We start from the raw sequence: 144179 nt of genomic DNA, 5'->3' as shown, positions 1-144179 counted from the left end.
TTCTTTTGCTTTACTATTGTTATATTTCTTTAAAATTGTCACATTCTCTTGTTGCAAAAAAAGTAATACTTGTATTGTTTTTACTACTTCTATCTGTTTGTATTTCTATCTGTTTTAATTGCCTGTTGTTATTGCAATAAAATATATTTTTAAAAAAACCTTTTTGGTTAGCATTTCTGGTATTTTGGTGCAAAGCTTTTATTGGTCAAGTTGAACTTGTTTCCTTGTTTCCAAGTTGAATGTTTATGCCTTGAATTTTGCCTTTCTCCGAATTCAAGGCATAAACACTGACGCATTCAACTGCATTATTGTCGAATAGAAAAAAAATTAAATCATGTTTAATTCATGTTTACTTCTATAATGCTTTTACAATGTAGATTGTGTCAAAGCAGCTTAACAAAGAAGTTCTAGCAAAATGCAGCATTCAGAAACTCAAGTAGCCTATCAACATTACCTGAGAGTTTCCAAGTAGTGAATACGATGTCAGATGTAAATTTTTGACAAGGAAACTCATATTCATGTTAATTCTGATAGTATGTGAACGTAGCATACAAGTCAAAGGTCATGGGGAAGTTTAAATGTTACAATAATAGAATAGATTTCTCATTCAACTGAATAGATTCCAGTTTTTCAAGATGCCCCACACTGATTGTACGAAGTAACATGATTTAAATTCTGAAGAAATTGGGTATGTTTCACACATCAGAATACATTGGTGTGTTAATGCTTCCTCAATAGTACAGGTTTTTAATATTAACTGTTTATTGCTATGCTAACACCTTCATGCAGTATTGCTATTAAGAAAATCATCGGCTAAAGTTTACTAAAGAATAAACTCTAAAAATGAAGGTTCCATAGAAGAGGCCTTTGTGACCCTGGACCACAAAAGTCAGTTTTTGAAATTGAGATCCATTAAAGAACAGGAGAAGATATTATTTTTTTTCTGAGATACAACTATTAGAAAATAGAGAATCTGAGGGTTTAAAATAAATACTGAGAAACTTGTGTTTAAAATTGGACCTAATGCTTAGTAATGCACAAAAAGCCTAATCAGAAATTGAGTTTTGATATTTAAAATAGGATATGTATAAAAATCTTTACGTAACATGACTTTTTAATTGATAGTATAATGTTTAATAAAAGGTCTATCATACAATACCAATACAATGTTTTTTTTTACTATTGCATTACATACAACACAAGACTGGTTTAGTTGTCCAGAGTAAAATATTTGGGATGCTTATAGAATCTTTCAGTGAACAGTTCTTAAAATAGCCTTTGTTTCAAGGTGTGAAGAATCTTCTGAGGACGTTAAAAGCTCTTAATTAAACCATCAGTGCAAATAAACGTCATCACCAAAGAAGATAAAGAATCTTCAAAACTAACTACGGCCGAGAGAGCTTAACGTGTTGCGATTTTACAAAACATGCAATCACAAAAAATGCAAATTAAGAAAAGATTTTCAGCGGTTTTACAGCACAAGTGCTGCAAATCCTCACAACACATACACATTAAAATAGGAGTGCTGCATTTTCACACAACATAAACAAATGAATAAAATGTGCTGCATTTTCTAACAATGCAAACAATTTACAAAAACGCACTACATTTTCTCACAACACAAAAAAACAGACTATGGGAATGTTTCAAGTAGACCCAAAACATGATGGACACTGCTGTGTCATGACTATTGCTACGTGAAGTAGTCAGAAATCTTTGAAAGGTGAGTTTTTTGGTTGTTTATTTTAATATCCTGATTCCTGTGTCTTTAGTATTTATTAGCCTACGTAGATAACCATAACCTATATAGCCAGGTCTGTCACATTTTAGGGTCTTCTTGAAACTTTTCTGTTGTGTTGTGTGAAAATGCAGCATGTTTTCGTAAAATGTTTGTGTTGTGAGAAAATGCAGTGTGTTTCTTAAAGATGTGTTTGCGTTTTGTGGATTTGTAGCATGTGTGCTGTCAAACTGATGAAAATCTTTTCTTAATTTTCTGTTTTCTTAAATTGCAGTTAAGCTCTCTCGACCACCGTATAAGAAACCGTTGTCATCCATAGTAAAGAAAAAAACAAAGGAAGTCAATGTTTACCAATTTCTAACATTCTTTCTTCTTTTGTGTTCACAACCAAAAACAAAGAAACAAACTTTCAAATTCAAACAAGTAATGGATGAGTAAATCACAGAATGACAGTATGGTATTTTTTGTAAACTGTCCCTTTAAGTCAAATCCAAGAGAACAAAATCATGTCCCATCCTACATTTTTATTGTTCCAAAACATGAAGTACTGGGATATATACATCACAGTAGGGAATTAAGTATTTTAAAAATGTTTGAGAACTAGTTATATGTTACATGTTTCATTATGTAAGCATCATATTCATCAACTTTCTCTAAATTAAAATGAGTAATTCAAATTCTGCTGATAAAAACGGCCATATATATGAGGCTCACACAGTTTCACAGAGTAAGTCGACTGCTTTTCAAGTGGCCATATTGTCACTCCATTGCTTTAGAGGAATTCTGTTTAGAGAAACTGTCAAAACAGCAGTGATCCATGAGGTATGTGGATGCACACGCTGATGTAAACATAACACGCTTCACACCGACTGCCAGTTATGATTTCATCTTGTCATTTTTATGATTAATGAGGTAAACACTGTAAGGGTGAATTTACAAAAGGAGAGGGATGACATTTAAACCTTCAAACCATCATGCCATTACATAAAACATCATCAAAATGTTCAGTGTACAGAATCTGCATGTTCTGTGCTCTTCATATGGTGTAGCCTACAGTATACAGTATGGTGTCAAAGAGATGCATCTATTTTTGGCCTGTTGGCTCTCTTGTTTGGTATATATCAAGAGCTAATATGATACATAGCCTTTGGATCATCTGGGTAATTTGAGACTTTCCTTTTTGTCAGAACTGTCTATTTATAGTAAGGTCTCATATCTGTCATAAAAACGATAGAGCAGTTGTTGCAGTGAAGTGTACAACTTTCCATTGACAGGCAGCTGCAGAGTTTCAGCAGCTTAGTGGTGACAATAATAAAGCGAGCCGTCTGGAAGATCAGGTCTCCAGTTATCTACAGGAACAAAAACACACAGCGATCGCATAAAAGAGTATGTTTGGATTTAATGTGGGATTTGCTAAAGTTAACAGGCTTATCACACATGTGAGGTCAGGGATGTGAGGTAGAACAATAAATCAAGCCTATTTGCCTCAAAGGAACACTCAACTTTTTTGAAAACAGGCTCATTTTACAGCACAGCACAGTTATATTTTAAAATCCATTCAGCCTGTCTCCATATTTGGTGGGAGCACTTTTAGCTTAGCTTAGCATAAATCATTGAATCAGATTAGACCATTAGCATCTTGCTTAAAAATGACCAAAGAATTTTGATAATTTTCCAATTTAAAGCTAGACTCTTCTACAGTGACAAAGTGTAGGCTACTAAGACTGACAGAAAATACTGATCTCTTCTAGGCCAATATAGATAAGAACTATACTCTCATTCTGGTCAAAGACTATACTCATATATATTTTTGATTGTGGAAAAGTGTAACCGGAAATATGCAATGAAGCGGATGAAGCCTCAAAAGCCAATCATCGGTGGCTATAGACTGCTGTTTCTTCTGAGATTTTACGACAGTTCTTTGTGGTCAACAAGCGCACTGGAATCTCAGTGAATACTTGCTTCACAGACATATGAAATATATCCACATAAAGCTTGAAATCTGTAATTTAACCAGTTACTTGAACAAGTTTTGGTCTTGTATTCTGTATAAAACGGACACGAGGTACAGTCTGTCCTGTCAAACACACGTCATATGACAGCAATTACTCAAACCCCTACAAACTTGTAAACAAAGAGTCGCTGTGATGCTGTTATTTCTGGAAGTGATTCACCTTCAAGGCCAAGTTGTGAAGTACTTCAGAAGACCAGCGCAATCTGACAAAGCATTATCCAGAGGATGATAATGTGTAGAATGGCCATAAATGAGGTTGGTGTCGTGGCCTCATTCCAATCGAGTGTGCATGCGCATTAGTACGGACAACTTGAAAAAAACACCTATTTTGTTTGATTGAAATGACTTGTCTCAAAAAGGCTTTGTTCCAGTGTAACAATCAAGGATCTTTGCTCCCGTACCATGAATGCAGCAGGTGCAATGATATAATTCCTAGTCAAATAAGAGCAACTTTTCATTTTCTGTTGGTCCACCACATAACAGAAGAGTAAAGCTTTAAATTAGAAAATTAAAAAAACTCTTTTTTGAGCTAGAAGCTAATGGTTTAACCCGTTTCAATGATTTATGCTGAGCTAAAAGTGTCCCCACCAGACATGGAGATTGACTGAATGGATAAAAAATAGTTAGTAGTAAAATATTTGTTGTAAAAAAAAAAAAAAAAATTAATAATAATTAAATATATATATATATATATGTTGTAAAAAAAAATAATATATATATATATATATATATATATATATATATATATATATATATATATATATATATATATATATAATTTTTTTAAATACATTTTTTTTCAATAATTTTTTTAAGTGGAGTGTAAAGTTTTGAAACCTTTCTTATAAAATAATAACATGTATTTGTTGCGTCTATAGGGGCAGCATGGTGGCTCAGTGGTTAGCATTGTCACCTTACAGCAAGAAAATCCCTGGTTCAAGTCACGGCTGAGCCAGTAGGCATTTCTGAGTTTGTATGTTCTCCTTATGATCATGTGGGTTTCCTCCGTTGCTCTGGTTTCTCCCACAGTCCTAAGACATGCGGTAAATTGGCCGTAGTGTATGGGTGTTCCTCAGAACGGGGTTGCGGCTGGAAGAGCATCCGCTGTATAAAACGTATGTTGGAATAGTTGGTGGTTCATTCTCCAGTGGCAACCTCTGAAATAGAGACTAAGCCAAAGGAAAATGAATGAATGAATGTTACGTCTGTAATTTAAGTTTATACAGCGATTAAGTTATGCAGCAACTTTTTTTAAATTGGCAGAAATATAACCCTAAAACAAACAGGTTGAATGTTTATGTCTGTTATCTTTTTGTAGAGTGTAAGTAAATTTGTGCTTGAATTTTAAGTTACTTTCTATATTTTAATGGGACAGTTCACCCAAAAATGAAAATGACATGTGGTTTAAACCTTTATGAATTGATTTCTTCTGTGGAACACAGTATAAGATATTTTGAAGGTTGCATGGCACCAATTGACTTCGAAACAAATCTATGAATTTAAAAATCTAAGTCCCATGCAACCAGCATTTTACTAAATATCTTCTTTTGTATTCAGCAGAAGAAACTCAAAAAGGATTTGATTAAGTCAAGGGTGATTAATGATGAATGAATTTTCATTTTTGGGTGAACTATCCCTTTTTAAGAATGTGCTATGTTTTCCATGGTAAATGCCAGCCAAAAGGAGCATGTGCCACAGAGTTTATGACTGTGCTTTGTGCCACAAAGCTCTAAAAAAACCAAACAGACGCAACCTCTCAGTCAGCCAGGAGATAACATTCTTTCCACTGCATGCTCCCCCTCCGACCCCAGGCATGGTGTAAGCTAGGCCTTGGAAAACCTCACTGCTTTGAGATGGTGAAATAAAATATGTACTAAAAGAACTATCAGGCTCGGGTTAGTTACAAACTTTGTAAATGAATATATTAAATTGATCGCTGACAGGTTTGTGTTTCACAGACATGTTCATTGAGAATACATTTAATAATCAGAACATGTCAGGAATGTTTTACAAGTGATGGTACATCTGGGTTTAACAATCATTAAAAACTAAGAACATGGCTAGTCTTGCTCTCGGCGGAGATCTGCTCTGGTTGGTATTCCACCTGGACATCTGGATTGAGGGCTGAAAGACAGCTTGGGAAATCAGGAATGCAAACAATGTTTAGAGGGAGAGAACAAACCTGCGTGGATTATGTTGTACAGTTTAGCATGTAAACTAATTCTGGAAAACAGTATAAACATGATTAACTTGTCAATGCATAAAATTATAACTTTTTAAATTTTTATTACTTTTGCTCAGATCTTTAGTCTGATTTGCAGTCTTAAGTTTACGAAGAAAAAAAAAGATGGATTAAATCTGAAGTTTTTAAAACACGCCAAAACACAGTAAATGGCGACTGACAATTTAGCCATCAAATTGCACTACACAGTATTTTCCTATAAATAAATAAAAAAAATACACAAAAACCATGAAAGATGAATAAACAAAATCAGCAATTAAATGGTCAAGCACAAAGCCAAAATAAGGACATAGCATGCATGGAAAGAACAGACCAACTGCAACAATGAATACTTTGACATTTGATTTTGATTGAATAGTGAATTGACTAATTGATTAGCCAAAACTGCTGAAAAATTACTAGGTATTTGATTTCAATAGTTCACCCAAAAAGTAAAAAAAAATCACTCACATTTTGCTTACATTGAAGTGGTTCCAAAATGTAATGACGAGTTTCTTTTTCCAAAAGAACAACAAAACAAAACAAAACTATGGAAGTCAATGTTCACCAGTTTCTGAAATTATCCAAAACATATTTTTTTGGGTTCAACAGAGGTCAAAGAGGTTAGGAACAAGCGAAAGTTTAATTAAGTATTACAGAATTTTATAAAATTTTTTGATTGGAACTATAAGGATTCGGTAATGTTGGTTAGTAGGTGTTGAGGGGTAATAAAGGTACATAAAAATTGGCGTACATGTTAAAGATGTGAGAGCAAACAGCTTCAGATTGAACAAATCAATTGATGCTTTGAAAACAAACATGTTACGTCAACAAACTCAAAACCCATAATGGAATAAACTATAGATAATAAAACTTAGTGAAAACCATGAAGTAAAATAATAATTCAAGGGACCAGTTAACAAAACCATCATGACCAAACTTATTAAAAGGTTTTTGACATTTCATATTTTATTATTTTTAACCACAAGATGGCGCTGCCTAGAAACGTTTGCATTTTTGGGGTTTTGTTCCATTGCTTACCACGTTTAGAATAAGTTCTTTTATTTTTAAATTTTATTTAAAATAACCAATGATCAGTCTGTCAATATCAGAAAAAAAAACTGAATAACATGACATGCTGCCTTAAATCTAAAGAGAGTCAATCTGCAGATTCTTGGCCACGGAAAAAAAATGTAGTTTATGATTTCCAACATTTTTGATTCATGAAATTGTTTTTGTTAGTCATATTCCTCCTAACAGGGCGGCACGGTGGTGCAGTGGGTTGTGTTGTCACCTCACATCAAGAAGTTCGTTGGTTTGAGCCTCGGCTGGGTCAGCTGGCATTTCTCTGTGGAGTTTGCATGTTCTCCTCGTGTTCGCGTGGGTTTCTTCCAGGTGCTTCAGTTTCCCCCACATGACCATGCAGTGAATTAGGTAAGCTAAAATTGTCCGTAATATAAGAGTGTGAATGAGTATGGATGTTTCCTACACTGTAAACGATTTCTTGTTAAATTAACAGTAAGTTACTGGCAACAATTATCCAGTAGCTGCTGTATTTCATAAAACAGTAACATTACTGTAATACTAATTACATTAGTATTACATTTACTGTAAAATGTAATACATAATTTTACTGTTGTTGATTTTTACTGTAACACCAATTACAGTAGTGATACACATACTGCAAAACTGAAAACAGTATTTTATTGTACGTTTTTACCATGAAGAACTACGGTATTTTAACGTTACTTTCATTATTACTGTATAGTATTTTACAGTTATTAAATGTTATTTTATTTTATTTAATAGTGCTACTTTATAATGGGTAAAAATGTTCAAAAATTGCACAAGTGTTATTTTAACTGTTCAAGAAATACAAGAAAAATAAAGAAACTGAAACTAACTTCACAATAAAGGTTTATTGTGTAAACCATACTGAAACAATAGCAATTATTCAATATAACAGAGCAACAGAACACTAATGAACAATTGATCATTAAAACCAGTCAACAATAAATGCATAAAAAATTATTACAATTTTAAAAACAGGTGAAAATACTGCTACAAGACAGGAAATGATGAAGGCCAAATGATGTGGAAAGGGACAGTGAAAAAGGGCAGCAGCACTTCTGATGATCCTGCAAAAATGACAAGCAAAATCACTGAAGTAAAAACTAATCATCCCTCAAACCATTTAATTCATTCAGAAACGAAACACTGCACTGTTGTTTTTATATATATATATAACAGTTATAATATATATAACAGTTTTTTTAATTGTTTTTGTTGGTGAAATACAGTTTGTTGTCAATTCGAAATTACACTAACGTTAATGGGGAAAAGATCAGCGGGCATTGTTCTTGAAGATCGCTAGTCAGGTGTCCACACAGGTGTGTAAAAAATAAAGTCTCATCTTAACTTAATGTCCGACTCTGTATAGCTCGTATATCTGATTCCATGATCACACTACTAGTGCTTCCACGGATTTAAGTGGGGTAAACACAGTTCATTCTCACTTTAAGAGGCTACATATTTAAAATTAAATAAATAAAAATAATCTAATTTAACGTGACTAATGTTAATTAAATACTTTTAGGCTTTTAACACGTATAAATCCACTTCTAACTTACAGATAAGATTGCGTTAGAGAACATGAAAGCCGTGGGTGATTTTTTAAAAATAATGCTAATGATAAGTTACTGATATTTGGTTTGCATAAAACAAAGTAATCACTAAGCATTCATTTTTGGCAAAATCTGCAGAGAGGCTCAGCGACACGAGGAAATATGTTAAAGTTGAGTAGAGAACTAAAGAGCAGTCTAGCCTACTTCCTGAAATGTTTGTGGTAATATTCTGCTGTCAATTCGTATTACTGTATTTTAATATGCAGCAGTGATGGCATGTCAGCGAGACAAATAAACATTTTATCGAGTCATTTCATACAATTTATTAATTTATTTATTTTTTATACAAACCCTCTAGTGACATTTCCTCAAACTAAATCATCATAACGTTACTGTGCACAGCATCAGTAAAACATTGAGAATAATTTAAATACTTAATTTTTTTAAAACAGTCACTGCTGATTAGAAACTAACATTAAAGCTAAGCTTACAGAAATCCTGTATGCATGACAATATAAAGATGTATTACTCACTGATGTAGAAGCACTTCCAGGTCATCTGAGATGTAGACAGGACAGAATATGTGCTATCAAATGAGCTCTTGTGCAGCCTTTGTTGGACATCCAGGTAGTATGTTCACCCACACTGTAAGAAACAAAAACAGAAACAATTTATTAAAATGTGAGGGATAGTAAACATGTTTGGTCTACAGAGAGAAGAAAATGTTTACTTTAAGCATTGATCCTAATGAATCTATTTCTGAACTACATTTAACCTTATCACGGAAACAGCATTTTTGAGCTTTCAGACCAGGGGTGCTCAACCTTGTTTGCTTTAAATTAGAATTAAAACAATAAATCTCTATGTCAAATAAAATACTTCAGATCTAAATAAAGCAGGTGCTTTTACCTAAAGGTTCCTTCCCTCCAGTTAGTTTGGCTGCAAATCCCTCCACATCTGTGCTTTATTCGGTTCTTGTCTTAAGAGTAACTGGTGTCACATTCCAGGTTCATCACAATCTGAGCTAGAAAGACAATATGGCAAAAGACAAGACATATATAAATAAGTCTCAGAATAAAATATTTAAAAGGATAGTTTACTTTTCTGCCACCATTACTCCATGTGTTTTAAATCCATTTAAATTTCTGTTAAACACTAAAGCAGATATTTTGAAGAATGTTAGTAACCAGTAACTATTGACATCCATATTTGAACCAAATTTCTTTAAAAAATACGAGTTTGTGTTCAACGGAACAAATTAAATGTATAACTATTTTGAAACAAGTAGAGGATGCCAAAGATGCTATTATTTTCATTTTGGGGTGAACTGTCCCTTCAATTCAAGTGTCAAGCAATAGTCATAAAAACTGATGTGTCGCTTGAGGAAAACTAAATCAAGTACTTTCTTTGAACAAGCAGAATTATTATGCCATTGTATTCAGTGATTCTCTTTTACATTTTCCCACTATAAAACGATAGCTTCACCATGCAATCTATGTTAACACAAAAATGAATAGCATAAAATAACATATTGAACTAAACTTACAGTTTCCAGGCTGTTTGAAAAAAAAAAAAAACACATACGCCCAGTAAAATTGCTAATAAACACAAAGACAACTGTTATAGAAAAAAATGTTTGTCTAATATTTACTCAGCACTTGATAGGCAGATAGAATAAGCGTGGTCGTTTTAACACCAGATTTTGTTTATCTTAGGAACTGCTGGAAGAAGAAAAAGAGGTTGTACATGAAACTTCTCACAACAAATCTGTGAACAACTTGACATTTAAAAATCTAATCAAAATGAGGAAGACATCAACATTACCTTGAATAATCAAGTGAGGAGTGATTGGTAGCATCAGTTTTTTAACATCAATTACTGTAGCTGAAAAACAGATAAATATAATAAGAGTAAAATAAGACTTAACATTAATTAATCTAAATCTATGGTACAACCATACCAATCTGTATGGGGTTAAAATACATTTGTACAAAAATCATTCCCTGACCCCATCAATTTCTCTTAGAATAGGATGGATATAGTGATAATGACTTTGGCTTATATCTGTGTACTCAGAACGTACACTCACTTCAGGTACACCTGAACACCAAAAATTAAATGTACAATTAATGACACACTATACATCAAGCTCATTAACATTACTGAGAAATAGACAATTAATATGTATTTTGTTAATATTAACGTTAGCTTAAAATAATTCAACTGCATTTAATTTTCAGCTCCATTTAATAAAACAGTTAAGACTCATTTCATTATGAGTTTAGTTTAAGTAACTAACTTACAGTTGAAAAATTTTACCATAATGATAGCTTAGTCATAATGACTATGTGAAGACCAGAGCTTACCTTAACTTTTCATGGTGACTTCGCCTTCATCTCAGTGTTGTGCTGAAATAGAGAATTCATTAATGCAGTTACAATAAGTTAAAGTTATGTTTTTTTCAGGTAACTTAACGTATGGTCAAAAACTCACTCAAGATAAACTCACTGTGTCTAATACCTCGCAAACACTACAATGACCGCCTGGCGTCTGTTATTTCTTGTTTAAATACCGTTTGTTAACGGATAGCGTGACAACATAAGAACCTACAACTAATGTCACTTGGTTAATTCTTTTAAATTACACACACAATACACAGAAATACTTATAAAACAATCCTTTAACGGACAGAATTTGACTTTAAAACACTTACCGAGGATGAATTCGCTGGATGAAAGACGACAGGTGAATTTCAAATTAGGAGAGCCGTTGTCTGCATGTCGAGTCGTGTCCGTTCCGTTCTATGAATCGGCTCCTTAGTGAACAGTAAAGAATCGAATCCGCCTAAAACCGATTCCTTTTTGTATATGATTCATTACTATTTCGTTATACTGCTTGGCCACACGCATTTATACACTAATTATACACTAATTGCATATTGCTGAATGTGCTTGTGAACACGTGTGATCAAATAATTCCCGAGCAAACGGTTCAATTCGGTTCAATACGACTCAGAGTTGCTCGAGTGCTGAACCGAACCAGTGCAAACGTGATATTGATTACAATATAGTAACATTGTTTTTTATTCACTTTACCAGCGAAATTATTACATATATCTGACCTTGACAATAAGAATAAAGTTCGTTTGAAGTGTTTTGAGAATTATATATAAATATTTTTTTTTTCTCCCAGAATTCATTTCACATCAACAAGCAAATGGTAATGGCGGATGAGAAAGCCCAGCTAATATTATAAATATTGCGTTTAATATGTCACGAAATGAAATTTTAACAGTGTTTCATGCGAGAATGTAACGTTAGTTCTTACAAACTCAAATCTGTGGTTTATTTATAGATATCATGTGTAAATTTTGAGCGTGCTTTGCCGATAGCGGAGATTCTGACCTCCAGGGTGTCCATCATCACTCATGTATCCGGGGAAACGAGGTTATAATCGGCTAGACATGTGAGACTTGCCCCGGTCTTAGATGGCTCTATAATGAATGTGTTATGAAATTTAGTTTTAACCGTTTTTCATGCGGGAATGTAGTTGTTTTAAACTCAAGTCTGTGGTTTATTTATAGAGATGGTGGGTATTTTAAAATATTGTTTTGAAAATGCGGAGATATGTGACCTCCATGGTGGTGACGGGTGCCCTAACCTCATGAATCCGTCTAAAGCAGGCTGGTCATTATGACATTTAAGCTGACTTTGGTTTCATGATGAATCAATTACTTTTGTTCCAGTTTACGTTTTGGTTAAGCACAAAGTAATGTTGATTAAAAATGATTTGATATTTTCATGTTAACCTTATAAAATTAAGGTGCAGTACACCCAAATATGGAAAACCAGGGGACAGTTTTATGCACTGAACAGTCTAAAGAAACTGGTTATTTTATTTTTCTTCACAAAATACTTTGTCAAAAAATAAAATAAACATAATAATAATAATATAAAGTGTGTGTAGAGTTTTTCATGGTCATTTGCAGTACTGTATTTAGATGCACAGTAACTGATTTTTTCCCAAAATTCATTGTAAAATCTGCAGTAGCATACTGTTAATCATGTTCACAGTATGGAAATGTTGAGAATACATTATCATGCTGTGAAAACAGCAATATATACAGTAACACACTGTGCACAGCTTATACAGTAAACAACTGTTGAGAAATGCAGTATAATACCGTGAAAACAACAGAAATCGTTTACAGTGTAGTGATGGGTGCGGCCGGAAAAGCATCCTGCGTGAATAAGGTGGCGGTTCATTCCGCTCTGGCCCTGATTAAAAAAAGGGACTAAGCCGAAAAGAAAACGAATGAATGGTTTTGTTCCTCCTAATAAGTCTGTTTCTGTTATGCCCCTACATATTGTTAATTCTCAGTATGGTCAGTTTTTTCTCTGTAAACATTTACAATGTTCATTTATTCACAATATTAATTTAAAGAAATGTTTTTGTTTGGAGGGTCTTTGAGACTGGAATGCAAAACCACTGATCGAGAATACCCTTTAGTTTGATTTCACAGGTGTTTCTCATGCACACAAACAACCAGAATTTTGCGATTCAATGATTGTAAATGGCACGAAATTTAAAAGTGAGAAAAACTAAATACAATGCAGGAGGACTACAGTTCAAATACATCATATGATAAACACTTTAGCATGATTTTTTAAATGCTAATGATTTTGCTTATATAGAAGTGATGGGTCATTTAGTCTTTCATGCATCAAATATGATACAGGCTTTATTGCTATAAGGTAAACATGTTTCTCTTTTTGATTCTCTCAATGTTTTCATTATATAAATACAAAGCCCATTTGTACAAATTTGACCATACTGTTGCCTGTATGTTTTCACAGCAATGTAACACAACAAATATCATTAATATTCCAGAAGATTTTAAGAAAAGCCACTGCACTGCTAAGTTACTTTATGCGGCAGAAATGCTGGAGGGACTGACAAACTAAACAAGTTAAAAGTCTAGCAAAGACCAAATTAACATAGAGGATTTTTTCTTTCTGTAAAAATCTAAACATTTTGGGCACGCCAAAACACAATTATTCAGAGATCAGAGGCTACTAAAGTATAAAAAAGCAGAATAAAAATAGTCCAAGCAACTTCCTCATTTAAATCTAATTCATGTTTGCATAGATTTCATCTTTTGGTTACACCTGAAAGGCAGAGGGTAACATTAACATTTTTATTTAGAATGTTTTGTTTCTAACATTGGCTCACTGACCAAATCTATTAAACAAGCAATTAACTGTTTTATTGATTTGAAGATTTAACAACAGCAAAAAAGGGAACCTAAACCAGCTTCATTTACCCACCGAGCAACATAAGTGCATTTAGTAATCATAGTGATTTTACATTCAGTATCAATAAAATGTCCCCAAAATGTATTAAATACTGTATAATCCTTTAAATTGAGCTGATCTGATCATTTGAACCAATTCACAGACTTTTAAAGTAAATATTTATTTAATAGACTTTTTAAAATATGAATTTAAGACTTTAAGATTTGTATTTTTTTAATTAGCTCATAGAACATTTAGCATTTTTCAATTTCTCAGAAGACAAAAAAAAAAAAAACCAACAACAATAAAAAAACTGAACGGTAACTACTACAGTTCATGGTGTTGAAATTTTAGGGATGTTGCCAATGAGAATTTGACTTTAAAGCATCCCAGCTCTTTTTCAGTGCTTCCTAAAATTACATGCAATCTGAAATTGGTAATTGTGTCAGACAGTGAAAAATTTGGTATGTAGATACCAGAGTCAGACGTTGGCCAGTTGTAGTCACCCTAAAAAAAGGAGATAAATATTAAGCTTTAAAAAATATATCAAATAAAATAGTCAAACATTGGCTGCATATCTGGATGTTGAGGTATAATGTGGATACTCACAGCTTTGAATGGACATCGGCAGGAGGATCTGTTTAAACGTAAATGTTCAGGACACAGTGAGAACATTGACATAACCTCGGCCAGCTGGTCACATGCATCAGGATAATAACAACTTCCTACACCATTAACACAAGGTATTTTTACCCAAGCACCAGCTACTTCTTTTTCCAATGTCAAGTTGACCTAAGACAAATACAAAAAGATTATATCCTACTCAGTATTTCACAAGGATGACTGAGACACAGAAAAGAGCTTTCAGGTTTTTGAAATGTTGTCACTCAGGTTTGCAGTCTCTTTATATTCAGTCACACAACACACAGTCTAATAAATAACAAAATAAGTTTGGTACTGAGAATGAATGTGGTTCAAATCAATTCAGATGTTCTTGTTATCAGCGTTACTATGGTTTCATTATGGAAAAAAACAGGTTTGTTTTGTTAGCAGTTACACAATGGTTAATTTGGTATAATGGTTTAGAGGGTTTTCACACCAGTCTATTTTGGGTGAATAATGCTAAAGATTAATACAAAATGACTACTCTATAGAAATTTGTATTTCTTTTTATTTCAGTAATGCATAAAAGACTTTTTTTGCATTCCTCATGACAAAAATGGAGAAAATCTGACGTTTTAAAAAAAAGATAATTTAATTCAGGCCTGCCTATTAAAAGGGGTGGCTCTTTTTTCTCAAAAAGTGGACCTTTTTACAGCTATTAGCTTCAAATTATGAGGTTCAAATACTCTTTGAGACATTTTAAGCACTAATTTGTGCTGGATTAGCTTACTACATTTTTGAAGAAGTACTTATTATTTTAAAATGAAAAAAAATGTTTATTTACAAATGTGCATTTAAACTAAGTTATTAAAGTTTTATATATAATGTAATGGGACTAGAATTTTAGAAATATGAAAAAATACTTTTTTAAATGCTAATTTATTACCCTCCATCATTAAAAAAAACAAACAAAAGGTGAATCTGTTAAAACTTGTTTTCAATGAAAAATTGTTGACTATAGGCAAATAACAAACTGGCCATCTCATTTCCTCAGTCAGTATTTGGCCATTTAAATAATAAAAGCCTTCTTTTATTGGTTATTCTTCTTAAAGCCTCCATCTATTAGGGTCTTTCGAACCACCCGGACCCCCCCTGGCTACGGGTCTGTAATTTATCACAAAACATAAGACTTTTTAACAGTTTATAATACAACCCCTGCATGTTAGCACTGCAGCTTTGCATAAAATATTTTTTTTGTAAAATAAAATAATTATAAATATTATTATTAAAATTAACTATAGTTTTTAGGCGTAATGGTGGCCAGTGGGTAACACGATCGCCTCACAGCAAGAAGATCACTGGTTCGAGTCCTGGATGGACCAGTTGGCATGTTCTCCTTATGTAGTGTTTTTTTCCAGGTGTTAAATTGGCCGTAGTGTATGTGTGTGAATGAGTGTGTATAGATATTTCCCAGTGATGGGTTGCAGCAGGAAGGGCATCTGCCATGTAAAACATATGCTGGATAAGTTGGTGGTTCATTCCGCTGTGGCAACCCCTGATTAATAAAGGCACCAAGCCGAGAATAACATAAATGAATGAATAGTTTTTATAAAATAGCATTATAACAATATTGAAGCTTCTCATCTTGTTAAATATTATGTTGCATAATAATATATAATTAATTTCATTTTTAGTCCAATTCAAACATTTAAAAAGTTTTCAGTCAAATTGTGCTGCCTGCATACAAATACAACTTTATAACTAGCTTATTTAATTTCCCCAATTTATACTACAATTGTAATCTGAAATCAACTGTTCTCTGAAGACTGCCACCTTTATAAAAACTAGAAAATATTACATAAAAAAGAATAATATATATATATTTTAGAAAAACTACAACAACATTTCGACACATTTAAACAAAATCACGCGAGTAAATCGATCAGACACGTCATATTATAATTTGGACTTACAGGTAAAGGAGAGGTCAAATCAACCGCTATAGATGCTGAAGCAGTGCCTAACACAATTCCAGGTGAAGGTATTGCGTTTGGATATACATGAAGAGTCTTCCAATGAAAAGGCGCATCTGGGTTTCCACACTTCTCCCAAGAAAAGCGATTGAACTTCTCAATAATAGAAAGCAGCATATGGGCATACAATGAAAACGAATACTACATCAAATTAATCATATTGTAATGTCGCATAGGCATACTTACCTTGGTAAATGTAAACGTTTTTCTGCTAAGCCACTGACTCGAGACTTCTTTTAAAACACAACTGAAGGCGAACAGAGAGATCAACAAGGAAACGCAGCTCATTTTGCACGGTTTATGTACAGCCATTCTAAATTTTTGATATTTAAAGAGGTATTATTACATAAAGAGGTATTTATGAAGTGTAAAAATATAATAACTCTGAAACCCAGAACACGTGCTTATTTATTTCCCCATCACAGTCACTTTGGGGAACTGCGCATCATTGACTGTTTATGTGACTGAACAGGTTTACCGTGTTTTTTCGGTGTATGTAAAATCCATTATACAGCGACCTCCACTGGCTGGTACACTTTAACATCAAATGTATTCTAGTTTTAAAAAAAAAGACAGTTTAAAAAATATTGGGCTCCATACAATTGGTTTGTGTTGAGACAACATGAAGGAATTAAGTTTACTTACACGTACATGTATAATGATGTGTTAATATGTAAACTACACATTATTATGGACTAATGATGAGTTAATGCATGCACTAATCTTGAACAAACTTTAACATGAGTCACATGAGTTTATGCATGAATAACAGCTACATTATTTACTTGTTAGTACTTGTGGTCAATGAATGTAATTAACATTTAAGTTTAAGCTAAATGTAACCAACAAATTATGATAATGTTAATATAGAGTTATGTTGTGACTACTTGGAGGAGCACATCATCCTTAACTCATCCTTAACAAATCATGAACACTCATGTGTTTACACTGTTGATGTTGACAGAACACTTTTCTATTGTAATTCATTGTAAACACACTACTAGACAGACTTGCATAAGGGGTTCATGAGTAGTTAAGAATGGGTTAATGATGATGTGTCCCTCCAAGTAAAGTCATGATATAATTATACATCAACAGCTCATGAGTTCATGATGGTTAAATTAAGCATAAACTAATGTGATAATTAATACATTAACAATCAAGCCTGTACTAACAAGTAATAAAGTTAGCCGTTATTCACACATGAACTCATGTGACTCATGTTGTTGTTAAAGTTAGTGCATGCATTAACTCACCATTAGTCCATAATAAAGTAATGTTTAGTTTACATATTAATACATCATTATTCATGTACTGTTATTGTAAAGTCTTACCATTACTTTTTAGGTAATTACTGGACTGAACATAAAAAATTAGGTTGTCCCCAAAACAACTCACGAATTGTGTTTCAGCTCATTTTAATTAAGCAGTTTGAGCAAACACCCTTTTTTGAGTGTATTTAAATACATTTTGACAGTGAATTAACAAAATAAAAATTTACTATCTGCTGCATAACATGCTTGGCTTATTCTAAAAAAACATAAGCAAAATTATAATGCTGATTTACCACAAACTCTGAGAAAATGTTAAACTTGTGTTTAAATGTTTATTAAGAACCAAAAAGAGAAATTTCCCTTTTAAAGAAACTTAAGCATCACATTGACACTTTATTAGTACCAAACAACATAAATTACGATAGAAAATTAAAGCAGTAGTTAAAATGAAGTAACAACAAGTTAATTTAAAACAAGTAACACAACAAAAATCTGCAGCTCATGATCTAAATATTTCCAGTACCCAAGCTTTGACCAGTGGTTTTTTAGAGAATATTTACAGCTCGTTTCAATCATTTTAAAACAATTGAATGAAATTCTTCGTTAGTTAAAAAGACATTTGCTTAAAGAATTAATCATTCACTTATGAAACTCCCATAGATTACCAAACTACCTTTCATCAAGAAACACTTTGTTTCTTCTTATCCAAAGCCAGTGACAGCAAAACAATCTTTGGCTGATATCGTTAATTCTTGGAGGAATGCAGTGAGAAGCTGATTTTAAGGCATCCCAGTTCTTTCCCCGTGCTTCCTAAAATGCCTTCTACTCTGTAATGGCCATTGGTCAGCCAGCCCGGCAGTTCAACATCTGGTATATCGATTTCTGATGAAGGCAAAGCATAATCGCCCTGGGAAAAAAAATATATGATAAATGTTCTTCCTTTAAAGTAACATACAGTAAACACTTGAATGTTTAGAAGAGACACTCACAGCTTTGAATGGGCAGTGGCAGGGCAGGCCATATGTGTGCAGAGGCTCGGGACAATCCTGTGGGGGGGGAATTAGCTGATTGAGCAGGTCACAGACATTAGGATAATGACAACTTCCGATTTCATCCAGACATGGGATTTTCACCCACATGCCAGCCACTTCTCTTTCCACTGTCACGTTCACCTGAAACAAAGAAGAAGTTATTAAAACTAGGGTTTATGAAGATGTAAAGTTTAAAAAAAACATGTGAGAAGCACTGATGTTCAGTCACAAGACACACAACAGAAGCAATCACTTTACTAGCAGTCTATAAAGAGATAAACCAAGTCACAAGACTGGTTTGGAAGCTCTTTTTAGAAAAACTAAACTAGCTATATGACATGATAACAATGTTTTAACTACAGGAGTCCGTTTTTTTTGTACCTTGCTTAAATGATTTAGCAGATCCTGGATCTTTCAATCTTGATTACTGATCTCTGGCTAATTTGGTTCTTCAAACAAGCTCGCGAATCAGATTAAAATGTATGGATGAACTGATCTGAGATCATGAGTATAGAGTGAAGGACAGATCTATCGATCCTCAAAATTATGAACAGCAATGCAATGATTGGCTGACAGCACAGCAGACATCATTCGATTAATATTCAATTATCCACGTGAGCAAAATTACATAAAATCCATAGTAAACAGTTATTTAAATATGATCGCAACAAGTTTCCACGTTTGTTGTGGGCTACAGGCTTTACACTTTCATGTGTCAAGAATATTTAGCTATTTGTTTAGATTCACATTTACAGCGGATTTTCTTTATTATATTAGTCTAGGTTTCTTAAATAGCGTAATAACTGGCTGTTTAAATTGTTTCTGCATCAAAGGATTTTGATATTGGCAAAGGTGTCTGCAACTTCTGCAAATCATTAAATATCGTGCAAAGTTGAATATCGTGCATGCCTATTATAATAGAAAACTGTACTAAAGCTGGGTCGGTACTATAACAGTGTACTACGGTAAGAAAATATCAGCATTTGGTACACACTTTCAGTATTACCTTTGCTTGAAATGACCCAATCTAATAATGTTTATATAAAATAAGCTGCTGCTCCTGAGCAGGTTTGAGCTACCAGACCTGTTTCTATGTCAAAAACTCTCAGATAAGTTTTGAAGAATGAAATGATCCTAGATTGTGTCAAATCTTCAATAACCAAATCCAGCTAATTGAGTAATCTATGTACGAAGAAGAGTAGACATATCAACATTTGGTGGGAAAGCCCTTATTTTCAAATCACAAAAACTGAAAATATATGACCAGCATGTTATCATATATGTATATATACTTTGCATTCACTTATTTAACATTAACTTTTTTTATGCATGAAAATTCTGATATTATACAAAATATTTATTTTTGCTATGCATACTAGAATACACGCACATTAGAAATGCTTGCTTTACATACCCTACACTGCAAAACCCAAAAAGTTGTTGACTCAAACTGTTTGAGGAAACCGGAAACCGATTGACACAAACCATTTAATTACAAAAGCTAATCTATTTAAGTAAACAAACAAAAAAATTGAGCACACTGTAAAAGTGAACTTACTCCATTTAAGCTGAATGAGGCATTTACTTCACTCATTACCTTCAACACTGAGTTCAAAACTCTTTTCAAATGAGTAGAACTAACTTACAGTCAATTTTGAGTTGACTACACTCATTTCATTTGATAAAGTTGCATGTTGGGTTTCACGGAGTATAAACAAAACCAGCGCTTCATATATTATATGAATATGAAAATATTTATATTATATTCTGATTTACATTACAAAATTATTTTGGAAAGCAATACAATTTTACTTGCATTTGTTGCACTTTATAAAGCCTAAATATGGTGAATTTGCTAGACACAATGTCCTATTTTAATATTTCTAAACAATTCAAACAGTTTTGAAATAAGTGGCAATGATTCTTTTACATTGAAATTTTGTGTTTTTTTATTATTGTTGTTATAATGAAGAAAAAAATACTGAAATAAAATAGCAATGGCAAAACAACAAACAATAAAGCTGTAACGGAACAGTGTTCATTTATACACCAAAATACAGAACTGAGACTTCTCAAAACAAAGTAGGCAGGAGGAAGTTGACATGAACAGATATCTGGCATCTACATACACTTTAAAAGAGATTTACAGAAAAAAAAGAATGGCCAAGCTGTGTAGAGTTATAATATAGTTCTTTAACTTACAGAGAGAGGAGATGCCAGCTCTACAGATGTTGTGCCCTTTGCATCTGCAGTTAAACGTCCAGGAATGGGAATGGGGTCTGGAGAAATATCAAGACTCTTCAGGTTTGCAGGATCATCTGGTTTACCGCAATTTTGCCAAGAAAATCCCAATACCTGATGATAAAAACAAATTAAACAACACGCAAAGTTCAGCTTAACCATTTAAATAGTCAGAAACAATCTCAAAGCATGTGAAATTCTTGCCTTGGTTAATTTTGATGGTTTCCTGCCAAGCAAGTGGCTCGAGCCCTCCAGCAAAAAACAGCTCGTTACGAAGAGAGCAATAAGCACAGAGAAGCAGCTTTTCATTTTGAACGGTGTAACTTCCAGCCTAAAACACCAAATGCAACTTTGTATTGAATAATCAGAGAGCTCCACAAAACGACAAACGATAATAATTACCCAAACAGCATGCGACTGACAATAGGCAGAACAACAGTATAATGAACGGGCGTTGAAAACTGAACTGAAACGCTTCCCTTCAGGAACTATTAGTTCGTGTCATGTGAGTGTGTTGTGGTATTTTAAAATTATGCCATCTTTCCGCATTTATTACGAGATTTAGTGTTACAGCGACCTCTAAAGGCAGGAGGAATAACATCAGGTCAGTGATAACAGGATGAGCAAAGATGCTGGTAAACAACAACATTTATAGTGTAACTTTTAAAGAAAAGCACATAAGTATAACAACAATAAATCAAATGGCCTGTTACGAGTTCAAGGCCATACTGACTGTGGTGAGTTTATTATTTAATGAATAATATTAATAATAATTTTAAGTATAGACCTACTGTGTTTATATTTTCTATGTCATACATATTAATTCATATGATACATTTTTATTAAGATTTGTCAATTCAAAATATATAAACCATATTTGTCCAAAAATAGGGCAGCATGGTGGTGCATTGGGTAGCACAATTGCCTCACAGCAAAAAGGTCACTGGTTTGAGCCCTGGCTGGGTCAGTTAGCATTTTCTGTGGAGTTTGCATGTTCTCCCCATGTTTGCGTGGGGTTTAAAATTGTCTGTATTGTAAGTGTGTGAATGAGTGTGTATGGATGTTTCCCAATGATGGGTTGCAGGTGGAAGAGCATCCACTTGGTAAAACATATGCTGGATGAGTTGATGGTTCATTCCTCTGTGACGACCCCTGATTAATAAAGGGAATAAGCCGAAAAGAAAATGAATGAATAAATGTCCAAAAACATATTTACTTAAACATATAATTAAAATATATTTAAATATATATATAATTTCTACAAATACATGTTGGCCATTATTTTGAATATATATGTATTAAATAATTCTTGTTTTTTTAAAAAGGAGCCTAAAATTAAAGGCACTCTACACCCAAACATTTAAAATTTGTCATAATTTAATTTCCATCATTTTCTTGTTTCAAACCTGTTTATTCATCCATAGTATTTGTTTTTCCTATGAATACCAATGGTTGGGTCACTTTACAAACCGTTCAAACAGGTCTGAGATTACCTGCAGTGTTTAAGTAATAACAATAAAAAAATATTAATAACATTATTATTATTATAATTTTTATAAAACTGACACTCCCAAAACATCAAACAAGATAGTTGTATCAGAGTTCCTTGTTCCATAAAAATACAGAACTTTGATTTCTAAAACAATGTAGGCAAGAGGAAGTTGTTGTTTACCAAAAAAATTGTCACATCTCCGAACAATGCACTTCCCAGACGTATCCTTTACAGAGAAACACAGAAATGAAATCTTTATTTGATGTCTGCAACATCTAAAGCAAAATGTCTCTATGAAATGAAATTATTCTCCATTAGTTTTTGTTTTAAATAGGCTAATAGATATAGATCTCATCCACATATTGTAAGGATGGAAATAAAATACATTTTAAAATATACTTTGGTAAATTTAAAAGTTAGATATATTTTCCATTTCAAAAATGTATTTAATTACAAAATAAATAATTAAAATATATTTTAGTCACATGTTTTTTTTTTTAATCTTTGGGTTGATAAATCAGCTCATTCACACAAATTGTTCAGTTTTTTTTCCCTCATGTTTCATCAGTCCTGGATTTTGCAACATCAAAAAGAAGCCACTTTTACTATATCTTTGATGTATGATGGCAATGTATATTCCACTGAATACAAAACACTTTATCCAAGTTTAACATTTAAGTCTGTATCTGACAACACTCTTTGCACAGCTTTTACTGTGTTATTAGAAAACAAGACCTGATGTGGCTTGTTTTAAGGTGTGGTTTTAGTGTCAAAGTACCATCAGCTTAACTCTTAGTATTTTTTACTTGTTTTCAAGTATACATTTCTTAATATTTGTAATTTAATAGTAATTAAATATCTGAAAAGAAAACGTAATATATTAAGCTAAATTAGATGTTAGTATAGAGAACGAGAAATTTTTTAAAGGGCAATAAGTTATTTACATTTTTACTCAGAATTAAATTAAATTAAATTAAATTAAATTAAATTAAATTAAATTAAATTGTAAATTAAATTGTAAATTAAATTGTAAATTAAAATGTTAACTGTGCTCTTGACTGAATCTTGAAAGAGGAATTGTGTTGTGTTTATGATTTTTCTTCACTAGCACAATAGCACCTGATTGTCCTTTGTCTTAAAGCTAATTGCCATTTCAAACAACATCAAAAACTTATTTAGAAACAATAGTTAATTACCATTAACCAGGGTGTGAATTGTTTTCTTTTACTGTCATCATCACTGTTGCCACAAGATGGAGATCTTGTATTTGTGATTCACAGTCATGCCGTGATCCATGCAAACGTGCTCTTCTGAGTCGGTCAGAAATGTAAGTAAATGTAAAATGTTACATTAAAACATAACATATCAACAAAAACCTACATTTCCTTTACCACAGTGACAAACATTCAATCTGATGCTGTAAATAGCTTAATTTTAAAGCCACACAGTTGTATGGAGGAAATTCCAGTGCAAATCTGCTTTTCACAAGAAATATGAGTCTCTGTGTTTTTTCTTTTTATGTCAGAATCATGTATTTACTTCTGATGTGAGTCATAAAAGAGTGTATTAATCAGGGTTTCAGGTTTTATTTGCTAAAACATTCACAGGCCATATGATAATACCGTGTGTGTGCATGAGTCACCTTTAATCTCCCTGCATGTGCCCACAGGTAAATGCCAGCCCATATGCACAAAATAATCACCTCAGGTTTAGATCTAAAGGTACGGCTCGCTATTCAAACACATCATTGTTCGTAGTCAAGTTTAACTTCTAAACAGTTTAAGAGAAAATCACCGCTTATCAAATTACACACTCACCCAGGGGTTTCTTAGAGAGCTCAGAGGTCATACTGTACTTAAAGGCACAATATGATATCTGGGCTCCTAGTCTCAAGTCTCATTCATTCACCAGCCAATTCACACGCTCAAACACCACACCTGTTTTTTCTCAGACCGAAGAGTAAGGAATAACTTTTCCTACTTGATTTTCTAATCGAAAAGCCTCAGAGCATATGCAGGGAAGTACTCTGCCATACTTATAGCTGTCTCAAGCTACAGAATGATTTTGCAACGCATCAACAATCGGCCATGTTGGAGGCACAGAATGTAAACAATGGCATTAAACGAAGTGAAACTTGCATAGTTTGCTGATTATTGTTGCTGAAAATAATTAATTATTGCCTTGTTTTGAGCTGTACTAAATGAATACTAGCACATACCAATGTTCTTCAAATATTTTAAAGTGTGCATTTTTTGGTCCCTAAACGATGTTAGATGTGAATGAGCGGTCAAAAATATTTCCTTTTTTAAAATGAGTGAATAAATGTACCTGTACTGATTAATAGTGTTTTCTAATGAACTGAAAAAACAAACAAACAAATGTAATTTTTATATTAATTTGGTTCAGGCAAGAATAAGAATAAAAAAGTAGACTATATGAGCACTTAATTCAAGGTTGTAAAAATTAAAGCTTAAACACACTACTTATAGTTTTAGAATAGTTTATTAGGTTAATGGTAATTAGAATTTTACACTGTAAATATACACTCGCCGGCCACTTTATTAGGTACACCTCACTAGTGTCAAGTTGAACCTCTTTTGCCTTTAGAAATGCCTTAATCCTATGCGGCATAGATTCAAGAAGGTACTGGAAATATTCCACAGAGATTTTGGTCCATTTTACATTTTTGTTGTCCATTATTTGTTGGCTGCACATCCATGATGCAAATCTCCTGTTCTACCACCAAGGTGCTCTATTGGATTGAAATCTGGTGACTGTGGAGGCCATTTAAGTACAGTGAACTCATTGTAATGTTCAAAAAGCCAGTCTGAGATGATTTGCGCTTCATGAAGATTGGTACACTGTGGTCATAAAGGGATGAAGATGGTCAGTAACAATATTAAGGTAGACTGTGGCGTTGACACGATGCTCAATTGGTAGTAATGGGCCCAAAGTGTGCCAAGAAAATATCTCCACATCATTACACCACCACCACCAGCCTGAACCATTGATCTGAGACAGGATGGATCCATGCTTTCATGAGGTTGATGCCAAATTCTGATTCGAATGTCGCAGCCGAAATTGATACTCATTAGACCACGCAATGTTTTTCCAATTTTCTATTGTCCAATTTTGGTGAGTCTGTGCAAATTTTACCCTCCGTTTTCTGTTCTAAGCTGACAGGAGTGGCACCCGGTGTGGTTCTGCTGTTGTAGACCATCCACTTCAAGGTTCAACATATGCATTCATAGATGCTTGTCTGCATACCTCAGTTGTAACGAGTAGTTTTTTGAGTTACTGTTGCCTTTCTAGCAGCTGGAACCAGTCTGGCCATTCTCTTTTGACCTCTGGCATCAACAAGGCATCTGCGCCCAAAGAGCTGCCGCTCACTGGATATTTTCTCTTTTTCAAACCATTTTCTGTAAGCCCTAGTGATGGTTGTGCATGAAAATCCCAGTAGATCAGCAGTTTTTGAAATACTAAGACCAGCCCGTTTGGCACCAACAACCATGACATGTTCAAAGTCTTTCTTCTCCCTTCTGATGCTCAGTTTGAACTGCAGCAGATCATCTTGACCATGTCTATGTCTAAATGCACTGAGCTGCTGCCATGTGACTGGCTGATTTAAAATTTGCGTTAATGAGCAGTGAGCTGGTGAGTGTATCTTTACAATGACAAAGGGCAGAGAGTTGCTTTCTAAATACTGAGAGAATACTTTGATTACTAAGAGCTATTGTCTGGGCTCTCCATGACTTTTACACCTTCTTTTCTTCATGTGTTCAATTCTTTTCCCCTTTGTCATTTCAAATTATTACTCATCAATTAATTTATGGACGAGTTTTTTTTAATCTACTGATAATTTTGTTGTTACTAACATCGGGTGAAAATTTCAAGTCAACTGTACTTTTAGACATATGTTTTCTAAGAAAAATGATGATGTGTTCAATACTTTTTTACCTGCTACTTTTTTTACCCTTACCTTGTAAGTTTGTTCGAACATTCATTCATTTTCCTTTGGCTTAGTCCTTTTATTCATCAGGAGTCACCACAGCAGAATGAACTGCCAACGTATCCAGCACATGTTTTACACAGCTGATACCCTTCCAGCTGCAACTCAGTACTGGGAAACATCCATACACACTCATACACACTCATACTCTACATTCAATTTAGTTTTTTTAGTTCACCAATAGTGCATGTCTTTGGACTGCAAAAGGAAACCGGAGCACCCAGAGGAAACCCATGCGAACACAGGGAAAACATGCAATCTCCACACAGAATTGCCAACTGCCCAGCCGGGACTTGAACTAGCAACCTTCTTGTTGTGAGGCGACAGTGCTAACCACTGAGCCACTGTGCCGTATTTGGACCGACATTGTACTCTTAAATCAACATTCCCCTTTAAACAGATTATCTAAAGCCTGTGTTACTGTTTCCTAAACAGGATTCAAAACTCTTTGATTTTCATATGTAGGTATGGAGATTAAGGCTGTGAGATATGCTGTGTATATCTAACAAGAGATAAGCCTATGTCATGATTAAAAGTGTTGCTGGTTGCAGGATTTTTGCTACTTACACATTTTAAGATGAGGGTGCATGGCATGTGGTAATGCAAACCTGAATGTCTTTTGCAAACAAGCTGAGTCTCTGGCGCATAAATACATCTTGTATCGCCTGCGAGCGTTCACACTCTTTATTCCCATATTGATTTTTTTGCATCTCACATTGAGAGATATGTGTCCATCAGCTAAGCCATTAGGACAATATTACTTCAAATCTCGGCAGTTTTGTGTTTTATGCCAATGAACAGCCATAATATGGAAAATTGTGTAAATTGCATGTAAATGTACATAAATTTAGTAAAATAATAAGTGATTTAGCATATGATTGTGAAAACTAATAGCGAGATACATCCGGACACGCACTCACACAATGCTGCTATTAAAAAAACACTGCCAGGCAATATTGTGTGTACTGTATTCGTTTGCATACATATATATGTATATGATACAAATTAGTGGCACAGTGGCTCAGTGGTTAGCACTGTTGCCTCACAGCAAGAAGGTCGCTGTTTGATTTTGTTTTCTGTGTGTGTGTGTATGTGTGAATGTGAAAGTGTATGGGTGTTTACCAGTACTGGGTTGTGACTGGAAGGGCATCTGCTGTGTAAAACTTGCTGGAATAGTTGGTGGTTCATTCCGCGGTCGCAACCTCTGAAATAGAGACTAAGCTGGAGAAAAATGAATGATGCAAATTATATATAGTTTTGTTTCTATCTATGCATGTTAATCTTAATAACACACATGTATGTTAAGCCAAAATTACATTTTATTTTGGATGTAAATAATTAATTAATTAATTTTGCCCAGCTCTATTAACAAACACATTATAAGTTAGCACCATTTTATCATTTTTTGGTTCTCACATTATTGCATTATTGCTTCGACTTAAATGACTTGGAAACAGTTTTTTTTTGCCTAATCCAGAGTTTTCATTTTGAAAAACTTTCCAAAGTGTTAACCTGCTATCCACTATTTAGGTTGTTTCAATGAAAACACTATGAATGCCCTATGTAACAAAGGATTACCTTTGGGGTTAGTAATCAGTAGATTTCCACAGATTTTCAGCCCATCATTGAGGCTATTTATTTACATGTGTAAATGTAAATTTACATTTATTCAGTTGTTAAATTAATTTAAGTGATATTATTGACTGATATGAAAATGTTCATTTATCTACAATACAGTCTGTAAAGTCATATTTTATGTCTTTTAGTAGAGCTATTATATGAAAGGCTTGTTTACCAAATAAGTGGATCTAATTGGATTTGCATTGTAATCATTAAATAAAAGTTAAAAATGTATTATTAATTTATTATTATTATTATTACTCCTGTAATAATAAAAACATTTTTGTTTTAATATTCCCAAAATCATTTATCATAAATCTGCAGATTTTTTACAAAACTGTCCGCAGTAATAGTAAAAAATGTCTGCAGATTCTGCCTGGCCCTAGTAATCAGCCATTGATACGCGAGTAATTGGAAGGATTCAGGCATGATGTGTTCAAGATGATTTGTTGAAGTTTAAACCATAGTTTAAACCCAAATCTTGAAAGGATAGATCCATCATGCATTTAATTCAATTTGAATCCCTTTGTGCAATCCCTGACCTGAGTTTTATTGCTAATGATGTCCATCCCTTGATGACCTCAGTGAACCCGTCTTGTGTTTGCTACTTCCAGCACAAGGATGCAGCATGGCACAAACTCAAAAGTCCTCCACAATCACCAGATCTTAGTCCAATAGAGCACCTTTGGGATGTGCTGGGAGATTCCTATCATGGATCTGCAGCTGATAAATCTGCAGCAACCGCCTGATGCTATCATATCAGTGTGGTTGCCACAGGTCTTCTGGGTTCAATCTGTATCGTTTTGTTTGTTTGTTTGATTGTTTGGATGAGGCTGAGATCAAATCTCTGAGTGGAGCACTGGCTGCTGTAAAACTTCTTGCATACAAACTTTATAAACATTACTGATATTTGAGATTTTATACTGACACATTAAACAAAAAAAATGCTTGCATTATCTATCTATCTATCTATCTATCTATCTATCTATCTATCTATCTATCTATCTATCTATCTATCTATCTATCTATCTATCTATCTATCTATCTATCTATCTATCTATCTATCTATCTATCTATCTATCTATCTATCTATCTATCTATCTATCTAAATAGTGTTGTGAGAAATGCACCAAAACCACTGAGAAAAACTGTAATTACCTATTACTTTATTAATTACTTATTTTTAATTACTTGAGAAAAAATAGAAAATAACTACAGATATGAGTTTGTTTAAAAATTGCATTACCTGTTTACTTGTGTTATCTGTGATGAATATTTACATTTGTTTGATGATCTAAAACATTTAGATGTGATAAATGCAAAACAATAAAAATAAAATGATATCAGTAAAACACTTTTTCACACCACTGTATGTTGCAGTATGTAGCTATATATAATGTTTACTTACGCCGTGGCTCTTTATTACTTTGTAGACAGTCTAACACACTAATGCATATGAGTGAAATACAACAAACAGCCAGCATCTTTTGCTTATGGCGAGCAAACATTTCACGCATCTCCCAGGGTGATAATGTTACCCCACAACTCGCAAAGATGCGCCCTGTAGGTGCAGGTAAGCTTTTACTCTGCCTTGCATTCTGCTGGTGATCTCATGCATGACAATACGATAATAACATAATATGCTGGGTTCCCTGAAAGGGAAATATGTTCACTCGCCAGTGTGTCTTTTAAATATTATAGCTGCAAGGATGTATCGCTGCCTCTAATGGGTCGGTTTCAGTGTTACGGTACATCAAGGACACGTTGCTTGAATAATGCACAGAGAGTTTTCTTTCTTTTTTCTTTCTGAAGACTTATGTGTTACTTGTGAAATACGGCTGACATTTCTAAATGTCATAGTCAGTATTGTTACACAAAAATCCAACATAATCATAAGACAAAGGCTACTTCTGTGTGAGGACTCATGATTTACATTTGCACACTGGATTTTCTTGGTTTTCTGAGGATTTTCTTCAGTGTTTGTCTAATGTCTGCTTGATCTAGCCTTGGATTATGTTATTAAAACCTTATACTGCTCAGTGTAGCACAAACTAGTGAAAAATCTAGCAGGAAATTTGGGCTTTTTATTAGCATGAAGTAGTAAAAGTAACCTGCATTTCATGCCTGTTATAGCAGTCCACTGGTATATCTAGTTTTTTTTGTGTGTTCCTCTTTACAAGCTAAAAGTTCTAACTGAACAAAATCCTTATCTGCAGTGGGGCAGTTATTTCTGTTGATGTTTGGGTAACATTCAAATGCTCCAAGGGTGGTAAGATGGAGACAACTCTGCACCCTGTGAAAGCTCAGACTCTGCCAGTGCCTGAAGCGCTGTTGAGCAATCGCAGTGAATGTATTTGCCTGCACAAGCAGACTTGCTGGGGCAAAACCTGACAGGGAAACCGATACTGTGATAGAAGAGCCTACTCTACAGTTGAATAATAGACTGGGTTAAAGGTTTCATAAAACACTTTCAGCAAAAAATGGGAAATATTTGCTGTAATGTGTTTTAACATTCCATATGACCTGGCCACAATTGTACAGTTTTTCATTTGTCAGTCCTTATAGTAGCTTTGTCATTTGCTGCTTAACAAAGCATAACCATAGCAGCTGTTATTCAGTGTAGAAACTCAGTGAAACCTAGAGTAGTTATCTTATCCTTCATTCGTCCTTTGTCATACACTCCAAAAAGGTAAAAGGATTGGTTTAAATCACTTTAGGTTCTCCATTAAACATTTAAGTGGACAATCCAGAACAGGCAACCTTTTTCTATTGCTCCAAGGTCCAGTTCAGATGCTTCCATTACCATCAGAAAACAGGGGTCATACAGGTACTCTCATAAATCTAAAATTTTGTACGACTTGTCCTATAGTAAACCTTGTTGGCTTGGACAAGATGGCCATCTTTGACCTTATGCATTGATGAGCCTTTGGCGGCTAAAACCCTATTGTCTGTGTGTGGTTCATTCTTGCTTGGGTCACTCTTGGTAATTTCTTACCACAGTTTACCACGAGCAAGCTAAAATGTTCACTGTTTCTGAGACTCACTGACTCAGTTGACTTGCAATCAGATCTTAATCCTGCCCTTCTGCATATTTGATATAACAGGAATTAGTTTTTTTGAATGAGCAAGAATATTATGACTAATATCCCTACATGACTGTGAGAGCAGATTGGTTTTTCTAGTGGAAGACAATTTCTACAATAAAACAAACAAAAAAATTATAGATACAAATATAAAAACCCTGATCCCTTTTACACTAATACGTTTTAGTTTTAAAATGTATCCTTTTTGCTACGGTTACACCTTCTGTGCACTCAACCATTTTGGAAATACTGAAGAGGCCATTTTCGTTTGAAAATGTTGCTGCTTTGTGTCGTGGATGGGGAAAAAGGTGACATCTGAAAACCGAGGCATTGCTGCAGACATTTGCCTACCTGATCGGGGCTTCTTCTCATTATTAAGTGCACATAGTTCAGTCTTGCATCCTTTCCTTGTAAGTTCAGACAAGTTTGATATGGAAACAAACACCCGAGGACAAGTCGAGTAAATCTTCAAAGGGAACAGTGTACTTTATAACATCATTCGCATCAACCTTGCTACATTGTATCTTTGTATCTTAACAATACAATGAAAACATGATATAAGGAACTGCCTTTTTTCATTTTGATATTAACATCTCAACAGACACCATAAACGTTAAGGCTACGTGTAGCTACATATTTATATGATCTTCACTGTATGTGTCTTCACTGTATGCATATTTATAACAGAACAGAGCCTATAACATAACTACCTCCTCTCATTTTCATCAAAAAATATAAAATATACCGTATCTTTTGCTGAATGTCTGTTTTAATAATCAACAATGGTCATTACTAAAGTCTAACATACAATAAGTTTAAACAATATAGAAAATAAAGGCAAGCAATCAGTCAGTGTGCATAAATTTTTTTATTAACTTATATTTGCGCTCAAAACACGTTACCGGAAAACAAGTAATAGATTCAAATAACGAAAACTGACATACACTGTAACACATCAAAATGTGTGTGTGGTCACGTGATGTGCGTTTTCAGTGGTATAGTGTGGACGGAGAGTTGTTCAGGAACGCTAGGTATAATGCCAGTGTGGACGTGGATCGTTTCCGTTCTAAAAGGCTTTTTTAAAACTAAAACATATTAGTGTAAACCGGGCCTCAGTATTTATCATTTTCAATTTGCAACTTTAAATTCTTTTTTTCCAGAATTGAGAGATATGAATTCATAATGCAGTTTTCTCACAATTCAGACTTCATAACTTGCAATTTTATGTCTAGAATGTAATTTTGAGATACATATGAGAAAAAGAGTGAAAAGCCTCTACTTGTATCAGTATATTGCAGGAATTTTTTTTTATTGTGTATTAATTGTGAAAGGATAATTTTGAAAATATGTTAATCTGTACACACACTTTCTCAAAAACAAAAATAATACATGTTCATGTTTTCAAGTTTGTCATTACTGTGTAAAGGTCCCTTTAGTTTGGGTTAAGGTAAGAGAACAAGCTGACGTGTTTTGCAAATTTACTAATGTAAAAAAAGTGTAAAAATATGGGAAAAAAACATGTAGAGTAGATCATTCATGTGTTTTCACAATTGGGACTTCACATTGTATGAAGTAAATGTAGTATAATAAATGATTATATTTTAATAACAGATACTTCAGAAGAAGAAAAATTCTGAATACATTTTATATGGAATTCTATACAATGAGATATTTATGCAGACCATAGTGCATAAATTAATAAGTTGAAGTCAGAATTATTAGCACCCTTGAATTATTAGCCGCCTGTTAATTTATTTCCATAATTTCTGTTTAACTGACACAAGATTTTTTCAAAACGTTTCTACACATAATAGATTTATTAACTCATTTCTAATAACTGATTTATTTTATCTTTGTCAGGATGACAGTAAATAATATTTTACTGGATATTTTTCAAGACACTTTTATACAACTTAAAGTGACATTTAAAGGCTTCACTAGGTTAATTAGGTTAACTAGGCAGGTTAGGGTAAATAGGCAAGTTTTTGTATAATGATGGTTTGTACTGTAGACTGTCAAAAAGAAATATAGCTTAATGGGGCTAATAATTTTGACCTTAAAATTACTTTAAAAAAGTAAAAGCTTCTTTTATTCTAGCTGAAATAAAACAAATCAGACTTTCTCCAGAAGAAAAAATATTATCAGACATACTGTGAAAATGTCCTTGCTCTGTTAAACATCATTTGGTAAATATAAAAAAATTAAATAAATCAAAGGGGGGCTAATAATTCTAACTTCAACTGTATATGCCAATAAATATATTAGGAGAAATTAAAAATAAACATTTTTATTTACAGTAATAATCTAATAATATTTTTTTTTGTTAGTTTAATTAGTTGTGTTTATATAGCAATGTTTTTTAAAAACACAATGGTGCCCAAAGTGCCGAACAAAATCAATGCTAATTAATATAACAAGTCTTACAGCTAACAATATAAACAGATAAACCAGAACAAAGATGCAATTTTAGAAAGTAAAAAAAAAAAAAAAAAAAACAGATCAAGTTTTAGTGTGTCTATAGGGGGGTGGACGTTTGCTCCAGTTTTTTGCTGGCGATGACAGCAAAAGCCCGATCCCCCACTTTGCTTACACCGAGACCTTGGTACAGAAAGAATAAACTGATCAGATGATCTTAGTGACCAGGATTGTATGCATGTACAAAATTTGATATAGATTTCCGTAGTTAATTTTCTTTAGCAACACCTAAATTTATCATGTTTTTTTATTTTATTTTAAAAAAAATTTTATTATGTTATTGATATTATTATTTTAAAAGTGGCACAAATGCACTATACAGTCCATGTTCACTTGTAATGTATTTATTTATGCTGGGCACTGTATACAGAATATTTCCACCAAACTGTCATGAGCATCTTGCAAGGATCCAGGTTTATCCTCCCTATAGATAATGCTGAATATTTACGTTGTGACCCTTGGCCTGTGTGTATGTGTGTGTGAATGTGCTGGATGAGTGGGAGTGTAGTTCATGGCCGCTGCTTTCACCAAACGATACCTGTAACACTCTCCATGCTCCTTTATCTGTTTGTGTTACACAAAGTACTCTTTCTTTTAGCTTCCGTTGGTGTGAACATCTTGATTTCTTCATCAAAATGGTCTTTGTTCCAAATGAGAACAACACAGCCTTATCTGAACGTTTTTTTCTCACTTGGAATATCTGAGGCTGAACTGTGTTGTCAAAACAAGCAGAGCTCAAATCCTCAACAAAGCCTTCGTATTAGCACTTATTCCCTTTGCAGGGACATACAGCGATTTCATCAGGCTTAAAAGCAGGAGCCTTGCCATATTTTATGCATTAAGGATTGCTGAAGATGAACGTAGACTTTAAATGTCATTAAAAAAAACAGGAATAAGATATGGAGATCATCAGTCATTCAATTCAAAGTTGACGGCCACTAAGAAAGACAGAGGCTTATAGGCAGATAATCGCCATAATAAATTGCAAAACATGCATAAACCTCTACAACAGGATGTCATCATACATTTACAATGGACATTTGTGAAAACAAGTAAATGTACAGTATGTGCTGGCTAAACCAGTTTTCAGCTTAGCCAAGTAATCTAATGCATTGCTGTTTATATTACAGTATGTTAAACATATCACTTTTTACAATTTCTCAGCAGATCTCTCAAATACTTCATTCTGATTTTCATTGCTGTATTTTATGTTTCTTGTGGCACTCTGAAGTTGTGTTTTATTAAAAAAATATATTTTGTTAGTTGGTATCTATTTAATATTAAACAAAGTGATCAAATGAGCACAGTAATGTACAGTATAGTAATACTGTCATTTTTGGAAAAAAATAAACCTTTATCTGATGACAGAAAAGATCTTCATCAAATGTTTCTAATCATCCTCTGCTTAATTTTTTTATATTACAGTATAACTACAGTAGCTGCATCATATTTACAGCATAATCTACAGTAGGTGGCATTTTATTTTGATGGTCTTCTTTATACGATGTTGACTGTAAATATAGCTTTACAGCTACAACTAGTATTAATAGACTGTCTGCTTAGTATCTACTTTGGAAGTTCAAAATTCATTAATTCATTTTTTTTTCGGCTTAGTCGCTTTATTAATCTAAGGTTGCTACAGCGGAATGAACGGCCAACTTATTCAGCTCGTTTTACGCAGCGGATGCCCTGCGTAAACACCTATACACTCTTGCATTCACACACACACTATGGCCAATTTAGCTTATTCAATTCACCTAAAAACCGAAGCCCCCAGAGGAAACCCACACGAACATGGTGAGAACATGCAAACTCCACACAGAAATGCCAAATGACCCAGCTGGGGCTCAAATTAGAGACCTTCTTGCTGTGAGGTGATCATGCTACCCACTACGCCACCGTTATGCCCCAAGTGCAACATATTTTACCTAAAAATAATTTTCATTAAATTTAACAGCTGCCAGTTGACATGTAGTTTCAAAGTTAATCATATTCAAAACAAAGAGGAAAATCAATAGAAAGTATAACCAAATGAATATATTTTTTGTTTTGTTTATCATTAACAAATTAGCACAAAATATGACATCTGAAGGCAGCACAGTCTTGTTGACTTTTAAGAAGCGATTTGATATTAGTCTCTGATTCATCCTAAAAGGATTTAAGAAGCTATTTGATTTCAGCCTTTATTTCATTGAATTAGTCAAATTCTAAATTCAAAATAAATATTTAAACATCTTAGCAAAACATTATGCATATACATAATTAACTTCATAGCCTCATTGAACTCTTGAACAGATTTTGTCCCTTTCAGTTTTATTTCTTTAAAATTACTGCCTGTAAAACAGCAAATCTGTGTACTGCTATTGTTTTTATCAGATTTGAATATTATACTTCGTCAATTTTAACATTTTTTTTTTTTTTTTAGAAATGTAGTTGTTTTATTGTTATATTTAAATACTTTTGTTAATATGTCTATGTAGTTTCTATAAATTTTTTGGGCTCTGTTTTAATGATCTAGGCGCAAAGTCTAAAGCGCGTGGTGCAAAAGTATTGAGGGCGTGTCCGAATCTACTTTTGCTAAATAAAGAATGGGAAAATATGGTCTGCACCCTGGCGCATGGTCTAACAGGGTTGTTGTTATTCTATTAAAGAGTTATGGGGTTTTTTGAGCATTAAACCATTCATAGTCTCATCTTACATTTTCTTTAAAAGTCAGTTGTGTCACGCTATGGCACATTTGCTATTTAGATGGCGACTTTGTTGTTGGAAAAACTGAACACTTCACTAGCAAGAAAACATTTAAACAGACCATCTGCAGTGCAAGGTTAAAGAATGAGCCTCCACCATTCGGCCTCTTTACTTTCTCTTTACTTTTACTCTTTACTCCTTTACTTTTGTGGATAAGAAAATAGTGTTGTATTCCACTGAAGACATCCATTAGCCTACATATTTAATATAGTTAGGCGTAAAGATTTGTTTCAAAACTATTTCTATAATCAGTTCAAATTTACAACAAATCAATAAATTAACAATAATAAAGAAATGTGTTTAAAAAACTGAGTTATATCCGAACACACATCCTATTTTTATGCCCCATATATAGTAACGTATATGTCTCTAAAACCCGACAGGAGGACAAATATAAATTTATTTTAATAAAACAAATATAATATGCATTCAATAAATAATACTGCCAATAATAATAACAACAATATAGCTGCAAGCAGCAATTAACGGGGGTCAAGCAGTTTAGCAAGTTAAGGTCATATAGCAGTTAGGACGCCTGTAAGTAGTTTATTCGACAACAAAATAAACGATTAGAGTGTTAAAGTTTATAGATTGAGCTAACAAATGTTTGATTAAACACTCCAGAGAAGCAAATTCGATTTTTACATATTGACAAATCTTTAATAAACATTTCGAGTGACCGCTTTTATGTCAAAGTGACCAGTATAAGCAGCCCTATGATATAATGTGCAGATCGAGTCATGGCACCTTAGACAAAGACACGACATGTCAAATTTTAAGTTAATCAGATAAATGGTTACTCAGATACAGTGATTTTACAACGTATAGCGCCATCATGTGGCCATTGTCTACGAGTTTTATGCTATGACCTTAGACTGACCTCTTGCATATGTGTAAAAGTTTGGTGAAGATATTTTAATTCCTTCATGAGTTATGGCTATTTTAGCTCTTCTTAATAAAAATGACAAAAGAGCAGTGAATAAGCTATTAGTGATCTCCTACTGCCATCTAGTGGCCACAGTGTAATTTATTTATGTGATTACAGCCATTTAGGTGTGCATAAACATATCCCTTCTATAATTGAGCATGTTCTAACTATATAAAATGAAAAATTTGTAATTTATTAAAATAATTAAAAATCTACAGATAAAAAGTGTGAAAAGCTTTGACTAAATTTGATCTTAAATGAATTAACTGTGTTCATGCCATGTCAGTTTGGGATTCAGAATGCATTACATTACATTACATTCTTTGCTATAGAGCAGTAGAATAAACAATAAGTGCTCTGTTACTGCCATCTAGAAGCCACAGTTGTGATTTTCTTTACAAATGTTTTAAAACAATGTGTTTAATCATAGAACCAGTTTTACATATTAGAATCATTATGAAGAGGTTAACTGGGACCAAATTACATGTTTAATGCATAACAGTGTTTACATCAGGTCAAAATATGATTCAGATTGATCCTAAATGCAATTTCCCTGACTTTAAACTCAAAAAATGTAAAACAACAAAGGTATGCAAATGTTTTGAACAATAAATAAGTGGTCTTGTTGTGACATCTAGTGGTTAGAAATGGTAGGTGACAGTTAAAAGTCTGTGTTATAGTGGCTAAAATGATAAAATATTGAAAATGTGTTTTTGAGACCTTTAAACATCCAAGATGGACAGAAAAAAATACTTATAAATCATTTCAGTGACAAGTGTGTAAATGAAGCACATTTACTTCATTTTTAAGCCATTTTAGCATGTTTTTAGAACCATTTCCACTAATATAGCGCCACCTATTGCCCAATCTCCACAAGATTTTGCATGTTTATTCACATTGATATGCCACATCTGCTCACCAATTTATGTGATGTTTTGGGTTTTCCTCATTGGTTTACAGGCATGTAGGTTTGTGTAGACACGCCCCTTTTGTTAATGAGCCTGTTACAGCTATCTAAAATGAAAAGTTCAACCTTTTTTTGATAATTATTGATCTACTCAGTCCAAAGGTTTATACAACACTGGTTTCGTTGCGATTGAGTTAAAAACCAGGGACTAGTTTGCAAAAGTAGGTTTTGTTTATATTGATGTTTTTTTTAATTAACAGTTTGAGTAACAGCAGTGGTTTTAGTCTCAAACTGTTCAGTATGAGCAGACCTATCATATGATATGTAGATTAAGTGTTTTTTGTGAAATAGTATGTAAATGAAGCAAATTTACTTTATTTTTAAGCGATTTAGCATTATTTAAAGACTATTTTTGCTATTATAGCGCCACCTATGGTTTGATCTTCACAAAATTTTGCATGTTTCTTCACATTGCTATGGCACATGTGCTCACCAATTTCTGTGATATTGTGAGTTTTCCTTATTGGTTTACAGGCATATAGGTTCGTGTGGACACGCCCCTTTTGTAAATTAGCCTGTTACAGCTAGCCAAAGTGAAAAGTTCAACTTTTTTTTGATAATTATTGATCTGCACAGTCCAGAGATTCCAACAACACTGGTTTCGTCGCGATTGAGTGAAAAACCAGGGACTAGTTCGCAAAAGTAGGTTTTTCCTATATTGATGAATATTTAACGAACGGTGTAAGTGACAGCAGTGGTTTGAGTGTCAAACGGTTCGGTATGAGCAGACCTATCATATGATATGTAGATTAAGTGTTTTTTGTGAAATAGTATGTAAATGAAGCAAATTTACTTTATTTTTAAGCGATTTAGCATTATTTAAAGACTATTTTTGCTATTATAGCGCCACCTATGGTTTGATCTTCACAAAATTTTGCATGTTTCTTCACATTGCTATGGCACATGTGCTCACCAATTTCTGTGATATTGTGAGTTTTCCTTATTGGTTTACAGGCATATAGGTTCGTGTGGACACGCCCCTTTTGTAAATTAGCCTGTTACAGCTAGCCAAAGTGAAAAGTTCAACTTTTTTTTGATAATTATTGATCTGCACAGTCCAGAGATTCCAACAACACTGGTTTCGTCGCGATTGAGTGAAAAACCAGGGACTAGTTCGCAAAAGTAGGTTTTTCCTATATTGATGAATATTTAACGAACGGTGTAAGTGACAGCAGTGGTTTGAGTGTCAAACGGTTCGGTATGAGCAGGCCTATCATATAATATGTATTTTGTGTGGTTGCGCAAAAGGCTGTGTAATACACAACCCATTACACACTAAAAATACGTAAAATCGCCCCCTAGTGGCCGATTTCTTTCAAAATTCTTACAGACCTCTAGGACCATGAGTCGAACATGCCCAGCGAGTTTCGTTTTGATCACTCATCGTTAACCTTGTTAAATGGCTGCTCAATTTTAATTGGCCAATGGCGGCCATGTTTTTTGAGATATGCCAATATCCTTATAGTATGTTATGACAACCTGGTCAAAGACACTGCATAACAATTTTCAAGCTGATTGGACTAATGGCTGTAAGGTTAGAGTAATTTTTATGTTTTTTTAGCTTTATAGCGCCACCATGTGGCCAAAGTCTGCGGATTTTGCAGTGTCACTTCAAATTGAGCTTATGCATGTGTGTACCAAGTTTGGTGATGATATCTCATTTCGTTCAAAAGTTATAGCTCCAATTAGCATTTAGCTTCAATTAGCATCAAACATTGTTGTGAACTGTTTCGCGTGTGAATAAAAATGTCAACTTTTTTTTGATAATTATTGATATTCAGTGTCCAGAGAACATTTGAGAGCTGGTCTGGTTTAGATTCAGTGTAAAACCTAGGACTAGTTCGCAAAAGTAGGTTTCGGACAAATTGCGATGTAGCGGGAAAACGGTGCGTCGTAGAGCAAAAATTTCTGCTATACACTTTTGTTCAGGTTAACCCAAGGATTCCAAAAATGTAAAGTTTTTGAGTCTACGACAAACGGTGAACGAATAGCGGCCAAAAATGTCCAAAAAGTGTTTTTTTGGCGCCATAGCGCCACCTATGGTCTGATTTGGCTGATCTTTGGCCAGAACGTAGTGTACCGGGGTACTACCATCTGGCCAAGTTTCAGCTCTCTCGGCCTTACGGTTTGGTCTGGGCAATAGTGACTTCGGCAGAATAATAATAATAATAATAATAAATATAGCTGCAAGCAGCAATTAACGGGGGTCAAGCAGTTTAGCAGGGTAAGGTCATATAGCAGTTAGGACGCCTGTAAGTAGTTTATTCGGCAACGAAATAAACGATTAGAGTGTTAAAGTTTATAGATTGAGCTAACAAATGTTTGATTAAACATTCCAGAAAAGCAATTTCAGTTTTTACTTATTGGCAAATTTTTTTATGAACATTGAGTGACCGCTTTTATGTCAAAGTGACCAGTATAAGCAGCCCTATGATATAATGTGTAGATCGAGTCATGGCACCTTAGACAAAGACACGACATGTCAAATTTTAAGTTAATCAGATAAATGGTTACTCAGATACAGTGATTTTACAATGTATAGCGCCATCATGTGGCCATTGTCTACGAGTTTTATGCTATGACCTTAGACTGACCTCTTGCATATGTGTAACAAGTTTGGTGAAGATATTTTAATTCCTTCATGAGTTATGGCTATTTTAGCTCTTCTTAATAAAAATGACAAAAGAGCAGTGAATAAGCTATTAGTGATCTCCTACTGCCATCTAGTGGCCACAGTGTAATTTATTTATGTGATTACAGCCATTTAGGTGTGCATAAACATATCCCTTCTATAAATAAGCATGTTCTAACTATATAAAATGAAAAATTTGTATTTTATTAAAATAATAATAAATCTACAGAGTAAAAAGTGTGACAAGCTTTAACTAAATTTGATCTTAAATGGATTAACTGTGTTCATGCCATGTCAGTTTGGGATTCAGAATGCATTACATAACATTACATTACATTCTTTGCTATAGAGCAGTAAAATAAACATCAAGTGCTCTGTTACTGCCATCTAGAAGCCACAGTTGTGATTTTCTTTACAAATGTTTTAAAACAATGTGTTTAATCATAGAACCAGTTTTACCTATTAGAATTATTATGAAGAGGTTAACTGTGACCAAATTAGATGTTTAATACATAACAGTGTTTACATCAGGTCAAAATATGATTCAGAATGATCCTAAATGCAATTTCCCGGACTTTAAACTCAAAAAATGTGAAACAACAAAGGTATGCAAATGTTTTGAACAATAAATAAGTGGTCTTGTTGTGACATCTAGTGGTTAGAAATGGTAGGTGACAGTTGAAAGTCTGTGTTATAGTGGCTAAAATGATAGAATATTGAAAATGTGTTTTTGAGACCTTTAAACATCCAAGATGGACAGAAAAAATAACTTATAAATCATTTCAGTGAAAAATGTGTAAATGAAGCGCATTTACTGCATTTTTAAGCCATTTTAGCATGTTTTTAGAACCATTTCCACTATTATAGCGCCACCTATTGCCCAATCTCCACAAAATTTTGCAAGTTTATTCACATTGATATGCCACATCTGCTCACCAATTTCTGTGATGTTTTGGGTTTTCCTTATTGGTTTACAGGCATGTAGGTTCGTGTAGACACGCCCCTTTTGTAAATGAGCCTGTTACAGCTATCTAAAATGGAAAGTTCAACTTTTTTTTGATTATTATTGATCTACTCAGTCCAGAGGTTCATACAACACTGGTTTCATTGCGATTAAGTTAAAAACCAGGGACTAGTTCGCAAAAGTAGGTTTTGTTTATATTGATGGTTTTTTAATGAACAGTTTGAGTAACAGCAGTGGTATTAGTGTCAAACTGTTCAGTATGAGCAGACCTATCATATGATATGTAGACTGAGTGTTTTTTGTGAAATAGTTTGTAAATGAAGCACATTTACTTTATTTTTAAGCGATTTAGCATTATTTAAAGACTATTTTTGCTATTATAGCGCCACCTATGGTTTGATCTTCACAAAATATTGCAAGTTTCATCTCGTTGATATGCCACATGTGCTCACCAATTTCTGTGATGTTTTGGCCTTTCCTTATTGGTTTACAGGCATGTAGGTTCGTCTGGACAAGCCCCTTTTGTAAATTAGCCTGTTACAGCTAGCCAAAGTGAAAAGTTCAACTTTTTTTTGATAATTATTGATCTACACAGTCCAGAGATTCTAACAACACTGGTTTCGTCGCGATTGAACTAAAAACCAGGGACTAGTTCGCAAAAGTAGGTTTTTTCTATATTGATGCATATTTAACGAACGGTGTAAGTGACATCAGTGGTTTGAGTGTCAAACTGTTTGGTATGAGCAGGCCTATCATATGATATGTATTTTGTGTGGTTGCGCAAAAGGTTGTGTGATACACAACTCATTACACACTAAAAATACGTAAAATCGCCCCCTAGTGGCCGATTTCTTCCAAAATTCTTACAGACCTCTAGGACCATGAGTCGAACATGCCCAGCAAGTTTCGTTTTGATCACTCATCGTAAACCTTGTTAAATGGCTGCTCAATTTTAATTGGCCAATGGCGGCCATGTTTTTTGAGGTATGCCAATGTCCTTATAGTATGTTATGACAACTTGGTCAAAGACACTGCATGCCAAATTTCAAGCTGATTGGACGAATGGCTGTAAGGTTAGAGCAATTTTTATGTTTTTTTAGCTTTATAGCGCCACCATGTGGTTAAAGTATGCGAGTTTTGCACTGTGACCTCAAGTTGACGTTATACATAGGTGTTACAAGTTTGGTGATGATATCTTATTCCATTCAAAAGTTATAGCTGCAATTAGCATTTAGCTTCAATTAGCATCGAACATTTTTGTGTACTGTTTCGCGCGAGAATAAAAATTTCTACTTTTTTTTGATAATTATTGATATTCAGTGTCCAGAGAACATTTGAGAGCTGGTTTGGTTCAGATTGAGTGAAAAACCTAGGACTAGTTCGTAAAAGTAGGTTTCGGACAAATGGCGATGTAGCGGGAAAACGGTGCGTCGTAGAGCAAAAAGTTCTGCTATACACTTTTGTTCGGGCTAACCCAAGGATTCAAAAAATGTAAAGTTTTTGAGTCTATGACAAACGGTGAACAAACAGCGGTCAAAAATGTCCAAAATATTGGTTTTTGGCGCCATAGCGCCATCTATGGTCCGATTTGGCTGATCTTTGGTGAGGATGTAGTGTACCGGAGTACTACAATCTGGCCAAGTTTCAGCTCTCTCGGACTTACGGTTTGGTCTGGGGAATAGTGACTTCGGCAGAATAATAATAATAATAATAAAAACTTTAACAAATACAATAGGGTTTCAGCGCTTCGCGCTTGACCCCCTAAATATAGCTGCAAGCAGCAATTAACGGGGGTCAAGCAGTTTAGCAGGGTAAGGTCATATAGCAGTCAGGAAGCCTGTAAGTAGTTTATTCGCCAATGAAGTATACGATTAGAGTGTTAGAGTTTATAGATTGAGCTAACAAATGTTTGATTAAACACTCCAGAAATGCAACTTCAGTTTTTACATATTGACAAATTTCTTAAGAACATTTCGAGTGAATGTCAAAGTGACCAGTATAAGCAGCCCTATAATATAATGTGTAGATCAAGTCATGGCACCTTAGACAAAGACACGACATGTCAAATTTTAAGTTAATCAGATAAATGGTTACTCAGATACAGTGATTTTACAATGTATAGCGCCATCATGTGGCCATTGTCTACGAGTTTTATGTTATGACCTTAGACTGACCTCTTGCATATGTGTAACAAGTTTGGTGAAGATATTTTAATTCCTTCATGAGTTATGGCTATTTTAGCTCTTCTTAATAAAAATGACAAAAGAGCAGTGAATAAGCAATTAATGATCTCCTACTGCCACCTAGTGGCCACGGTGTAATTTATTTATGTGATTACAGCCATTTAGGTGTGCATAAACATATCCCTTCTATAATTGAGCATGTTCTAACTATATAAAATGAAAAAATTGTATTTTATTAAAATAATTAAAAATCTACAGAGTAAAAAGTGTGAAAAGCTTTAACTAAATTTGATCTTAAATGCATTAACTGTGTTCATGCCATGTCAGTTTGGGATTTAGAATGCATTACATAACATTACATTACATTCTTTGCTATAGAGCAGTAAAATAAACAATAAGTGGTCTGTTACTGCCATCTAGAAGCCACAGTTGTGATTTTCTTTACATATGTTTTAAAACTAGGTGTTTAATCATAGAACCAGTTTTACCTATTAGAATTATTATGAAGAGGTTAACTGTGACCAAATTAGATGTTTAATGCATAGCAGTGTTTATATCAGGTCAAATGTGATTCAGAATGATCCTAAATGCAATTTCCCTGACTTTAAACTCAAAAAAATGTAAAAAAAACAAAGGTATGCAAATGTTATGAACAATAAATAAGTGGTCTTGTTGTGACATCTAGTGGTTAGAAATGGTAGGTGACAGTTAAAAGTCTGTGTTATAGTGGCTAAAAAGATAGAATACTGAAAATATGTGTTTTTTAGACATTTGAACGTCCAAGATGGGCAAAAAACAACAACTTGTAAATCATTTTAGTGTTAGGTGTGTAAATGAAGCACATTTACTGCATTTTTAAGCCATTTTATGATGTTTTTAGAACCATTTCTATTATTATAGCGCCACCTATTGCCCGATCACCACAAAATTTTGCATGTTTATACGCATTGATATGCCAAATGTGCTCATCAATTTCTGTGATGTTTTGCGTTTTTCTTATTGGTTAACAGGCATGTAGATTCGTGTAGACACGCCCCTTTTATAAATGAGCCTGTTACAGCTATCTAAAATGGAAAGTTCAACTTTTTTTTGATAATTATTAATCTACTCAGTCCAGAGGTTCATTTAACACTGGTTTCGTTGCGATTGAGTTAAAAACCAGGGACTAGTTCGCAAAAGTAGGTTTTGTTTATATTGATGGTTTTTTAATGAACAGTTTGAGTGACAGCAGTGGGTTTAGTGTCAAACTGTTCAGTATGAGCAGACCTATCATATGATATGTAGATTAAGTGTATTTGTGAAATAGTGTTTAAATGAAGCACATTTACTTTATTTTTAAGCCATTTGGCATGTTTTTAGGACTATTTTTGCTATTATAGCGCCACCTATGGTTTGATCTTCACAAAATTTTGCAAGTTTCTTCTCATTGATATGGCACATGTGCTCACCAATTTCTGTGATGTTGTGAGTTTTCCTTATTGGTTTACAGGCATGTAGGTTCGTGTGGACACGCCCCTTTTGTAAATTAGCCTGTTACAGCTAGCCAAAGTGAAAAGTTCAACTTTTTTTTGATAATTATTGATCTACACAGTCCAGAGATTCTAACAACACTCGTTTCGTTGCGATTGTGTGAAAAACCAGGGACTAGTTCGCAAAAGTAGGTTTTTCCTTTATTGATGCATATTTAATGAACGGTGTAAATGACAGCAGTGGTTTTAGTGTCAAACTGTTCGGTATGAGCAGGCCTATCATATGGTATGTATTTTGTGTGGTTTTGCAAAAGGTTGTGTGATACACAACCCATTACACCTTAAAATTGCGTAAAATCGCCCCCTAGTGGCCGATTTCTTTCAAAATACTTACAGACCTCTAGGTCCATAAGTCGAACATACCCAGCGAGTTTCGTTTCGATCGCTCATCGTTAACCTTGCTAAATGGCTGCACAATTTTAATTGGCTAATGGCGGCCATGTTTTTTGAGATGTGTCATTGTCCTTATAAGATGTCGTGGCAACCTGGTCAAAGACACTGCATGCCAAATTTCAAGCTGATCGGACTAACGGTTGTAAGGTTAGGGTCATTTTATGGTTTTTAAGCTTTATAGCGCCACCATGTGGCCAAAGTCCGCTGTTTTTGCACTGTCACCTCAAATTGAGCTTATACATGTGTGTACCAAGTTTGGTGATGATTTCTCATTCTGTTCAAAAGTTATAGCTCCGATTAGCATTTAGCTTCAATTAGCATTGAACATTGTTGTGTACTGTTTCGCGTGAGAATAAAAATGTCAACTTTTTTTTGATAATTATTGATATTCAGTGTCCAGAAAACATTTGAGAGCAGGTTTGGTTTAGATTGAGTGAAAAACCTAGGACTAGTTCGCAAAAGTAGGTTTCGGACAAATCGTGATGTAGCGGGAAAACGGTGCGTCGTAGAGCAAAAATTTCTGCTATACACTTTTGTTCAGGTTAACCCAAGGATTCAAAAAATGTAACGTTTTTGAGTCTTCGACAAACGGTGAACGTATAGCGGCCAAAAATGTCCAAAAAGTGTTTTTTTGGCGCCATAGCGCCACCTATGGTCTGATTTGGCTGATCTTTGGCCAGAACGTAGTGTACCGGGGTACTACGATCTGGCCAAGTTTCAGCTCTCTCGGCCGTACGGTTTGGTCTGGGCAATAGTGACTTCGGCAGAATAATAATAATAATAATAATAATAAAAATCTTAACAAAAACAATAGGGTTTCAGCGCTTCGCGCTTGACCCCCTAATAATAATAATAAAAATCTTAACAAAAACAATAGGGTTTCAGCGCTTCGCGCTTGACCCCCTAATTATACTAATGCAAACTGTCATGAATAAACATGCACACTCCACACAGAAACGCCAACTGACCCAGCCGAGGCTCGAACCAGTAATCTTCTTGCTGTGAGGCGAACGTGTTACCCATTGCGCCACCATGCAGTCCTCATTTTTTCATATGTAAAGATATTTGCGTATTGCTGTACATCCTGTGTGTATTAAGCAATGTGTAATCGTTTGGACCTGCATAGGTGCATAACTAACAAACTCTGCACTAGACTTTAGACTTGCTTTTAGATGGTCAAAGGCACTGTATATTTCAGTTCTTCAAAAAAACAACGCAATGCACCTTAACACACCTCCTTTTTAGACCTGCACGCCTATGAGTCTACAAAGTGATGTAAATGGATTTGCTAATTAAACAACTTGGTGCAAAATGGGAAATTTAGGGTTGCGCTGGTCTAAAAATAGCGACAAATTGCGCCATACACGTTTTGCGCAGAGTGTATGATAGAGCCCTTAGTGTTTATCTTAGTTTACATTCATCTATTTTAGTGTAACCAACAGTTCATGAAATGGTTTTCTTGGCAACTAGCTAAATAATAAAAAAGCTTGATTTATAGTAGCGCTGTCAAAATTAACGCGTTAATGCATGCGATTAATTTTAAATGATTAACGCGTTAAAAAAATTAACTCAATTAACGCAGTTCAGGTTTTTTTTACTTCCTGTTGTGGTGGACGTGTGTTCAACATGCAATAAATGTGGATAAGACCAAGGAAGCACTTTTTAAAGGCAAGTTCCAGTATAAAACAATTAGTTGCATCACAAGTTATCCAGAGTTTCATGCAATTTCGGGTGTTTCATTTTTAACTTTCGACATCTGTTGTAAGTTGATACCGCATTTCGTGACTCGGTGTTCCTTTAAGGTAAGGTTCCTTTTAAGGCTACACGGTAGAATTTTAATAGGAGTATTATCTTAATCATATTAAAATCGGAGTATTGGTGTCTTATGTAAATGTACTCAGAACGTCTGGTGAAGTCGCGAGCTGTCAAAGACAGGGCATTACTCTGCCTTTCAGCATGAGCCCTCCAAGTTTAGCGTGTTTCCTCATTAAACGCAACGAAAGCGTATGCTTCGCGTTGTTGTGTCAGAATCCTTGTGAAATACAGTAATACTTTAGGACGCTTAGTTTAGGACGCTTATCAAATTTGATGCGTGTTGAATCTGAGGGGAGTCGCTCCAGTATGGAAGGCCGTTGGGGCCAAAACGTCTGCAGCGCGTTGTGTGTGTCTGTCTGTGTGTGTGTCTGTGTCAGGCCTGTTGAGGGGTGTCAGGGGTGGAGTGAGCGACGAATCTGAGTACTCTATAATTAATGTAACATACTCTATAATTAATGTTCGCAACTCACAGCAATAAAACTTTACAATGAGTGCAACAGTTTGTATTCTATAGTTTATTATTATAATTTTTCATTTTCCATATCTGCAATTCCTGTATTTTGGCATTTTTTTTGCAGTCCACTTAGAATCCAACATGGAAATCAATGTTTTCTTTATTGGCATTGATTGTTTTGAAATTTAAATGTCATTAACATGCCTGTGTTTTAATTTCTGTAATAAATATGGCTGTCAAGCCAGGATCTTGATGGTTTATTGTGGGTATGTTGTTTACTTGAAGAAATCTGTGTTACAAGTTAAACAAAAATTCTATTAAAAATAATATTTTTAATTTAAATATTTTTTTCTTGCGTTTACATAAATTTTACATTTAAATAGTCAAAATTACAAGTTTCAGTATTTTAAATGTAATTAATCGTGATTAATCGCGATTAATTAAAAAAAATATGCGATTAATTAGTTAATTTTTTTTTATCGATTGACAGCACTAATTTATAGTAAATAGAAATGCTCCAAATTACAATATATTTTAATTTGGAATTCAGAAGAAATAAAAATATTGTCATTTTAAGCATTTTTATTTCCAGACAATGGCAATTGGTGAGAATAACAATTGTTTTCTTTTGTTATGATGGAAAATCCTAATGTTGATTAGGAAGTCTGAACTATATGAAGATATATATAACAACATGTTTTTTTTTTAAGTAAAAACAATTATTTATCTCATTGTTTTAGTAAAAAAAAAGAAATATAACGATGTGTACGTAATAGCAGTCTCTGCATTTTACTACCCATAAGCACATCTAGAAAGGTCATAATATTCTTCACCATTCAAAAACGTGTTCCAGTTTTATAAATAATACAGGTATACGGTAATGTTTAAGAGGGAGACCGAGGCTGAGATGAAGAAGAAGAGAGATGTGTTGTATGTCAGGCTCTGCAGGTCTGCTGAGAGGTTGATTGTATTTCCTGGTCGTGCTGAGTTGGGCCTGGTTCTGTCCCTTCTCTCCCCAACCACGCACCATCTGCCTCTCCTGCTCTATATCCAAACACAAATCCCTCCGCCACCCTCTTGATGATGATGATGTGACACAAGCAAATCTTTTCTCTAGCACTCTTTGTTCCGTGTTGGCCTGCTGCTATTTTTTTACGGCAGAACATGGTGGACTAAAACACGCCATGCAGAAATGCCTCGAGTTAAAAAAAAAATTGCTGGGTTTGATGTGATGAAGTGAATTAGTAATAACCAGACTTGTTTTTATAAGACTATGCAAACAGTCATTTGCGAAGTGTTGCTTTGCTGCTTATGTTTCAGTGACCCTGCAATGAGCAGAATGATGCATGTGTTTGAACAGCTCACAAATGACTGATAAAATGAATGAGGATTAAATGGGCATTTTCTCCCAGTGTTACGCTAATGGGAGATTTGCATGCTAGAATTCACACTCAAAACTAGTAATTACAGCCCACTCATAGTACGCAGACAGTGGAAACACGTGTCTCAGAGTCCTTTTTCTGAGGCAGCTTTTGTTTCTGCCTCATTTAATTTTCTACATCACTGGACTAAAATTTGTCAATGTTTTTTTATCTGTTGGTATAACCAAAAGTGGTTACTTATAATGTTTACTTGAATATGAATCACTTCGCTTACATACACTCTTAAAAAAATACACGTCTTGAATTTTTTTAGAGCAAAGAAACACTTACATGGGTCTCTTTATAAATAGCATTTTCCCTGCTTGCCTTTTCTAAAAAAAAAAACAAAAAACAAAATTCACTGTGATGCATGTTAAGGGCATGCTAAATCAACAGGCAGCAATTATAACACTTTCATGCTGAATTCACACCAAATGGGAAAATAAGTATCTTCACATATAAATACTCATACACTGCGTACAAGTCAATACAAACATGCAAGCAGAAAACCGTCCAGGAGTCAATCAATGCAGAATATGCATTACATTTACAACATACATGCAAAATTTGTGTCTTCCATGATTGGAGTGAAGTCGGCCATATTGGCTAATCAGAAAGGAAAAAACTGCGCACTCTAACGTCATGCTGTGAAAATTCGGGTTGTAGTGACCACACAACCACATTGTACCTATAAAATTCAGGACAATCTTTACTCTGGCTGGAGTTTTCAGAAAGTTTTGGTTTCAACCTACCAATACTGGTTTCTTGTGGACAAATAGCGAAACCGTGTAGGGTGGGTGACAAAATCGGTATTGGTATTTATTGACCAAACACCATTATCAACAATAATAAAAAAAAATTTGGTATAAAGCTTTTATATAAAGGCTATAGTGTGTGGCTGTAAATGTGGACGCCTTGGAAGGAATGCCAAAAAGCATAGGGTGTCATTTTGTCATTTCCAATGGAGGTGCGTGACTTGCATGACACGCAAATGGGAGTAACGTGCACATGATGTGCAAGTGGCTTATTTTCCAGGTACAGCTAGTTGAAAAACATCTGAAGTTTTCAGAAAGCCGTAAGCGCAACGTGATTCATGCAAGTAGAACTAACCAATTTGCTTCACACATTGTATGGAATATACACATTTGCGTAACGGCAGACTAATTCCCTGATACAAACATTGCACATCCAAATACTGCCGTGCTTTTTACTTTTCTCCATAAACTTGCATCAAAGCTGCAACAATGGTTTGTCTGTTTGTCATCTTTTGACAAAACAGTTGATGTTCGCTTAGTTATGAGAGTCAGCAGGGGAGTACATTGAAAATGGTAAAGGAAACCACGCGCTCGCGCTTCTCACTTCAGGTCAGAATAACAAAACATGCTAAAATGAGTGCTGTATAGCAGCAGTGAAGAGATAAATATAAAAGGATGTCACCAGAGTGGCTTTTTGGTTTCTTTTCTTGTGCATCCCAGCCACTAGCTCCCCTTATGAAAGGAATTTAGCATAGGGGTAATGTAGTCATTCAACTTCAGAATTTAATGCTGCAATATGCATTTGAATAATAATGTTTAATTTCTTTACTTGAAAGCTCAGATTTTAAGGTTTACTGTATCATTATTTTTGACATCTTACAGATGTTAATCTACCTTTACCTTTTCACACACTTTGTAACATTTTATTCATCAAGTGTCTCTTTAACACTTTTGTTTATTTTGTTATGAAGAGATGAGATATTTTGTTTAAATATTTTTGTTTTTGACTATTAAAACTATTTGCCTTAGTAATGTTGGTAAATTAAAATAAAGTGGTTAGATAAAAAATCTTATTATTCCTAAATGTATTGTTAAAAATATTCAATAATTATCAACACTGAATGATATGAATCATAATATTGTGATAATTTTTTTCCAGCCCCAAAAAATACCCATGTTCGTGTGACAGGGTCTAAAGAATGTTTTGTGCAGTGGAAAGATTCTTCTGATGTTAAAGTTTCTTCATGGAATCATCAGTTGCTTTAAGGAACATTTAGATTTAATAGTGAACACTATACTGTTAAAAACTTTGTTCGCCAACACTTCCCCGAAGACCTCCATGTTATTCACCAACACTCCTAAAAAAATAAAGGTTATTTATTGTTTGTTCCATGCAGAACCTTTTTTGCCACTAAAACCACTGGAACTGCCCATGGAGAAAAGCAATCATAGCTTAGCTATTATGCTATATCCTCATCAAGGATTTCCTGTTTGCTTACTGGTACAGGTATGCTAACAGTCTAATACTTAATGGCACTGCTTTTCCTTACTCAACGTCAGCCAGTTTAACAGCAGACCTTCAAATTGCTTCTTTTTTTTTAGTTCTGGATGGATCATCAGCAACTCTTACCTTTACTCTGGAGCTAAATATTTCAGCAAGATGTAGAGCATGATAAAGATTGACCAAGTCCATGAGGAGAAGACAGTTTAAAGCCCTTGCCTGTTGAACTGTTTGACCTCGAACTGTTTCTTCCTCAGGCAAAAAAAAAAAAAGGATTAGCACTAAAATCCAGGTTTATTCCTGATGTAAAAAGGAATTCAAGGCCAGTAACCAAGGGGGATGTCAAATATTGATGTTTAGTAGCAAACAATGTTAAAGCATAACTATACCCATGCAAAGAGCAGATCCAGGTAAATTGTCCCACTGCTGACTGACCTTGACAGTTGGCTAGTAAAAAAGTCTGCCCTTGGCTGCTTTGCCAAGTTTCAGATGCCAACTTCAGTTTGCTCCATAAAGATCTCCATATTAAATAATAAGTGGTGTCAACTAAAACCCTGCACTGCTAGTTATTGATTAATATAATCAGTGTTAAAAGATCAATTTGGTCCTCACTTATTTTTGCATGAAGAGCAATTGATGGCCTAGAGCTCTCTCTTGTTTGGTCTTTTTGTTCCATTATCTCTTGTAACAAGCTGAAGTTGTCTCCAAAAAGTTCTGCCATGTCACACTTCATCTGTGTACCCACTTTAACCAGTTCATCAACAGATGTTAAAGTTTCAGAATTTTTGCAATCCTTTCAGGATTTTTGCAATCCTTGCATTAAAATTGGTCAAAGCTATTTCCTTTTCAGCCATATTGGGTTTCGGTAAAAAAGCTCTGTACATACAAATTCCACTCTGTCTTCATTCAGAAATCCTTATTTCTGCCCCAACTTCACAATCATTAGAAACGAATCACTGAAGGAAAAGGGTCTTAAAACTACAACTTTAAAAAGCTACCTGTTAATATTTAGCAGTATGAGTTAAAACTGATGGCAGTGATGCTAAAATTTCCCTCACATATCAGCCAAACACCTAGACATTCCTCACACTTTTTCAATAATCAATAGCATCTTCCCCTCCCAAATGTTCACATGTTGGATTTTGAGTTCAATAGTTGCATCATGTGTCAAATAATAAGAGGATCTACACTGTAAAAGTATCTGTAAATTGAGGTTTTTCTATATTTTGTGACTCATGTCTTTTCTTCACTTATTTAGGCTATTGAATTGCATTATGCAACATTGGTCTTTTTTCCAACAACTTTTAACCTTGAATGGTTTTAAAACATAAAATTGACTTTTATGAACATTTTAATTGATTATTGTCTGGGTTGGTTTTGTAAATTACACTGCAAAAACTTGGCAATAAGCTGCCTGTACATTTTCTGTTATTGTAAAAACGTAGTTCTTTATATATTATTTCATAAACAATATATTTTTCCAAACTACTAAATGTCAATAAAAGTCACTTTATTAAACTGCAGAGTTTCAACACCAAAAGTCAGCAGAGCAGAGATCAACATCCCATAATACACTTCCCATACGTAAATGAACAGAAAACACAAAAAATGGTGTCATACACTGTCTGGGCATCTGATGCCATTGGGTTTCAGAAGTCAACCAAGCCAAGAATATCATCTTGGGATCTCTCATTTTCAAACAATCCATTATTGCTGCTATTGATTCACATTTCTGTTTCACATAATTACACACTCTTTTAACAATCCCTGTCCACTTCTTATGTTCAATCTCTTGTTGACCTTGCATTTGCTTCAATTAAGTAATCATTATTTCTATTGCACTTCTACCATGTTAATTTTGTCAGAGCAGCTTTTTATGGATTAGGAATAAAATAGATAAGAATAAAAGTTGAATACAAATGACACTTAAGAAAACAAGCCATCTCGATGTTATTTAACTAGCTCTTGTGTATAAATTGGTAAATTCAGATGGCTCTCTGAATATTCAGAGTCTTTTTCTTTACCATCTTTTTTACATTATCATTTTTACTGTCCATTCTAACCTCCAAACAATCTCCTAAATGATCTTTGAGGCTATTGCAGACTTCCTTCATTATCTGCTGGCAGAAGAGGAGGAAGATCTGACTCATCCTAATTATCAAAAACTTCAAACTACATAAAAATATAACTGTATTGCAGTAAAGTCTGGATCAAGGCTTGGTGCAAACCTCTCCCTGTATGGAGCCATTTTGCATTATCCAATGATGGGAACAACAATCAGTACTAACTATGATTACAGTATAACATCTGTTTAGCTGTACCTTTACTGAAAGAGCACTGTGCTACGTCCGACAGATCGCACTATTATGTCTTTCTTTTTTTTCTTATCTTATAACCTATTTTAACACATTTTTATCTTTTTTATCTATTTTTTATTCTTATTTTTATAATTCTTATTATTTGTTTTTATGTTCTTACACATTTCTTTTATTCCTGTTTATGTAAAGCACTTTCAATTTGCCACTATGTATGAAATGTGCTATATAAATAAACTTGCCTTGCCTATAAAAAGAAGAAAAACAAACCATCTGTTCCATACAAAAATCATCCAAAAATATTAACCTGTTACCCATTCAAAATGGTAATAAAACCAAAAAAAAGTCTAATGGCCTAAAATCATCTAATTAATCATATAAACACTGTAATAAATGCAAAATTGTGAGAGATTCAACCACCAACTACACAGTATTTAACCACTTTTGACCAACCAACCAAACAAACAAACAAACAAACAAACAAACAAACAAACAAACAAACAAACAAACAAACACACATAAAGAAGTTCACAATATATTAATAATTGCAATTCCCTCTTTAAAAGTTTGAAATGTACAAAGGAATCAAAAGAGGTAGCTGACAGTGCCCATACACAAGTTCCATTCCGTAACCACCATGCTGAAGTAGAAATAATCAGTCCAAATGAGGGTATAGGGTAAAACTCGCTACACACTTTTTAGTTCTCATTGTTGACTGTTGGTACAACCCATACATCCACAATGGAAAGCCCTTGATATAAACAAACCAGATAAAATGACAATCAGACCAAACAAAGCATTTCTTATAAAGATGTACAACCCAACAAACAAAGTAAAAACATGGCTTTGTGCTAAAAGAACAATGACTGTCCTATTTTGTGTCAATGTTCAACAATAATTACAGCTAGGGGTAGATGTAGACGTTAATAAAACACAATTTACATTACGGCTACAAAATCTCTAATAACCCTCCTACTGTTGCCTGCCTTCCTGCCTCACTCACTCACCTATAAAATAAAGATAAGTTAACATAGTTACATGGCTGGTATCCAATACATGGTATTGTCCTCCCTGACTGGGAGGATAACAGAAACTTTCCACCTTACATGATCTCCACAAGGTTGTTTAGGGAACTCAAACGGTTCTTTTACATGCCACTGCAAAAAATTCTACTTTGTAATTTTTGGTTTATTTTACATCTTTTAAAAAATCTGAAAAAAAAAAAAACTAAACAAAACAATTATTTTGTAAATAATATTAGAATTTACATTTAATTAATGCAATAGTATCTGGATGCTGCCTTTATGATGCAAGCTGAGATTGCATCACTCAGCGATGCAATGTCAGACACAATGCACTCAATGGAGTGAGTGACGTCACTGTGAGGGGTAGAGTTAGGGGTGGGGTTAGGCATTGGATACAGCTCAGATTGCAATGCACCAGGTCTGCATCCAGACCACTCTCCAATTAATGAGATATCCCTCTTTGGTGGTCAGATCAAATTAAACGTACAAAAAAGGAGAGCAAATTTGTTTTTCAAATGATTTTGTAAGAAAAAATCTTTAAAAATATGGATAAATTAATGTTCTGTTGTTACACTAAATTATATTTCAGTGTGAGTCTTCAGTGAAAAGTGTTAAAATGTATGGCAAAAATATACAAAAAGAAAACCACAGACACATTTTAATGTACAGAAAAAATAAATAGTTAATTGAATAAATGTTTTGTTGCTCAAATCCCCTTTTTCATCTTTTGACCATCAAACTGTATGCTCAAATCAAATTTAAAATGTAACAACCATAAGACATGATGAATTCACAGTGGTTTTGACTAAAATATGCATAACTGCTGAAGATATTCTCACATTTGACCCTTTAAATGCAAAATCTTTGTGTGTTATCCACCAAATTGACCCTTTGAACTTTGTATCTGAAATGTTCAGCCTTCAAATTTTGACAGGTCCTCCAGAAACAACAATGTATACGCACAGACTAGTCCGAAAAATACCTTATTTTTTGAGCCAACTTCACTCCACTTTTTCATGTACCTGCAAGCAAAAGTCACACATATTTAACAATATAAAGAGTTTCATCTATTTCCTGACAAAAAAGGCCTGTTGAAAGAAAATTGCTCTCATCTCAGGAAAGAAGATGGAATGGCAGCACACTTTTGAATAGAAGGCCCTACAAGTGATTTACTTGTCTTGCCAAAACTTTAATGCCTGTAAAAACACATCTATGTCACAGCCGGGCTGCGCTGACACTTGAAACAGCTGAGCGATCGAAACAGCAGATAAGCTGAAAGATACGTTTTTATGATTGCAAGTGTAGATGCAGTTTATCATGCCAATTATATTTTTTCTAGTCAGTTCTTTGTGTTCTTACACAATGCAGTCTAAAGCTGAACATGAAATAAAACATTCAGACATGTCTGGAGCTGGGACTTCTAGTTCAGGTTGAATCCAGATACCTGATTTATTAAATAATACAGGAGGATCATAGTCCTGCCTGTCATGTGAACACAATAACCTTGTGATTTTCTCTGATTCAATGTTTATTATCTCACAGGAACAGACAGAACTTGCTATTAGCATTGCAAACTGACATGAGTGAGCTTAAACTCATCTCTGTCCTGATCCTCTCCTGCTGCCGCTGCTGTGATCTCTCTGTGAATATGCAGGCCGCAAGCAGTGCTCCTCATACCAATGATGCAGTTAATGCATCCATGACAGGTCCAAATGCTATAAACATTCATAGCAACTGTGCAGTTCATTGGCCAGCATTTCAATTAGAGGATATTGAAAGATGTCTAATCCGAATAAGCCAGATGATTGACATTTTGAGGTAAAGGGTTTGTATGTAAGACTTTACGTATTATTCACTTTTTATAGCCAATGTGTGAACAATGAAGAAATAAAAATAGTTCTCACTTGCACTTCTGACCTTATAAAATGCAACTAAGTTTACATCCCAAATGTTTTTCTTCAAAAAGAGACAAGCATTTTGAAAAGCTTGTGATAAAACGTAAACAATGAGACCTGCCTTAACTTTTGAGATTTTTGTTTATGAAACTTTGTAGAGTGATTTTAATGTAGAGAACATTTTTGGAGGAAAAATGCACTGTATGCAGTTCCCTAAACGGCCACTAGTGTCGCTAAAAACTCAGATCAGAAAGAGATTCAGAAAGAGCTTTACTGCCAAGTATGTTTACATGTTAGGAGTAATTTGTTTTGTGGTGGCGCAGTAGGTAGTCCTTTCAAGAGGGTTTCAAGAGGGTTGCTGGTTCAAACCTTGGCTGAATCAGTTCGTGTTTCTGTTTGGAGTTTGCATGTTCTCCCCGCGTTCGTGCTCCGGTTTCCTCCACAGTCCAAAGACATGCGGTACAGGTGAATTGGGTAGGCTAAATTGTCCATAGTGTGAGTGTGAATGAGTGTGTATGGATGTTTCCCAGAGATGAGTTGCAGCTGGAAGGTCATCCACTGCGTAAAACGTGCTAAATAAGTTGGCGGTTTATTCCGCTATGGCAAAACTGGATTAATAAGGGAACTAAGCTGAAAAAAAATATATGAATGAATGAATGAATGAATGAATAAATGAGTAATTTGTTTAGGTGATGGATGTTTTCTCAGTGCAACAGAATGACAGTGACAATACAAAAACAGAAAGGAATTAGAAAAGAAGTAAATAGAGAATAAGTATACAAATTGACAAATATGCAAATATAAATACAGCGAATTTATTACATAATAATATTATGTGTAATATAAACAATATTCTTTTCTTAAAGGGATAAAAAAAAATACAATTAAAATAAAATCCTAAAAAACCTGTTTGAGATTCTTTGTTATATTGAACTAACGCTATCTCATGGCAGTTTGTAACTTTTTGATTAAGTGGCTAATTCGTTTGCATATGTAGGATCTCATTCTTACAATTTAGTACAATTTGCTTATCCCCAAATAATGGTTCGGTTTAGGGGCTGGGTTGGGTGCCATGCCTCTTTTTAAAAATTGTAAATTTTTGTACGACTGAACTCGTTTGAATATTAATTAGCCGCTAAACCAAGGGTGCCCAAATTTTATCTTATATATGGCTTATAAAAAACAAAACTTGATTGAGGGCTGTGGGCCGAAGTTAAATATACCTAAACCATAGAGTTCAATGCTGAATACACTAGTCGAGCTGCTCCTGCCTTTGCTTTGATTTGCTCTCCGATGTCTTGTGCATCTGTCAAGTGACAGTATTTACATTTTAAAAGTCTGATTCATTTCCAACATTTAAATGAAACATTTAATTTTGTGGCTGCATGGTGGCGCAGTGAGTAGCATGTTCACCTCACAGCAAGAAGGTTGCTGGTTTGAGCCTCGGCTGAGTCAGTTGGCGTTTCTGTGTGGAGTTTGCATGCACTTCCCGTGTTGCCGTGGGTTTCCGTGTTGCCGGGTGTTCCGGTTTCCCCCAGAAGTCCAAAGGCTTGTGGTATAGGTCAATTGGGTACTCTAAATTGTCTGTAGTGTATGTGTGTGAATGAGTGTGTATGGATGTTTCCCAGTGATGGGTTGCAGCTGGAAGGGCATCTGCTGCTTAAAACATGTGCTGGATAAGTTGGTGGTTCATTCTGCTGTAGCGACCTTAATTTATTAAAGGGACTAAGCTGAAAAGAAAATGAATAAATTTATTTTTGTTGGCATTTTTGTAGCTCCTCAAATAAACAAAGAAATGAAAGGTTATATTCAATTCAAAATAACGGACTCTGTCAAAGGCATTTGAAACAACCAACTCTCCACCATTTTTCCTCACTTTTCAGATGGGATGGTACGCCAAACCAAAGGTTCCCATGTGCCAACTTTGGCCAGCAGGCCCTACTTTGGCCACCTCAAACTGACAAAACGTAAAATAGTTACGCTTCTTTGTGACATCAGGTTGAACTGATCTGAATCATAACTGAAGTAAAAATAACAAAACAAGTATTCTGCTGAATTAAATGTGTTCAATGTGTCCAACTTGTTTCACAATGATGAAACCTGATTTTTATTATTGCACATTCAACAATCTGATTTGTATAAAAAGCACTATGGAAAATAAAAATAATAATGCTGCTGTTATGTCTTTATAAATCCAAATCATCATTTTTTTCTTCAATGGATAACATTTATAATAATAATGTCATCTGGATATGTAATGAAATGAAGGTAAACAATAACATATTTTAATATTTAAACATATTGTTCCTATAATCAAGAGAACAAATCAGTGACTTGATATTACAAGGACAAACGTGTTTCATTTGTTCCTTGTTCCTTGTGGTATTTATTTTATGGCAGCTTTCATCAGGTGTTTAAGGTAGCAAACTAATGATGGAGCATCTGTCAGTGCTTTATAAAACTGTTAATCTGTTTCATTCTTTCTGCTTATTGTGCTTGTAACCACACCATTCTTGCTCTGAAGCCACCATAATGAAATCCACATAACAATCAATATTTTCATCTAGTTTTTAAAACCATACGACTTAAAAAAAACATACTCACCTTGAGAGAATCAACTGACAAGGCTTTAAGTTAACACACCTGATCAGTGAAATCACCTGAAGTCTGAGAACATTCTGCCCCCAGCCTGACATGAAATATAGTTATGGGCAAATTCTTAATGTGAGTGCTTAACAAACATTGGTGACAGGCTTTGATCTGGGTATGTTTATTATAAATAAAACAGCACTTGGCAAAATCTTAAAAAATGCAGGATTTGTTTTGACACTATGGGAATATAATTACTCCTGCCCTGGAGGAAAGAGATCATTGTTGTGCAGCCCTTGCACTCAAAAACCCTTGCCAAAAGAAAGCCCCTACAAAGTTTACTTAAAGAAACAGGCACTTTAAAATTACAAACTCGCCATCATGAGAATGTTAGTCAGTAAAATTACTATCTGTGTCCTTATGGCTTCTGAACTTGACATCTAATGCATAAGACACAACATCATTATTATTTTTCATGTCCTATCTTCATGTATGTGTAACCTCTCAAATTCTAACAATCTAAAATTAAACAATGATGCTAAAGATTGCAACCTTCAGTGTAAATCCAGTGTATCTTCTTTGGTCTCTGACTTATTGGCCTCCATTACACTCACCTCCATAAACCTCACTTCCTCATGGGTCACTGCCCCAGCATACCCCGTCTGGTTTTACTCACCCTGTTCCAAGCAGGACTGAAACCAATGTTTCTGGCATGGGAGACAGGCATGAAATCAAGAATGCTAAAGACCACTAGTGTTCTTCTTGAGGCCTGGGGAGAAAGATTTACCCACACAGCTCACACTGTCTGACCCCTGATGCCTTCACCCTCTTTAACCTCACTCCCATCTGGGTCATGGCACCATTTTAACCCCTATGGTTGTACTCACCCTGATATGAGTAGGATATAAATCAGAATTTCTAGCATGGAGGATGGGCATGCTAACAAGCCTACTATATACTACAACCCAGTTATTTAATCCGGGTTATGGCACCAATGTAACCCCTTCTGTTCTATCACTCTGTTCCATGTGGATTATTATGGGTTGTGCATGCTAATATGAATGTTTAAGAGGCAGTTGACATATCACGTATTTTGTGCGTGCAGGTTTGTTATTTCCAATGGAGATACACGGTGTGGGCGCAGATATTGAAAGCAACGCACACACGTTGCGCTAGCAGTGCGACATGTTCGCGTATTCCAGGCGCACCTAGTTGAAAACATCTCAACTTCTCAGAATGCCACACGCGCGCTCCAAGTCACCTGACAAGAACTGACCGATTAGCTTTATACTTTGTATCGAACATACACATTTCAGTAGACTAATTACTTCAGACAAACACTGAACAAGCAAACACTGCAGTGCTTTATCATTTTGCCAGCTTGTCATCTTCTGAGAAAACAACTGTCACTTAGCAATGACAGACAACAAAGTAGAGTGAGCACAAACCGCGTTGAAAATAGTGAAGGAAGTGACAAGCTTGTGCTTTTCACATGCTTTTAGACGCGATAAGTGAACAGCCCCTGCAATCTTTAGCATCAGTCGCTGGTGTGCCTGTTAAGGGCAGGGGAGTTGGGTTACTTGGACAACAATTATTAGCTAGCCTCCATTACACTTACCCCTTTAAATCTCACTCCGATCTAGGTCATGGCACTGATGTAACTCCTAAAATTGTATTCACTAGTCTCTGAATGGGGTTTAAAATGGTTGTGCTGGCATAGTGATTTGGCACACTAACAATGACACTAACATCTGCAGTCTCTAGTGTTTAGCTCATAGGTCTCAAACTCGATTCCTGAAAGGCCGCAGCTCTGCACAGATTTGCTTTAACCCTAATCAACCACAGCTAATCCAACTAATCAAGGTGTTCAAGACTACTAGAGACTGTACTTTGAGACCAATGGTTTAGCTCTTCTAGCAGGATGTTAAACTCATGTCCCTTAACCTCACAGCCTTCCATTAATAATATTAGTGTAACCAAGTGGCGAGGGACAAGGGGGTTTGGGGGCTTAAGCCTCTGATGTATTGTCAAAAGCCCCTGATCTTTTGGAATATGTTGCACTTAAATAAAAATAAGTTGTATGACATCTATTTTGCTATCTAAGTAGTTAAAATTACCACATACATCATGCGCATTCCACTTAACACGGCGTTTGTGTCGGGTAATTAAATAGCTGTCAGCTGTTCAGCAGTACCTGTTTCTACCAGCAGGTGGGAGTGGCCCTGTTGTCACACGGTGTTAAAAAAAATCCCGCCCCGGCACTGTTATAATTCATTCATTATTTTAAGGAGCTGAAGCTGATGAGGTAATAATACAACTGTTTTGTGAAACTGAATATTTATAACTACTGATGAAGCTTAATATTTTTTCACATTATAATATGCATGTAGTTTTGGTGAAATAAAATAACTAATCAATAAAATGTGCGTCATTTTAATGTAAATACATGCAAATTAGTCAGAAAACCTAAATTGTACTAGCTTTCTAGATATGATGTAGATATCTAGGCATATTTATCTAAATATGATATAGCCATCTGTTTCTGAAATAGTGTATCTACGATATTATTGTATAGCTATATTCTACTGTAACATGCTATGTCAGTTAGCATCGAATTATAAATCGACTTTATGGCATTCTATATTTGATACAATTGTTATTATATCAAAAAGAGTAGCCTATTGAATATCAATATTTTACAAGGTATTGAATTAAGAAATTCCAGTATCTTGACAACACTACACCTTAGTTAATCACTCTGTCCAAATGAACATGTTTGACGCTTTGTATCACATTGGACAACAACTCCAATGTGATAAAATAATTATCTTTTTCGACCCTGGCAACGCCCCTGGTGTAACCCCTTGAAATAGAGTTGAAGTTCTATGCATTAAAGACCACAACCTCAAACATCAGACAGCAGTACGCTTCTTAAGGCCAGCAGAGCAAGTGTCCTGCAGAGTTTATCTACAACCCTAATCAGACACACCTGAATAAGCTAATCAAGGTTTTACTGGATATACTTGAAACTTCCCGGCAGGTGTGTTGTGGAAAGTTGGAGCTAAACTCTCCAGGACATCAGACCTCCAGGACTGAGATTGGTGACCCCTGTCTTATAGTGATGATACAGAGGGCAACTTTTAGAGCACAGGTGTCATATCTAGTTCCTGTCAGCTCTGTACAGTTTAGTTCCAATCCTACTTCAACACACTTACCTGTAGGTTTCAAACAAGCCTAAAGGACTCAATTAGTTTGATCAGGTGTGTTTAATTAGGGTTAAAGCTAAACTGTGCGAAGCTGCAGCCCTCCAGGAACTGAATTTGACACCTGTGTTTTAGAGCAATGTTGCAATCAACAGGCAACCAGATGAGACACATGGCAAAAATTTAGCACAACGGGTATTAGGCAACAACTATTTAGAGATTAGCAAATCTGTTGTATATTTTAATTATATGTAAGCATTCCTCAAGTAGTTAACTAATATAAATAATGCACGCCAAGGAAGCACAAATCAAACACACTGAATCTTTAGACTGACACACAAGTACTGTATACAAGGAAGCTAAATCACTAAATTGAACAGCTGTTGGCATTGTAAGCATCAAATTACATAAAAAACTTTGTTTTGTGTTGACACATGACCGGTTACTGAAATAATAAGCTACACTGTAAAAAATCCTGGGTTCCTCACATTTCAACAAAAAAACACAGGCTCATTCTAAAAATGTAGCCGTATATACATTTCTGGAGAGCTCAAATTATGTAGCCAGAAGTGTGTATGGCTGCATTTCATCTTTAAAATGAACGCTATGTTGCAGTATGATGCCTTTTCTTTTCGCTCTTACCAGCTGACCACTAATCCTCCGTACGGACGGCTTTCCCACTCTTAACAGTTTGTTCAGTAGTTTGTCGTGCATTGGCGGATTTGAGGTGCTGAGAGGAGATGACATCGATGACGAGGTTCGAGCTCAGCAAAAGCGGTGCCAAACAGCAGGTAAGACAGAAACAAAATAAAAAAAATTAAATAAACAAGAAAATGAAAGGTTGAGAATGTGTTAATATCTGAAAGTGTGGTAAAAATCAGGGGGCTTTTCTTTTTCTGGATTATTTTTAAACAATGTCAGTTAGGTTTAGTGAAGTGGGTGGGTGGGTCAATTGGTGCTTCTGAAAACACTATTGGTTGGGTTTAGGGAAGAAAGAGGGTGGGTCAGTTGATCACTCAGTCAATCAGTTAGTCAGTCAGTTGATAGCGGCCACTGGTAGATTTACACGAGAAGATCAGGCACAAATGACAGTAGCAAGAGAAATCTGAGATCTGAAAAAGCGCACATGTAAACGTAACTTCTGGCACGTATTTGGCGCTCTCCAGAAATGCATATAGGGCTTCATTTTCAAAATGAGCCTGGGTTAAATTCATTCATGTTGTCCCAAAGCAAATCATCTAAGTTAACAATATAACTTACAGTAATTGAATTGAAAAACAATTAAGTTGTTACAAAAATTTAAGAATTAAGTAGTTTGAACAAGCAGCAAAAGTAATTACTCGTTCAACTGCCGTTGAGCAAATGTGATTGTTCATGTGATTCGCTGCTTGCATTCTGATTGGAGGATCTCGGGAAATTGCTCACAACTGATTTAATGGATCCAGATACAGTTTTGTAGCCCATTTCCAATGGGAAAGTAGGAAAACAACATCACTCATCAACATTGCCATGCAATATTGCTCTAAAAGTTGGCAATTACATCATTACCTTTACTAACCTGCCTCCTTTAAATACATTAAAAAGCTGAATAAATGTTCTTAAACATGGACCACTAACTGATCTCAGCCAGTCTGACATGAACACTTTCACAGAAGTCCTCAGCACTGCGTCCATGTAAACATCATTGACGAGTCTCCTGATGGGTCTGACAGCCATGTGTTCTGTGAGTTCAGGATAATGTTTACAGGGCGCAGACAGCTGTGAATTTCAGTCCTTCATCTGCTCTTTTACTTTGACAGACAAACCACTTGGTCTGTTTGAAAACCAGAAACTTTGAACATAATCACATTAGCCATATTTATTTAGAACACTACAAACATATCAGTAGGTTATTCCTGGGTGTTTGTTTGCTGTGTGATGTTGTCACAAAAACAATTGAATTCAGTGTCTTTTTTATTTTCGCAACTTAAAATGACAGCAATGAATATAAGTCATATATATGTTCTTTCCTTTAGACTTAAATTATAATGTGTGTTTAATCTTTAAGAAAAGTTTTGCACTGAGAGAAAAGTGTTTGTTATCTGATATCAAGTTCTGATGAATCCTCATCACATAAACACTTGTGAGACAAAAATGATTTGAGTACATTAAAATGTTGTTTGTATTACCCTTATTCTACACATATGAGCAGGTTCATTCACTTCCATTTATTTTTAGACATCAAAAACAGCTTATTGTTTTCAACTTGATGTTGCAAACTGATATTTTCTTCTTATATTATTCTAATTTGTCTGTATAGTCATGCAAACACGTGTTTGAAGAGCAAGTGGTCTGACTGTTTTCTGCCATTTATTATTCATTTTCTACCATAGGCAGCTGAATCGGAAATTCTAAAACAACTGCAAAAACAAGTGCACTTCCAGATTAAAGAATAAGGTCAAAGGGGCATGATAGTTAGTGTATTAAAGGGTCAAAATGACCCATTTTTTTTATCTTGAGTATTAAACACATGACATTTTTGTTTTCTGTGATCTTTTCCACTGTATAAACTTAAAATACTCTGATCATGTTTCTTTATATTTATATTAACATTTCTAAAAATATCAATTGATGTTTGCAGCAAAATGCTGTATCCATTTCAGTTTAAATATGTAAATTTAAAATTGTTATCTAAAGTAAACAATTCTTAAATGTCATTTTAAACTTCCTTAAACATTTTTATTGCCACACCATTCCACTAATTCTCCATTGTACTCCATTCACTATTGTACCTGTAGGTTTATTTGCATATTACTTTAGGACTTTACAGTAACACGCAACTGAGAATTCATTTTCAAAGATTTTGTAGATCTGTTTTTACTCATTCATACACCATATCTAGAAAGACTAAACTGTCACAATTTAAATATTCACAGCTCAAGTGCATACAATAACTTAATTAAATTTTACAGAGTTTTGGAAGGTAAGCCTCTGTAAAGTTGCACAAGAACATGCATCAGTTCATTCCTTCACAATCTACAGTTACATGGAAATCCAAGGCAAATTAGGTGATAATGAGTCAGAAAAGCTCACAATGAGGAAGGGCAATAAATTACAGGAAAGCGAAAGAGAAGATGCACATGAACAGCTGCAGTCTATCTCATTGTGTCTGTCAAAAAAAAATGAGTCTGCTAAAGTTTGCTGAACACTTCAGTCTAAGGCTGTGCCAAAAAATGCCTTGTATCTTTTAGTTTGTAGATCTTGGAATTAAGAGGTTTGGTTTTCTTCCTTGCACTTTTTCTAAGTGTTGATTGATCTGTTATCAAGATATGGGGTGAAATCTTGTCAGTGCCCAAGATAGTGGAAGACATATGGTTACATATAACTAATGTAAATGGTTGTAATCTTCTCGTAAAAACGTCTGTTGCAGGCATTTTGTGAAAGTGTATTTTCATTTAGTTTAATTATCACTTGTTTTGTTTTGTTCTGTTCTTTGATATGTTGGTTTTGAAGGTGTGGTAAATGGGGCGGCCATACACCAGAAGAAGAGATGTGGGTCAAACACGTTTTTTGGTGGAAGATTCTTGCTTTTGGAACAATTTTTTATATAACTATATTATGTTAATTTTGGGTGGCACGGTGGTTGGCAGTGTCAATTCACAGCAAGGTTACTGGTTTGAGTCCTGGCTGGGCCACTTGGCATTTCTGTGTGGATTTTCCCTGTGTTTGCGTGCACTATAACAGGGCCGTAGCCAGCCTGGTAAAAGAAATAGTTTTTTTTTTTTTTGCAGTTATTTGGCTCATTTTCTATCCAATTATGATATTTAAATACTACAATGTTTAAGCACTATTATTATTGCTGGATTAGCTTGTCAGATGGTCATCATAACCACCTGTTTTGATGTACTAAAAATATTTCCTAAAGAAACAACACTTATTTTTCAAATACAAAAATATTTTATATATATTAATAGAAACATATAGGAATATGTTAAAATTTGTAACTAAAAACTAGCCATTTCTCATTTATTAAGCAAATAACAAACTGTCCAGCACATTCAACCTTCCTCATTCAGAATTTGGAACTCAGAATTTGTCACTTTAAAACGATAAGGCACACCGAAGCAACAGCCGACACAGGATTCGGCTTGGTCTTAAAACCTTTTTCGATGGGTTGTTGTCATATGTATTTTTTTAACAAATTATTATGGCATAGCAGTCAAAATAGGACAAACAAGCTCATGTATGTGACAAATTTTGGGCCTTTTTCAGTGAGGGGTGGGTTTCGAACCAAATGAACCCCGCTGGCTACTGGCCTGTATAAGTACGTTGAATGAACTAAATTGGACATACATAGTGTGTGTGTGAATGTGAGTTATGGGTGAATGTATGGGTATTTCCCAGTACTGGATTGTAACTGAACAGGCATCTGCTGTAAAAAATATATGCTGAAATAGTCATCGGTTCATTCCTCTGTGGCGACTCATGATAAATAAGGCACTAATCTGAAGGAAAATGAATGAGGAAAGGGAATTATCTTAATTTTGATGCAGTTTTAGTTCATTATTTGTCTTATAAACAAGAAGATCGAAAGAATGTGAGCTGAACGAAGCCGCTACCATGCTTCCACATCCAAATAAGCAAAAAAAAGCATTGTGAAACAGAGATACACGCAGCTTTCTCTCGTGCCCTCAGGGTTGCACATTTTTCACTTCATCCTCAAAATGCACTTCGGCAAATTCCACCTGCTGCAGTGGCCCAGTGCCCACCGTCTGTTGAGTCTTATTTGTGGGCCATGCCTGCTCCATGTGCTCATCCTCTCTCACTCCATGGCAGGTCTTGGCACCAAGACTGGCTTCTGTTTACATCATCTCTAGTGGGTAGCTGGACCAAAAAGTGCTGTTGTACAGCAACGTACAGTTCTGAAGCCATTTTTGGGTGTTTAGCATAATGTGACTGTGGAGAAACTGCTATGTAAATGCTGATCACTTTGTGTCTCGACGTGATACGCATTACAGTATAGGTAGTCTGAGTGTGAATGAGATCTCTGTTTACATAACAGTGAAACAAAGACAGCATGCTTCAGGCTATTAGGGGTAGCGCTAACGCTAATAATAGGTAAATGCTTTAGGTATGTGCAGGAACAACTTTGGGTTTAAATGATTGTGATTTAATCAGCCATTAGTTTTCTTAAGTCTAATATTTTTGTTAAACTTCTAGTAGAGTGTACTGTTGGTACATACTATGAGAGTAATATGAAACATAATGAGGTGAGTGTTTACTTTGGATGGGACTGTTCTAACTTTGTGTAAAACTTAGCTGTGCCTCACCTAAAGCTTAAAATAAATAAGACAGACAGATACACACACATACACAGAGAAAGGGTAAAGTAACCTCCTCCAATCTGTGTGCCCGGCTGATGGGTGTTGGGCTGAGTTTAGGTTGAGTGGGAGGGGAGGGTTTCTGAGGGAGGGGCTGTGTCATCAGGATTGGGGAGGAGAAGATCAACCTGATTCCTCAGGGAATAAGGTGTCTCAACAGTCTTGCAGCTCTATTCTCAGGAACATGGCAAATTAGCCAGAACAGTCAACCGTAGAATTTTAGTTTTTTTTGCAGTCATTATGGATGAAAAGCGGTTAGTTTTATTTCCGCATCGGAATACTGTCATACCAAAGGTGTGAGGACTTTATTAAAAGTTTTATGTGTAGCTGGAGTCGAGGACCTCAGGTGAGTTTCTGAGAGGTCAGACATGTGCTTTCAGTTTGCTAAATGTCATTGCTGTATTGCTGCATTTTAGCACTGCATGTGTAAATATGCAAAAGTGTGTTTGTTGTGTTTTGTGGGATTCTACATATCTTGTATTGCTGGGGTAAACATTCCTGTGGGCTATGCTAGTATATTTATACTTTTAAAGTTAGATAAAAAGTTTTTTTTGAATAAATGAATTGAAAATTCCTAGTTTTAAATATTGTGGGGTTACACTTTATTTTGATTGTGCCATTTTACTGTTGACTTTTGCAAATACATGCCAACCAGCAGTCATTAGAATTAGGACTGTTTGCCTAATATGTGCGAACACTTTATTTTTATGATCTCTAACAGACGTTCAAATCAAGTCACATTTATTTCAGTTGCTCTTTATACAGTACAGATTGTGTCAAAGCAGATTTAAAGAGATAAACAGGCAAAGTAGTCAGGTACCAAGTTTTATCAAGTTTTCATAAAACATGTTTAGCATGTCAAACTGTTCCACCAAAGTGTGGTTTTTCATTCAAAAGTTTGGTAATATTCGCATGGTTCAGGATTGGTAGAGCTACGCATCGATGAATTTGCTCTTCAGTGTTTGAACTCTTAGTAATGATTTTAAATCACACTGAACTGAGCTAAACTGAACTGAACTTAAACACTAAAAACTGAACTACACTGTTCCAGTTACTATGACCATTTATGTGAAGCTGCTTTGACACAATCTACATTGTAAAAGCGCTATACAAATAAAGCTGAATTGAATTGAATTCACTTCGGTAGTATTCTAATTACTAATGTGTAACAACTGTATGTCAGTTAGACAACATAGACAATACTTTAACTAGTGACTATATTGTAAATGTCAGTTTGTTCTGCTAACCCAAACTCTAACCAAACTTGATACTATAAAGTGAGCTACAACAATACTTACAGTGAACAAGTTGTCTGAAAGTTTATGAAAATAAAGTTTAGTTTATAACCGACAAGCCAATATTGTCTTGTTATCATTAGTTCAACTCTTCGACTCGCATGTGTAATATGAACAGGATCTAATCTTATGAACACAATACAACTGGGGCCGAAGTAATGTGGGTCAAAATAAAATGCTAGTTCTTCCTAAACACATTCATACAGATTATATATTAAAATGAACCCATTTTGAGTGACTACACTCGACTAGAAGGTGGTGAAACATGAAGGTAGACACCAAAAGGTGGTCACCTTAAATGTCCAGGGCAAAGTAAACTAAGATTAGGCTATTTGTCTAAACTGTCCATTCTCTGAAGCCCTTCTAGCAATTTAGATAATTGCCTCCCTGTGGCACTAGGTGTGTACGTGAGGGAATTTATATGAGGTCCTCATGTCCATAGACAGATAGGGGACCTTCTGAATGCTCCTAAAATGCAGTCAAGATTTATGTTTTTACTAAATATGCATATTAGAAAGAAAATATAGAATAATAGAAAGAATTTAAGCTTCTAATATGTATATATATGCCCTCATTAGTTCACTTAGCTACTGGATTTGTCTTCATTAGTAGGTACATGTTCAAAAAAAAAGAAAGAAAAAAAAACTTGGAAGGAAGTCTTATTCAACGTCATCCGTAATGCCTCTGCACAACTGAACTAGCTGTTCTGTTGAAAATGACGCATCTGTGGGCATGTTGATGCTTGGCTCTGGCCACAACTTTTGCAAACAATAAACCAACAGCAAGAGCTAGTGTAATCCTACAGTAACTAATGTACTACAAAGTATGAAACACGTGCTGGAGAAAGTCATAATTAGTTAGTTAAAAAGGAAATGAAAAATTGCAGTACAACAGTAGATACAAAAGGTGCATTTTATTGGCTTACTTGTGGTTTACAATATTTGTTTTAAACACATTCTAGAGTTTGCTTTGATGTGACTTTTTAAAAATATTTTTTTGTGACTACAATTTGACAAACTACACTTTGACTTACAATTTGATTTACACAGTATTATTACAAGAGTGCTAGCAAGCTTAACTGTTCACAGTGTCTTTAAATGTCATTAAATCTAGCAAAACTGGCAAAGTGAGAACTGATAGTGAAATATGATCTGAGTGTGTGCTGCCTGGCTGAGCGTGTGGCGGCAGGTAGCTGTGAGAGTGTAGGCTGGAGGGCAGCACACGGCACATCCTACTACTAACAGACTCACCCTGAGGGATTTCACAACTTTTACCTGATGGATTTTAAGAGATCTCAAAAGGGTTAAAAAAGTTGTTGTTGCTGAAACTTACTTACGTGGAAACTCTTTCAAGTTTTAGGCCAACCTTGTGTAGCACCGATTAATTCCCTGTTCGTGCCTCTATGCGTGCTTAACTTGAGTTCCAGGAAATATTGCTCTACACCCCCCACCCCTATACAAAGATTTATGGCGGTTAGAACTGTTATCACACATGTACATAAATATAAAGAGACTGACAAAGAATTATACTTTAAATATGCTTAGACTTGTTCAGCTTGCTTTTTGGATGTCTCCTTTTTAATTAACTGCCCCACGCTTGTGTAGTTTGTTAAATTAGATATGAAATTCACTCTTTTTAAGTAAAGGTTATTCATTTATAAAAAAAATTTCGGCCTAGCCCTTTTATGTATCAGGGGTCGCCAAAGCAGAATGAACCAACTTATCCAGCATATGTTATTACGCAGCAGAGGCCCTTCCAGCCGCAACCCAGCACTGGGAAACACCCATACACTCTTGCATTCACACAAATAAACTACGGCCAATTTAGTTTGTTCAAATGTCTTTGGACTGTGGGGAAACCGGGGCACCCAGAGGAAACCCACAGGGCTCAAACCAGCGACCTTCTTGCTGTGAGGCGACCGATACTCACTGCTCCACCGTGTTGCCATATTTTAAGTAAAGTGTACTTTTAAAATATACTTTAAAGGAATAGTTCATCCAAAAATTGCAAATATAGTCTTTATTTCTTCAGCCACAAGTGCGGCTTTTTCTGCTATACACAAAATAATATTTTGATATCAAGTAGGACAAACAAATAGTATTGAAATTAATTTTTACAGGTTTACAACATCTTTCAAAATTACTATTTTGGGTTCAACAGAGAAATTAAACTCAAGCAGGTTTGTGATAAGTGAAGGGTGAGTAAATGATGACAGAATTGTCAGTTTTAGGTGAACTGTCTCACCCTGTAAGTTAATGCTATTATTTATAGCTTATAGCAGTATCTGAAATAAAAACTTAGTACATCAGAAACTACCAAGCAAACACATAAGACGTCAATAGTAGGTTAGGTTTATCATAAAACGTCAATAGTAGGTTAGGTTTAGATCATCAGTGCCAAAGGACAATGTTATTTTCACATCCAATAACAACGTCAAATGATGTTGTTATATGGTTGATTTTAGGTTGTGTTGGAAAGTGACCAAAATCCAACGTCGAGTTATTGTCTTATATCTACGTCATATTAACGTCCAATACTGACATTTATTCGTCAGGTATGGCAACTAAAATGCAACATTTGATAGACGTCATATTGGTAACGTCCACACAATATCAAACTGTAACATCATTAGATGTTGGTATTTGGTTGATTTTAGGTTGCGTTGGAAAGTGACCAAAATGCAACCTCTGTCCAATGTTGGACTTTGATTTCGGCCAGATATGGGGCTTGTACATCCACCTGATTTTTATTTCCTAACAAAATGCAACATCCCACTAGCTATGTTTCCAGCCACCTACTTTTATGCGCATTTTGGATATTTTGAAAATGTGCATTAAACATGTGCGCATAAATTAGTAGGATAAACTTTTTATTCAATAAGAAAAGATGCGCATAAACTGTGATGGAAACACTTTTACAGAACAAATTCCAGTATGTGCTTTAAAATAAATTTTATGTGATTTTGTTATAAGAGATCATGTGATGATAAAAATCTGTGTGAATGGACAAACCAGCAGGCTGAGCACATTGTAAAACATCTGATGTGTTGTTTTGGTTATTTTAAAAAGCCTCAACCGTTTCAGTATTAGTGTTATTATATTACTAAAGACCTTGAGATTGATGCAGCTTCTCCTACCGCAGCAAACTCCGTTTTTACTGTTGATATTTGGCAGCAGTTTATCAGAAAGTGACGATTTTGTTCGCTTTGACTCATTGGATGGAAACGCTGCTTTATTGGCACATCTTTTATGCGATAATCCAGTTTTGTGAATAAAGTTAATTCACATTTTTAGATGGAAACATGGCTAATGTCAATCTGACTTTATACTGACGTCCTGTGCCTGCTGGGTAGGTTGGAGTTTTAATTTTGAAGAAAGAATGTACTTTAAATTTGGTAGTAGGCCTATATGAAATATCTGGGTGGATAGTGATGTGGTATATTGCTAAAAATATGCTGTAGCCTGAGAAAATATGGATAGAGAGATCAGAGAGAGAGATCATTTTCAACCTTTCTTGAATAGTTTGTCAAGTCCCATTTTCATATTCAAATTGTAAATTACTTTTAGTTAAAGATGACTGCATGGCAAAATCATCTGAAAATGAAAAATGTCTCACCTGATTTAAAAAATTTTAGTTCTGTTCTCACGGTTAAACAATGTCAAGTTTCATGTCAAGGCATGTCAAAACAGGACAAAAAAATACCCGACTATGATCTTTTATTAGGTGAAACAGACAATAAGATGAGTGTGTGTGTGTGTGTGTGTTTTGTCCTTTTATGTTTCAGTATGTGGTTATATTACTCTAAAATATCAGCTCATTATAAGGCCAAGTCTTGACACTGTGTGGTCTATTTGTCAGACAATAAAGAAGTTTAAACATTTGTTTCACTCTCCTCAGGTCTGCGGGTCCATGTTGAGGCAGTGAGAATGTCTTTCACAGACACAGCCATAATTCTCACTGTCATAGCAGTCCTAGGAACACTAACCAGATGTCATGGGAGCCTGGTAAAGGACAGCTCTTTGCTGAGGTTCACCCATCATTTGTATAATGCCAGCATTTATGAGAACTCTGCCCCTAAGACCTACGTGGAGAGTTCAGTCCGGATGGGCATATTACTGACTGATCCCTTCTGGAACATCAAGTACAAGATTGTCTCTGGTGATGATGATGGCCTTTTCCAGACCGAGAAAGAAGATGTAGGAGATTTCTCCTTTCTGAGAATCATAACCCGAAGCAGTAACTCAGCTGTGCTCAACCGAGAGGTCAGAGACATTTACACCCTCACTGTTGAGGCTACAGAAAGCACTTTTGACAACCGAGCTAGAACAAAGGTATTGATCCAAGTGCTTGACACAAATGATCTGAAACCGCTCTTCTACCCTGCCTCTTATCATGTGGTAATTAAGGAGGACACACCAATCAAGTCGAGCCTGGTGAGAGTGAGTGCAACGGATGCTGATATTGGCAGCAATGCTGAATTTTATTACTCATTCACCACTAGATCACACCCGTTTGCTGTTGATCCTTTCACGGGGACTGTTACACTTGTCAAGAGACTTGACACCAGTCAGAGAGATAGGTATGACCTGACAGTGCTGGCAGAGGACAGGAAAAAGAAAATCTCTGGTGTGCAGAAATTTGGAAATGTAGCAACGGTTGTTGTGAAGATCCAAAAAGTAGAAAAGAATTTCACCCTTATTTCACCAACCACTGCAGAGAGTCTGCTAACGATCGATGACAAAATAAGTGTAAACATCAAGATGGAACCTAAAGAGAAGGAAAACACAGCATCTTTAAGTATAGTTAAAGGAGATCCATTGAATTGCTTTCAGATTATTCCCTCAGCCTTTTATGATGGTGGCTTTCAGCTGGTCTCAACAAAATTTATTGACTGGTCACAGAACCCATTAGGACTAAACATTTCTCTTCAGGCCAAAGACAGAAGCAACCCTCCTTTGCTAACTCCAATAAAAACTGTGCACATTCCACCTCCTCTTCAAATAAAACCCTTGAGGTTTGAACAAGAACTTTACTATGTAACTCTCAGTGAATTTTCTCCACCAAAAACTCATGTGGTTAGAGTTTCTGTTGGGTTGAGTTTAAAAAACACGACATTCAGCATTCAAGAAAACCCAGATAGCTATAAGTTCAAAATCAGTGCCAAAACTGGTGTAATTGTGACTTCTCAGTCTCTTGACTTTGAAAACCGAAATCATTATGAGTTTGATGTCACAGCAAATGATGGGGAAGCAGTTACTCGTGTCATTGTGGATATAACTGATGAAAATGATAATGCCCCTAGTTTCACTTTACCCTCATACCAGGCTTCTCTGCCTGAAAATGTGCGAATCGGAACAAGTGTCTTATCTGTCTCTGCTATTGATGTGGACAAAGATAACAATGGTTTTGTGACCTACGCTATAGCAAACACAGGTCCTGTTCCTTTCAGCATAGACCCACTGACCGGCGTTATTTCTACCTCTCAGGAGTTTGATTATGAGCTCATGAAAAGATGGTACCATCTACGAATCTGGGCCTCTGATAGTGGCAACCCTTTTAACAGGGTGAGTGAATGCACTGTAACTATCACCATGACCAACGTCAACGACAATGTTCCAGTGTTTGAGCGGGTAGCGTGCAATGCCTCCATACCCCGAGACTTTGCTGTGGGGGAAATTATTGCAGAAATATCAGCACTTGATTTGGATGAGCTGCAGCAGATCGTATACAGGATAGAGTCTGGAAATGATGATGGACTGTTTTCAATTGACCCTGTTTCTGGCATCATCAAACTGGCTAAGGCCATTCCATCAAACTACAAAGACACAGAAAATTCTTTATATACACTTAAAATAACAGCAACAGATGGCACATATATTGCAGACCCCAACACTGTGACTGTGAGCATCACAGACAATGGCGAAGGTGCCATCACACATTGCGAGGAGACCGGAATTACTAGGCAGTTGACAGAAAAGCTTATTGAGTCCTTTAGGCCATCTCTTAACATAAAAGAAGAGGAGTCCATCTCAGATGTTCATATAATTAACCAGCACTCACCGAAATTTGTCATTAGCACGCCAGGCTCAATTGACATCAGGGAAGACTTTGCTCTCAATAGATCTGTGTTGCAGTTTAATGCCACTGATAATGACTCTGGATTTAACGGAAAGCTTGTCTATTCAATTTCAAGTGGAAATGAGGACGGATGCTTTACTATCGATGTGAACGCAGGGGATCTGAAGGTTATTTGCGCTTTGGACAGAGAGCAGAAAGAGTTTTACATTCTCAACATAACAGTCTATGACTTGGGATATCCGCAAACCTCTACATGGAAACTTCTTGCTGTTAATATTCTTGATGCAAATGATAATCCTCCATTATTTTCTCAGTCAAGATATGTTGTAACCATCCCAGAAAACACAGAGGTTGACAAAAGCATCTTCAAAGTCAATGCAGTCGACTTCGACTTGGATAACAATGGAGCATTTAAATATTCGCTGTTTACCTTCACAGATTTGTTTCAGATAGAGGAAGACACAGGGGTGGTGAAGGTAATCGGGCCTTTGGATAGGGAAACCTTCAGGAGATATGACCTAACAATTGAGGCCAGAGATCAGGCCAAACCGGATCCACAACTTTTCTCATTTACAGATGTGGTTGTTGTTCTGGAGGACATCAATGACAATCCTCCAAAGTTTGTACCCACAGTCTACAAGATCAAAGTTCCTGAGGATGTTCCTCCAGGCACAGTGCTGCTATGGGTTGAAAGTTTTGATTTAGATCTGGAGAGCGGCGGTGTCATAAGCTACAACCTGAAAAACAGCGAATCAGGAACGTTTTTTCTTGATACATCCACAGGTTCTTTGACTTTGGAGCGGGAATTAGACTTCGAAAAGCGGCAGTTTTATAATTTAACAGTTCGAGCTGTTGACCATGGAAAGCCCCGGTCTTTATCATCTTCGTGTTTTATTGAGATTGAAGTATTAGATGTCAATGAAAACCTGAACCGGCCTCTCTTTGGTGAAATGGTGCATACAGCAGCCGTTATGGAGGATGCTAAAATAGGAACCTCAGTCTTAACACTAACTGCTGTAGATAACGACCTGGGACGAGATGGAGTTGTCAGATACTACATCCATGATGGCTCAGGGCTCGGCGTCTTCACGGTTGATGAAGAAACAGGTATGCGAGTGAATACATTATTTAAAATACACTTTGCACACTTTACTTTGACAGGAAAATACATCATGGATATTACTGACCTTCTATTTTACAGTTGCCTTTAGCACATTGGGTCAAGACTGCATGTATAGACATTTCCAGAAAGTTTATTGGCATAACTAACACATGTAAAGACAAAGCGATAAATGGCTTTTTCTGAAAGATTGTAAGAATTTGAAAAGCTATTACTTCAACACCACCTGCCACATTACATGCATTACTCTTTTCTTAAGTACATAATTATTGGGTTGAGTTTCACAGTTCTTGTGGAAATTGGTTTATGTGACGATTTTAGATTTATGCCTGTTAACATACAAGGGTTGGTTTATTGGTTAATGTTTCAGTCCACTATAATGCTTCTGTTGTCACAGAGTAATTCTGGAAAACTACATTTTACAGGTGTTATTCAGACTGCAGGCCTTCTGGATCGCGAGGTTGTGCCACACTATTGGCTGACAGTTTATGCAAAAGATCTGGGCACTATACCATTGGTATCCTGGACTGAGGTCTACATTGAAGTTTGGGATATTAATGACAATCCCCCTGAGCTGTCCCAGCCTGTCTACTTTGGCTCAGTGCAAGAGAATTTGCCAAAAGATAAATCTGTGCTGAAAGTTTCTGCCACAGACATGGACAAGTCCTCTGAAGGGAAGCTTGCTTTCCAGATCCTTGATTCTCAGCGCATATATTTCACCATCGATTCAAAAACAGGTAAGCTTTATACTTCAAACAGTCCACCAGAAAGTATGTGAATCATGAAACAGCACAAGCTGGTGATTCATGTCACACTATAATGCAATCTTTGATGGATTGATTGAACATGTCTAGGCACACATTTTTTTATGAAGCAGCGAAGGGCACAATGAATAGGCCCTCTAATTATTGTGAATACTGTGATCAGTGTGTGTCATTTTGTGTCATGGGTGAGGATAGTTGTTTAGCAGGCCCACAAAGCCACACAAACACCTCTGACCCTTTTTTTTGTAGCAGCTGAACCTAGCCTTTGAACAGTAGCTATGAAAATTAGAACCGCATTAACCAGCGTTGCAAGCTTGCACATGTCTTAACCAAGTCTCGTCTCTTTGTTGTTTCAAACTACCCCACCCTGAACTAATATACGAGGATTACAAAGAAGTCAAAGGCTTGGTTTGTATTATATGAAGCATCTATCGCTGAAAAATGATGTTTCAGACTGGTCCAAAAAAATTTGATGTGCTTTCACGTATGTGCTTTAAATGCTAACAGATTTGATTGGATGCTTGAGGCAAAAATGAACTAGTGTGTACCCAGCTCTCTATTAATACTGCGTGCGAATACTGTATAGACCATGAGGATCAAGGAGAATGCTAAATGATTATGAAAGTGTAATACAATCAATGCTGCATCTCAAGAGCCAAATCAGCTGCAGAGACAGCAACAAATCTCACTTCAATGCGGCATAACCTTCTTCCCTCAAGGCTAAAGCGACTACATTTTTTTTTTGGCACTCCATGTCAGGACAGGACAGCCAAAGATGACTAATCACAAGCATGAACACTGTGACTAAGCTAACTGCCTTAACAGCTTAGCACCACAAAACCGTAGCATTTATGGGATATGATCAATTTTTTTACAGAGTGAGTAGGTAAGACAAATAATTCTTGGGTGCGTAGGGAACAGAGTTTACATTATCAAAAGCCAATGTACAAGGGGGATTAAGACATGAGAAAAGAGACAAAACTGTATTATTTTGAATGCTTAAGGCACTAAAGACGTGTTTAAATCCACACGTTTACCCATTGTCCCATGCACGATAGGGTCGTCTTTCCACAGGTGGTTATTAATGCCAAAACCATATATTTAGGATAGTCTGCCTAAATGCAGGCCGTCATAAAAGCCCAGCAGGGTTTGTTTTGAGTGCTACACAGGTTGATAGACACCGTGGATCCCTGCCAGTCCTCTTTCGCAGAAATGACACTTAAGTGTTTATTGCAGTGGCGGTAAACCGCTGTCACTAGTGCATTTTGTTTGCTCTGAGCCTGAAATCAGCTGTTGAGTCAGAGCACACTTAACCAAGCCTCTAACACTCACTTGTAAAAAGGTGTCAGAGAACCTCTTATCCTAATTCACAACATTGCCGTTTACACATCTTGACTGCAGTGGCTCTTAAGCCATGGCTCATTTTCTGCCAGTTTCTTGGCAACTGGGAACTTTGGTCTTGTAGCACACATCAAATCCTCACTGATGCGGACTTGAATAATAACCGTTGTTCCCACGAATTGTATACCACAGGGTGACCTAGTATAAACAGTGGAACAAAACAAATAAAAGTTGAAAAACAAACCTGTGGGAAGAGAAAGTAAAATGAGCAGCCTGGGGTGAATGAACAGGTGTGTCATCCATCTGAGGCAGGTGGCATTGATCAGTCTGTCTGCTCTTCCTCTGTATGTTTGTTTAGGTGTGATCAGCACTCTCTCCTCTCTGGACCGGGAACAAAAAGCCGAGCATATCATTGAGGTTGGTTCATTTGCTCCCTTCTGTTTACTAGATCATGAACCCCAGGGTTGAGAATGTGTTGTTACTTTATTTTTTCCGCTGTATTGAAGTGTATTACAATTGTTTTTACTCTCTCTGATGTTGTACAAACTAAAAATTGCATACCAGATGCACAATGTGGCCTAAATGTTGTATATAAATTGTTTCAAGCTAACATCCAACAATTTACAGTTTTTCATAATTACTCATAACTTTTACAACGATGAACAAAGATGACGTGAAACAAGAAAAAGCACGTATTGTAATATAATATTTATAGAAATTATTGTATTTTCAACATCTAGTTGATCAGTAAATTATGTTTCAATATTTTGATTTGTTTTTTTTTTACCCCATTTTTTATGCTTTTGAATTGCGTTAAGGAAACTTGATCTTTCTTCCAACAGCTTTTGAAAAACAACTTTTGATGTGAAAAAGTAAAAAAAAAAAGATGATCACTGACATTTTTAATAGTTTGAATTTATATATTTTCTTTGTGGGTCTAGTAAATTATGGTACAAAAACATGTTAATAAACTGTCAGTTCTTTATTCCGTAATTTTACAAACTTAATATATATATATATATATATTGGCAAACTTTTGAAACATTTTTAATGTTAAAAAATTGACATAGAGCTCTTTAAATGTGTTGCCTGTTAGCAAAATAAAGGGAAAGTAAAATGAATGTAGTGCGATAATGGATATAGTGAATTACAACACTATATTCCCAGGACTGCAATATAAAGGCTTTGCCATTCGGTAATATATTTATTTTTTTTACATCTTTTAATTTTTTTATGGGATTTTTTATTACACTTGAATAACTAAAAGTACCTTTCATATTTGAAAGAAGCATTAAAACTTTGATGAAACATTTAATATATGCAGCAAATATTTAAATGCTCTGCAAAAGATATATTTTGGTGCACAAAATATTCATGATGCTTCCCTCACCTGCGGTTGTTTAGGTCATGGTGTCAGATAAAGGGGAACCTCCTTTGAGCTCCACTGCCACCGTGGTCATTGAAGTCCTGGACGAGAATGATAACAGCCCTCAGTTCAGTCACAAGCTTTTCCAAATAAAACTCCCTGAACGGCAGAGCACGGCTGAGCCTCAGGACATCTACAGGATGGTGGCCCGTGATGATGATGTGGGGCCCAATGGCATGATCACGTACAGTCTAGAAGACAACAATGAAGGCCGGTTTGATATCCATCCAGACACTGGGGTGGTGACAGCGAGAGGACAGTTTGTTCGGGGGAACTACAGTATTCTGACGGTATGCATACACATTAGGACTGTAAACTCAAAGTCAGTTGGTAACACTTTACCGTAAGATTGAATTTGTTAACATCACACCATAAAAATACAAAGTATGTTAATTACAGTTGTTTATAGTAAATCATTTTCAAATTTATGCTACAGATTAACAGTATTTGGAAACAATACATTGATAAGAATAATATAATCTGTAAAATAACAGAAAAAAAGTTAACAGACTGTTAGACTGTTATTTTTTGCAGTGTAATTCACATGATTAAACATAACCAGACAATATATTGCTTAAATATATTATCAATAAAAATAAAGCATCAAGAAAGTAACTTTGTTAAACTTTTCAACATCAAGTCAAAAGTCATAGTCACATTTTTTTACCCGCACAATCAAATTCAAAACCGCCCAATCTGGCAACAGTGGTTTCTTCTGCCTGTTGTGTTGCTCTGCAATAATACCTCCGAAACGCTAGATGGCAGTAGGTTTGTATGCTCCTCTGTGTGAAGTTTCTTTGCGGCCCGCGGCTGTTTTGTTTTTTCTGAACGCTATAAGTATCTTAAACCATGGCTCAAACTCACTCATTCAGAGGCGGGAACTGGTGGACGTGCAACGACTTTAATCATAAGGTAAACACATAGTTAAACACAAAACAAAAGGTTCCATCTGGAGCTCCTTCACGGCACTCGACACTTGTAAACAATCGCTGCTTCATGCACCACTTGGGGCTTCATCGGGATTGCGGCTCTCAGCACCGCCCACGCTCACCACTAACAAGCTAACCAATCACAGGGCTTGCCCTACGCGTCATTTTTTTGAGAGGTGGGACCGCGCGAAGGCTGTGCAGAAACATACGCGTGCGCTTGATGCAGAAGTGCTCCACACACAGTTCATTTAGGTTGTCCCAACACAAAACAAATAAGTTAACTTATTAAATTTCAGTGGATTGAACAGAAAATAATGAAACTATTCCCCAAAATCTCATGTTTAAGCTAATTTTACAAAAGCAGTTTGATCAAACAGCTAAATATTTGTTTGATTGTAGTATTATATTCACTATGGATAAGTGATGACTCTAATGGCTAATGTCTGTTTACAAATGTTAGCATTTACTTACGTTTATTTACTAATACTATCATTTACTTGTACTTACATCACTAAAACCAAAAGCTGTATCTGTGTTTTATGTAATGGAAGTGAGCAGACTTTAATGAAGAATTAACAGTTGTATTTGTATTAACTATTTTAAACAAAAAATGGTTAAACACTTCAACAAATAATATACATTGTTAAACTAAAGTAGTTATAAGCAATTGTCAGCACTTTATTTGATAGTAATGTTACATGTACTTAGTATAGTAATTATGTACTTAGTAACAGTAAATTGTGCATACTTACATGTGATAACCCTAAACCAAACCCCAGCACTGTAATAACTGCATGCTGCTAATTAATATTGCTCAGAGTAAAATGAATTATGAGTAAAACTCATCATTAACTCCCAATCACCTTTTGACTTGCATAAAATGGGGATAATACATAATGACATAATGTGTAAGCACAGTTTACGCCAACAAACACAGGATGTTATATCCAATAAATGTAGTGATCAGTGACAAAAAAGGTTAAAAGGTTCACAATGTTGACCTGTTTTCTGTTTTATTTTCATAGATTCAAGCAACAGACCAAGGGAATCCTCCCCGAATGTCCAAATCACGTCTGCATGTTGAATGGCTGCCTCAGCCTGAGCCCAGCTCGGACGTCCTGGCATTTGATGAGCCCCCCTTCAACTATGTGGTGATGGAGACAGATCCTGTCACTGACATGGTGGGAATAATCCGTACAGAGATCCCGAAAAACCTACTCTTGTTTGACATTATAGGTAAGAAAGGCTCTTTTATTTACAATAGCTCTTCATCCACCTTATTCTCTGTGGACAAGCGGTCACAGCCATTTGAATCATTTTGGCTCGAGACTTCCGGTCTCATTCACTTCCATTCATTTTTAGATATTTAAACAGCTTGTTTTGCTGCTTGATGTTGCAAACTGATATTTGTCTTACTAAATGATTCTGCTTTGTCTGTATATTAATGCGAACACTTGGTTGTAGAGCAAGTAGTTTGACTGTTTTCTGCTGTTTATATTCCTAGTCATTTCTCCCATAGGCCACTGAATCGGAAGTTTTAAAACAAGCGCAAAAACAAGCGCACCTCCGCATTGAAGAATAAGGGCAATAGTAAATTTTTAAGCATAAATGTAACAAGTTTTATTGAGGCTAGTTGACCCCAAAATGAAAATTCTTTCACTTTTTAGTCAGTAATGTTGTTCTAAAACCATACAACATTTGTTGCATTTCAGAACACCATTGTATTATTTTGTAATTTTAGAGATTGGTGCCACTTTATATCAGGTTGTTTTAACTAATATGTACTTAGACTGAAGTGAATAATTTGTTACAAAGTGCTAACATGTAACCTGTAAATACATGTTTTTACATTGTACTCATGATTGAGTCAGTAAGTCATTTCTGTAACTACATTGCTGACCATCCCTTACATCTTGACCCACCGTTAAATCTACCCATACAACCAAACCTGTCCCTAATCCTACCCGATCCTCCCACCTCAAAAGCACCAGAAGTGTTCTGCAGTACACTATGAACACATAAAGTACATTATATATATATATATATGAGGGCACCAAATATTTATCTTGAACACTGGCACTTCAAACATCCATTAAGAGATCATTTAAATAATATTTATAATATAATTTAATTATTTTGTTCACATATGAACATTGATTGGTGAACAATGTTTACCACATTCAGATTTAGAAGGTCATTAAAGCTAGTCTTGTTGATGAGCGAGAACCAATGAGGTTCGTTCATGAGTGTCACGTGGCACACTTGTGCGTCCGAAACAGCCAGTGAGGTTGCTTTTAATGAATCATGCTTATGTTTACAATTCACTGATATATGTATACAATATGTGAACAAAAGTTTAAATTAAATCAGTTTGTCTGTTTGTCTGTTAAAGGGCATAATTCATATAGATTATTTTGGTTTTCTTTAATGAAATATCAGATTTTTAGTATAATATCATTTGCTGGATTTGTGCTTGTCAGTTAAATCTGAGAATTCAAACAAACTAATATTATTAAAAAGTCTTTATTCACATGGCTAATCTTAAAAAAAAACCTACCCGTTTTGGCAGAGAGCTGCCTTCAATTAGGCTAACCCTTCATCGTTACCCTGATGAAGGCAGCTTCTGTCGAAAAGATTAGCCATGTGAATAAAGGCTCTTTAAATAGTTTTTTCACATCTTTCGAGTGCCCTGGACTGATTTTTGCTCAAAGAGCACTGACACGTTATTCGAGCTACCCCAGAGCACTTTTTGTTTGATTTTGAAACTATAAATTTTTTTTGGTGTCTATCAGCATTACTTTGTTTCCTGCTTTTGCTCTTCTCTGCCAACTTTCTCAGTGAACATCTTGGCTAATAAAATATGTTTTGATTATTAAAAGTTTTACTTCTTGGTTGTTCAGATACCAATATTTTCTTTATAAAAATCTGAAATTTTAGTTCAAACAATAAGGTGTGTTTACTTGGTACAGTAGAGTACAGTATGTAGGGGGGTCTGTTGTCACTGGGATGCTATAGCTTCCCTCTCTGTGATAAAATCAGTGCCAGGAGGCAGATCTTAGCAGTGACACATTTCTTCAGATGACAAGCCAGGGCACCAGAGGAGCTGCCATCAGTCTCTTTCTGTGCCCGTGCAAGCAGCACACATTCGCCCGCAGTTAAAGGCTGAACCTGACCTTCACTCTGATCCCCACATTCTTACCTTCAGCCCTGCAGACTCACTGCGAGAGAAATGAGCTTCAGTGCAAATAAATCACAAGCATTTGTAGGGAGTGAAAGTGAATCACATGGAAGAGAGTTCACCTGTTGACTGCAGAGCTCGTGTTATCTCAGTGTGATTCCACTGAACATGATTTGTTAGATGCAAGCACATTATATTTTAATCAGAAGACTGTGGTCAGTTCGATGAAAAAGATTCTTTGATATGAGACTCTGTGTCATAAATTTCAGATAGGCTGCATATTACTTGGAATCTGTCATGCATTATTTGTGTTAGGTCGTAAATGCATTTTAATGTCCTTCACTTGCTTTAATGGATTATTCCATATAGTATACTTTTGGGAGATTTCTATCTAATAAAGACTACTTTATTTCTAATGAGGACAGACAACTAGTATTAATTGTATTTAATTATACAATTAAAAAAATCTAAATTAAATATTCAGAATTAAACTACACTCGTTTATTTAACAAACAAAGAAAAAACAAATACACAAATATTTTATAATCCATAAATTTGTCATGTTCACCAGCGATTGAGGACTGCAGAGATCGCAGGTGAACTACAATTCAGTCATGAACCACAAATCCCTTCATTCCGCTACACATACACCGAGTTTCACTTAAACTGATCACACACGCAGCTGAATCCTGTCACTATTGATTGTTTGGACTATTTATACACTCTGCACCCATTTATTGTTACCGAGTTGTTTGTTTTTGTGTGGTAGGTTCTCCATGTGTTGTGTTCCCGTATCTTGCCTCAGTTTCTTGTTTTGTTTATTATTATTCTTTTGATACTTAGATTTTTGGATGTCCCAATCTTTTTCTGCTATCTGCGCAATTTATTAAATGCACTTGGACCTACCTTTTTGTATCTGCATGTTCAACATACCGTGACAAAATTATGGAATATTACCTTGCATGCCTCAATTAACTGTACATAGTTGATTTGTTCATTGAAACATTAATTATTTGATCATTATTTTTTGGGATATTACAGAGTGTAGCTAATGATTTTTAATAAAATTAATGCTTCACATAATCAGCAGGGCAAAATAGGAAATAATATTCTTATTTAAAGGAATATACGATTACAAGCGCATAATCATCATATAGTGTTGGTTAGAAATTCAAATATATCATAAAACAATCTCTAAGTTGGTTTAACTTTAACCGTAACCCCAATTTTACATAATTAAAATACATCTTTCAATGCAGCTACTTTTTCAGCTCTTGAGAAGCCAATTATGTGGTGATTAAAAGATCTCCTGACAGCTTTTTCTCCGAATGCTTCTCAAGGCCTACATCAAGGCCAGTACTTGTTGATCTTTGAAAAAGAAGATGATAAACTCATTTGCTTTGTAAAGTTTGGACACAAACATAATGAAGAGTCACTTGAGAATATAGCTACATTAAAAAGGGATCAGAAAGCCTTCAATAGGTGGAATTCTTAATAAACACCATCTGTTAAAACAGGCATGAATTTGCCCCCACTGAGTAAGAAGTCTGGTCTTTTATACGTGTGCCAAATGTTTTCCCTTAAACAATAGTGCTGATTTATGAACGGCATGGCAGGAGTGCCCTTGTAATGTGGTCTTGTTTTCTGTCATTATTGTACCTGGCTGGGCATCACAACAAAGACTCATGTGGGTGTTAGAAATGTAAAGTTTGCGATGTAGTGGTGCATTTCATTAAGGCTTTGGTGTGTGCGTGCGTGTTGCTTGTCTACTTATTCTGCAGAAGGAAATTGTTGAGGATTGTACGTGGATTATAGTTCTGAATCTTACTGTCATAACACTTCATGTTACTCACTCAGCCCTGAATTAATGCATATGGGTTCACAAAGTTTCATCCTGAAGTGTTGATGGTAAAACATGGGAGGTGTATTCTTGCCCATAGGTTTTTATTTTATATATGAATAGCACAGCAAATGTTTAATTGAAAAAGAAAATCTAACAATTCAATGTTTTAATCTTAGTAATATTAAATTAAAATACTGATTAATATTGATCTAAGCAATCAGAAATGCGCAGTATGGCTTAAATCATGTTTTGTAATCTTAATGAAGTGCTTCAGAATTTATAAGATTACATAAATTACTAACTAAAAGCACTTGTCTGTATACACCTATGTAATTTAGAGTCAAAACACAAAAAAACAGCAAGCAAGCATTTTAGTAAGCTATTATTGTTATGGATTATAGTAATTATGTTATTTTGAAATGCATGACTTAATGTAATATTAAATGGAAAAAACAAAACAGGAATCATGTTTAATTGACCAGCTAACAAAATGACAAATGACTATGTGTCAAAATACCATGAACATAATTTTAAAGCATGTCCATTAATGAGAACTAAAGAGACTAACTACTCTACAATTATATATATATACATATATATATATATATATATATATATATATATATATATATATATATATATATATATATATATATATATATATATATATATATATATATATATATATATATATATATATATATATATATATACACATATATATATATATATATATATATATATATATATATACACATATATAATGAGCAATATCACAAGAGTAGCAGTGTGATAAGGCTGTATGTCAGCACTGGTGGGACTTCTACTTATGTGATATTGCGTTTTTACGTCAGTTTGACAGCATAATTGTGTGTAAAAAAATTTAAAAATCTAACACGGAGACTCAAAAACATTTTTGTACGAGGAACTACTTTCTTCCACTACTCATTAACATCTGCAGCTGACGTCAGAACAGCAGAAACCGTTGCCAGTTCACAAACGTCAGAGTTAGTATTTGAATGATTCCCTAGCATAATATCTGTGATTCAAAAACAGCAGCAATATTAGTCAAACTGTAGAGTGTCTACTACTTGTCGCTGTATGTGGGCGGATATATTCATATATATATATATATATATATATATATATATATATATATATATATATATATATATATATATATATATATATATATATCCTTAATAACAGTATATATCCGCCTACATACAACAATATATATATATATATATATATATATATATATATATATATATATATATATATATATATATATATATATATATATATATATATATATTGTTGTATGTGGGCTGCTATATATTGTTATAATGGTTCTTTAATTTCCTCATGTGGTTACATTAAAACAACTATCTGACTTGTGTTGATAACCACTGTTCTAACCAACAGCTAATGTTGTATTTTAGGTGGTGATGAAGAGCAGGACTTCTACATTGAAAAGAACACCGGCAGCATTGTGAAAGCTAGACGTCTGAATGCAGGCAAAAAATCTCATTACAACTTAACAGTCAGAGTCACAGATGGATTTCAGACTATAACCACTCAGGTATGAACACACATGCCCAATCCATCACACATTGATCGCAGAGTCAATAAATTCATTGCAATGCACCTCTGCAACCTAATGCGAGATGAAAGATTTACCATTGTTATTAGGTCAGCATTTTAATATGTCCTACTTAAGGCAATGAACAGCTGAAAGAGTGGTGGTTTGTCTTTTTTTCTAGGCCTACATTCAAGTAGTGGATATAAATGAGCATCGGCCCATGTTCCTGAAGAGTCTCTATGAGGTCAGAGTGCCAGAGGACACATCCCCGTGGAAGGAGATCCTTCACATCAGTGCCCATGATGCAGATGCTAGTAGTGGACTCTTTTACAGCATCCACAGCAGCCTCAATCCGGAAAGCCTCAAGTACTTTCACCTGGACCAAAGGAGTGGCGTGCTTGTCTTAAAAGAGGAGCTTGACTACGAGACCATCTCCACTCATACTCTGATTGTGATGGTAAAGTGACACTTGACTTGACTGAACTGGACTCTCATCTCAAGGTCTTATGTAAATGTAACAACAGCCAGTGCAATCTGTTGCAATTACACGCAAGTCACAAAATGTGATTCTTTGATTAATTGGGCATGAAAATGCGTAGTCATTAGTCCTACTGGAATGTGATTATTTATCTTGACTCCCTCACATAATGGGACAGAAGGGGTCAGAGCACAATACCATAAATCCACATTCCTGAAAAGTCTTGACCTTGATAAAATTCTAAAAGGGCAAAAGAAAACATTTGTGTTCAGATGTTATCTCATGTACCACACAGGTTGACCCATGTGCTTTATCTTCACAGGTACGAGATGATAAGATCCCAATAAAAAAGAACTTTGCGAAGGTTGTCGTTCATGTGGAGGACTGCAATGACCACATCCCATCGTTTCTGGATACTCATTATGAGGGCATCATAAGTAATCTAGCACTTACAGGCACTGAAGTGCTAAGAGTTAAAGCCCTGGATAAGGATACAGGGAGCAATGCAGATATTGTTTATTCGTTTCACTCCGGTAAGACTTTTGCCTGGAGCACTGTTACCTTTGCATTTTAACTAACTTGTCTTTAGCGTGTATGGAAAGCACAGATGTAAATGAAGAAAGGCTTGCCTTAAAACTTAATTTTAATGCGGCATTTGTAAATACTCTTGGGTGGCAATTAAAAAATGATAATCACATTTAATCCACTTATGACATTTAACACAAAATTCTCTTTGAGTAAACAATCTTTCTTTTTTGTCCAGGTGGGAATGTGGATGGTGCTTTTAAAATCGACCAAGGGACAGGAAGCATTCGTGTATCTGATGCATTAGACAGACTTCCGCAAGAGCACTATCACCTCACCGTAAAAGCCACTGATCAGGGCTTTCCCCAGCGTAGTGCCCTTTGCCCTGTTACGATCACTATAAAGCTGTCTGAATTCACACCACCCAGGTTCTCCTCCAAAGAATACATCACTGAGATAAGTGAGGCCATGCCTCCAGGATCCCCTGTGCTATCTGTCTCTGCCAGATGCCCATCCTCAGTGCTGTACAGAATCAATGAAGGCGACCCCAATGGGACATTCCACATCAACATCAACTCCGGACTGCTGTCAGTCAAAAATGCACTCGATTTTGAGCAGCACAGCAGCTACCATTTGCAAATAAGTGCTACAAATACGGCAGGAATCTCATCTGATGCTGTAGTGTTTGTTTATGTGATAGATGCCAATGACAATGCTCCTGTTTTCCATCAGGATGTATACTATGGGCAGATTAGTGAGTCTGCTCCTGTAAACAGCATGGTGACTGGGGAGAACAACACGCCTTTAGTTATCAAGGCATCAGATGCGGACAAAGACACAAATGCTCTTCTGGTCTACCAAATTCTTGAGCCTGCAGCTCATGAAGTGTTTAAAATAGATCCGAGCATGGGAACCATCTCCTTAAAATCTTTGATTGACTTTGAGGCAACACCTGAATTTTTCTTCAGTGTTCAGGTGTGGGATTCTGGTGAGCCATCACTGAGTGCTTCCAAGCCTTGCAAAGTAATCATTCGTGTTTTGGACTTTAATGATTGTCCTCCCAAATTTGTTTTACCTGTATATGAAATTGCCCTCACTTGGCCAGTTTTCCAAGACATGAAAGTAATCCAGGTGACAGCTCATGATGCCGATTCAGCAGTGACCTACATGATTTTGGAGAATAGTAACAAAAATGCATTTAAAATAGATCAGTCAACTGGAGTAATTTCAGTAAATGATTCGTCTGAATTACAGTCTCATAACGAGCTAAAGATCACTGCATTCGATGGGTTATATAAAGACACTACCGTAGTGAAATTGAATATCACCAATGCAACAAAATCTAGTCTGAAATTTGAAGACAGAGCACATGTAGCAACTGTTCTGGAGAACTCTACCTCTGTGAAAATTTTAGTTGTCCTTAGAGCAACAGGTACTTACCTGAATGAGCCCTTGCAGTTCACTGTCTTGAACCCACATGGGAAATTTGCAGTGATTCCATCATCTGGAGTCCTTCACACCACTGGTGTTCCGTTTGACCGTGAAGAGCAGGATGTGTATGATGTCGCTGTGGAGGTCCGAGACTTTAGGAGTCCACCACGTGTGGATGTCACTCATGTTAAGGTCTATATAGATGATGTAAACGACAATGTACCAGAAATATTGAATTTGCCCAAAACACTGTTGATATCTGATGAAACCGAACCAGGGGACGTACTCTTTCAAGTGCTAGCAACCGACAATGATTTTGGTGAGAATGGATCTATAATTTTTTCCCTAGAAGATGATTTCGGCCTCTTCAGAATCGACCTTTATCTTGGAGATGTATCACTACAAAGACCCTTAGACTTTGAGTCTATGAATAAATATGTTCTCACTGTACTGGTATCAGATGATGGTCAGCCGAGTCTGTCAGCCATTGGAACAATATATATCCAAGTGCAAAATCGTTCTCATCCAATATTTCAAAGCATGTACTACCCGTTGAAATTACCTGAGAATATTACTCCTTTTACAACAATCCTGCATGTGCAGGCAAGAAATCCAGAAGGATACCGCCTTATCTACAATCTAGAGGAAGACAACGCCTCCAGGTTATTTAACATCGATTTCAAAACTGGGGTCTTAAGTGTCACTGATTTCCTAGACTTTGAGAGTGAAACAAAGCATATTTTGACTGTTCGTGCCACTGATTCCGTGTCTGGTACATTTGCTGAAGCCAAAGTAGAGATTGACGTGGAAGATATAAACGACAATGCCCCAGTCTTCCAGAATCTTTCTTATGTTGCAGATGTGTTTGAGGGCCTTCCAATAGGCACATCTGTTTTACAAGTCTCAGCTGTTGACAGAGATGCAGACAAGAATGCAGAGGCAACTTACCAACTGATTGACAAAGAGAGTCATTTTTTCGAAATTGACCCTCTAAGTGGAGTTTTGGTGACTACACAAGTATTGGACTATGAAAGTACACAGCAGTTTACTTTAAAAGTGAAAGCCACAGATAAAGGGGTACCACCGCTGAGTGGTGAGGCTCACATTATTGTGAACGTCATAGATGTTAATGACAACCCTCCAGATTTTAGCGAGCCATCTTATCGGGCATCTCTTGATGAAATGGCCACTTGTGGCAACATCGTTATCAAAGTTCAAGCATCAGACCCCGATAGTAAGGATGACCTTCAATATAAGATTCTGTCAGGCAATGAAGGCCGATATTTCGCTATTAATGAATCATCTGGACTCATCTCATTCTCTAATGTGTGCAAGAGAAACTTGGATCCATTTTATAACCTCACAGTTGCAGTTTCAGACGGTGTGTTTCAGAAGACTGCCCCCGTTAACATTGACATGACAAATGGCAACAAATACAGCCCCTATTTTACCCAGAACATTTACGAGGCAGATCTGGCAGAGAATGCAGAAGTGGGAACTCGTGTGATCAGACTGGCTGCTATTGACCCAGACGATGGGCCATACGGCAGTGTCGACTACACCATCATTAACAAGCTTGCCGATGAGAAGTTTGCCATCAATGAAGACGGACAAATTGTGACTTCTCAACCTTTAGACAGAGAAAATCCATCACAGAGAGTAATTGCTATTAAGATCATGGCTAAGGATGGAGGAGGAAGAGTGGGGTTTTGCACAGTGAAGATTATTCTAACAGATGAGAATGATAATGTTCCTCAGTTTAAAGCCTCTGAGTATGATATTTCCATTCAATCTACAGTGAACAAAGGCTCACCAGTGATACAAATAATGGCTTATGATGCAGATGAAGGTAAAAATGCTGATGTCACTTATACAGTAGAAGAAGCAGACGAGGTTACAGAAGACATTATCGAGGTCAACCCCTTTACTGGAGTAGTCAGTGTCAAAGAGAGTCTGGTTGGTTTGGAGAATAAAATTTTCAACTTCAAAGTCAAGGCACGAGATGGAGGCTTTCCTTTTTACAACTCCTCTGTGCCAGTGCAAGTCAAGGTGGTCCCACCGGAGATCATACTGCCCCGGTTTACAGAGCCATTGTACTCATTCTCAGCATCTGAGGACCTCCCAATAGGATATGAAATAGGCACGGTCAAAGCAGACGCTGACATGCCACTGATCTACAGCTTGGTCAATGGGAACACTTTAGACAGTAACAAAGAACTTTCTTTTGCTATTGACAAAGATGGCGGCACAGTTGTTTTGCAGAACAATATCGACCATGAAAAAACCAAGATGTACAAGATTGATGTAATCGCTCAAGGGAATCACAATGGCACCAATGTAGCATCTCTTGTGTCTGTTCACATAGAGGTTCAAGATGTTAATGACAATAAGCCTATGTTTGAAGCTGACACATATAAGGCCTTCCTGGCTGAGAATTTGCCCTCTGGTACTACAGTCATTCAAGTTACTGCAAATGATGCAGATGCAAACATCAATGGAGAAGTTTCATATACACTTGAGCCGGAGTCAGATGACATTGGTGATATGTTTGCCATTGATTCGCAAACTGGCTGGATTACCACCCTAAAGGAGGCTGATTCAGAGACCAAACAGCTTCACAGATTTTTCGTGGTGGCCACTGATCATGGTGACGCACTCAAACAGTCGGCTTCGGTTCTAGTCGAGGTGACTCTTACAGATGAAAATGACAACCCACCACAGTTTACAGAAGAGCTTTACCAAGGGTCCATCCTAGAAAACAGCAGGCCTGGAGAGAACATTGTCACTCTGACAACTGCTGATAAAGACGTGTCTGCAGAAAATAGACAGATTGTATGTTACATAACAGGTATGTACAAATTATGTACTTCAATTTATGCCCAATGGCCATTTATTAGTGGTGTCAAAATTAAATGTTTTTTTGGTGCATCACGATGCAGACACAAACAATTTGGTATCGGTTCAGTAATAGATCCTAACCGGTCATTACGTACTGACGTCATTTATCTCATATGCACTATATTGGGGTAGCTGACTATGGCTAGGGAGGCAAACGCGAATAAACTGCTGCTCTCAGCTCTCCTCTCAGCTGTTACAGCGATACTTGTTAATCCAGACACAAATGCTTGTCTGTAGAACAAGTTTTCTCCTCTGTGTCTATCATGGGTCAGCTGTGATTGCCGCTGCCGTTTATCATTGTTTATCATCAGTGAATAGAACCAGAGCGTTAGAGCCAATCGCAGCCTTTTCTGTTGAGCGCTAGACCAGTCATAGGGGTGTAAGAGCTCACTCGACAAGGCTCAGAAAGCGAGCAGGATTTGTTTGCTCTAAATGCTCATGTTGTTCTGTGCGTGTATTTGAGTTTTTAAAGGTACAGTTCTGACTGTTTGTATTAAAGGACAAAATTGTATTACAAATAATATATAAATATAAATATATTCATATTTTTAATACAAGAATTTTTGTGCTGTAAAGTACAATATAAAATTGTGTATGGAAAGCATCGTCAATGCACAGTGATGCACAGAGAAATCGAATCAATGGCATGATAATTATAACCAAACTGAACCGTGAGACCAGTGTAGGTTCACTCTTCTACCATTAATACAGTTTTATTGTTAAAGGTCCCGTGAAGTGCTTTGAAATATGCATTTTTTTTTTATTCAATGATTCACATAATCTCATCTGAAACATGAAGAGAGGGTGGGACATAGTGTAGCTCATCCACTTTAAAAAAACAGCCAATAGCATTTTGTTTTTGTCACCATTCTGACAGTGAGAGTGATTGAGCACAAGCACATTAAATGAAATAAGAAGCTTCATGAAGAGGGCAGGGCATGTTGGATACTATAAAGCATTTGATTGGTTATGATTTGATGTGAAACTGTAATAGGAGGTGAAGTGAAAACAAATGTTGCTCCATTTAGGCAGAAGTGACAAACTGTACATGTTGTATCCGTTTTATATCTTCTAAACGCAAATGTTGTCACTGTTTTGGAGAGCACTAGCTTATAGATATCCTAAAATCTAACAATACTAATTCTAACATCTAACGTTATTTTTATTTTATGGGACCTTTAAAGAAACTGACTTCTGTTATTCCTCTGTGCAGTCTGGTTTTATAGTTCAGCTTTGAAATTTTATTTTTTCTTTGACTGTTGCATAAACAATTTTGCATTGGTAAAGTTGTGTATTTTGGTTTTAAGCAAATACCTTTGGTGTTTCAATCCCTAAAGATGGAGACCCGCTGGGCCAGTTTTCAGTCACAGCGGTAGGGGAGGAGTGGACGGTGATTTCCAAAAGTCCACTTGACAGAGAGGACAAAGACAAATACACTCTAAAAATAATAGCCACGGATGGAAGGTTTCAAACCTCTGCCAATGTGGAGGTCCATGTTCTTGACCTCAATGACAACAGTCCTTTCTGTGAGCAAGTAAGTATGCACTTATTCACTTATTCACTAGGGGCCTCTGCACAGAAATGAATAAACAAGCAAAACAAAAAACAAAACAAAACAAATAAATGTAGGAAAAACTAAATGATGGCATAGTATCCAGGACTGTTTGGGAAAAAAAAGAAAGAAATGCATTTGTTAAAAAAAAATTCATTCACTAAACATTACCCTCAAATATAAAATCATTCATGCTAGCACATGCTACAGTAGGAATTGTAAAAGTGTTTTGCTTGTTCAGAAAATACAACAGAAAGTTGATTGGTGGCAAACTATTTGATTAGTAAATTAGACCCACATGGAAAATATTTATTTAATAACTTTTACCCTTTTTTTTACAGTTGCAGTACACTGAAGCAGTCATGGAGAATTCTTCATCAGGCAAGGTTATCCTGAAGATCTCTGCTTCAGATCCGGACATTGGAACAAATGGTCAGGTGTCATTCACTCTTCATGGACCTAATGCAGACAAGTTCCATCTTGACCCCAAAACAGGTAACTTTAAAACATCTCTAGTAGCCTTCCCTGTTTAAACCTTCAACAAAGAAGATAAGAGGCAACTTTCTTTCTTAGAACTCCTGGAATTCCTGCTAAACAATGAGAGTGTGATTTATGATATGCAAGGTGCTCTATTCCAGGGCATCCTATCTAAATGTCACATCTTTTAAAACGGTTATATTGGGTTATGAGAAACATTATGCATGAAATGCTTTGGGCAAAGTTGGAAAAACAAAGGATTGTGTCCAGCTCAGTCGTATGAAGTTCCTGAAACAGCAACTTTCTTTGTTTTTGCAGCCATTTTAATGAAATTAAGCCACTACCTCTGAGACAGCAAGCCGTTGCACTCAGTTATCAAACAAATAACTAGTCAAGGCTCGTCTCAGATACCGTACATGTTACAACACACTGTCTAATCCTCCCCTGGTATTGTCATTTTTAATAATGCCTTGTATTTTTTTTCCTTCCTCTCTTTTAGGAGAGCTATTCACCCTCGCTGTGCTGGACCGGGAGCGAGAAAAAGAGTATGACCTAGTTGTTAAAGCGACTGATGGCGGTGGCCGCTCTTGCCAGGCAGACGTCACACTTATGGTGCAAGATATGAATGACAACCCGCCACAGTTTTCCACAAGCCATTATGAAGTCACAGTGTTTGACAACACAACCATTAGGACGCCTATTGCTGTCATCTATGCCAAAGACCCAGACACAGGTATGGCAATGTTTCTCTTCACGAATGGCTGCGCAAAGCCAAAAAAAGGCAAAGGCTCTTTATGGCTTATCCACTTAAAAAGCACTGAAAGCACCCCAGATTTTTTTACTTGACCCGCAACAGGAAGGTTGTAAATTTAAAGGTATGCGGCATCGTATGAGGGATTGAATCTGTGACAGAGAAACACGATTAGGGAGGGACAGACCACACCTGAAAATGTGTGTGAACATGCAGTTGCCATTACAGAGATTCGTGTGAATTTGAGCTACTCTGACCTTTATTTAATGTCTTTAACAAGTGATTTAGTGATATTGTCGTCTCAAAACATATTGTGCAAAGAACACAATTTTTTTTAATCTCACAATGTGAACATTACTAAGTGTAATAGTCATTAGTGTATTTAAATGAACTAAAATAATTTTTATGACTTAATATTGCTATCAAGGCCCAAGACTGTAACCACGTCTTGAAAACAGTGCCACAGCAAACCTTCTCTTTGGGTAAAAATCTACTCTCACTGATGGAGGGAGGAGAGTGTGTACAGTAAATTACTATGATTACTAAAGTTTGCGATAATCAGTGTACCAGTATTTGCCACATTTTCTAACACCCAAATAAACATGCCTATTTATGCACCTGTATGTTAGTTATCGTCATCGGCTTTGTGTCTTTGGACCTAACTTTCACTGGTTTATGCTTTGTGTTTGACATTATGAAAATTAATTTAATACTGTCATGCTAATTTGCTTTGTTTAATATTAAACCTAAAGAAAATTGGGAAAAGGAAGATTTCTACGGTGGCCAAGAGAGCTCAATGTACTGCAGTTTAAGAAAACACATGCAATTACAAAAAACACCAGCAAATTAAGAAAAGATCTTCATCAGTTTGACAGCACACATGCTGCAATTCCTCACAACTCAAAGACATTTTTTAAAAACACGCTGCAGTTTCTTACAACACAAACAAATTAATTAAATGCACTGTCTTTTCTCACAACACTTTCAAATAGCATGGAACACAACAGAGATGTTTCAAAAATACCCTAAAATGTGAGGTATATATAATATGTTACAATATATACCTCACATTACAGTACAATAGGTTATGGTTATTTAGGCTAATAAATACTAAAGACAAGGGAATCGAAATTATTAAAATAAACAAATAAAAAAACTCACCTTTTAAACATCACCTACTACTTCACCGAGTAATAGTCACGGCACAGCAGTGTTTGTCACGTTTTTTTGGGTCCACTTGAAACATTTCTGTTGTGTTCTGATGTTTTTGCAAGTTTTGTGAGAAAATGCAGGGCGTCTTGTAAATTGTTTGTGCTGTGAAGAAAATGCAGCATGTTTTCATCAATTGTTTGCGCTGTGAAAAAATGCAGTGTGTTTTCGTAAATTGTTTACATTGTGAGAAAAGGCAATGCATTTTATTAATTTATTTGCTTTATGAAAAAATGCAGTGTGCTTTTTTGATGTGTATGCGCCGCGTTCTTAATTTGCTAGCATTTTTTCGTTATTGCACGTGTTTTCTTAAATTGCGCCATGTTAAGCTTTCTTGGCCACCGTAAATTTCTGCTTACAAGAATTCTGTTTACAAATAAATCAATTTTATTTATATAAATGAACCTTAGATAGGCAACAGTTTTCCCAAAAGGGAGAGTTCATCGAAACTGTGAGATATGAAATCTAAAATCTGTGGAAAAATGAAGAATTGGCAGATGTATGCGTTTATATCCTTCAGCTTATAACCTGAAATTGCAAACACACAATTCTGAGAAGAAAAATCAGAATTTTGATATTATATAAAGACCCTTATAAGTTTAAGATAAACATCTTTTTGTTTTTTTAAACTCTGGGAAAAATCTTCCATAATTTGATGAAAGCACAAAATTGGATACTCTTTCTTGTTGTGTCATATTCAGTTGTGTCAGTTCAGTTTGTTATCTGTGATCTGTGAAGTTCCACCCTCTTTGATTTGATTTGATCTCAGTCATTTTGAGAATGTAAATGTTTAAACATTCTTTAAAAAAAGAGTTCTCTCATCCTATAGATTATTTGATTGAAATGATCATGTCAAGACTCCAGATTGCATTTTATCCATCTGTTGATCTGCTGTTCTGTCATTCCTGCACTCAAATACTGAGAATATTGTCTTATATAACTTTTCCAGGTATAAACTCAGAGGTGCGGTACTCTCTTCAAGGTGCCGACAGTGGCTTCTTCTCTCTAGATGAAATCTCCGGCGTTCTAAGATTGGAGCGATCTCTAGCTGATGAGACCAAGTCCACTTATGAGATGAAAGTAAAAGCCACTGACCGAGGCCTCCCTCGCCATCTCTTCTCCTTCGCCATGATTACAGTACATGTGGTGATTCTGAGTGATTACCAGCCATTGTTCCTCAGCTCCGAGTATTCAGTACAGATAGCAGAATCATCCCAGGTCGGCTCAGAGGTGATCAGTGTGTCTGCCCTCACCAAAGACGCCACTGAAAACGAGCCTGTGAGATATTCCATCATATCTGGCAACGAAGATGGCAGATTCATGATAAACCCTGTGACTGGTAAGGGCTGTTTTAAAATATATCTCTTGAAGTAAATTGTTTGGCGTTATGAATGGTGGGATTTATTGAAAGAGAGAATATTTTTATATTTAGAGAAATGCTTTGATTTCAGAGCTAGATTTTTTTGGGTGGTTTGTCACAGGATGTACTTTAAGTGCAATCAGCAGTGAAATAATAATATAAAACAGGAAACTTTTATTAGAAAACAACATATAATATCATTTAATAGATAATTTGTTTTCTTTTTTCAATTAAATTTTTTTTTATTGTTTTCTTCTGGTTCATGACAAAATAATACAAACACACATATTACAAATGATCACTGGTAGGCCTACTAAATATAAAGCCAGGAGTATACAGTGGTTATATGGACACTAGTACAATATTATAAAGAAAACCTGGTGAGTAATTTTAAATTGTGTTACAAGACATCATCACATAAGACCAAAAGTCTCCCCACACTGCAATACATACACTGGGATACATTGGTTTGTTTTTTAAAGACAGTTTCAAATGGATTTCTGGAAATGTATAAAAATGTAAAAAGGCTAACTTGTAAAAATATAAAAAGGATAACTTATTTTTATTTCCGCTAGTTGCAGAAGAAATATAAAACTTAAACAATAAAAAAAGAGAGATGGCAAAAGTACACACATCCTTTACTCTTTACTCTTATAAGAAGAAGAACAGATACTCATGTTTAAAATGACTCTGGTAAAAGTCTGGTAAAAGTACTGACAACTTTTTGTACTAAAATAAAAGTAAAGAAGTACGGCCTCAAAAATGTACTTAAGTAAAAATGACCCATTACTACTACATGTTTTAGTCACAGTAGGAAGGTAAATATCTGTTTTCCCCATGTATCATCATCATGATGCAAACTCACAGCCTTTATCATGTAGTTTTGTGCTGTTGGATCAAAAACAACAGCCATTCATGTTCATACACTGAACAATTATTCTGTAGGCCTCTATTTCTTAATAAATAATGTCTTACATTTTACACTCAATACAAATACTGTCCAAAATATTACAATTTTTAACAATTTTACATTTGAATATTTTATTAAATTTATTAAAAATTTATTTTCTTTTGCTAAAATAAATACTTATTGTATTTGACTGCAAACTATTTTTCTTGCATAAGCAGCTCTCATACATAACCCATTATTTTAGTGTTTTTTCCAGGGTATTTTAGATAATTTATTAAATGGATAAACATTAATTCTGTTAATACATTTTTTTCTATGCTCAAAGCTACATACTGTACATGCTACATACATCAAAGCTGCATGACTACAACCTACAAAACATGTGCATGAACTTTAATTCACGTGACAAATTCAGGATCTTTTGCATTATATAATTATTCATGAAGTCTCCTGTATAGTTACTTTTGTTGTTGTAAAATTTTGTTAAAACATTAATTGAAGCTTATCATGCCTATATGTAAAATCATAATCAATTAAAAAAATCAATACAAATAATTTTTCGTAAAACCAGAGAAATCTCTTGCAGTGTGATCGGAAGTGGACAAAAGGCATTTTTAAGCATTTGTATGGCATATTTTTGAACTGGAATGTGTCTCTTTTGTTTACCTGTGATCCGAACGAGCAAAATGTGTCTTATTAGCAAAATGTGTCTTATTAGCGTGTAAACAGGGGAGCATCAGTCATGTTAAATTCTTCCTCTGTCTAATAACTCCCTCTGTCTCATCTGCATATTCATCCTTGCCTTTCTTATTGTAATCTTCATAAGCCACGCACTGCAGCACACACAATCTATTATATTTTTTGTCAATTTGAGCATCTTTTTGATGCAGTCAATGACGAAAGTAGATTGACTGCATCAAAAAGACGCTCAAATTGACAAGAAATGAAATAGATTGTGCCTTAAAACACATTAAAATGAAAGTAACGACCCCAATTAAAAAAAATATGAATTAGAAAGTACAGATATTTGTGTAAAAATGTAAGGAGTAAAAGTAAAAAGTTTTCAGAAAAATAAATAGTGGAGTGAAGTACTGATACCAGAAAAATCTACTAAAGTACAGTAACAGTATTTGTACTTCGTTACTTCCCATCTCTAAAAATAAAACTTAAAGAAAAACTATAATAAATGCAACTTTTTTTTTAAAGAATGATTATATACAGGTACGTGAACAAATACATAAACGTAAACAATAAATCATATTACATAATACATCATAAAACAAACTGTTAATAAAAAATAGTTACTCTGTGATACTTCAATAACACTTTTTAAAAACACTTTTTTTTCTTTTTAAAAATGTGTAAAATTATTATACCATTTTAACATCTAACTTTATTTTTTAGTATATTTTTGTCTAAGCCTGATTTCAACTTGACAAACTATATATCACAAAAATATGCCATATATCATTTTGAAGTATGAACTCAAACAGTCGAGTGACAGTTAAAGGGTAAAAAAAAAAGGTTCATATACATTGTCTTAGGTAAAACTTTAAAGTCAGTGTCACTAAAGATTACACAAGATGTGTAAAAAAAAGCTTAAGTTTTATCTTCATAAACATTTATATTTGCCCACTGCTATTGATCCTCCATGACTTATTCCTGTTGTGGGATCCTGGAATCTTCTTCAGCCTGAGTAAATGTTGAACTGAAGAACCTGCGCTGACATGTTTTGAATCCACACAGGCACTTGTCAGCTTGTTTATTCCCATCTGTTCCTGCCTTTTACCCCTCTCTCTCTCTCTCTCTCTCTCTCTCTCTCTCTCTCTTTCTTTCTCACTCTTGTCGTCTTATCGCGAATCCTCAGAGCCTTCATGCTGCAGGACTTTTGTGCAGGATTGAGCCAAACTTTTTATTAGTTGTCAAACAATGCACTACTGTCTGGCTCTCTGCAGAAAGCAACTGGCTATTTAGAGGTTATTTCATTCAACAAGTGCACTGTGTGTTTCGTTTCAAACACGTTGATAGACAATAATGCTTATAAATGATTATTATATTATTATTATTATATTATTTTTTTTACTTTTTAATCATTTGCCTAAAATGATTTATTTCAAGATGTGCTATCTAGACAAAATGTGGTATAAGTGTGACAAAAATTATTTACTGCAAGTTCTCCACTGTTGTTTCAGAACAATTTCTTTCTCTTTAGTTGAAGTTTGCATGCTTGAACACATATTATATAAATACCCTGTATTTCAGTAGTAATATAATATAATATAATATAATATAATATAATATAATATAATATAATATAATATAATATAATATCATATCATATCATATCATATCATATCATATTATATACAAAATATAAAACTCAAGTGCAATGAAATGCAATTGCTGGAATATTCTTTGTCATAAAATAGATGCGGTACTATAATGGCCTTATTAATATTATGATTTTATTTTTTGCTTGTCAAAGTGAAACTCATCAATCAGGCATTAATCGGCTTGCACTTTATTACATTGCCTTTTTTCCTTTTCATGCAAGGTCAGACTGAATCATTTTAGGATTAAAAAAAAATAAATGTAATTCACTGTTGGCTGTTGTTCCTAATTAAATGCAATGAGAATCAGAAACACTGATGGATTCATGAGTAATATGATTTTCATGATGCAGCTATGTTTTACAAAAATAATAAAAACAGCATATTAGACAATCTACTTTGGTGAAAAAAAAAACGTGATTTAATTAACAGCAAAATAAACTCTTGACATTTCAAAAGAACGCTTAAATCAAGGAGAGTTTAATGAAATGTCAGAAAATACAAGCTCATGAACAGTGGTCTACCAGTTAGTAAATACTGTCAGATTATCTAAAAGTAAAAAAGTGACCTCAGAAATATTCAAATAGACTGAAAATATGCATACAGTACCTTAACTTGATGGATGAACTGCATGTTTGCACATGTTCATTAAAATTGAAAGGTTAATTTTTCACAAGTGACTCATTTTGCAGGTTACTGTAGGCTAATTAACTTCATTATTTTCTCCCACCATATAAACCTTTGTCGTGGTGGATGGCATGTTTAATTCTGTGAATGACAAAAAGGCTGTGAGGGGTAAAAGTACAGGTAACGCTATATTTTACAGCCCAATTCAATGCATAGGTACACTCTCAGAAATAAAGGTACAGGAGCTTTCACTGGGGCAGTACCTTTTCAAAAGATAGATATTTGTACCCAAAGAGTCCACAGTGGTACCTAAAGGTGCACATTAATACCCAAATGTACCTAAAAATTATCTTTGAGGTACCATTAGAGACCCTTTAGGTACAAATATGTACCTTCTGAAAAAGTACTGCCTCAGTGACAGCTCCTGTACCCTTATTTCTGAGAGTGTACTCTATATTATAATAGTTACGATAAGTTTACGATAACTATATTATAATAGTTATGATAACTAATATAATGATAACTTTTATGATAGTTACAATAAACCCTGTAGTTTCCTTGTTTGTCTTAGGTAAGAACTGTACATCTAGGTGCAAATTGTGTAAAAGTAAAAGCAACAAAGTAAAGTTCAATAAGATGCAGTTTTTGTGTATATGGGTGTTGCTCATCATTCAAGTGAGCCATGCATTCTCATGGCAATTATGAAAATAGGCAAAGCTTCTTGACAGGTGATTTGTCATTATGAGCCGAAGGGAAGTAATCCTAGATCATTGTCAATAAAATATTCATATGTGCGACATCAACATTCGACTACAAGATGAGCTATTATGAATATAACATAACCGTTTTAGACATCTTGTTTTGTCATTTCAGAAACGCATGAATCATCCAAACCCTAATATTTTTCCAGTTTTTGGATCTTCCAGTAGATGTCACAGTTTTACATCTTATTACTCTCAGTTCAGCATCACAACGACAAGATCTGTTTGCTGTGATCTCTGTTCTGAAGTTATTTCTGTCGTTCAAAGTAAATTCAAAAAATGAAAACAAGGCACATCTCACACTGAAGCTTACTGCAGTCCAAATGGATTGTTATTTTTATGAATACCCAGCCATTTCTTCAGCACACACCGCTCTCTGTTTTACAATCAAATGATCTACAAATGCACAGTTCATGGTGAAATGCAGGGAACACTGATGCACATTCAAGTGCTTACTGCGGCTGTCCGCTCTCGTATTGAACACAAGCTCTGTGTTCAAGTAAGAGCACAAACACACCTATATTGACAGAACATGTGCCAAGGACAAACACGGTGCTGTTAGTAATAATACGCCGGTGGATCTCTAGGAAAGCCATTAAGTGACACAACATAGCCTCTGATCTTTAAAATCAATAAAAAGAGACATTACGGGGAGCAATTTTGCACTTGTTGAAAACTGGAATTTTGAGCTAAGCAAAAATTGCAATGTTTTTGTTGTTCTGCGCCTTCTGAGAATGTGAGCAGACGTGCATGTTTGTAAGAGAAGTATAGGACTCAGTCAGTGGGATGATTCACATGTACTTGGTGTGTAAAAGTACAGTTGACTTTGTTATGTTACCCTAGTAAAAGTGGTCATTTTCATCTTACAGTTGTTGAAGCACACAGTTTGTTGATTTTTATGCACATTTAAAGTACTAAATGATGCATGCGCATTTATTTTGAAAAGAAAGAAATTTAAATACCAACACTTGTACACTTCTGCTGACTATGAATGATCATTGAAGTGTGCAAACAAATAAATATAATAAAATATACCTTACTGCCTTGTATATACAGTAAAATTGAGTATAAACTAAATCTGTGTAAATGTTTACATTCAATAATAAAGAAATCTCTTGTGGCAACATATTTCGAGAAGAATGTCATGCAAACATTAGTTTTATTTGTAATATATGATACATTAGTTGAAAGATGCATGTGCAAAAAATATAAATATATTATTTACATTTTTTCTGTAGTTAATCAACTGGAGATTTGCTCTGACCAGATCAGTTGAATCAGTGAGTTGTTAACTGGAGATTCAGCCTGATTCTATTGTTTGTATCATTAAGTCTTTAATTGGAGATTCAATCTAGCATGATTATTTAAATCAGTAACTTGTTAGCTGGATCTGACTGTATCATTTGTATCAATAAATCATTTAAATCTGACAATTGTTACCTGGAGATTCGCTCTGACATTTGCATTATTGAATTGTTAAGATTCAATCTGACAGGATCATTTAAATCAGAAATTTAACTGGATCTCACTGCATCATTTATATCATTGAATTATTTGAATCAGTGAAATGTTAAATGGATAGTTGCTTTGACCAGATCATTTACATCCTTGAATCGTTGGGATAATTTAAATCTGTAATTCATTAACTAGATCTGACTGTATTGTTTGTATCATTGAATCATTTGAATCTGTCAATTGTTACCTGAAGATTCGCTCTGACCAGATCATTTGTATCATTGAATCGTTAACTGGAGATTCAAACTAGTATGATCATTTAAATTAGTTAATTGTGAACTAGATCTGACTGTATCATTTATATTATTGAATTATTAACTAAATATTCAATCTGACAGAATGATTTAAATCAGTGAATTGTTAAGTGGAGAGTCGCTCTGACCAGATCATTTGCATTATTGAATCGTTAACTGGGGATTCAGTCTAACAAAATAATTAGAATCACTGAATTGTTAACTGGAGACTTGTTCTGACCAGATCATTATTTGGAGATTCAATTTGTCAGCATCAATTAAATCAGTGACCTGTTAGCTGGATCTGACTGTATCATTTGTATTATTGAATTGTTAACTAAAGATTTAATCTGACAGGGTTGAATCAGTGAATTGTTAAATGGACAGTTGCTCTGACTAGATCATTTGCATCATTGAATCCTTAACTGGATATTCAACCTGACAGGATAATTTGAATCAGTAAGTTGTTATCTGAATCTTAGTGAATCATTTGTATCATTGAATCATTTGAATCTGTCAATTGTCAACTGGAGACTTGCTCTGACCAGATCATTTGCATCATTGAATCGTTAACTGGGGATTCAGTCTAACAAAATAATTTGAGTCACTGATTATTAATTGGAGACTCGCTCTGACCAGATCATTTGCATTATTGAATCGTTAACTTGAGGTTCAGTCTGACAGGATCACTTGAATCACTAAATAGTTAACTGGAGACATGCTTTGACTGGATCCATTTGGATCAGCAAATTGTTATTTGGCTCTTACTGGATCATTTGAATCAGTGAGCTGCTGACTAAAGAACTTCCCAATTCATGAATGAATCGTTTGTGAACCTATTTTTACATGAACTGACAAGAATGAACAGGAGATTTCTCCAGTTCAAAACAATGAATGACATGTTTATATGACATGCAGTGGAACAAAAGTTCAATATACAATAAAGTAAAAGAAAACTTTTTAAAATATAAATACTCTGATAAAGTGCAGATACTAGACAAAATGTGCTTAACAAAATAAAAATATTTTGTGTGACTGTCCACCCCTGCCCGTAGTACATTTTGTTTTCAAGAGTCAGGTCTAAAATAGCAGCATCTACCCATAGTGCGCAGAGCAAATCCCATCGGTTTTCCGTACACTTTAGATGAATCAGCCTCTTGTAGGACTCAACCACTTTGCAAAAACAGAAAAAGCAACATTGCAGAAAAGATATCAGCATTCAGTCCGACTCCACTGGCCAGTAGGCCTGCATAAGAGTTATTAGTCACGTTTGAACACAAGTTTACTGTGTGGTCAGCTGATTCAGCAATGAAGCAGTATCTGACAGTATTAAATAGTGCTTCCCTGAATCTGATTTTCAGTCAGCACTATTCTGCACTACACATGTGTTAGCTACACACAGTACAGCAGCATTAGTTTGGACAGAAATCTAAATGCAGATGAGCTCAAACAGTGAACAGATCTTTCATTATTACACCTCACACTAGAAACAAGAATTGTGCTCCAATAAACTTCCAGACCAGCTGGTAATGCCTTGCTGTCACTGGGGAAATTAGATTTAATTTGCCAGTATTGTTCACACTTTTATTAAGCAATATCCAGCAGTATTTGGACTTTTTTTTTTGGATATATTTTGCTAAAATGATGCCAGTTTTTATTTTTTAATTACTGACTGGTCAGTGTACATTGGAAAACTAATCGAGATATGTATTTTGGATGTTTTCTGCAAATGACTCTGAATGCTAGACAGGACTTGATGTGATTTCTGTTGCTGTGTGTCACAGGTTTGCTGTCGGTGAAGGCTGCGCTGGATTTTGAGCGCTGTCGCGAGTATTACCTGTCAGTGGAAGGGGCAAGGGGCAAACCACTGCTCAGTGACATCGCCATGGTTATCATCAATATCACAGACGTCAACGACAACCCTCCTGTCTTCAACCGCAGCAGCTACAGCACAGTGATACCAGAGGACATTTCACCTGGAGAAATGGCTCTGCAGGTATCACACTTCCCCTTACCTGTCACTAAATCATACAGCGATAAAGCGCTTCAGAATTAGGCTGACTGTGTTTTTCTGGAAGATGCACTGCTAGGCTGTGTTCAAAAACTTTGTCAGATGACTTGTTGCCATGCTGTTCAATCAGGCTTTGGAGGCAGTGTGTGTGCATGAACGCAACTCATGAAACTAATTTCAGAGTGACTTCTGAGCATACCTGTTTAATGGTTAAATTAAATTTTGTTAAATTACTGTGGAAAAAAGTTGTTCAAAAACCCTTTAGATGTAGCCAAAATATGCCAAGATAAATTTACATGAGAAGCAAAAATGCTGAAGACCTTAAGTGTTATATAATAGTGTATTTAGACATTTTTCCTCCCATGGTGCTGAGTTTACAACGAGGCTGAAGGGACCCGAGGTGAGAGGCAGAAGAAATCGATATCAAATCACAAATGTAATCGGGAGCCGAATCAGTTAGAATTAGTTAGAATTTAAAATTAAAGTTTGTGATTTTTGTCATTTTGTTTTGTATTCATACTTTCTGTTTTAGTCACTTTAGAACTTAGATAGTTAATTGGTTACTTATATAGTAATTAGTTGCCAATGTATTGCTTTTTATGCATTCATTCATTTTCTTTTCGGTTCTTCTGTTCACAAAGTGTGGTTTATTTATAAACTAATTTTGAGAGGATCACTTGCTTATGACTGAACACGGCTGGTTCAGCAAGCATTAGCTAATACACAATCCACCAATCAGTCAATTCCTAACTCACCATAAATAACTATAATTTCTTACCTCAGTATCTTCGTTTGAAGAATCCCACCTTTCGCTCCTACTCTTCCTTCCTTTCTTGACAGGGTGGCATGGTGGCCCAGTGGATAGCACTGTTGCCCCACAGCAAGAACGTCACTGGTTTAAGTGCTTACCTGGCCAGCTGAAGTTTCCGTGCGAAGTTTACATGTTCTCCCTGTGGGTTTCTCTTAGGTTCCCCGGTTTCCTCCCAAAGTCTAAAGACATGCAACATAGGGGAATTGAACAAACCAAATTGGCACTATAGACAAGCTCTAGCCAGCAGTATTTTTCGACAATGATGTATAATTTGTCACTTATGAAAGGGGACATCCACCCGAGCTCAAACTCCAGTCTCACCCTTCAAACGGGAGGGAGCCCCAGGCTTGAGGATCTTTTGAGGATCTCAGGGCTCTCTCCCAGGACAGCATGACAAATACGCTCTATTATCAATCATCAACTAATGTTGAACACTTGCAAGAAAACATAATGTTTTAATAGCTAAATATATCTATCTATAATGGTGGTGAGGTGGCGCAGTGGGTAGTGCTGTTGCCTTAGAGCAAGAATGGCTGGTTTAAGCCTCGGCTGGGTCAGTTGGCATTTTTGTGTGGAGTTCACAGGGAGTGCATGTTCCCCCTGTGTTCGCATGGGTTTCCTTCGGGTGCTTTAAAGACATGCACTATAGGTGAATTGAATAACAAGGTTCAACGCTAAGGATTTTTTCTACTCGTCCGATCGTGCCAGTGGTTCATATTTTTACTTGCCCTGCCAAAATTTTCAATGGCCCCACCAAAAAAGAAAGGGAAGTTAATAGCTATTTTTTAGCCACATATTTTAAATAATGAGTCAAAATTAAAGTCTGTGAATCTAGGATTTCAATACTTAAAATAAAAATCAAACAAAAAGAGCAGTATGGAAAATGTGGCGGTATTTTATTGCCATTTGAAATTATTTAACAACGGGTGGTGGAATTGTCAAGCTGAAGTTAAACTGTAAAAAACATCACATTTTTTTTGATGCATTGTTCACACGTAAATGTCTCTTCCAAGACGTTAGAAACAGATATTTTCTTTTAGCCTTAGAATTTCTGAGCCTTAGAATCGCTGTACTGGTTGTTACCAGGTTACGTTAAAAAATGTAATTCTCAATCAGAAAAGAGAAACCAGAAAGCAATAAGGTGTTTATCACATAAGAGAGAAGGTAGTGTTTAAAGACTTAAAAGCACAAACTTAAAATGCACGCAACTGATAAATAGTCACAGAAAAATTAAATGTTAGTGACAAGGCAGCACTGTCCCAATCGGGCCAGTAATGATCCGGTCTACTGTCCCAAGTGTCTGTCATGCTGGCCCTGGGCCGTCCTTATTTTTGAGCCCTGAATAAGCTAAATTGGTTGTACTGTAGTGTATGTGTGTGAATGAGAGTGTGTGGATGTTTCCCAGTGATGGTTTGCAGCCTGAAGGGCATCCGCTGCGTAAAACATATGCTAGAAAAGTTTTCGGTTTATTCCGCTGTGGTGACCCCTAATTAATAAAGGGACTAAGTCAAAAAGAAAATGAATGAATGACTCTATCTATAATATCTAATATACTTCTATAGCCTAGTATTTATTTTTACTGTTTTATTTTTCGTATTGTCTTTGACTTGATATGACTGTAACGTGTCTCAGAATTTCTCCACAATGCTTTCTATGAAGCAAAGTAAAGCCAACTGTTGTCAATATGGCGATGGGATCGAGACAAGCTATTGTGGCAGCTGTTGAGTGAATGATTTACCGCATCAGTCAGTTAAGCAATCAGAAAAACATTTTGAACGGAGCAATCAGCTAATAGTAATGGTATATGAGCACTCACTGTCTGCTCAGTTAATCGTCGTGGCATTAGCCGTGTCTGGTGCAGATCGCTGGATTAGAAGAATCTGCAATAATCTAGAGCTTTAAAGCTTTGCTTAATACCACTCAGGTGTGCTCATCTTCCTTTCATTCACTGCTCATCTGTCTCAGGTAAGAGCCATCGACCTTGATGGGCCTCCAAATAACTTCATCATCTACTCTATTGTGAGCGGTGATCCAAAGCAGCAGTTCAGCATCGACCCTCGCACAGGCTTTATAACACTGCGCTCCATGCTGGACCGAGAAGAGGTGAGCTTCAGTTTCCTTCCCAAATCACCTCCCAGAACACGTATCCACTTGTTTTATCTGGGATTTTTAGTTGAATCCTCTGATCACAGGCGAACATTTTAATCTCTCCTGTGCATATTTGACTACAGATATTGAACATCCGTGCCATCATGTTCATATCTTTATAATCCCTCTGACACTGCTCTCGCCTTTCAGATAACGCACTACTCATTAACTGTGCAAGCTGCTGATGAAGGCGATCCTCCTTTATCCTCCGCCGTCCAGGTGACCGTGACTGTATCTGACGTCAACGACAACCCACCCATGTTTTCCAAGATTAATCACAGCCTCATTGTCCAGGTAAAAAAAACACAGACTTTGTCCAAGAACTTTTTTGCTTCTAGACCAGTTTGTCACTTACTTTGAAAGTGTTTCAGACAACGCAGTGTAATATCATGCCTAATGATCTAGAACAAATTCACATTAGCTTTAGAAATAAACCTTCAGATATAACAGGATCTCAGAGCTTATTTCAGTGTAAAAATGAAAACTTTTTTTTAAATAGACCATTGCTTTTTTCTCTACATCAGACACCACTTTTCAACCACACAATGGGCTTGTTTACATGTTCATCAAATTTACTGATAACGGACAAACTCTGCTTTTTGAAATAACCACTTATGTGTAAACCAAACCCAGAAATAAAAGTAAACTGTTTATAAAAAAACAGTTTTACAAAGTTTGTAAAAAAAATTATAAAAAAATAATATATATGTTTTTTTCCAGGAGTGAGATCAACCCCAGTAGGCATATAATGTCATAAGACATCAATATTAAGTTACATTTAGGTCGTGACATCAGATGACCAAAATTCAATGTCTAGCCAGCATCCAAGGGCAAATTTTGATGTCAAATTACGATGTCAAATGACGTTGATATTTGTTTGATTTTAAGTTGTGTTGGAAAGTTTCCAAAATCCAACATCTTAAACCAACGTCATATTGATGTCAAATACTCAAAGACATTTATTTATCAGGTATGACAACCAAAACATAACATCTGATAGACTTTATAGTGGTAACCTCTACATAACGCCAAGCTGTAAAATCATTAGATGTTGATATTTGATTGATTTTAGGTTTGATGTTGGACATTGACGGCAGTCTGACCTTGGGTTTTAACGTCTTCACAATTTTCATTTCCAGACAAAATGCAATGCCCCAACAACATTGGGGTAAAAAGTCGGTCTGATGTCCTGTTAACATCCTGTGTTTGTTAAGACAATTTAAGTTTAATGTAGCTTTGCACTCTTAACCCAATTAGTTGACTTTACTACACTGTAAAAACCAAAAGTTTAGGTAACTCAACCCATTTGAGGAAATCGATTGCAAAAAAAACACTTAAGTTCAAAAACGATCCTAATGAGTACTGTGAACTTAATCCATTTGAGTAAACAAAGCAATTTGAGCACAGTGAAACCTAATAAATGAAGATAACTCAAACCAACTGAGCACTGTAAAACCCAATAAGTTAAGGCAACTCAAACCATTTGAGAAAACCGATTGCAACAAACCATTTGAGTCAAAAAACAAATCTATATGGGTACTGTGAACTTACTCTATTTAAGCTGAGGTAATGAGGTATTTAATTAACTCATTACCTTTAATACTGAGTTCAAAGCTCTTTTTAAATTAGTAGAATTACTCTCAGTCAATTTTGAGTTAACTACTCTTATTTCATTTGATAAAGTTGACTGTTGGGTTTTACAGTGTATACAATTGCGTGGAAGTCCATTGCCTTAATCCACTCAAATGGTAGATATCAATCAGCTCCCTTGTTCAGAGGTCAGTGCACGGATGAGATCGCCATCCATTTTAAGTGCTGTACCAGTCGCAAAGTTCTTCCAGTGCACTGAATCGTTAGCGCGAAATATGATTCAAATCATCAAACCCAATGACAAACGAAAACAAAAAGAGAATCCATTATTATTATATTTATTTATGTTAACATGAAAGAGCATAGCTAGATGTGTTAGGAAAATTCTAACAAACATTTATAATTGTTTAATTGTTGAAATGTTTGTGTTATATGAAACAATAAAATTATAGCTATAATGCATGTTTTAAATACTTAGTAAAGTGAATATATGTAAATCATTAGCTGTTGTTTATAAACTCCATTTTTTGATGTTGTGCAATGAGGAGTTCTATGTTAATTCAACTTGAGTTATTCACCTTGTGTAAAAACGTAAGTGTTCTAAGGCAACAAGTTTCCACAAATTTTAGTAAAGTCAACTGTTTGGGTTATAATTATATCTGACAAGATAAATTCAATCAGTTGGTTGTTAACTAAAGATACACTTGGACCAGATAAGTCATTGAATCTTCAAATAGAGATTCAATCTGACAGATTTTTTAAATTAGTGAAATGCTAACTGAAGACTTACTCTGACCACACTATGTAATTCAGTGGGTTGCTGCCTCAAGAACTGATGCAATTGTATCAGACAAATTCATGAATCAATCAGAGGCATTTTTAAACTAATGTTTATACATTAACTGAAAAGAATGGACTATTTTGTGAATCTGAGAGACCAGAGACCATCCTCTCAGAGCAGATGATGATTTCTCCAGTTCAAAACAAGGAATAACATGTTTTATATACATGCAGTGCACTTGCGGGATTTATTTAACTTAATGCATCTAGTCTGGAAGGCACAAGTGCGTCACGTTACTTGTGCATGCAAGCCATGCACCTCGATTGGAAACAACCAACTTGTGCAAACTCTTGAAAAGACACGATATGCAAATGTCCCCTAAAAGGTGCCTGCATTTGGGATCTCCATCAGTTGATCTTCTTGCACAGACATGGTGGATTCACCTAATTTGTTGACAAATGCGCTGCGGATCCATTCTTTGGCAGTTCGTAGGTCTTTTACTGGGGTTTTCCTTTTAGCAAAGAAACTTTCCAAAGACATCTGTTTCTTGCTCATTTTGCTGCTTGTAGGTTAAATTTGGGCGCTCAAGTGACCGAGATGTAACAAAGAGAATACAGTCATTTTTCAAAATAAAGGCAAGGAGCAGCGTGGTGCATCTTCGCCGTTGTGGGTGTCGAGAAGAGTTGAAATCAAGTCAACTTTATGGTAATGAGCTATGATGCGGTTTAGCGGCAAGCAATCAGAATGTAGAAGTCCACCACTGTGAACACTGGTTCCAACCACAGTTGTTTCCAAGGGTCTAATTATTGCGGTTGCCAGATTTCCAATTGTTTGCAATGTTTTCTTATAGAAACATACATTTAAAAAGTTACTGGGGAGTTACTAATGTGAATTAATGTTATATATATATTTTATATATATATATATATATATATATATATATATATATATATATATTTTTTTTTTTTTTTTTTTAAGCAGGAATCTCATGCAACAATACAAAATAGTGTTGCTGCTTAGGAATATTTCAGACATATGGACACATTAGATAATTAAGTGGTAAAACCACACCACATGCAACTTGATCTTCCATTGTTAAATGAATTTGATAAAAAGTTCACAACATTTATTCATTGTAGCTAATTTTGATGCTCTCGCCGCCGAAGCTGAAGACAGACAGTGTTGTCGCCAGGGCAGCCACAGCGACCTTTGACTTTCTCACCGCCTTCAGTGTCAACACATTTAACACATCTACAAGAACTTGTGTCAGCTTGTTAAACATAAGTTGGTTTAAAATGTGAAAGCATGCAGAGAATCAAGAATAGGATTGAGCTCAGATGCCTTAATATATATTTTATGAATACACAGTCGTCATCACATTTCTGCCTGCAGCTCCACACAGGCACACAAAAAGTCAAGAGTTCAGGCTAAAGAGCCTATCAGCCATGTATAATCTAGCCATTTTATGCGTCACTGTTTGAACCATCTTTTTACCCCTTTGGAGTCAGCCGGATCTATTGCTTCTAATTATAGGCCCAACTCTGCTGACTTGGAAATATTTTTCACACCTCATTTATTTCCACCCAAGGTGTCTATGTCTTTAGAGTGCAGCGGCGATTTGGCACCATGTAGGTGGTCAGTAACAATTAGACTCATCTCTGCCAGCCGAGCACTCCATTTCAATTACCTGTTCCAGTTGTGCCAGCCTGAAGGGAGACGACGAGCACATGTCGTCCAAATCCGTAGCACTTTGTTGACAAATGCAGACAGAGTGATAAAAATCACCATCTGTTCTTTCAGTGTTTTCATTTCGACAGAATTGGGGCTGTTTCTTCAAGCCTGCATTTGCTTTTTTTTCGCTTGCTTGTTTGCACAGAGGAATCTGGCATTGAAAACGAGTCCCGTGACAGAAATACGCTATTGATTTTCAAAACAGCAAGAAACAGATAAACATCAGGACAGATTGATCATGGTTATTCTTTTCCAACACTTCTGATGATTTGCCTCTGACACATTTTAGAGGCAAGAATGGTCCCGATCAAAAGCAACAAAGAGATTTATGTTATTTGTTTATCTTGTTTGAAGAAAGGACAGCTACTGTACAACTTTTCTAAAAGTCAGATGGTTTTTTCTAAACGTGCGACTGATTAATGGTGTTGTTCTGGATGCAGGAAGGGGAGGCTGTGGGCAGTGGGATTTTGCAGCTGCTGGTAACAGACAGAGATACGCCTCAGAACGGCCCTCCCTTCTCCTTCCATATTGTCTCTGGAAACGAGGACAGGAGTTTTCACATTGACCAAGGAGGACTGCTGTCCGTATCCTCCCAGCTGAGGAGGAGAGGCAAGCCGCAGCATCTGCTAAAAATCCAGGTGAAATATTCCTTCTATTAACTTCAGCTACAAGTACAGCATGTTTACAGCACATGCTTAGGCATAGTTGACCCACAATAAAAGACTGTCATCAATTACTCATCATTATGTTCTAAATGTTCAGTCATATTAGCATTCATTTTTTTATGGAATGGTTTTATGGAATAAGATTTTTATTGTCTCTTGTTTATGGCTTAGTTATTTAAAAAGCGAAGCTCACAAAGGACAAATCCTCAAACCACACTGCATTCTGCTGGCCAGTTTGTTAAATTTAAGTAAATAATGAATGTGAATAATGACGGCTGCTTTCAAAAACATCAAAAACATACCAGGGATGTGCAACATGATTATTATAATTAATGTTTAAATGGAAATTTTGCAATCACTGTTTTCCTAATCCCCAGATGTCAAAAAATTGATTCATTTAAAATAGCATTACAAAATATATGAATCAAACATTCTGCTTAACAATGTTATCCAATATGCATGTGGTGCATCTGCCTTGTTTAAAAGCCTTTCTATATTCATCTTGAGCATTTAAGGATTCTCTGTTAACTATTCTGGACAGTTAAAACACATCAATGGATTTGCTCTTCAGTGTTGGGACTTTCAGCAGTGAAAATTAAACCACACTGAACTAAACTAAACTAAACTAAACTAAACTAAACTAAACTAAACTAAACTAAACTAAACTAAACTAAACTAAACTAAACTAAACTAAAACTCTGAAAAATGGACTGACACAGTTTCAATTTAATATAGTCTTCTATGTGAACTGCTTTTATCTACATTGGAAAAGCGCAGTAGAATAAATGAAGAAAGATGAATTGAATTGAAATAAATTGAATAGTTCACCAAAAAAAAAATGTACTTATTAGTTACTCACCTTCAAGTGGTTACAAACCTTTATCAGTTTCTTTATTCTGCTGAACACAAAAGAAGATAATAAACATTGACTTCCACAGTAGAAAAAAACACTTAGTCAATGGTTACAGGTTTTTAGATTTCTCAGAAATAACTTCATTTGTGTTCAACAGAAGAAAGATAGTTTTGGAACCATTAGAGAGTGAGTAAATTATCACTGCATTTTTAGTTTTTATAGTTTTTATTGTATGTCCACATTCAAAAATTTTAACATCAAAATGTATAAATGTGTTAGAGAGTGTACAGTCTTAAAAATGAAAAATAACAAAGTAATAACATACAAAATTGTAAATAACAAGAATTTTGTGTTCATTTAAGAGAGCTCTTTTATGTATTCCCAAAGGGGAGAACAAATTGACCAAAATCTGTCAGATTTTTAAAAATGTTTTTACCTATGTTGTCATTGGTAAGTTTGTCTAATGGTAGCATGTAACAATTTATTATATCCAGATTTTTAAAGATAGAGTCTGTGATGCAGACCAAAGTAGCAAAATACATTTAATACATTTTTAGTTACATATACCAGGACAATAAATAACTGTAATGCATCTAACAGATTGTTCACATTAAGATTCAGTAAATACAAAGCTTAGGTCATATCAAAATTTAGCTTTAGAATATTTTCCAGTACCTTATGCATTTTCTTCCAAAATAGCAAAATTATGTCATAGTCCCCAAAACAATGAATGAATGTACCTTCATCTTTTTTACATTTGAAACACATCTGTGGCATTGGCGAACATTTTCCTTATTTGTATAGGTGTAAGATATATCCTATTAAAAAAAAAACATGGGCTCATGGATCCCAAGAGAGGTACATTTCGGGTATGTATCATCGCATACAGTGTCCCAGTCATTCTCTTCAATTGTTACATTTGTAGTTTTAAGTGAATTATCCCTTTAACTATGGAATCAATAGGCTGTATATGACCAATAAGTACAAACTGAATAATATAATCAACATTTTCTCTGTGTTCAGGTTTGAAAATTAATATTGTACATGAAAAGTTCACATGGCAGCAGGCAAAATTGAATGAAATGCAGTGTATTGACAATGTTTATGGGTATTAAAAATAAAAATAAATAAAATATGTACAAAATTCACTTTACAAACTCTTAAATATTTTACATTTATTACAACTATGCTGTTAATATTAATATTAAACCCTGTTTTAACTATTCTATTAATTTAAATAGGAATCAGAATTTCAAACTTGTTTGCCACCTTAGTGTGGAGTTTCTGTGTGGAGTTTACATTTACTTTCCATGCTCACATGGGTTTTCCCTGGGCCCCCGGTTTCCTCCCACTGACCAAAAACACATAACTTAAGTCAATTGACTAATCCAAATCGGCATCATAGATGCGCTCCCAGTAAGTAGTTATATCTTAAGAGCAATCACTATCTGTTCATTAGCTACTACAGCAGGAGAGTTTTCAAGATCTACCAGAGCTCAAACTCCCCTCTCGCCCTTTAACAGGAGAGAGCCCTAGGCTTGAGGATCTTATGAGCTCAGAGTTCTCTCCTGGGACAGCATGCCAAACAGGCTTTATAATCAATCATTAGCTAAGTGTGAACTCTTGAAACGGTTTTAGTTACAGTACATTCTAAAAGGTTTATGGTTCCCATTAACGTTTTTCAAAATATCTGCTTCAATCTGCTTCAATCTTTAACAGAAGAACAAACACATGCCATACAGGTTTGGAACAATATGAAAGTGAATAAATGATGACACAGTCTTTCATTTCTAAATGAATCACACCTTCAAACAGAATAGAACGAGTACAGTAGTGGTTGTAAACTTGATTGCTATCTGTGAACCAGTGACTTTACCACCATCTTCAATAATTTAAAGAGATACCTTAAAGGTCAGTGCACTGTTCACATGTCACAATACTTTTTTTCACACTTCACATAAATATCATCTCCACAGGTCACTGACAGCGGCCACCCTCCACTGTCCTCTATCTGCGTGGTGAAGATCAACATCACAGAGCAGAGCCGGTATCCACCTACTGTGAATCCGCTTGAGATTTTCATCACCACTGCTGGTGGTCCAATCTTGAAGAGTGTCATCAGCAAGCTGCACGCTACTGACCAAGATCCCCAAGATGTACTGTCCTACAAGCTGGTCTCCGAGGGCCAGGACAAAGGCCTGTTTTCTGTGGACACAGTTGATGGAAAGATTGTAGTGGAGAAGAACCTGGATCCAGGCCTGTATCACTTGAACGTGAGCGTGACCGACGGGAAATTTAGCATCTGGGCTGGAGTGAAGGTCCATGTTTGGGCTGCCACTCAGCAAAACCTGGATCAGGGCTTCACACTGCAGTTGGCTGGAATTTCTGCAGAAGAATTCGTCTCTGACCACTGGAGAGGCCTCCAACGCAGCCTGGCTCAGGAGTTAAACATACCCCGACAAGAGTTGCACATCGCCAGCTTGCAACAGCAGCCAAACTCTGTCAACACTGAGGTTTTGCTGGTCCGGCGTGCTCAGGATGGTTCCGTTAAGTCTGTGCCTGTTCAACGTCTGACTGGGGTTCTGTCCACTGTAGAAGATACGCTGGGTTTGAATGTCTTAAGGCTAAAGCATGATGGGTGTGTGGGTGCTGGTTGCCCACCCAGAGGTTGTAAGAACACAGTGGTGATGAGGCAGGGGAGGATGAGTAACTACGCCACAGCACGGATGAACTTCATAACCCCGCAGCACAGCTGGGAAAGCATGTGCACCTGCAATGGTAGGCAACAAAGACCACCAGTATCATAATTGCATTCCACTCGGGATATAGGCAAACCCACAGACCTTGAATATCATCTTCATCTATATTATCTTATATTATCTTTATTTTGACTACACTGAGTTTGCTTTTAAGTATGTTGACATCCTGAAATATATAGCAAAGATATATATCGACCAGAGAATGTGCTCTATAAAAGATTAACACATTCTATTAATCGACTTACCCTCAAAGCCTCATTCACACTACAAGCGACTCGCAGTGGCAAAGCGACAAGCAACCGTTTATTTCAAAGGAGAGTGAGTGACCTCCATCTACACAAGCGACAGTATAAAAGACAAATAAAGAGCGACTTTTTTCGCTCTGGGTGGAGCAGGTCATCACCTAGAGCAACAGGCAGCTACAAAGTCGCTGCTAGTTTGAATGAGGCATCAGGCTGTATGTGTACGGTCCGGCGCCAAACCTGACGCTGACACACACCTCTCAAAACAAATTAACTAAAAGTCGCAACGACACATAGCACAAGCTCTGTGATTGGTTGGTTTGGTAGCTGTGCTGAGTGTGGGCAGGGGTGACAGACACTTGAATCCGTTGGAGCGAGGGTTTTCAAGTGTCGCGTCAAGGGGCAAGTGTCGCGTGAAGGAGCTCTTTTGTTTTGTGTTTACCTTATGATTAAAGTTGTTGCACGTCTGCCAGTTCCCACCTCTGAATAAACATTTAAGCTACTTGTACGTTAAGGTAGTGTTCAGATTAAACAAAACACCAGTGAAGAAACTCGACATAGAGAAACATAAAACCTGCTGCCAGCTAGTGTTTCGGAGGTGTTATTGCAGAGCGGAAATGCTCAAGGCATGCACCGTGGGTCATGGCGATCACTCGATGCAGAAGTATAAATCAGTCTTTAGGTCAACCAAGGTTTAGGGGACTTTTTCTTTTTTTACCTTAGTTGAACATAAAAAAACAGCTTTGGTTTTGTGAAGTTTTGTAAGAGAGACTGACACTTTGAGAGAAAAAAAAAAACATAATAATGTATTATTTGGTAATATTAATAATAATTGTAATAATAATAATAATAATAATAATAATGATAATAAGTAAATTCAAGTTTATTTGTATAGCACTTTTTTACAATGATTATTGTTTTAAAGCAGCTTTACAAAGGTGCACATTATTGCATTAAATTTTATTAAAGTTACAATCACAGGTTATTATATTTAAACAGGTAACTTGCAGTTTTATAGCATATAGGTGATGTCTATGTGTACATGTTTAATAAAGTGTATTTGTAATATAATAATGATAATAATATTAAGGGTTGTCATTGCATTTATATACTGCTGCTCTCTAATTATTTGAATTGCTTTCTTCTCAATTGTAAGTTGCTTTGGATAAAAGTGTCTGCTAAATTTATAAATGTCAGATGTAAATGTTAGTTTCAGAGTTACCCTTGAGTTCAGATGATAGATTGAGGTCTTTTAAAGCACAATGATTGGTCTACAAGAAACTGAACATTGTTTGCAACAGTATTATCTTTTATCAGGAACACATCCACAGCATTCTGGAGTGCGACCTTCAAAAAAAAAAAAAAAAAAAAAAAAAGCAAACAGTGAAAGTGTTGTAATATTTTTTTTTACTCTCAAAGTACCAGCAGCCATTGACTTGCATTTTATGAATCAATAAAGAGTCATGATTTAAGATAAAAATCTTCTTTAATGCTGTACTGTAGGAAAAGAGTAACATATTACAGCTAAATTAAAAGAAATTTTATTTTTTGGGGGCATCCATATTACCTTTCAATAGGCAAAAAGTAGTTTTCTAATTTTTTTTGTGTGTAATAAACAAAAATATTATGAATATTAAAGTACGGTTTAAAATAACTTATTTACAGCTTAAATAATTTTTGTATTATAAAGTTTCATATGATAAAAATATAATAAAAGTTTTTTAAGAGACTTTTTTACTTTAGTTGAACATTAGAAACATTTTAGTCCTATGAAGATTTGTAAAAGGGACTGACACTTTGAAAGACAAAAAACACAACAACAATAATAATAATAATAACAATACTAATAATAATTTAAGTTTATTTGTGTAGCGTCTTTTACAATAATTATTGTTTCAAAGCATCTTTACAAAAGTTGCACATTACAGAATTAAAATTTAATTAAGTTAAAGTTATAATTAAATATAGGTTATTATATTTAAACATAGTTAACCTGCAGTTTTATAGCAGTGCTCAGTATAATTAAGTACATTTAATTATATATATATATATATATATATATATATATATATATATATATATATATATATATATATATATATATATATATATATAGGGATGGGAAGATTAACCGATATGTATCGATACGCGGTCATGCGCGTGCACGATGCGAGTGCATCGGTTGAGCAGCAGAGGATGAATGAAATTTTGGAAGCAAATCGAGATGCATCGGTTTTTGCGAGATGCATCGATTTTTCCGAGATACAGCTTATATTTTTAATATAGAATGTATTTTTTATTTATTAACAAGTGTTGTCAACCTGTTTTGGCGCATAATTTAATCGACCTACATAAAGTAAGCCTTAGCAACGGATTTGCGGATGTGCACACACTACAACTCAGTGTATCAGGTGTGCGGATGAAGCTAGTGGAGCGCCCTCAGAAAGCGCGAGAAGCAAAACAAACATTTTATTCCCCACTGAGTTTTAAATCTAAAGTATGGCAAGCAACATTATGGATTTAAGGATGGACGACATGACAGGACAGATGCAATTTGCAAAATGTGCCGCGCATCTGTAAAATACGCGGGCAGTATGACTAATCTGATATCTCACTTGAAGCGGCGCCACGGTGTTGTTGTGAAAGCATCTTTCAGTGTTTCTGCATCCCCGGCTTTCGCACTGCTTCAACCAGCTCCAAAAGTGGTGAGAAAAGCATTGCAAGTTTTTTTTCCATGCGCAACAGTTCTGCTCGCTCTACGCCAATAACGAATGCTATTGCATTGTTCATCTGCAAAGATATTCAGCCTAGTGTCACGGAGAACGAAGGTTTTAAACACCTCCTCCTGTTAATTTTTATTTAATAACAATAATAATAATATTAATAATAATAATGATAAAAATAATTGGGTGTCACGGTGGCACAGTGGATAGTTTGACCACCTCACAGCAAGAAGATTGCTGGTTTGTTATATTTTTATTAGCCTGTTGTTTACAGTGACAGTGATGTTTCAAAGCAGCATAACACTGCTAGTTCACCACCTTAAGTTTTGAATAATCAGTGGCAAAATATATCTTTGTAAAACTTGTTTTCATAGTTGAAAAGTTACATCACAATTGTTGTGCAATGCTAAATTTATTTATGTTGAAAGAGTGCAAATATATACATATTTTTTTAATATATATTGCACTTATACATTCTGTTTATCTTGAAAATACTTAAATAATATGTGCTATAGGTTCTAAAATGGCCCTCTACTGTAAACTGACACTCTGGCTCTGAGAGAAGAGCCAGTTTGTAAAAAAAGTCTTGGTTTTGCTTGGTTTATAAATAATCAAACTCATTCAATGGCACAGCATCCTCTTTCACATCATCTCATAAACTTGATCTAATTAGTTAGTGCTGAAATATCGCATCGTATCGTGATATGGGTGTGAATCGTATCGTGTTGCATCGCAATATGTCACAAATGTATCGCTAATATATCGGATCGTATTCTTTGTATCGAGATGCGTATCGGATCGGCATTATAGCTTAGATGCCCAACCCTAATATATATATATATATATATATATATATATATATATATATATATATATATATATATATATATATATATATTTGTATCTATTTCTCAGTGAATCTTTACTCATTTATAGGTTAAAACAATTTTTGTATTAAAAAGTTTAATATAACAAAAATATAATAAAATATTTTTAAGAGACTTTATTTAAATACTAAAAACATTTTAAAAATATAATAAAAGTTTACCAAACATGCTTTTATTTATTTTTTCTGCTTAATGAAAACGTGAATTCTCCTTAAAAAACATTTGATCTGTTGGTAAACTGTTCCTTTAAAAAGATGTAAAGATGCTTTACAATAAGCAACTCTCTAGGCCTGTTTAACATGATGCCAGTTATTATAGTTTCTACAGAAAGTTGACAGCTGAGACACATTTGCCAGATGTATTTACTATTTTTGCTTCCTACATTGCAGAATCGGCTGTGAGATTTGACGGTAAGGGTTATCTAAAATACCTCTATCACATGGAGGAGGCCAAAGAGAACTTCCATCTGTCTCTTCGACTGAAGACGTCAGCAGCAGATGGCACAGTGATGGCCACCAATGCCTCAGACTGGGGAACATTAGAGGTATCAAATTTTCAATCTCTTTTTTTTATGATTCATAATTTTTATCTTCTTCATCTGGCTAAACAATACATTGTCTCGTCCAGAAACGTCAGATATTTACTTCACCTTGACTCATAAGCACACATTCTTTGTTGCATTATATTGCAGATGTGCAATATATTTTTAAATACATGTTTTTACATACTTGTTTACACCAGGTGTTAAAGGAATAGTTCACCCACAAGCATACTTTTTTAAATGTTGTGTTGCCGTTGACGTTCATAAAAAATAAATGAATTGGAAATTCAATGGATCCCAGTAACCAACATTAAAAAAGCCACATGAGAGATAAGAAATGAGTCATTTTCATTTTTGAGTGAACTATCCCTTTAAGTAACTACAAATTAAGAATGGTGAAAATGTACAAAAGAGGCGGCTAAACACACAAAATGTAAACAGGAATGAGTTCTTCATCTACTTGTGATCTGAAAAAACAAAATGCATCTTAACTTTTTTCTTTTGTCAGCCAAAAAAGCGTACTTTGAGTGAACTGGTGTGTGTTTAATTGATGTAAAATGCTAATAAAACCATTCAGATCACGATAGAACGATCACAGGAAGCTTCATGAAAAGTATGACGTCCAGATGTTTGATGCTTGTTTATTCTCATGAACGGCTAACTGCGCATTAGACGCGTTAATATTCAAGAGCACATTCTGGAAGGGAATGAAAGCACTTGCGATGTGGATTTCATCCCACCCTTTGAGCACATCAGTGATAAATCACCCTGGATTTCTGAAATGAGTGTTATGATGAATTCATGGCTGACTGCTCTCCTCCTTTGACTCCGAGGTGCAGCGAGATCTCCTTGAGTGTTTGTTTATTTAAACAGCCTAATACAGCCAAAGCTTGAGCTCCAGGACGTCTTTAATGTGTTACACAAAATAAAGCTGAAAAAAAGAATGCAGCAAGCATGATTGAAAGACCGACCTCTGCTTCAAAATCATATGACATCGCTCCCGGAGGATGCTTCATTTATGCACCATAATTGAATATTCAATTTAAGTGGCTCGCAACATCAAAAGTGCACCCTCCTTTTTCAAAGCTTTACCTCTGGGTTTTGAAACTTGGCAAGCCGGACCATTTCATTGTTGCAGATGGGCTTCAAAAGGAATTGTTAAACATGGTCATTCAAGAAATCTTTAGGGCATAATTCTTCACACGCTCTGTAGCTCTACATGCCTTAATTTATGTGTCTCTCTGGAGAATTAACATTCTGGTGCACCTCAGCAAACTCCTATCAGTTCACGTCTTATCAGGCTTTAATTTAAGGCCAGCGACAGCTCATGCCTTGGAAACTTGTAGAATTTGAATCAACTGTCTTAACTCAGAAGTTTTTTTCAGCTTTCGTACCTTTTAAGTAATTACTTTCAAATGGAAATTGAGCCTATTTGAGTAAAGCCACCTCTGACAAGAGAAAGGGAAGAAAAGGTGACTTGTCAGTTAAGCAGCTGTAGCATTTATGAACACTGACAGCTGCGATCTAACATTATTAAGAGAAACAAGATCTGTGGCAGGATAGATGCGGTGGAACTGATACCCTTTAATGCTGTGAGGAGTCCAAGCATGGGGGCATTGATCGCAATAATTAGGTTTTTCTTCGAACTGGACTCACATCAGGAGGTCTGTTGCGAAACCCACCTAGACAACATTGTAAAGCTTCACAGACACGTATCTGATGCCAAGACTTGCAAACAGTTGGCAGCAAAATCATACTTTTAACATCTATAATTTTGGCCAAATTCTAAGGCAGCATAAGCTGTGTGTTTAATTACACTGTTATGAATTTAAAGCAGGATGGCAGATTTATTAATTAATACTTTCTTTGCTTGCTTTCTTACAATTAATTTCTAAAAAAATTCACAGTACTGGGTTGTGGCTGGAAGGGCATTCACTGCTTAAAACATGCTGGAATAGTTGAAGGTTCATTCCTTGTGACAACCTCTGATAAATCAGAGACTAAGCCAAAGGATAATAAATGAATGAATAAAATCTGAAAAAAATGTATATATATATATATTATTCTATATTCTATTCATCAGACAGTCTCAAAAAGTATTATGCTTTCTATAATGATGTTAACTGATTTCAGCATTAATTAAATAAAATCTTGAGTTTCTTATATAAAAGGATTTCTAAAGGATAATGTGACTCTGAATAAAATAATGACAGCTGAAAATTTCACACACACATGCACCATTTTAAAATGATTCCAAATACAAAGCTACTAGGTAAAATAGTAAATTTGTACTTTATTTTTTATCAAATAAATGTAGTATTTGAGATGACAAGAGATTGTACTGCATACTGTATAAAGAATATGTTGTTTTCTAATGGTTTGTAAAGACATTAATACTTTTATTCAACAAGAGTTTACTAAATAGACTAATTGGCATTAAAACATAATGTGTCATAAATCTGTCATAAACATAATTGTCAGGAAGCCAATATTCTGTAATTGTGTCATACATTTTGCAACTATGTCATTAACATTTAATGTGTCTTCAGCTACAGTTGAAGTCAGGCACAATCATAACTCCGCTACATTGTTTGTCTCACTTATTACATGAATGTTTCCCAAGCAAATGCATTTATGACATCTAATATAGATTTGAGTTTAGATTATTTGTTATTTGACCATAGTAACACCACAAGTGACCAGCAGTCAGGATCAGAATGATTAAAGTCCACATGAACCAGAAGTTGCTCTTTTTTTTTTATTATTTCAGTATGTTGATGTACTGCCAACTGAAATTATATATTGAATAGGGGCGCGCATTTTTTTTTGGACACAATTCCCTCATCGTAAACTAATTGTAAGAGGGTCTTGGTTAAGAATGTTCAAAGCTTTCAAACTGACATCACTAGAGAAGGACCACCACTCTAAATACTGAAGCAAATAGTCAGACTTTTTTTTAGTGAATTATCTTGTATAAAGTATTTGTTCACTTAAAGAATGGCAAAGTGTACAAGCAAGAGAAACATTGTAGATTTTATTTTCACTCTGTAATTTGATGGGACGCTGTGAATGGTCAGGCAAGCAATGGTCAACACAGGAACAAACAGATGTATATGGGCAATCCAGATTCATGGTCAATAAACAGGCGGATGGTCAAAAGGCAGGCAGCAGACAGGAATAAACAATAAAAACAAACCAAGGATCAAACACGGCAAAGACATCATAATGTTCACAGTACAGTTTTACAAGACTCAGCACTGAAGTGTGTGTGTGTGAGCTGTTTATAAAGTCTATTTAATCAGTTCATAAGCAGCCTGCCACGTGTGTGTGTAATCAACAGAGGAACATGTGCGTGTGAGCGGTGCATGACTGGATATGTAGTTCTGATGGCAGATTTGTATTTTTTCAGCGATCTAGACAGGCTGGATCGTTGGTGACCATGAAGGACACAAATCTTTAAAAAATAAAGTCTTTAAAAACATTTTCTCATTGAGAACCAGGTCACATCATTGCTTGCCTAATATAAAATGTTTAGTTATGATTATTTAAGATCATGTGCTATATGTGTGCTATACTGTATGTTTTTTTTAATGTTGACCCTGGTGGATTAGTAACCTTCTTACCTATCAAAGTCAAGCATTGCCCTCAAGGAAACAAACCTTAGATTGAACATTCACCCTCGACGAGTCCTCCAGAGAGAAGTTCTTCTTTTTTTTGTGCTCATCTCACCAGCACCACCAGTGCTGCACACTCAGCTCAGCACAGTGAAATCAAACAGCAGCTCCGTCCAATGAAAGCAAATGAGCAAAACCCATGGGCTGACTGCTATCAGATCAGAGCAAACGGCGCTGTGCTCGCCTTTCACATCGCAAAACTCTCTGAAGATCCTGCCGCAGCAATTAAGAGGGGATGATGCTTAATAATGCATACTCTTAGCATCACTGTAATCCTTTCAAATGTGAAGTGCGCGCACACACACACATGCAGAGACAAGCGATGTTTTTTTAATGCACAGAACAGGAAACTAATACATGCATATGTGAGTGATCCATTATTTGTGGGTGGATCGCTGAGGAGGCATAAGCTCAGCATGCATTCAAATGCTCCTGATTGGGCTGCATCACAAAGTTCCCGCTGCAATTGAAACAGAAACTAAGTGTAATCTCCTGCGAGCAAACTTCAGCATTCAAAGGGCTTCTTATCTTCCGAAGAGAGCACACGCTTCCAACTGTGCGAAAAACACAACCTATGTAACCTGCCTCCGCGAGAGTCTGGCTCAGGCTCTTCAGCAGCTCGGGTTTAGTAGCTTCATTCAATCCGCAGACATCAGGCTAAAGCTAATATGTGTGAAGTGGGTAGCTTTTTGAAGTAAAAACATTTTCTTATGTACCAGACTGGAAGGTTGATGACGGTTTTTTTTTTTTGCTTTGATCTGTTCAAACATCATTCAAAATGCAGGTCATACATAAGTTGACTTGAATTCATGTCTTCTGTGATCAACATGTTTTATTCTTCTGAATGTTGAAGTTTGAACTTTAGAAGAAAATGAAACACTCACTGTACTAACAGACTTTATTTCTTTGGTCTAATGAAGGGCCTGGAGTTGACTGAAGTGTCGCTTTTTTTGAGATATAAAGTCAAATCTGTGTTAGTAGTTTAAATTTTAGCCAATATATATATATATATATATATATATATATATATATATATATATATATATATATATATATATATATATATATATATATATATATATATATATATATATATATATATTTATATTAGGGATGGGAAGATTAACCGATATGTATCGATACGCGGTCATGCGCGTGCACGATGCGAGTGCATCGGTTGAGCAGCAGAGGATGAATGAAATTTTGGAAGCAAATCGAGATGCATCGGTTTTTGCGAGATGCATCGATTTTTCCGAGATACAGCTTATATTTTTAATATAGAATGTATTTTTTATTTATTAACAAGTGTTGTCAACCTGTTTTGGCGCATAATTTAATCGACCTACATAAAGTAAGCCTTAGCAACGGATTTGCGGATGTGCACACTCACACTACAACTCAGTGTATCAGGTGTGCGGATGAAGCTAGTGGAGCGCCCTCAGAAAGCGCGAAAAGCAAAACAAACATTTTATTCCCCACTGAGTTTTAAATCTAAAGTATGGCAAGCAACATTATGGATGTAAGGATGGACGACATGACAGGACAGATGCAATTTGCAAAATGTGCCGCGCATCTGTAAAATACGCGGGCAGTATGACTAATCTGATATCTCACTTGAAGCGGCGCCACGGTGTTGTTGTGAAAGCATCTTCCAGTGTTTCTGCATCCCCGGCTTTCGAACTGCTTCAACCAGCTCCAAAAGTGGTGAGAAAAGCATTGCAAGTTTTTTTTTCCATGCGCAACAGTTCTGCTCGCTCTACGCCAATAACGAATGCTATTGCATTGTTCATCTGCAAAGATATTAAGCCTAGTGTCACGGAGAACGAAGGTTTTAAACACCTCCTCCTGTTAATTTTTATTTAATAATAATAATAATAATAATAATATTAATAATAATAATGATAAAAATAATTGGGTGTCACGGTGGCACAGTGGGTAGTTTGACCACCTCACAGCAAGAAGATTGCTGGTTTGTTATATTTTTATTAGCCTGTTGTTTACAGTGACAGTGATGTTTGAAAGCAGCATAACACTGCTAACGTTAGTTCACAACCTTAAGTTTTGAATAATCAGTGGCAAAATATCTTTGTAAAACTTGTTTTCATAGTTGAAAAGTTAAATCACAATTCTTGTTGTGCAATGCTAAATTTATTTATGTTGAAAGAGTGCAAATATATACATATTTTTTTAATATATATTGCACTTATACATTCTGTTTATCTTGAAAATACTTAAATAATATGTGCTATATTATCTAAATAGGCCCTCTACTGTAAACTGACACTCTGGCTCTGAGAGAAGAGCCAGTTTGTAAAAAAAAAAGTCTTGGTTTTGCTTGGTTAATAAATAATCAAACTCATTCAATGGCACAGCATCCTCTTTCACATCATCTCATCTTGATCTAATTAGTTAGTGCTGAAATATCGCATCGTATCGTGATATGGGTGTGAATCGTATCGTGTTGCATCGCAATATGTCACAAATGTATCGCTAATATATCGGATCGTATTCTTTGTATCGAGATGCGTATCGGATCGGCATTATAGCTTAGATGCCCAACCCTAATATATATATATATATATATATATATATATATATATATATATATATATATATATATATATATATATATATATATATATATATATATATATATATATTTTAATATATATCTGAAGTTGTTTAAGAATTGAAATTTTGTTGTCTATTAAATTTAAACACTTATAAGAAATATAATGATGACACATTATTTAAAGGACACCTATGATGAAAAAAAGACAGAACTGTGTGTAGGTATGGGGTGTCCACAGTCACATTGGGGTGATAGAAACACAATAAGTCTTTTTTGATTTCCAGATGTTAAAATAGGATCCAAATCCCTCCCATTTTGAGGCCCACCACAACATGATGTAGGAGTGTGGTTTCCCTGCCCTCCAAATTGATTGACAGCCGCATATAAACATGCATATAACCATATCAACAAGACAGGACGTACGCAAAGCAAGTGGGATTAAAAGATCTGCTCAGTTCTCTGTGATCATCAATTATCATCAGATGTGATCAAGAATGAGTTTTACAAGTTTAAAACATTTTTAAAATAGGGCATGTTTGTATTGAATTACAGCGATTTTACCTTCTTTACTTTATCACCACAGCCGCATGTCAGTACAATTCTAAAAGAAGACGTTTCAATCCTGGTTTTCGAACATTACATCAGGTTTATTTTGTACATTAACATAACGGATATCCATACAGCAGTGGATATTGAAGTGTATCCTGTCACATTTGCCGTTCAAAAACAGTGCAAAGTTAAACATGAATTCTGTGCGTCTTTGTCTGTGTGTGATGAGATTGTGTGTGATTCATCGTAGCAAATCCACAACAAATACATCAAATAATCATTGGGAAAGTTCTTACTGCAGTATTTCTCACAAATGTTACGTGACATCTGCTTCCTTCGTTTCTGTCACTGTGCTGTTTATCTGATGCAGCCGAGGCGGAGATTAACGCTCACTCTGACAGGCACGTGGGAACAGTGGGTGGGGAGAACTAGCATTAATGGCACAGGCAACAAAAACAGCTAAGATGCTTAGAGCTGAAAATTACAAACTGCTTAAAGGTATAATAAATAATTTGATGGGTGTTTTGAGCTAAAACTTTACAGACACATTCTGGAGACAGGAAAAAAGGGGGAAAAAAGGTAAAAAATGGTGTCCTTTATTAGAAATAAATAAGCCCGGAAGCAATTTTGATGAGATTTTATTCATTAAAATACAAAAAATTCTCTACAATTGGTCAAGCTGCTTTTTATTGTGATGCATTATATGTCTGCAAACAATATTTTTTCTTAGAGTTTTTGTCTTGTTTTTTTTTCTAATCAAGAAACATTTTATAGACAAGTAAAAATATGGTTGTCAGAGAAATAGAAAAGTCGTCAAAATAAAATGAGTTTTTCAATAAGACTAGCCAAATTATCTGCCATTGGGGTAAGTAAAATAACGTTTTCTGTTTGAAAAAACTGTTATTTTACTTACCTCATTTGCAGATAATTTAGCTTGCTTTAAGGAAAAACTCACTTGATATATTTCTGATAACAAAACAAAGAAAATGCTTTTTCCTAAAACGTTATACGTTTTCTACTAATACATAAACTAAACATTACATTATTATGCACTAATGATGAATTACAGAGTACGCAAATCATGAACTAACCTAACTACAACATGAGTGACATGAGTTCATGTGTGAATAACGGCTACCTTAATTACTTGTTAGTACTTGGTTGTTTGTTAATTAATGCATTAATTACCACATTAGTTTATGCTTAAATAAACCATCATGAACTCATGAGCTGTTAATGTACAATTATATCGTGACTTTACTTGGAGGGGCGCATCATCATTAACACGTTCTTAATTACTCAGGAACCCCCGTATATACGTACATCTAGTGTGTTTACACTGAACAACAGAAAAGTGTTTTGTCAACATCAACAGTTTCAACACAGGAGTTCATAAGTGGTTAAGGATGAGTTCTTGGTGATATACCCCTCCAAGTAAAGTCATGACAAAATTATACATCAACAGCTCATGACTTTTTGTTGGTTACATTTTGCTTAAACTTAAATGTTAATTTATTCATTAATTAACAATCATGTACTAACAATTAATTAGGGTAACTGTTATTCACACATGAGCTTATGTGACTCATGTTGAAGTTAGTTCTTAATTAGTGCATGCATTAACTCATCATTTGTCCATAATAAAGTAATGTTTAGTTTACATAGTAATACATCATTATTCTTGAACTGTTATTGTAAAGTCTTACCGATGTTAAATTTGAAAGATTTTCCCGATTTTCTTCATTTGTCATTGACTCTTTTGTCATTGCTCCTCTAGCTGGTGGACAAGGAGCTGTGGCTCAGATATAGATGTGGCAACATGCTCTCTGCCGGGCTGCAGGTGGCCAACTACCCCGTGGCTGATGGCCGCTGGCATCATGTCTCTCTGGATGTCAATGACACAACCCTTAGACTCACCATTGATTCCAGTCACACCAATTCAGTGGTCCTGCCACAGCCCTGCAGACTCAGTCACCCCGGCGGGGCCTTGGTGCTGGCCAGCTCTAATCCCAACACAGATGCAGAGCGCCTGGGCTTCACGGGCTGTTTGGAGAGCGTACACTTCAATGGAGAGGCGCTGAGACGACAGGAGGGGATGACAGGAGCTGGAGCGCAGGCTGGCAAACTCTTCGGGATCTACCAGTGCTGCTCTGATGTGGAGATCTGTGCCAGTAATCCTTGTGAAAATGGAGGCATTTGTGCTGAGAATTCCACTGGAGGTGAGAAAGCACTGTTACTCTTAAGGGGTAATATTTACACATATTATTGATGCATTCATATATTTTTGTTCACATTTTGGGCACATGATAAACAATGCTTGATGGAAACACCAAGATGCACATAAAAACCCAAGATGTCCTTAAAGAATGTATGCACTCAATTGACAGGCGATTAAACTATAATGAAAATATAGTGCCATGCAACAAAACAAAATTTTAGGTCAGAAGTACACCATAACAAATGTTTAGCCCTCCTATAAAATTTTTATTATTTTCCTAAATATTTTTCAAGCTCTGGTTAGAGAGATTTTTTTAACAAATTTTTTTAAACATGATAATTTAATACGTTTCTACTAAATCCTGGTTGCCTTAAATTTTTAAGCTGAATCAAATTACCCTAATGAGTCCATTAAACTTATATCATGTTAAATTGACTTAAAACAGCTCGCATAACTTATAAAATTAAGTTAGAACATGATTAACAGTTTAATAAGTTGCAATGAACTAAAAACATATGTTGTCATGACTAATTGATCATGTTTTTTACAGTGTAATAACTTATTAATTATGTCTCAGCCATATTCTGTTATTTGTTTTGTAAGATACTAGCATAACTAGTACAGTATATCAGCTTAAAGTAGGACTTTAAAAACATAACTAGGTAAATTAGGTTAACTAGACAAGTTAATTTACATTTGACCACCGTGGTTTCTTATCTAACCAATCGAAAATAATAATTTCTTACAATGGCTAATAATTCACTCATTTGTTTTCCTTCGTCGTAGTCCCTTCATTTTGTCACGGGACACCACAGTGGAAGGAACTGCCAATTCATCACTATACGTTTTACGCAGCAGATGCCCTTCCAGCCACAATCCAGTACTGGAAAACACCCATTCACACACATACACTATGGCCAATTTAGCTTTTTAAATTCACCTGTACTGCATGTCTTTGGATTGTGGGGGAAAACGGAGCACGCAGAGGATACATGGGAGAACATGCCAACTCTACAGAGAAACACCAACTGTCCCAGCTGGGACTCGCACCAGCAACCTTCTTGCTGTGAGGCGACAGTGCTAGCCACTGAACCACGTGCAGCCCTATGGCTAATAATATTGACCCTAAAAATTATTTTAAAAATCTTATTTCAGGCAAATATCAGATATTCACTCCAACACAAGATAACATGACGGCATTTGTACTTAATATGTTGTAAAAACAAAACAACCACAGCATTTTTCCATGACTACAGTGACTGTAGTTCTCAGGAAGTGACAATTTTGTTTTCTTATACACATGGAATAGAAGTGTTGGATTATTTGAAAGTTTTTAATTTAATTAAATATGCAACACTGAATGGAATCAAATAGCTATTAATTTCAATTACAAATTTCCATCTTGTATTACATTTTTTAGCTGATTTTGATGTCATTTTTTTCATGTTTTTTATTTAAAGAAAATTATTCATTTTATCAAAACAACATTTATTAATGTAAAAAAATATTAAATGTAAAAATAATAATTATTAAATGTAAAAATATTTATTATAATTTTAAAAACTGCTTTGTTATTGTATTGAGTTTCAAATGAAATTATTACTCCAGTCATTATTGCTTTTATTACTATTACATTAATTAAAATAATATAAATAATAGGGATATTAATAATTATGAATATTAAAGTGATTTCTGAAGGGGGTGACGCAGTGACGCAGTAAGTAGTGCTGTCGCATCACAGCAAGAATGTCGCTTGGTCGCTGGTTCGAACCTCGGCTTGGCTCAGTTGGCGTTTATGTGTGGAGTTTGCATGTTCTCCCTGCGTTTGCGTGGGTTTCCTCCGGGTGTTCCGGTTTCCCCCACAGTCCAAAGACATGTAGTACAGGTGAATTGGGTAGACTAAAATTGTCCGTAGTGTATAAGTGTGTGTATGAATGAGTTTGTGGATGTTTTCCATAGATGGGTTGCGGCTGGAAGGGCATCCGCTGCGTAAAAACTTGCTGGATAAGTTGGCGGTTCATTCCGCTGTGGTGACCCCGGATTAATAAAGGGACTAAGCCGACAAGAAAATGAATGAATGAATGATTTCTGAAGGATCTTGAGACTCTGAAGACTGGAGCTATGAAGTTGAAAAATCATCTTTAAAATTCTTGGAATAAATTATTGAATTGAAGTATACACAACTTTTGAACAGTTATTTTATAGTTTACAATTGATACTGTGTTTTTGATTAAATAAATGCAGCCTTGATGAGCAGAATAAGCTTATTCTAAAAATGGTGGAAACCATTGACTTGCATTTTATGAATCAATATATATTACTATAAAACTTCTTGATATTCTACTGAATTAAAAATTTGCTGTTATAAACTGTATATTCAACATCATGCCATAAAAAATGTTTTTATTTATTTATTTTTTTTGATGATTTATCCATTTATCAAATTGTTAAGGTTCAACAAGCAGGATGTTTTAGGAGTATCCAAGCAACAGTCCACTGAAACATAAATGAATCTATAGGAAGATAATAATCTCTCCAGTGTCTCCATTCACGAGATCTCCCAATACCCCAGTGTCTGTCCACACTTTGATCTCAGCACAGAGAAGCTATGGAAGACTCATTTTTATCTTGACCATTACCCTGCCAGAGGTAAAATATGCATTTTTTTTATATCTATTCCCCAGGGTTTCACTGCAGCTGTCCGTCAATGTACTATGGACCTCACTGTCAGTTTATCCACCTGCCGGACGATCCTTGCTCATCCAAGCCATGTGTCGATGGTTTATGTATGCCAAATAATCAAGGGTACATCTGCAACTGCTCCACACAAATAGCTGGAAACAGGTGAGGCTCACACAGCGGGGCTCTTGAAACCACACATGCGTATTATGTCCTTGGTGAAGGCATTGGGAAGTCTGGTTAATTTGCATGAGAATTAATACTTGTTTATTCAGTCTCTTCATCTCTTTTATGAACCCCTGCCCACACTAGTGATATGTAGTATGTGTGACTCGCCTCTGTGTGCCTTTGAGTTAACAATTTAAAACATCATTTATTGTCCTTAGTGGCATATAACGTCACAGCTTGAGCATTAGTCATGGTGTGAGAATTTCAGTTAACAGACGTCCTTCTGTGTGTGTCTTTGTGTGCATTAAAGCATATTATGATACTTGTTACTGACATCAATGTGTATGTAGGACACTTTAATAAGAAAATATTGTTAGAAATGCAATAATTCATACTGGAAACGTTGACTTAAAGAATTAGTTCAGCTTAAAATGAATAATCTGGCATTAGTTGCTATGTTTCCATTCAATGATGCAAATTAAACTTATGCTCAAAACAGGAATATCTCGCAAAACATTTGCGAATAAATCAACATTTTCATCCAATGAGTCAAAGAGAACAAAATCATCACTTCCTGATGGCAATAAATTTCAAAAAGAAAAATGGAATTTGCTGCAGTAGGAGAGGTCATTGTGGGCCTTTTATTTTAATAAAATAATAAGATATATTAATAATAATAAGAAGAAGACGAAGAAGAAGAAGAAGAAGAAGAATATAATAAATCACATGGGCATTAGAAAATAAAGATGAAATTCAATAGACACACATATAACTGGATTTTGGACTGCAAACGGCATTTGTGTGGGACTCATCCTTTCAGAAAGGCTTGAATAAACTCCACCACAAATACATGAAATAAACTTATTTGCTATTTTTTACTAATGAGCTGTATTTCAGCTATATCCATGTCTGTCTTTATCACTGACTGCTGTTTATCTGATGCAATGCAGGAAAAGCAGACAAGCATGTGAAAACGGTAGGCCAGAAGAAGCAGCTTCTTTGCATTTAAAGCTACATGCTGCAAAACAATTACCCTGGACTCACCCAAATGGGCAGATTCTGGAGCCTATAATAAATCTCATGGGTGTTCTGAGCTAAAACTTTACAGACACATTCTGGAGACACCAATGGCTTATCTTGCGTCTTGTAAAAGGGGTAAAATAGGTGCCCTTTAAGCATTTTTATGCATGAAATAGGTGGATGGAAATATAGCTAATTACTCATCCTCATGTTGTCCCAGACCTATAAGAAATGTGTTCTTTAAATAAGACATGAATACATTTTTATTATTATTTTTTTTGTCTATTTCCAATTTTAATCTCAGATAAAAACATTTTTGTTTAGGATAGCTTTTAATGATTTGCTGGTTTAATATCATGTCTATTGACCTTATTCTCCGCAGATGAGCGGGCGCTGCCATTTGAATCTTTTTGGCACAAGACTTCCGGTCTTATTCACTTCCATTCATTTTTATTAAAGAAAACAATGTAGTTTGATGAAAAGACTCAGATGAAAGTTCGTTAAACATTTGCATGCTCTAATAAATGGACAACTGGACAACTGGAATGTGAAAAAATGTTTTCACCAATTATAATAACCGATTGCCATACATGATGGCATGCTCCATTTAAACTGAATGCTAATTCACCCGTTTTATCTGTGTTTGAGATTAGACTAAATCTTTGTGTCTAATTCAGTCAGTTGTTCCTTGTCTTTTCAGGTGTCCGACTTCATGTGCTCCAAATTCATGTCAGGATGGTTTCACCTGTTCAATGGTAGCCAACTCAGTCCACTGTGAGCGCACCACCTACCGCTCCACCTATATTCCTTATGTGGAAATTGCTGAAATCTGCGCTGGTGTTGTTGGACTTGTCCTCCTCGTCATAGCCTTTGTGTGTTTCCGAAAACACTATGTCAGCAAAAAGAAGCACAAATCTGGCTGTGTGCAGGACTCCAATGGTTACTTCCCAACTTTACCCAAGACCATGACGAAAGAAGCAGAGATCAGCTCTCCAATGGACGGCATGCTAATCGGCTCTGTTGGTGATCTGGAAAGCAGTCCTTTCCGTTCACTCAAACTTCGGGAACAGCGCGAGCTCGGCCCTCAGGTGGGCCCTCGCCCTCAGAGGCCTCAGGGTCCTGTTATCTGCAGCGTGGCCCCAAATCTTCCTCCTCCACCCTCCACCAGCTCTGACAATGACTCCATTATGAAAAACAACTGGGAGCACGATTACGAAGGTGAGAATGCTTTTCTTTGTTATTTTTTTTATTCTTGTTCTTCAAGCTTATCACTTAACTCTTTTTTAGACTTTGATTAGGTTTTATGGACATTTGTAGGTGTTTTAGGTGTTTTACAGTCAAGGAAGCTCTAGCGCATGTCCTGTATGAGTTATGGGACTTCATCTGCTTTGAAATACAAATATGATCAGTGTACTGTTGATAAGATTGTATATAAAAAGTGTAGATCAGATCGCATATACAGGAAGGCATTAAAAGACTCTGATCAGTTATGTTTTAACCATATTGAATGTCATCTGGATGGAAAAGTAAGTGAGGATAGATCCCTTTACAGACTTACAGGCTGTTACTTGTGTCAGTGACAAACTGATAAACCTTCATGTATATTCTCTTCGAAATGCACTAATTAGATTTCTTTTTTTTCACTTTTTTTTTTGTAAAAATGCAGTATTTTTTATTAGACTATTTAAATGGTAAAATATGATATTATAAAATGCTTTTTTTGTTTAAAGATAGAGGCTTTATTTTGACATGTAATATGCTCACATATACATAGCATAAAATATTCTAAGGCCTGTCAAATTTAGTTGAAAAATCATCAAAATCATCAAAACTGCTGGTGGTGGCTGCCAACTTTTACATTTTAAAATGCTGGTAGAGAAAGAGTTAATTTGGAATTTAGTCACATCAGAAAAGATGGGAGAAGTGTAAAACATGACAGATTGTGCTTGTGCCTGTAAAGGCCAGTGGAAAAGCATGTGTGGTTCATGTTTAATTAAATCTCTTTGCTGAAGAACTGAGTTTTTACATTTTTTATTTGTTCCACTCCTTAAAAGCTTCGACTAAAACTGTAAATATCATATTTATAATTGTGACAGTCAAATGTCAGATAAGACTAAAATATAAAGCATTTCAAAAATGAACCATCAATGATTTGACTAAAATCAAGAAGTGTTGACATTGATAACCCCATATAAGCTGTTTCTGGCACTTCCAACACTGTGTTGATGGAAAGTGTGTTAGTGGATCATTGTTAACTGTACGAACTTTAAAAAACACTGCATTAAACTGTCACGTCCCACTCACTTATAGTGAGAAACTGAGGGTGATAATGTATTAGTTTCACATAACACTGGATGTATTTGGCGAACTCTTGAACTAAATTTGGGTTGAAGAGAGAACCCAGCCTTTTTTAAAGTGTACCATTTTATTATGGATATCATTACTATTTTAATAGCACAATGCAGCACGGTGGCGCAGTGGGACGGACAATCGCCTCACAGCAAAAAAGGTCACTGGTTCAAGCCTCGGCTGGCTCAGTTGGCATTTCAGTGTGGAGTTTGCATGTTTTCCTTGTGTTCACATGGGGTTCACTCTGGGTGCTCCGATTTTCCACACAAGTCCAAAAACATGTGGTATAGGTGAATTGGGTAAGCTAAATTGTCCCAGTTTTGTTTCCCAGTGATGGGTTGCAGCTGGAAGGGGATCCGCTGTGTAAAACATATGCTTGATAAATTGGCGGTTCATTCCGCTGTGGCCACCACTGATTAATAAAGGGACTAAGCCGTAAAGAAAATGAATTAATGAATAATAGCACAATGTTATGTATTTTTACAGACTTTTTTTTAGATATGCAGACATGAAATTAATATTAATAATAATACAAAATAAATATTAATAGTATTTAAAAATATTACAGCTTTTACTCTGTATTTTGATTAAATATAAGTAGCCTTAGTGAGCCTTTCTAAAAAAAAAAAAACTTTACAAAACATATGCTGGAATAGTTGGCGGTTTATTTTGCTGTGGCGACCTCCGAAATAGAGACCAAGCTGGAGGAAAATGAATGAATACTACTGACTCCAAACCTTTTGAACAGCATAAAACATTGAAACAGCACAAACTGTAAAATATGTCCAGAACAAATGTTGTCCGACAAGCCTTATTTACCATCACCGCACTAATGAGCCCTTACTTAAAAAGAACTAATCATTTTTCAACTTTTCTCATTCACAGTGTATCCAGCTGACCCTGACTACTATGGTCGACCCGCCGTTCAGGAGTTCCCTCAATTTGACATTGTGGAAAGCACCTACTCCAATACTTCCACCGAGTCGCGCAGAAACTCTCGCTTCGGAGGTTTTCCTTTCCCGTTGGACCGCGCCGACCGCCGAGCTCCATTACCCCCATGTTACAGCAATCAAAATCTCGATGACTTCTTAGGGCCTGACGGACTGCCGCTGCCTCGCTCTCAGTGCCCTAATGAGTACACTGCCATAAGCTACTACCCTACCCAGCACGCTCGAAGCCTGGACAACGTCTCCAGCGGCTATAAGAGACTCAGTGTGCGTCTGAGCGTAGCACAGCCTTCCTATGCGGACAGCACACGGCCTGGATCCACTAGAAGGACGTCTCGCAGTTATGCTGGCTCAGATAGGGTGGAGAGCGACTACGGCAGCTGCGAGGAGGTCATGTTTTAGCCAGACGAAAGAGGATCAAAGGTCCCATATGAGAGGGGTTACGGAGGGGAAGGTCATCGTACTTATAGTATATGAAGCTCAATGGCTGAAAGCCGCAGAAGCACTATCAGTATTATTAGTCACTTTCAGGGAAAAAGTATATATGGCTGTGTGGAATGCAAGTTTCCTTGCTGTTTCTTCCTTTTATGCGCCTGTAGAATTAATGCATGGCGGTAAAACAGTCTACAGTGTGGTAGTAAATGATGTTGTTGCTGTGTAGAGATCATGCGCCCTTGTTTGGTGTTGCGAGGTAACATTTTTGACAAGAAAAAACAACTGAATAAGGAAAATCTTACATAAGGATGAGTAAAGGGTTTGTTTATCACGAAAAAAAATAAGATTTTGTTGTCATTTAGTCACTTGCAGCATGTTTTAAATCATTAATGCCTTTGTTCATTTATCTGGAACACTTTTTTATCTATAAAAACAGATAATTCTATTTAAGGTAACCAGATGCAATCCCCCCCAACCCCCCCTCAGTGGCTGTTCTGTATTTTGAATGTGGTTTATTTCTTTTTTTGAGAGGATCACATGCTTATGATTGATCATGGTTGGTCCTGAGTTAGCTTCACATATTGCACCAATCAGATGAATACTATCTCACTATAAATACCCAGAGTTTTTTTTTAATTACAGTCATCTTTGTCTTGAAGAATCCCCCCTTCCACCCCTACTCCTCCCGTTTCCTGATTACCCTAATTAATTATTCTAATTAACCAAGTTAAGCCTTTAAATGTCACTTTAAGCTGTATAGAAGTGTCTTGAAAAACATCTATTCAAATATTATGTACTGTCATCATGGCAAAGATAAAATAAATCAGTTATTAGAAATGAGTTATTAAAACTATTATGATTAGAAATGTGTTGAAAAAAAAATCTTCTCTCCGTTAAACAGAAATTGGGGGAAAAATAATTCAGGGGCGAAAAATCTTGTCTTCAACTGTATGTGACTCTAGACCACAAAATCAGTCTGATGTTGTGTATATAGTTTGCTGTAACCACAAATATGGTGTAAATTTAAACTAGATCATTAACTAAAGATCATCTTCCATGAAGATATTTTGTACATTTTCACCTGTAAATATATAAAAACTACATCTTTGTTTTGCAATGTGCATTACTAAACACTTCATTTAGACAACTTTAAAGGCAACTCTCAGTACTTTGTTTTTTGTCAACCTCAGATTCCAGATTTTTTAAATTGTAGCTCAGCCAAAATATTGTTCTATCCTAACAAAGTATAATTCAATAAAGAGTTTATTTATTGTGAAAACATGACACCTGTGGTTGGTTTTGAGGTCCATGGTCACATACCTGTATTAAAATTTCTGTCATGCAAAAAATAACCTGTTCAGTGGTAGCCAGCAATCATGGTCACACTATTTCTGTTTTTCCTCTTTACCCCAAACTCTAATTTAGACATTCATAAAGAGATCAAAAAATAAATCCAAATCATATTCACACTGTTATATACAGTTTATGATGTACATGTTTAATTGAGGCTTTTGTTCACGTATAAACACTTAATTTTTGATCTCTTTAGAAACATTTTGAAGTGCTAGAGTTTTGTCTGAAGAGAAAAAAATCTTTTAAATTTGACTAAAAATACCCTAATTGGTGTTCATGAAGATGATAAAAGGCTAACAGGTTTGAAGCAACATCATGGTGATTAAATGATGACAACATCTTTTTTTTGGAGTGAACTAACTCAATAATTACTTTAGTTAACATTTACTACTATTATTAAATTCTGTGAGAAACATAATGTTAAACAAAGCAGTCACAACTTTATTTGTTTTGTGTTACCCTTAAAACTATATATCATTATTAGGACAACTGCTAAATGACTGATTGTATTGTTGCATGTTAATATTGCCAGCTGTGGGATGGATGGTAATTTCTGTAAACATAGCTGAGGTGTCGTTCTTCCAGCATACATATGATCACTGAAACTAATGTGCTATGAAATTTGAATGGTTTTCAAAAGTGCCATATGGTGTATCATATTTAGCGATGCAGGATATCTAGAAACACATTTCACTCCAACCAAACAGCAGTATAGAGAGCGTACATTGATCTGTACAGTCGACTGAAGCAGAGGCTGGTTCCCTGCTGGATTAAATTCAAGCACACAATGTGAAATCTAAAACATAGGTTTATGAAATATCACACACAGGTCAGCCGCCAGTTTGACGTGTCGTTGGTTGTTGGGTACATTTGCATACTTTTGTGCTGTTCTGTTAAGATGTGAACAAATCGCTGTGCTTGGTGAATTTTAAATGTGTCATTTTAAATGTGAACTTGCGCTGGCTTTAGCTTTTACTGCAGACGTTATGCAGTTTTAGATGTTTTCAGTGATCAAAGGCGATCAAAATCAAGCCATAAGAAATCCCTGTGCAGTTTTTACGGATCAATTATGCTTCTTGACAAACTGTCATAATGCTTACTAATCACGAAATAGATCAAAAATGCTGCCCAAGTATGAAAGAAATTGGACTGATTGAAGAATATTATATGTGTGTGTGTGTGTGTGTGCATCATAAACAACAGCTGCATTTTATATTCTTAGAGCGCTTCTGTCTTTGATCTGTATTCATAACAGTGAGGTTTCACTTTTTTATTTTATTATTATTTTTATTTTTTTATTTGAGAATTTATGAATAGGGATTTCTACAATCTTATTTGATGCAAAGTTGAGCTGAATGCGAGTGGATTTGGAGATTTGTTTAGCAGATTGATGCATGTGTCATCAGATTATATCGCATGTGCTCGATGAAAACTGAAACGCCCGTCCTTCATAGACTGCTACTTTGTTGTAGTGTTTAGTCTGTAGTGTTTCGAATGCCGTGATACAGTGTTGATGTACATATAAATGGCAGCTCTTGCAAGTATTGGTTTTGATCTGCAGGTTGTTTGTTCAGTGGGTGTGGTTAGTACGAATGTCAATTTTAATTTGAATCTTTTTTTGTATTATGAAATTTCAATTAATGATTCCTCTGTGAGAGAATCTTTGTCGTCTTTGTCATTTCCCTGTAGAAAATACTATGAAATAAGTTCTATTAAATAAAATTATGTTTAATATTTAGAATGTGTTGCATTTGAGTTAATTATGTATATGTTTGATTATTGTTTCAAAATTCATACTGTACATTTGGGGGTCAGATTTTTATTTAATTTTGAAAGAAATGATTTTCCTTTATTCCGTGTGAATAATCAAAAGTTATAGTAACCTATCAAACATACAGATTAACCTATAAAAACGTATGATCTTTCTAATTATGTTATGCTTCAGATCATGTGAATGGACTGAATGTTTGTACTTGTCTTTTTTAATGTTAGTTAATGAAAATAAAGTCGTTCATTGTTAGTATTTGTTAACTAACAGGGTATTTACTAATGTTAATAAGTACAAATTTAGATGGTAATAATGTGTTAGTATATGTTGAACTTACTTTACATTAACACACCAACTAATGGAACTGTTTTGTAAAAACATCTGACCCAGATATTAAAATAAAAACGGTGGTAATAATAATAATAATAATAAAAAGAAGAAGAAGAAGAAGGAGAAGAAGACAACTGTTATGATCACCATAATAGTGTTATGATCACCAATAATCACCAGCGTTGCCCTTGCAGGCTGCTGGAGAACACTCTAACTCAGGCTCATTATTGATATGTAGCCCTACTGTATATACATTTCTAGAGATGGCAAAGTACATCCCAGGCGGTACGTTTTCTTTTTGCAGTTTTGTTCTTGCAAATCCACCAGAGGGCGCTGTGTACTCTTTTCAGATCTCAAATTTATTCCTGCTGTTCTCCCATAAATCCACCAAAGGCTGCTGTCGACTCACTGAGGGACTGACTGACTGACCGACCCACCGAAACACCCACCCACCCCTTTACCAAACCCAACCATTAGTGTTTTCAAAAGCACGGATTGATTCGATCACCCCCTTTCCTAAACAAAAATCGACAGTGTTTTCAAAAGCAATCCAGAAAAAGAAAAGCATCGCCAGATTTTTTTTCATGTTTTCAGATCCTACCAACGTCTCACCCTGTTATTTACTTGTTTATCTTATTTTTTTGTCTTAACTGCTTTCTGGAACCGTCTTTGCCGGACTCAAACCCTATCGTTATAGTCAACTCCTCTCTGTGTCTCAAGTCAGCCAGTGTGCATGGCAAGCTACTGGGAAAACTGGTAACACCAGAAAAGTCGTCCACATGGAGTTAAGTGGTCAGCTAATACCACATTAGCAAAGAAACATCATACGTCATACCGCCCTGTATCATTCATTTCAAAGATGAAATGCATCCATACATAGCTCTGGCTACATAATTTGCACTTTCTAATAATTTATACAGGGGTATATTTTCACAATGAATCCAAAACTTCAAATCCAAACTTCAAATCTCATCCTGCATTTTAGTCACTCACCTGTTTCAGTTCAAGTTTTCAGTTTGATTACACACACATACAGCTAGAGCGAATCAGGACTGAATAATTGGACTATATCCACACCACTCGCACACACATTCATGCTGAGTGTTGTTTCCCTGTAGTTTTTCCTGGATTGTCTAGCTGAGTTTTGACCCTTGTTTTTGTTTGTTTTGCTGCATGACATGACCTTTTGCCTGTTTACCAATTACTCTTGTGGATTATCTTCACGTACACCATCTCTTATGAACCTTGCCTGCCTGATGATTCTTATAAATGCTGAATTTGGATCCAACTCTTGTCGCCACACCAAGTTATAACAGCACTAAAGCAAATT

At 35.5% G+C, this 144179-nt stretch overlaps 3 protein-coding genes and 2 long non-coding RNA genes across 11 annotated transcripts; 2 read left to right on the top strand and 3 right to left on the bottom strand.

Annotated features, from left to right (window-relative positions):
• Positions 1–7873: 7873 nt before the first annotated feature.
• Positions 7874–16977, bottom strand: LOC137487590 (ganglioside GM2 activator). 5 transcript variants are annotated; one of them, XM_087281523.1, is made up of 10 exons: positions 16714–16977; positions 16468–16620; positions 14645–14683; positions 14501–14528; positions 10964–14398; positions 10422–10481; positions 10249–10315; positions 9507–9621; positions 9131–9242; positions 7874–8111 (listed from the first exon to the last, which is right to left on the bottom strand). In XM_087281523.1, the coding sequence occupies exons 1-5, from the start codon at positions 16837–16839 to the stop codon at positions 14394–14396; spliced, it is 351 nt and encodes a 116-aa protein (XP_087137649.1). In that variant the 5' UTR covers positions 16840–16977; the 3' UTR covers positions 7874–8111; positions 9131–9242; positions 9507–9621; positions 10249–10315; positions 10422–10481; positions 10964–14393. The 5 variants fall into 5 exon arrangements, 3 of the variants coding, with proteins under 3 accessions (XP_087137649.1, XP_087137648.1, XP_087137647.1); XM_087281522.1 differs by having other exon boundaries at positions 9507–10481; XR_015507508.1 differs by lacking the exons at positions 14501–14528; positions 14645–14683; positions 16468–16620; positions 16714–16977 and having other exon boundaries at positions 10964–11005; positions 11311–12432.
• A 1185-nt stretch (positions 16978–18162) lies between these two features.
• Positions 18163–21596, bottom strand: gm2a (ganglioside GM2 activator). The gene is made up of 5 exons (NM_001017831.2): positions 21476–21596; positions 21278–21404; positions 21035–21187; positions 18791–18973; positions 18163–18708 (listed from the first exon to the last, which is right to left on the bottom strand). Exons 2-5 carry the CDS (start codon positions 21380–21382, stop codon positions 18547–18549), a joined length of 603 nt encoding a protein of 200 aa, NP_001017831.1. The 5' UTR covers positions 21383–21404; positions 21476–21596; the 3' UTR covers positions 18163–18546.
• Positions 21597–23817: 2221 nt separating this feature from the next.
• On the top strand, positions 23818–53557 carry LOC147840821 (uncharacterized). The gene is made up of 3 exons (XR_015507521.1): positions 23818–23892; positions 51939–52048; positions 52144–53557. It is a non-coding gene; the product is annotated as an uncharacterized LOC147840821 (long non-coding RNA).
• Positions 53558–68587: 15030 nt separating this feature from the next.
• fat2 (FAT atypical cadherin 2) lies at positions 68588–142492 on the top strand. The gene is made up of 24 exons (XM_087281517.1): positions 68588–68775; positions 73622–76909; positions 77348–77659; positions 79386–79444; positions 80432–80743; positions 82408–82618; positions 87849–87988; positions 88170–88445; positions 88789–88999; positions 89230–93270; positions 94658–94854; positions 95214–95367; positions 95849–96082; positions 98259–98648; positions 106830–107041; positions 109833–109970; positions 110166–110309; positions 114558–114755; positions 117612–118413; positions 122636–122790; positions 131360–131801; positions 134485–134644; positions 136368–136885; positions 138902–142492. The coding sequence occupies exons 2-24, from the start codon at positions 73651–73653 to the stop codon at positions 139363–139365; spliced, it is 13029 nt and encodes a 4342-aa protein (XP_087137643.1). The 5' UTR covers positions 68588–68775; positions 73622–73650; the 3' UTR covers positions 139366–142492.
• LOC141377525 (uncharacterized) lies at positions 70625–81477 on the bottom strand. Of its 3 annotated transcripts, none has more exons than XR_015507517.1 (4): positions 81198–81477; positions 80418–80644; positions 79272–79408; positions 70625–74491 (listed from the first exon to the last, which is right to left on the bottom strand). It is a non-coding gene; the product is annotated as an uncharacterized LOC141377525 (long non-coding RNA). The 3 variants fall into 3 exon arrangements; XR_015507518.1 differs by having other exon boundaries at positions 81318–81477; XR_015507516.1 differs by having other exon boundaries at positions 74105–74491; positions 81121–81477.
• Positions 142493–144179: the final 1687 nt, after the last annotated feature.

Source organism: Danio rerio, chromosome 14, assembly GCF_052040795.2.
Source record: "Danio rerio strain M-AB ecotype USA chromosome 14, GRCz13ab, whole genome shotgun sequence".
NCBI lineage: Eukaryota > Metazoa > Chordata > Actinopteri > Cypriniformes > Danionidae > Danio > Danio rerio.
This window is presented reverse-complemented; position numbering and strand designations above follow the sequence as displayed.

Excerpts from the sequence above, each read along its gene's own strand:
- LOC137487590 (XM_087281521.1), bottom strand. The coding sequence starts at position 16,839 with ATGGCTGTACATAAACCGTGCAAAATGAGCTGCGTTTCCTTGTTGATC. Across the intron at positions 16,621-16,713 it reads AAACGTTTACATTTACCAAG|TTCAATCGCTTTTCTTGGGA; the intron begins GTAAGTATGCCT and ends ATTATTGAGAAG. Across the intron at positions 14,399-14,500 it reads GCCGATGTCCATTCAAAGCT|GGTGACTACAACTGGCCAAC; the intron begins GTGAGTATCCAC and ends TCCTTTTTTTAG.
- gm2a (NM_001017831.2), bottom strand. The coding sequence starts at position 21,382 with ATGAAAAGCTGCTTCTCTGTGCTTATTGCTCTCTTCGTAACGAGCTGT. Across the intron at positions 21,188-21,277 it reads AACCATCAAAATTAACCAAG|GTATTGGGATTTTCTTGGCA; the intron begins GCAAGAATTTCA and ends TTTTATCATCAG. Across the intron at positions 18,709-18,790 it reads GCCACTGCCCATTCAAAGCT|GGCGATTATGCTTTGCCTTC; the intron begins GTGAGTGTCTCT and ends TTTTTTTCCCAG.
- fat2 (XM_087281517.1), top strand. The coding sequence starts at position 73,651 with ATGTCTTTCACAGACACAGCCATAATTCTCACTGTCATAGCAGTCCTA. Across the intron at positions 79,445-80,431 it reads AAGCCGAGCATATCATTGAG|GTCATGGTGTCAGATAAAGG; the intron begins GTTGGTTCATTT and ends GCGGTTGTTTAG. Across the intron at positions 82,619-87,848 it reads ACTCTTGTTTGACATTATAG|GTGGTGATGAAGAGCAGGAC; the intron begins GTAAGAAAGGCT and ends GTTGTATTTTAG.